This window comes from Aricia agestis, chromosome 6, assembly GCF_905147365.1.
Source record: "Aricia agestis chromosome 6, ilAriAges1.1, whole genome shotgun sequence".
Classification (NCBI taxonomy): Eukaryota; Metazoa; Arthropoda; class Insecta; order Lepidoptera; family Lycaenidae; genus Aricia; species Aricia agestis.
This window is the reverse complement of record NC_056411.1, coordinates 18088557-18208179: the sequence shown is the minus strand read 5'-3', so window position 1 is coordinate 18208179 and position 119623 is coordinate 18088557. Positions and strand designations below refer to the sequence as shown.

Below are 119623 nucleotides of genomic sequence, written 5' to 3'. Positions count from 1 at the left end.
GTACTCAGAGCCCCTACCCTTTTCCTTATAAATCTGAAATGGCAAACATTTGTCACGCTCCCGCTAATTCGGCTGAACAAAAGCGGATGTAACTCTCGAATAACCCGCCTCATCGCTCGAGATAATAAGGCAATCGTTTACTCACTGGAAATAGCGTTCCTTCAAGTATTTTCAGTTCAGTGCCTTCAACTATTGGCGAAGTTATTATTGAATTATCAGAGAACTGAGATAATTCTCTGTCCGCAGAGTAAAAATAGGATAATAATATTATATTTATTAAGTTTAAAAGTATAGTTTTAGATAACGCTTATAACATATAGTATTAATTTTTTTCCTATTTAATTCACTGTTGTTTCTAAGTTATTTAAATGTAAAATGAAAATAAATATTATATACTTACATCACTTAATTTGTACGGTTTTGACTTTTGTTAACTTACAGTAAAACCTTTAAGTGAGTAAAACATCGCCAATTTTTTCACATCACTAACCTAAATTATCGGACTTTTTACTTGAATACGCGCCAAAATAATGGCTATTGAAATTTTTAAATCAATCAAAGTCATTTATGGCATAGACAAAAACGTTCGCGGACAATGGTGACAAATGTTTTGGATGGAAAATTATCGACGTCATACGTCACGGCACGTCACTCTATTGAATACAAGGATTCACTTGATGAATGAAAACTGAAAACGATGCGGACCGTAAAAATTCAATCAGTGCGGTGTCATTTTTGGCAATGGGGGTTGTCTACTTTTTTTAAATTTTGCTCATTACAAAAATATTTCGAGGAATAAGGTCAGTGATCGTTTTTCTGTATATAAACGAAAAAAAATCCCATTAGTTACTTATATTTTTGAACAAATATGTTTAACCTTAGTTTGACCTTTAATGGCGTTAAATTAGGAATAAATTCGACCAACATTACGTTTCGAACTTTGGTAATAGTAGGGGAGGTAGTGCTATCGTTTGCTAAGTCATTTCATACCGACCAAATTTTTGTCCAGCGGTAGCTTAATATTTATCAATCAATATAATCAGCGTCAGTCGCCGCACCCGTGGTGGAATGTTAACTGAGAGTATTTCAAAGTTGTAAAAAAAATAATTGCGAAAAGTGATTTTATACCGAATGAAAATTTTATGGATGCTTATTGAGGTCATTCTTAACCAAAAATGCACCGTCAGCCGTATCACAGACGGGGGATTCAACGTCAGTCGCATTACTGAACTATGTTAAAAAAATTAAAATATAAGTCATTTCATACAAAATTTATACAGGTGAATGTTGATACCTTTTTAATAATAAAGACCACCGTCAGTCGTTAATATGCGGGTGGAAAGCCCGTCAGCCAGCGATATAAGCAATAACCAATATAGCCCTTCGCGCTCAATGTATCCTAGGGCGTCGCGTAGACGACATTTCCACCTGCAAATATTCAGCTGACGGCGATTTTCGTTTGAATTAATCATAAAATTGTCTCACATAGCAATTTTAAGTACCTAATTTATTCGATAGTCAATATTTGTCAAGAAGAATTATATACATTTTACTTTAAAAGCGCCATCTGTTGTTATATACTAAAACTAAAATAGCACCTACCAAACCTAAACGTGTATAATCTAGATAATATGACCTTTATTGGGTGCGAATTGGGATATTTTTAATGACAATTCAATACGATTTCCAACAACAACTTTGAGATACTCTCAATTTTTATTCCACCCATACTCGAGTAGCTGACGATCAAAACTCTTATGTATTAATAGAATAGTATTATTGTTACGATTTTCGCTTGGTATGAAATGACTTTTTAAAATGAGCGCGACCTCCCCTACTATAAGCTTCTCGTATCAGCTTTAACATAATGAGAACTTGCATTTGACGAACCAGCCATTATAATAGTTTGGGAGGCGAATAGGGGAATTTTCGGTAATACTCGAGCGTGGCAGATTAAGTTAAGAGAGATACCTTGGACCTAATAGAACAACCTTGTAAAGTATTTAGCTCTATATGTAGTGACGCGCGCCTAGGATAGATGATCAGATTAGTAAAAAAAAATCGATAGTCTGAAATACTCGAGCGCGTCAGATTAAGATATTGGGGGTTGATTTTAGTGTTTTAAGACTAAATTTAACTAATCTGACGATAAATCCTTGACGCCGCCGAGTTATAAGGTCGAAAACTTGTAAAAAAAAAACGTTAATCCGGCATTCTCAAGCGCGATTTTTATTTTTTTTATTTTGAAGAATATAATCTAAAACTTACTAAAAATACAAAATCTGCCGGTTTCCTCATGACCGGAAGTGTGGAGGAGCCATTTCGTCTTCCGAAAAACGCGTTGCGGCATATAAGTCGCGAACGATTTTTTTCATTTTACAAAAAAAGGGTTAAATAAACAAAAAAGGTAATTTTATTTTACACAAAAAAGGTATCTTTACATTTTTGTCCAAAGTTAAAACTTTTTGACTTGAAGCATCATAAAAACTCAAACACCCGGTTTTTTGAGTATATAATATATATCTCGAAAACTGAGGGTGTTAAAAAAAATTGATATGAAATAACGATGATTAAATTATGTGACTTTTGTTATATCTCAATTTTTTTTTCTAAAGCTTCTCGACAATTTTCGTGGACTCGGAAAAAGTTACGCGTATCTGTATACAAAAGTATTATTAACATGTACAGTTTCATGTATGTATATTATTCAATAGCCTGTTGATCCTCAAATTGTTTTTTGGACGTACCGGAAGCAAAACAAATTGAAGAATTGAAGCAAAAAAGAGCAATTTGCCAAAAACATGTAATACAGACTGAGCGCTTCGCAGAAATATGCCGTCCTACCAGTAATCAATTCTTAAATTCCTCGTTTTATCAAGGAGAAAGAAAGAAAAAAAAAGAAACCAAAAAAACCTTTCCGGTCAGATTAAGAGAACCCACCAACATTTTTGTCAGATTAAGAAAATATGCTTTCAGGATACCGAGATAAACCTCCCCTATGAAAATCTGACGCGCTCGAGTATTTCAAAAAAACTTTTTTTTTGCATTTTCAAAAATTCATCGTAACTTATCGTCACGCCGAAATTGTCAGTTTTTTTAAAGGGAGCTTCCTTGGGGCCTACTTAACACCCCTTCCGAAAATCTGACGCGCTCGAGTAAATTTTTTTTTGCATTTTCGACTACTTTATATGCCTACCTTGTGTATGTATATGTTATCAGAGGCACTTGGGGCATACGTAGTATGAATATCTGACGCGCTCGAGAATGCCCAAGTAACTGTTTTTTTAACATTTTTGAAAAACCGTACACGCCAAACCCACCGCTAAAATGGTTTTTACCATACGAGCTTTTCTTTTCGAAATTATTTTATCTTTCGATTTTGATAGGTCTCGACAGCGCCGTTGAATTACGCCATTTAGCTACCTCGCCTCCCTAACTATAAATAAGATTAAAAGGAAATTTAAAACATACTGCAGAGGTCAATTGACCGCCGATGATGACGTCAGAGCGAAACTTTAAAAATTTATTGAGAAAAAACTAGCCAATGAATTTCAAAATTATTTAATTTATATTCTTAAAATACCCTATTTTAACGAAAAAAATATAAAAAGTACATGTGATTTTTTTTGGACAATGCCCATTTGACGCGCCTGGCTGCGAACAAATATTCTGTATCTCCTCTGAGGCGCCTACCGCCAGGAACTTTGATATCTCCTCTCGGGCGCCACCCGCCAGGGATTGTAATATATCGAATTATAGTTCATTTCAAGTATTTAAAAGTGATTATTTACATGTACAAACAGAAATGGAAGGTAAGTAACTTATTTTTATCAGGTGTTTTAAACCTTTGGCTATATTGATCAATTTATTTTCGTTTTATTGTAGAACGGGATATTACATGCTAGTCATGTATAACGCCAAAAAATGTATCTACTTTTTATAGCATTTTATAAACAAATAAACGTTGTTTAAGTGGTAGTTTTTTAATGAAATATCTGAATTCAACAAATCAAATCAAAAAAGGAAATGATGTATTCTACGAATAATAAAAACTAAGAAAGAGTCATACAAAAACGATTGGAAGAAAAAATATGCACGTGCAAGCCGTACAAAGGCTATATTATGTAAGGAGCATGCAACTTTTTCTTGCAAAAACTGTGCTGAACTGAGCTCCAGTACCTAAGATATTCCTAAATATTGTTGTTATTTTTTCTAGGTTTATATGGTAACTTATATCGTGTTGCAAAATAGTTTAATTGTTTTTTTTTTCATAAGAACCAGTTCTTTTTAGTTTTTTTTTTGTTGAAAATACATAGTGACTTAACTCTTAAGTAAAATAACAAAAATGTTAAAATAACGCAATTTTTTTTATTTCCAATATGTTAAAATATAGTCTTATTATAATAAAATATTTTTTTTTAATTTAGCGCTCTTTCCTAAAAATCCGATTTTACAGCAAATATTGTAAGCGGGTATGTCATACCCTGCCACATACTCCTTGTTACATTTTTTCACCACACTCTCGCCGGGTTAATAACACCACCAACTTTAGAAATGTTTGTTTCATACCCGTGCGAAGCAGGGGCGGGCTGCTAGTTAGTTATAAGAATAAATTATGTTGATGTGAGATTCAAGTTCGTCGGTTCGCAGCGAACTCGTTCCACTCGGGCGTCACCCGCCATACAGAAAAGCTACCCATGATGCCTATCGGTGACATCCGCACTGAAACGGTTAAGTACTTAGTTATCGTCCATCACCATCAGGGTTTAGATAAATAAATCGGCCAAGTGCGAGCCGGACTCGCGCACGAAGGGTTCCGTACCGTCATAGAGCAAAAATAGGCCAAACATTGTGTTTTTTGTACCCCCCCCCCCCTACATTTTTATTTTATTTTATTATTATTATTAATTATTGAAGTAGACATATATTTAAGACCTTTGTGAAAATATCAAGTGCCTACCTGCTGCCACTACTTATTGATATAATAGTATTGGATCCGACCGTAAAATCCTGCAGGAATCGTTTTTTTCGATCAAATATATTTTAAAATAATCTTTAGAACGTATAGAATGGATTAATGTTGGGTTGCCTTGTCAAAAGTAGCCGCAAGTACCTCTTATTATGTTGAATGTTCATGAGATAAATGCATAATTTGCATGTATTTTTTTTTTCAGTAAATTTTACATCATTTGAAAGAAAATGACATGAGAAAATAAGGTAGAAATGGTTGCCAGCTCTAAGTCAGCCGCAACCTAGGGTTGCCAGTCCGTAAACAGACATAGTTCTTCATCAAAATTGAAGCATCGATTTTTTTAATAACTTTGATACCAAATTAAAGTTTTATGCATTTTGTACATGAATATCCATGGTTGCCAGTTGCACGATAGCCGCAAACTAGGGTTGCCATCACTTTTGTATATGACAAATGTTCAGGCCTACAATTATTATGCCTGGCATTATTTGAGGACGTCGAGAACTCGCAAGATTGCTATTTTTATTTAACAGGCGTTTTTATTTTTATGTGTATTGGCCTGTCATTCCTCAATGTCATTCCTTCTTAATTCTCTTACTTTTCTATTGAATACACGCAAGTTTGTTACGGGCATTCATTTTACTCAAGTAGAGGTACTTTTAACAAGGCAACCCAACATTAATCCACTCTATACGTTTTAAAGATTATTTTAAAATATATTTGATCGAAAAAAACGATTCATGCAGAATTTTACGGTCGGATCTTAGGATATAAGTAGAGCAAAAAATGCCAAAAAAATTAAGCTTCTTCAAGAAGTTTACTTGTTGTATGAGACCCTAAAATATTCGATTTATTATGTTTTTAGTATTTGTTGTTATAGCGGCAACAGAAATACGTAATCTGTGAAAATTTCAACTCTTTAGCTATCACCGTTCTTGAGACCGACAGACGGACAGACAGACATCGAAGTCTTAGTAATAGGGTCCCGTTTTTACCTTTTGGGTACGGAACCCTAAAAAGCATTAAGTATAAAAATTAAAATCTAAAATTATTACCTATGCAATCTATAGCTGCTCACAATTTCGTCTTTATCGAAGTTATCAAGGGTGGACGGACGAGTCGACGAATAGAGCGAAATTAAATGAGATTATAGAAAATAATTATATTATACAAGCTAGCTGTAACAAAACAAAGAGGTATTTTTTTTTTTATTATAAAATTGTGGCCGTCTATGGACTGTTCGTCCATATTCTTTTTTTGTTATTTTATTATTTAGATTTTTCGCACCAAGGATAATTGAAATAATATTATGAAATTGTGGTCCATCACGCCATGGACACTTTTTTTTTTTAATAAAACAAAGAGGTATTAATACTTTAGAGTTTAGGGTGTTTATAAGTCCCCTGTATGGAGTACGAAGGTAGCAGTTAACTTACTTTCTAATTACGGCAAGTTACTTTTATAATTATAGTGCTCGCTAAAAGAGTAACTTTTTTAAAATTTTGTTTGGGCATATTTTAAATCCTTTTGTGTAGTTTGTATAATGGAAAATAATTCTTACTTACTTTTAAAAGGCTGATAGTAAGGAAAATAGCTTTCAGACCTACAAATGAAATAATAATTATTAAGATTATATAGGTAGGAAGGTAAGGTAAAGGGCTCTTCTAATAGAGGTAAAATTGTAATAAAATAAGTCGGTCAAGCAATAAGAATAACGAATATAAAGTATCAAGTGGGCCATACCAGCTACTGTAGAGGTCCAGCGAGGCATGTAACTGTGTTAGTCGTGCCAGTAACTCGCATTCAAGTGCCGCGGTACAGAAAATTAAAGTAATTCGCAACTATCATTATAAATAGAGCTGTCTAGCGGCGCGGCGCGGTTCCTATAACTTCTTTCCAGACTTTCTCACTGTCACAAGGCGATGATGCATTTTTAAATGAGCCGTTCCAACTTAGAACACTTCGCCCGCGGCCCGACACACGCGGCGCGTGAATCGCAGGTGAGACTGCGGCACGTGCCGACTGGACGTCAAAAAAAGAGTGCTGCTGTCATGTATCACACGTCTCTTTTTACCACGCAGTGTTACTGATAGTGACATCTCGCTTGCTCAGGCCTTTGTTTCTCTATTCCGCTAGGTATATTAACTTTATCATACCCGTGCACGACCTGTTGGCACCACTGCCACAAACACACATTTTCGTGTTTAGTTTCATCTCATCTCATAAATGCCTCACAAGAAATTTGTAACCCATGCCCGAAAAAAGTTTTAGTACAAAAAATCGGCCAAGTGCGAGTCGGACTCGTACACGAAGGGTTCCGTACCTACCGTTATAGAGCAAAAGTAAACCACAAATTGTGTTTTTTGTATGGGATCCCCCCTCTTTCTTTTCATTTTATATTAATATTCTTATTAATTATTAAAGTACACAATATATTATAATAAAGGATTTTATAAAAATTTCAAATGTTTAATTGTTACCATTATTGAAATCGAGCAAAAAAGGCAAAAAAAAAACACGTTTCCTGTATGGAATTCCCTCTTCATTATTAATTTTATATTGCTTTTAGTATTTGTTATTATAGCGGCAACAGAAATACACAATCTATAAAATTTCAGAAGTCTAGCTATAGCGGTTTTTGAGATACAGCCTGCTGACAGACAGACCGACAGACAGACAACGAAGTCTTAGTAATAGGGTCCCGTTTTTACCCTTTAGGTATGGAACCCTAAAAATATAAAGCCTGCTCTGTCTGTGATCATAAAGCGTTTCACAGACAGAGCAGGTAATGTATATTACATCCCGGGATGTACATCTTTACATTATATTAATCTATCACACACACAACAGGTAATGTAATGTATATTTCGCTTCATTTCAATAGTAGCCGCCCCGCTTGACGCACATTTCAGCTGCTGAGGTGTTATACAGGCTGTTCTTATATTTTTAATATCGTAAATCGTAATACTATGGACCCTTCGAGTTACTTGATATTAGATTTACTAGATAGTTTATCAGAAGATGATTCGGATTGTGACTTTGATGCGCGCAAAATGTTACAATATGTGCTCATAACAGTTGTGGTAGCTTAAGATACGAAGATGTAAAAATATACATTATAGCTGCTGTGTGTGGTCTCCTGACGATTTCTATAGAAAGATGTATTGAGATGTATCAAGATGTATCATGCTATAATATACATCTTTACATTACCTGCTCTGTGTGTGATAAGCTTTATATTTTGACACATCTAAATACATCTCAATATATTTCTGTATATTACGATACATCTCTTCTCTTAATAGGGTGTTCAAAAATTTCTGTGATTATATTATTATTATGTACCAGCGACCCGCTCCGGCGTCGCTGGTAACATAACATAAAAATTGCTCCAGTAGTTAGCGAGATAAGTCCTATATATATATATATATATATATATATATATATATATATATATATATATATTTGTCTTCTTCCAACTTAAAATCTGGTGTACCAACCCCACCTAAGGGGACAAAAGAGGGGTTCAGATTTTGTATCAAACTTTTTTCTTTAATGGAGTTACTTCATGTTTTTGTTTTTTTTTTACTTCATGTTATTAACTGTGTTTTCCAACTTAACATCTGGTGTATAAAATTTCCCCCTCCCCTCTTAGGGGATAAAAAAGGGGTAAGATTTTGTATTAACTGATAAAGTAGAAATACTTTAAATGGCAAAACAACTTTTGCCGGGACAGCTAATTTTATATTAATATGTATAGATGATAGACAGAGACACACGGTGTTACCACCTCAGCACAGCACTTCACAGCAGGCACTGCAGGCAGTCTGTTCCCCAGAGCCTTAATTTTCAATCAAATATCTTCAATTTACATCGTTCTGTTATGAGCACATATTGTAACATTTTGCGCGCATCAAAGTCACAATCCGAATCATCCTCTGATAAACTATCTAGTATTTGAACAACTCTTCTTTTAAACTTACAGCCTTACAGGTGCATTTTTATAGCAATACACTTTTTAAATATTTAAAAAGTGGTATTCTCAAGGAAAATGTTTCATAGGCAGGCGGACCTATATTATTTGGTCTGAACTCTGGTTATACCAAATCAATGTTAATAGTGATCTGTTTCTGTCTGTCTGGCTGGGCTTGACATAGCTCGACCAAATTGCGTAGGCCCACCATCAGCTGCCTATGAAATAATTTCTCTATAGACTAAAAAATACTGTCGTGTCTTATAGTGGTCGTACAAGTTAATCAAATAAAACGAGTATGTACACCTGAAAACTGTAAGCGACACTTGTAAACACTAACGCATCGTAATGAAACTAATTACATGAAATACAAAACGTATAATTTTATTATTCCAGCACGCCCCGCGCCCCAAATATTGCAATCATTTTAGATTTAATTCCAGGCACGTTCGCCTGTTTAAATGTTCCAAATTTAAATGTTCCAAATTCAAACATAGAGTTTTCTTTTTGAGGCTCAACCTTTTTAGTCCTTTACCTTTTTATTGAGCTTCGAACACGGTTTGGTTTGTAAATAAATTACCGATGATGTATTGGTCTGGATTTATCCGACTACAAAAAATAACAACACCTACGTACTTAATATTCGAGTCGATTTATTTTTTGCTAATTATTGCCAAAATGTTGATGATTAATGTATTGTGAAGAAGCGGGTATTTTGGTTTGATTTCTAAATATTTTTTATCAAGTGGCTAGCAACCATCATTGGAAGAGATTGGACTCAAAGAAGTGTTCGAAATTTAAATGTATAAAACTTGTATTATGATTTTTTTTTTGCTGGCTTTTGGCACTGACGCCGGGGGTGTACTTTGCCACATACAAGGGTAATATTCTTCAGTATTACACAAATCAAATACATCAAATCGTTTACGTTAGGTTACGACACATATACTAAATTTTTTGTTTTTTCTAGAAAGTGTGTAATTTTATAGCAATACTACTTTTTAAATATTTAAAAAGTGGTATAGCTATAAAAATGCACCTGTAAGGCTGTAAGTTTAAAACAAGAGTTGTTCAAATAATTTTCAAACACCATTAGGCACGAACAAATCTTTACATTATTCTTTCTAAACTCAGTTAAAAACGATTCCCCCTGTGAAAACTGAGCGAGGTTTTTTGCAAAAAGGCAGATTGAAAAGTATAACTATTTGCGCTGCAGACATCTGCCGGCATTTTTAATTTTAAACTTAAATAACTCGCGAGGGCTTTAAAAACATGGCGTTCTAACTTTTGAATTTCGAATAAATGTGGTGATTGTTATTAGAATGTAACGTGAAAGAGTTTGCGAGGGAAAAATATTGTATAGGTCTACCAGGATCTCATGGCGCATGGGATATCCTTGATCATTGGATATGTTTTTACATTTAATTTGCATAAATCACACACAGAATCAGCCGCTACACGGAAAAAAAGTACAGTACAGTACAGTAGTAAAAGTAAAGTAGTAAATCGAACGTTTTGCTCCAATCTCCCCAGTATCTAAAGGCAAAGGGTGGAGCAGCATAAAATCTAAGGAAATCGAAAAATGTCGGATCTACTACTGGCTGCTGGTGTAATTTATAAAACAATAAATATATATTTATTATATTAAGTATGACATATATATTATAATCCATTCTATTAAAAAGTCCATGGCGTGATGGACTACAATTAATTAAAAATAATATTATTTCAATTATCCTTGGTGCGAAAAATCTAAATAATAAAATAACAAAAAAAGGATATGGGCGAACAGTCCATAGACGGCCTTAATTTTATAATTAAAAAAAATCTCCACAGTATTGGTAGCGTCAATTTCTTTTGCCATTTTTTGCCATCAGATTCTAGTAGACCTATAGAACTTACAAAATTGCTTAGACTTTATCTAGGCCAAATATTTGTTAAGTCAATACAAAAAGGACGCTGGTACTAAAGTTAAGCTTCCAATAATACTTTTACGGCAGCCAAGTTTTAATTTCTATTGCGTAAAAATTAAGAGGATACCACAGCAGCTAGAGAAATGAAAAAAAAGTACGTGTAATATCTATAGCTGTCTCCCTTACCTCAAGCCTATACCGCAGAACGCGATAGAGACAACTGCAGAAAATCCAGAAAATCAACGATTCGTTGTCCCCTGATTCCTTCTCCAAAACTTAACCGATTTAAGTACTTTTTTCATTAAAGATTAAAAAAAGGCTTGAGCTGTGTTCCTATGTTTTGCTTTTTTTGTATAATCTATCCAAATCTGTTTTCTGGACGTTTGAACACAGTGGAAAATCTGGCCATTTTTTTGGGTTTTTGAACGTTCATATCTTATTTAATAATTAAATTATGAAAAAAAGGAAAACATAGGGACATTGTATTAGTGGCCGTAGATATTCAGGAAAAAAATTATAACTCTACTAGCATTATCCAGGGAGGAAACAGGGGACAGCGTTTGTATGGGAAAAATGGCGGTGTGGAATCCTCTTAAGGACCATTGTTCTAATAATTTCTTACCTTACGAGCACTCTAAATTAAATTTCTTGAATATTTAATACAATGTTTGTTATTAGTGATAAATACTAATGCACTTTTAGCAATAATTGAATTATTACAAAATGTTGACTAAATGTTGCCCGCAACTTCGTTGAACCGTACATTTTTCCGCGATAAAAATTATCATATTAAGTATATCCTTTCCCGGCATTATCTACTTTGGTGTCTTTGTACAAAATTTCATCACAATCGGTTCAGCTTAGGCGTAAAGAGGTAACAGACAGGCAAACGTTTGCAGTATGTTATGGATTTCTTATCTTATTTTTTTTCTTATCTATGGACGCTTCACACTACGTCAATCCGGCCCCGTGATAAATACCTGAAGGACTTGTGTTGACTGGTACCCAGACAACTGAAATATATTTAATATTTTTATACTATACATATATTTAAGATTTTTATTATATTAATATAGATTATTATTATATCCAAGAACCAGGAGCATTGAAAACTTTTTTTGTTCAGTCGGCGGGATTCGAAACCGCGACCCCCGGCTTGAGCTACCAACTCGCCCACTAACTGAGCCACAGAGGTCGTCATAGATTTCCTTTCTTCCAGATTGCCAGTGTAAACAACAACAAACAATACGATTCAGATAGTGTAGAGTAGGGTATAGGAGAGTAGAGTAGATAGAGCCTGTTACTTCTGTGGTACAAAGTATGAGATGTGTTGCTTTTTACAAATTTTGACGTAAGTATTAGTTATATTTACATGCATTTTGCTTTGATTTTAAGTTGGTAACAAAGACAAAGACAAATAAATTCAAATAATTCAAATTTTTATTTGCAACCAAGTACATATTATATAATATTTTATAGCTTAAAAACTGTGTTACAATAGGATGTTACAGAATTGTTGATTTCTAGACTTTCAACAGTTTACCCGGTCCGCGGATGGATCGGCGATTTAAAGAATATAGCAGATAGCGAATTTCCGGTGATGGCTGGGGTACTACGTTTTGCAGTATGATGATGATGATGATGATGAAGTCCTCGTCTCATGGCGCGAACCATAGAATGTGATAGAACGGTGTTCCAGATTAATTGTATGCACGTGTGTATCATAGCGGTCTGTTGACAGGGGTGTGACGGGCACGGGACTGACGGGCTACATATTAAGGGGGCGACTAACCCAAAATTTTCGATTTTATAATTTATTTTTATACTAATACTTGAAAATAAGCTCCGAAATGTTTCATTTTCTAAAATTGGATACAACAATAAGTATATTTTCAAGAATTCAATAGCAAAAACACGATATCTTTTACTTTTACGAAAATTTTCTCGATAGAAAAAAATTACAAAGATGCATCTAATTTTCACGAATTTTTCATTTATTGTCATAACCGTGCATTGGAATAAGTTAATATTCATTGTGTAAAATTCTATCATTGAGAAACCGACCTAGTGAATTTTTAAAATGTTAATATTTATCGAGTTATTGAGAAAAAACTAATTTGGCGAAGAATCCGCGTCGTCCTTTTCCCCCTGGCATTTGAAAGGCGGGTGTGAGTGTGAAGAGATAAGGGAGATGTTTGATTTTTTGGGTTAGTTGCCCTCTTAATGTAAGGCCCCCTCTGCATTTGGTTAATTTGGTGGTATATATTTTTACCCCGTCCAAAACAAAGTGGTGTTGTAAGTTTGACATGTCAGTCTGGAATCTGGATGTGCATGTGTCTGAATGTGGCAGCAAAAGGGGTGGGTCGATTTTGATATTTTTTTTGCTTGAAATGATCAAGAGTGTTCTTAGCTATTGTAAGGATAGATGTTTTAAATAGTTATATTGTATTTTAGTAAGGATAGATATTTTAATGACAGCTATATTTGTTTTTAGTTTATGGACATTTTATGTTGGCAATACCATAGAGTAATAAATATACTGGCAATACTAACTTGAACTTGGCAATACTGAGAGTGGTGGTGGCAAGAAAAAGGGAGGTCCGGCGGGGTGGGGGGGAATCGTGAGCCGGCACTTTTTGGGGAACGAGCTTCGGGTGAACACCCTCAGCATTGGCCCCTTCAGGTCCGGTCCGGTCCGGTCTATGGTGGAAGAGAATAAAGAAGAGTTTGGTTGGACAATTTGGTTTTATTATACTATTAGCACTATCCACCTGTTCATCATTATCCACTACCTCACTGATGAATTTCGTGTTTTTTCCAATTTCTTAAATCATAGATAGTTATTTTATAATAGCTAATAACTGCTTTGCCCGCGATTCGCGAAGTCAATTTCGATCTTCTATTAAAATATCTTAGAAGTGGATTTTTTTGTGTATTTAGCTAACACTTCTTACAAGAACGTACTTATTACTTCCTACTAAGCTCTACCTACTGTTACAACTTACTTCAAATTTAATATAGTAAGTAGTTTTCAATATTTCTCAGTGATATTTTTACTATTATTATCATTTTTACTGATGTAAATAAAACGATTCCCTTTTCAACCCATTTTCATATATCTCTATCAAAACATAAAATAGAGCTATAAAATGGAGTTTGTTATTAGATTTCTCGCCAATATTTTGCGTTGAACAAACATGAGTGTTTTTACAGTACAGGCGTTCGTTTTCTCGAAATACATCCTGTCAGTGGGAATTTGCATCTATATTGCTTTGGAGTTACTTCGCATGTTTTGAGAGCACGACACGATATCGTGGTCGCTACGCACGATCGGAACTTGTAAAGATGCCGAATAGCTATGTCCACACTATGCGCTTTCGTCTTTAATTCTTCTTCTTTCATTCAGCTTTCGTTTTGGCGCATTCAATAATTGAACGAACGCAACGCCAACATTGTAATTTTTATTTTTTGGATACGGTCAGAGAGTGCGTCGCGGGCATGCCTCACGTTCGCTGTTGACTGCGCTATAGCCTAAAATGCATGCTCTTGACGAACAGAAAGGGCTGGACAAAGCTATTTGGGAAACTCGCAACTCGGCAATCTTCAATCTGCTTTATACTCAGCACCAACCAACATAATAAATCCATACTAATATTATAAATGCGAAAGTGTGTCTGTCTGTTGTCTCTTCACGTCCAAACCGCTGAAACGATTTGGCTGAAAATTTGTATGGATATACTTTGAGTCTCGGGAAAGGACATAGGATACTTTTTATGCCGGACAAATGTACGGTTCCCGCGCAATAATCGAATTTTGGACTAGTATGGATTGAATTGACATAATCCGACCAAAGAAGAAGGTCCGTCAATTGCCTATGAATCAATTTCCTCGATGGTATATTTTTTCATAGTAGGTACTTCGTAGTATTAAAAAGTTGTGTACAGAATATAATTTTCAGACGAACTTCTGTATGTGAATTTTAAAATTTGTTTGAGAATATTCGTGCTTCCTTTCGCTTGGCAGTTTGATCGATATGTTTGCTGAAGTCTCTTTCAGCTTAAAATGAATAAATTTTGTATATCAGAGATCTTGTGCCAGCAAAAAATCGCTAACGTTGGGGTCGATTCACACCGGAGTGGCAGCGGCGAGACGAGCACTTTCAGCGTCATATGATTTTAAACTTTATCTTCATTATTGTAATACATAGTATCGCTTGAGAAGTCTACGTCCGCCATATGATTCTAAAGTTTAAAATCATATGACGCTGAAAGTGCTCGCCTCGCCGCTGCCATTCCGGTGTGAATTGGCCCTAAGAGTGTGTTTACAAGGCGATATATTCTGAATTTGCACACAAAAAGAGGAACTCCTCTCTTTTCCCAATTGACAAAATATTTCCTACGAATGATAAAGTTTCCTATGAAAAATAAAGATTATAATATTTATATTGCAAAAGCCGAGCCGCTCATGGCGTGCTCTGCTTTGCTGTAATTCTACAAAATATATAAGAAGAGCTTCGGATATTACACAAAAATGTTTGCAAACTGGAGTTCTTTTTACGTTGGTCAATAAAGCGTGGGCCGTGGCGGCCGGCCAGCGCAGGCGCGCGCCGAGTGCGAGCGGCGCTCGGTGCCCCTAGGACCGCGGCGCCCGTGTGCTCCGCACACATTGCACCTAAGGGAAAGACGCCCCTGGCTATCGGCCGATAGAAAGTCTGCAGTCTGCAGATGCTCTAAGGGCGCCACAAAACTACGTTCCGTCGTCGTATCCCAAATACAACATCGTTACGATGCGACGCCGCGGTGCAGGTGTTACACCTGCACCGCGGTCCGTCGACCCCGTAATGCGACCCGACCGTCGCATCGTAACGTAAAATTGTCATGTATTGTTGTGGCCTGGCCATAAATGCCCTTCTCACATATTTGCAACTTTTTCATAAAAAATTATAAGTATTAAAAAAATATTGTACTAATTTTAATTGGCGTGTGTAATGTCAAAATTAGTGTTAATTAATGAAAAAGTTAAAGGAAAATATGGATTAAGAATTAAAAAAACAATTCATTCAATTATTTAATATTTATACAATACTTAAGATATTATGTTCTCCTAGTTAAGTCTTTCTTACGTAGGTATAATTAAAAATAAATTGATATTATGAATCATCTAAATCATCATTTCGTTTTTTTTTACAATTTAATAAATGCAAATGGTTTATTTATCTTAGATATTATTGGTATGGTCACAACGATGTTTTAAAGCACAATATAAATAACACACAACTTCATAGTACGAGCGCTCAAACGTACGTACGCACACATATTGTGTGTGATTTCAGATACCCGAAGTTGTAACAAGCCTGCGAGTTATAACGGTATAATATTAATATTGTGCTTATTAATGATAAAATTATTAATCTTGCTAAATTATCACGACATAGAAGATCGATGTAAACAACTAAATAGCCCCTGAAGAATTGAGATATGTTATGGTTTTTCGCTTTTTCATACTTTTAAGCCTTTCGAGAATGGGACTCTACTTTTACAGTATTTTAAAGGGCAATTTGCGCCAGTCCGGGCTTGTGCTAATTCTATATACCTAGAAACCTTTCTTCTTCTCCACCAAAGAGAGGCAATAATAAAATGATATGATTAACTTTGATATTAACCCTGACTGACTTAAGCCCCTACAATGACGTACCTATTCATGATACAATACAAAATGCCACTTACAATAAAAAAAAAACCTAAAATAAAATGAGATTCTAAACTTTTTCAGTCAAACAATAGAATGTAAAGGCATTTTATGATATTCTCCTCGCTCGTGATATTATACAGTGAAAACATTGAGTGTCATGCTCAAGGATATTCCCCTTTCATATTTGCGTTATGAAAATACATTTTTACATGTCTCTATTTCGGTTAGAGCAATTTTGTATAAAGTGGAAAACGGATTTGTAAATAAAAGATATTTCTTTTAATGAAGTTTGTTACGTTTTCCATGTAGCTATAGAAATGTTTGTGGGTGATGCCAGCTACATTCCTACAAGGATGTGAATCAATCTCTTGAGGCACAGCTGTATTATTAGTTTTGTCCACACTGTGCCTTTTTCTGTTCGTCAAAAGCTTGCGTTATAGCGCAGTCAACAGCGAACGTGAGGTATGCCCGCGACGCATGCCCTCTGACCGTATCCAAAACTTCGAAAATGACAATATTGGCGTTGCGTTCCTTGACATAATGAAAGTTGATGACGAAAATTTAAGATAAAAGTGCACCGTGTGGACATAGCTATTCGTCAACAGATATGTCCACACTATGTGCTTTCGTATTCAATTTTCGTCATCTTCTTTCATTCAACTTTCGTTTTGGCGCATTCAATAATTGAATTCGTCAACGAATGCAACGCCAACATTGTCATTTTTGTTTTTTGGATACGGTCAGAGGGCATGCGTCGCGGGCATGCCTCACGTTCGCTGTTGACTGTGCTATAACGCATGCCCTTGACGAACAGAAAATGCACAGTGTGGACAAAGCTAATGTTATAATTTGTCGTTTCAACCTTACGTAACGCTGGTATCAGATGACTATCTAAAAACGATTCATATAATTTCGCTCGCGGAGCCCCTTTATAGGCTTTGCGGAGACTCAGGGGCCAGGGCTCCATGGAGCATACTTTGAGTATGGCTGATGTTGTGCTGTCACCTCTGCTGTAACGTGAACTGTCTATCTGGACCAATTAAACCTTTACACGAAAAAGTCTTACAATCTTGTACTTTGAATGTACAAGATGGTAGCGGACCACTTGAATCAACCGGCGATATCGCTGGGATACTCAGGAATTTTTATTAAATTTTAGCGACACAGCCAAGGGAATTTTACAGAAAATCGAAGTTCGAGTATCGCTGCGACACATCGATTGCTGTTTATGTCGTCCGCTACCAAATCGTAAATTAAGAGCATTAACATTATGCGATACGATAATCCGGAACTGTCTTTAATTATAAGAGTGCTTTTCAATGTCAAATTTATTCTCATACAACACAAAAAATGATAAGGTAGGTAGGTGAATGTTTATACCAAAACATCCCGGCCATTTTCACACCTCTGTATTCAATGAGTACGACATCGTACCGTCGTATCCGATATCGTACCGCACAATACCCTAACCCTAAACTGATTTTTTACACAAAAATAAAGTCCGGATTCGCGCACGGCTCGCTATGTCTGTCGGGGCTGGTGCTAGCGCGCTCCCACTTGCCCCGGCAGTGCGGCGCGAGGAGCGCGTAGAAGCGCGTCGGCCGCGACACCACGCCGTGCCCCCCGCAGCGCCACGACAGGTCCCGACGCAGGGCGGCCGTCTCGCACATCACTGATACCGTGTTACCTGGAAGAATAAGGGTATGAGATACGGCGTCCGTGAGATGAAACTGGAACTGTAGGGTGGAAATGTTAAGGAAAAAGGGGATGGTTGAGAGAAAATACGGACTGTCAAAGCAGTTCTCGAATGAAATACATAAAATTTTCATGGAAAATTAATTGCCGTGACATCATAAAGACTTGACAAACACCGAATCTATGATAAGGACACAAAGTTTTCAACTAACCTTCTCTGAGGGCTTTGTACTCGGAGTCCGTGTGGCAGCCCTTTGATACTTTCGTCACCAGGAACTGTACACAGTATCTAAAACACAAAACCAAATTAATTGGGAACCTTCCGAAAACATAACTAGATTACTAGATATTCTAGAGTTTATTTGAGTGCAGTTTATCTTTTCACTAGCAAATCTGTACGCTGTTGAATATAATATAAACTCTGGTAAAAAAATGTCAGACACTGGGCATAAGTTATGTCTACAAGTGCCTTATCCCAGTAGCGATTGCGTGCGATCAGTACACGAGTGGTTAAGAGCGTGGCTCTTGACTCGGAGGTCTTGGGTTTGATTCCCGCGTTGGAAACATGTTATTTCGAAGTTTGGTTAGGACAATGCAGGTTGATCACCTGATTGTCTGACAAGTAAGATGATCCATGCGTCGGATGGGCATGTAAAAAGTCGGCCCTGCGTCTGATCTCTCGCCAGTCATGTCGGTCTTCCGTCCCACTGGGTTATGAGAGTAAAGGAATAGGGAGTGCTCTTGTGTACTGCGCACACACTTGGGCACTATAAAATGCGTAACTGGCCTGGTTTCAATGAAACCGGCCACCGTCACCGAAACCGGTGTGGGAGTTATTATTACATGTACGGGACACCACACAATAGTTCCTATCGTAAACTGCTGGACGCTGGTATGATGAGGACTTATTATTCTCAATACTCACTCGCGGTGCGCGTTGGACTCGGGGTCGTCGGGGTTGCGCAGGCGCAGGTTCTTGCGGATGTCGCCCGTGTCGTTGGACCGCCGGCTCACCGACAGCGCCCCCGGCAGGATCATCGCTGATTCCTCTGTGCAAGAAATGTTGGATACAATATCTTGTATGATGGCTGGCATGGTAGGAAGAAAATAGAAATAGTAGGTGTTGGAGTCAACAGTCGCTATGAAATGCCTTCATGGAATGGCTAGTTTATCTCTTAGTTTGACCAAATGGGGGTTCCTAATATTTTTTTGTCACTAGGAGGTAGACCTAAACAAGCAATTACTGTAACACACATTGTAGCTGCAATTGGTGGCTATACCTATGTCTGATTCAAGCAAAACTGAATGAAGAATCCGACACTTTTCTCCTGTCGCTAGGCGGAGCGCTGTAGCCACTGACCTCCATTAAACAAGTACGCTGGACTTACGATACCCTTTGAAATGACTGCTGGTTTTTGTGCCTATTTGAAGCGGAATCAGCACCCCCAATGCGGGGGAAGAGAACTAAATTTGACGTAAAAATGACGTTTGAAAGTCGCCATATTGGCGCTGATAGCAGTAGTGGGAGTACTTGGAACTAATACTTGTTTCTACAACCAATAGCGATTAAGCGGCCATTTGCAAGTTACTTCAGATTTAGTTCTCTTCTTCCGCATTAGGGGCGCTGATTCCGCTTCAAATAGGCACAAAAAGCAGGTGGGTATCATAAGTCCAGCGTACTTGTATAATGGAGGTCAGTGGCTGTAGCTATCGACTCTTTTTCGTGCCAAACGTCTGTCAAATGTCAACTTTGCCCTCATTAGTCTCCACCCAAAGTAGTCTAGATCTTGTTTTGATTAATTCTTCAAAGGTCGGAAAACTTTTTGGATGTCAGTTGTCACTAAGGTCTAGACTCTAGAGGTAGTGGGAGGAGGTAAGGGTAGAGGCGCTTATTTGAACAATATCTAGACCGGAAAACATTTAATATTTATTGCCGAAGTCAGCGTCAGGATAACTCGGGTCCAAAACAGAAACAGGCGGGACTATTTTTGCAATCTAAAGTCCGTGCTACGCTAACCACTGACGTAGCACTGGCGTAGAGCTGCTACGCGGCGCGCTGTTTTCGATAGCAGACGATGACGAAATGTTTGTTTGGTTTTTTGAGTTTCTGTATCATATAATGAGTTGCTAATTCGAGTTAAGAAGACTGTCAATGATGATGATGATGAAGATGGCTTGTATCATACATTAATTTTGGCAAAGTTTGAAACTTTGCATGTTTTGCGTCAAAATAGACGTACAATAATCTTATAGCATTCTGAAATGTTCGTCACTAATAAAAATAGCTAGGAAAATACCTTCATAGTGGTTCAAATTCTAGCCATGCACCAAAACATAATATGTTTGGAATTACAGACTATAGGAGTGAGCACACTGAGACGGGCCGTGCCGGGGTTCAGCGTGCCGGGGGTCATCGCAAAAATCCGCCTCCATACAATTTGTATAGATGAATCTACATCGTTATCATGAAGACTCTAACTACACAAAACCCGAAACAATCGCTTTATATACAGAACAGATGTGTTCGTGTATCTAATATATTCTGTTTGTCCGTATGTTTACACGCCGCTCGGTTTCAGCTCGTTAGTCAAAGCGGTGCTAGGTAATACTGCAATGGAAATACGATTCCGAGATGTATTCGAATCAATGTTGAATGTTATTCGATATATACTGAGAGTTTTGAGTCAGGTGATGACAAATATTTATTATGCTTATGCTCTTAAGCCTTTAAATTGTTAATATTATGTGTGCACAATAAAGAGTATTTATCTTATCTTATCTTTTTCAACTTATTACATCAAAATGTAATGTGTATTGTTAAGAGATAATTTCACTACATCGCATCACCGAAAACTGGGATTATCTGGGATTCATAGAGAGATTGGGTCAGATTTTATCGAGACCAGCCGATAGGTTACAATCATTAACTTAAAGTAGCGCGACCAAATATTGTAGATCATCAGCTGCCTACATGAATCAATTATTACTCTGATGGTGAATTGTTCGCATTTAATTGCTTGATTCCACCTCAGCCGATGACTCAGCCTCCATGATGACATGCCGAGCCTCAGGCGACAAGACGACAGTGTGTAATAGCCTTACCAATATTGAAAACCTTCGCAAACTGTGATCTCACGTTCGACGGTATACTGGAAATGAAACAAAATGAGGAAAAGAGGAAAGTGCGTAAGAGCCTTAGTCCGGTCACGGAGCATGTAGAATTACGTCGTTACCTAGTCGTTTTTGTCTTCTTCAGTCACGAACGAAACCATTACTACGAGTATTCTTGCGCACCTTGCAACGTCTGAAATGACGACAGTGGGCTTCGAGTTTCGACCTCGCTCGGTCGAAAGACCTTTGTGGCCACCATAACATCCCTACAAGTGTCCGGAATTCTACATCTCCTCGACTGTTGCTACACTTACCCCGCAGCGGCACGTCGCTGTCGGGCGCGCAGCCGTGGTGCGCCTGGCACGCGCGGCGCTGCACCAGCGAGGGGCAGTGGCGGCCGCCGTGCGCCGCAGCGCGCAGCACGCGCCGCGCCCGCTCCATGCCGCCGGACCCGCACGACGTGTCGCACTCCGACCACGCCCCCCACTCCGATACTACGCAGTCCACCACTGAAACAAGTAGGAGAATATGCAGTTAGTACAAAAGTCATAACCGATTTAGGAGAGCTAAGCTGGATAGCTGATATAAAATAATTATACAACAATATTTAGTATGTTGCTAAAATCAGAACTCTGTTTTAATCCAATTTCATATAATTAAATACTTAACCTAAACATAAAAACAATAGTAGTATAGTTATATTACACGCACGCACACAATTATTCATATTATCATAATGTTACGGTACACGGTATACGGACATGTAGTGCCATCTAGCTGCAAACCAGCGAAACTGATCAGGGGACACACTACACATAAATCCCCTACTCGAAACTAGATGGCGCTAGGTGGTACATGCTCGAGCCTCCTAGAAAGTTCCACTTGTTTACTTGTTTACGTGAATCGGGAACTTTCTGGAATTCGTCTCGCCATATAAAAAGCCGCAGGTAGACGGCCCGGAATTCAGTTCGTTTCGAGCTATCATCAAGGCGATTTCGGAGTAACAATAAGTGATTAATAGTGAGTGAACCAGTGAAACCTGCGACTTGGTTACGACCTAGGACAGTGATAGTGCTCAGTGATTGGACCTAGTGATTAGTGTTTGGACTTAGTGCTAAGTGTTGTGACCTAGTGTGTGCTTGTGTGACCTGGACTTAGTGAATAAAGTCTTCAAGAGAGTCAGCAGGTCTTTCTTTCCAATTCCTTCGAACCCTATCACGTAACAATAATATATATATGGATGCTGTTAAGCATTGGTGTGTCATCCCACATCGGACTAGTTTTGAGTAATCGGCGTTTTAAGTTTTTTTGGAATAATCTTTATTTTCTGCTTATTTTAAGCAAAAAAATGTTATTGTGCGGTATCCTTTTTTTTGTTGAAATGCGTAGATTATGATTATGAAAAAAGAAATTAATTTTACATTCGTTTTTAAGAGAAAAAGTATAAAAATGGTTAATGCTATATTGCTATAGGGCTTATTACGTATAACATTAATGTCCTATTATATAAAATTACCTCGTCGCGCCCACACCGCTGAACCGATTTTTCCAAAAATACTTTGGGTCTACTACTAATACGTTTGGTATACTTTGAGTCCCTGAAAAGGACATAGGATCCTTTCCCAGGAATTCAAAAAAAATGATTTCTGCTTATACCACTACATGGATTTCAATAATATTTGGTATGTAAGTACGTTATGTGTCGGGAAAGGACATAGGATACTTTACATCCGGGAAAAAGGTACGGTACCCGTATGATAAACAAAAATGATTTGCGCCTAAGCCGCTGAACCGATTTTGATGAAAATTGGTGTGCACATACTTTGAATCACGTGAAAGGACATAAGATAATTATTGTCTTGAAAAATGTACGGTTACTGCGTTATAAAGTTTCCTATTTTGCGCCTAAGCCGCTGAACAAATTTTGCTGAAACTTGGTATGGAGATACTTTGAGTCCCGGAAAAGGCCATAGGATCCTTTTTATCTCGAAAAAATGTACGGTTCCCAGGCGTTAAATAAAATGATTTCTGCTTATACCGCTACAATGGATTTTGATGATATTTGGTATGCAGATATACGTTATGTCTCGGGATAAGACAGAGAGTTCCCGTTTCTTCTTCCCTTCCCGCACTTCCCGCAGAGAGCTCTTATGTATTTCGCACACACTTGGGCACTATGATATTACTCCTCCGTAACTGGCCTGGTTTTATTGAAACCGGCCACCGCCACCGAAACCGGTGTGGGAGTTTTTAGGGTTCCGTAGCCAAATGGCAAAAAACGGAACCCTTATAAATTCGTCATGTCTGTCTGTCTGTCTGTCCGTCCGTATGTCACTGCCACTTTTCTCCGAAACCATAAGAGCTATACTATTGAAACTTGGTAAGTAGATGTAGTCTGTGAACCGCATTCAGATTTTGATACAAAAATTGAAAAATTATCAAAAATTTTAGGGATTCCCCTAGGTACAACTGAAACAAAAAAAAATTGTCTAACCTATTCGTGTGGGGTATACAAGGTGTAACAAAAATAAGCGATAATACTTTAGGGTGTGTATGTGTTCCTTATAGAGAGTTCACTGTTAAAGTAGAGGCGCTGTAAGACCAAATTTTTTTTCACTTTTGTATGAGGAAACTCGTGACGTTTGGGCGCTTGCCCACCCTAAAGTATTATCACTTGTTTTTGTTACACCCTGTATATGGATAGGTCTTCAAAAATCATATTGAGGTTTCTAATATAATTTCTTTGTAACCTGAATAGTTTGCGAGAGAGACTCTTCCAATGTGGTAAACTGTGTCCGTCCGTCCCCCCCCCCCCCTCTAACTTCTAAATTAGGGGCATGATAATTCTAAAAAAAATGTATGATGTTCATTACTATAAAAACTACCAACGAAAATTGGTTTGAACGAGATCTAGCAAGTAGTTTTTTTTTATACGTCATAAATGGTAAACCTTAATTTACCTTTCATTAAATCAACTGAAATATAAAAATAAATCAAAAACCTTTTTATTTCATAGAAATTAAACTTATTGCTGCTGCGGAACCCTTCATGGACGAGTCCAACTCGCACTTGGCCGGTTTTTATTTATTATAATTACCAGCATTGGACATTGGGCATAATTATTGAAATACTCGTTAGTCTAATTAAATTATTAATCTAATTGCAAACTAAAATTAGAATACATTTTATACAATATATTACTAGCTGTTGCCTGCGACTTCGTCCGCGTCAGCATAGTAGATCGCATCCCAAGTATTATTTATTGTACAAAAATATTCAATATACAGAATTGACTTTCCTACGATTTTCTTATATATAGATGTTCCGCGCGGCTTTGCTTGCGTAATTTAGGAATTTCACGCAACCGTACATTTTTCCGCAAAAAATAGCCTATGTCCCTTCACGTGGTCTATTCTTCATGTTTGCCAAATAACATAAAAATTGCTCCAGTATTTCTTAAGATAATAAGTAATAAGCAATTTCAAATAATTTCCCTGCGTTTTTTCCACATTTTCCTCTATTTCTTTGCCTTAATTAGTCTTAGCGTGATAAAATATAGCCTATAGCCTTCCTCAATAAATGGGCTATGGGCTATCTAACACTGAAAGAATTTTTCAAATCGGTCCAGTATTTCCTGAGATTAGCGCGTTCAAATAAGCCCTTTCATATAATTTCCCCCGTTTTTTTCACATTTTCCTCTATTTATTCGCTACTATTGGTCTTACCGTAATAAAATATAGCCTAAAGCCCTCCTCCATCAATGGGCTATCTAACACTGAAATAATTTTTCAAATCGGACCAGTAGTTCCTGAGATTAACGCGTTGAAATAAGCCCTTTCTTATTATTTTTTTTTTATGAAATAAGGGGGCAAACGAGCAAACGGGTCACCTGATGGAAAGCAAGTTCCGTCGCCCATGGACACTCGCAGCATCAGAAGAGCTGCATGTGCGTTGCCGGCCTTTTAAGAGGGAATAGGGTAATAGGGGAGGGTAGGGAAGGGAAGGGAATAGGGGAGGGTAGGAAAGGGAATAGGGTAGGGGATTGGGCCTCCGGTAAACTCACTCACTCGGCGAAACACAGCGCAAGCGCTGTTTCACGCCGGTTTTCTGTGACAACGTGGTATTTATCCGGTCGAGCCGGCCCATTCGTGCCGAAGCATGGCTCTCCCACGTATAGACTTTCATATAATTTCACACGTTTTTTCCACATTTTCCTCTACTTCTTAGCTCTTATTAGTCTTAGCGAGATAAAATATATCTTATATCCTTTTTCGATAAATGGGCTATCTAACATAAAAATAAAATAAAATATCTTTTTATTCAAAATGGGTATCATGATACACTTTTTGAAAGTCGAACGAAGAAACTACGTTGCCTACCACCGGTTCGGGAACTACCCCGCCGAGAAGAACCGGCGTAAGAAACTCGCACGGGGCCATCTTTTGCAAAAAAAATGGAAAATTACAATGTTATGGCTTACAGCTATGTAACAAAATTAAAAGAAAAGTAACCTGCATGGAGCCACCCTATTCCCAAGGTGTGCTGTCCTCGAAGAAATCATTGATTTTATAATACGCTTTAGCACACAAACGTTCTTTAACTGCTTTTTTAAATTTGTTTAAAGGTAGATTTTGAACATTTTCTGGGATTTTATTGTATAGGCGTATACATTGGCCTTTAAAGGATTTGCTTATTTTGGCTAGTCTGAACATTGGTATTGCTAACTTGTTCTTATTTCTAGTATTTACATTATGATTATCACTTTTCTTTTTGAAAATATTTATGTTCTTTCTAACATATAAGAGATTTTCCAAAATGTATTGAGATGTGACGGTCAGAATCCTTATTTCTTTAAATTTTTCTCTTAGAGATTCCAAAGACGACATCTTATAAATAGAACGAATAGCTCGCTTCTGCAGCACAAATATTGTATTAATGTCCGCCGCGTTTCCCCACAAGAGGATGCCGTAAGACATTATGCTATGAAAGTAGCTAAAGTAAACTAATCGCGCGGTCTCTACATCAGTGATTTCACGAATTTTTTTAACAGCATATGCTGCAGAACTAAGCTTATCTGCCAGTTTCGCAATATGTGGACCCCATTGTAACTTACAATCCAGCGTTATGCCTAGGAATACGGTGGTGTCTACTAAATTCATTTTCTCATCATTTAATAGTACATTGGTTTGTACTTGCCTAACATTTGGCAAGATAAATTTTAAACATTTTGTTTTATTAGAGTTCAAAAGTAAATTATTAGCATTAAACCAATGTACTATTTTTGAGAGAGCACTATTTACCTCGTCATAATTAAATTGTCGCCTCTTCACATTAAAAATTAGTGAAGTGTCATCAGCAAAAAGTACTATCTCATGCTTATCTTTAACAAGATATAACACTGAAAGAGTTTTTGAAATCGGGCCAGTAGTTCCTGAGATTAGCGCGTTTAAATAAGACCTTTCATAATATAATTTCCCCCGTTTTTTCCACATTTTCCTCTATTTATTCGCTACTATTGGTCTTACCATAATTAAATATAGCCTATAGCCTTCCTCCATCAATGGGCTATCTAAAACTGAAAGAATTTTTTAAATAGGGCCAGTAATTCCTGAGATTAGCGCGTTCAAATAAGCCCTTTCATATAATTTCCCCCGTTTTTTCTACATTTTCCTCTATTTCATCGCTCCTATTAGTCTTAGCGTAATAAAATATAGCCTATAGCCTTACTCGTTCAATGGGCTATCCAACAATAAAAGAATTTTTCAAATCGGACCAGTAGTTCCTGAGATTAGTGCGTTCCAACAAACAAACAAACAAACTCTGCAGAATTATAATATTAAGTATAGATTAAATTACGGGTAATTTCAGATGCACAACAATTACTTCATCAATCTGATTAATTTGTAATCTGATTAAAATTACTAATTACTTCTTGCCTAACTCTGCACGTGATAAACTAATTATTTCTACATTAACTAAATTTAATTAAAATCCGAACATTTTCCATGATAAAAAATATTATCCTATGTCCTTCTCCAAAATCTTACGTAATATCTACATGTACTCTATATCGATATCATGAGCCAAATTCATTTTTGTTGACTGCGCGGGAACCGTACATTTTCCAGGAAAAATGTATCTAATGTCATTTTAATTGATTCAAAGTATCTGCATACAAAATTTTATCAAAATCGGTTCTGCGGTTTAAGCGCAAATCATTTTAGAAACATAGTACATAAATGCTATATACAAAACCTCACTTACAGGAATAAGCATTAACCATTTTTGTACTCTAGAATATGCTACAGTTGGTTTAAAAAATGGATTTCACTGTCGTAAACCTTATGTTATAAAGAACAAAACTGCATTATTAACTCAAAACCCGATTTTATGTGGAATTAAACACTAATGCTTAACAACAGCCATATGTACTTAAACGCATGTGTAGGTATATTAGCTTTGTTAACCGTAAACCGTCAACAAGGGGGGTTTCATTATGAATGCGTGATCACAATATCCGCGGCATTAGGAGTATCGCAGGAGCGAGTTAGCATAATAGTGAGTTGTGTATTACATTACCCAATCAAAGCCCCGTAACGAGCGGTTTGTTTGTCAGGATTATACGCACAATCCATATAATATTTATGGAATATTCCATATTAATCATTATACATGGAGTGTGGGTTGTTAGTTACATACAATTTACACTATGTTGTATGGAATTGAGTTGAAGTGGTGAAACAGGCCCTAAATCTATGATGTTTACTACTATATCACAACAAGCAAACTAACGAAACTAGATAGCTGGTGAAATGTGAATGAAACCACTGCTATCTATATGGAGACTTATACGTGGGAGAGCCATGCTTCGTCACGAATGGGCCGGCTCGACCGGAGAAATAGCACGTTCTCACAGAAAACCGGCTTGCGCTGTGTTTCGCCGAGTGAGTGAGTTTACCGGAGGCCCAATCCCCTACCCTATTCCCTTCCCTTCCCATCCCTACCCTCCTCTATTACCCTATTCCCTCTTAAAAGGCCGGCAACGCACCTGCAGCCCTTCTGATCCTGCTAGTGTCCATGGGCGACGGAAGTTGCTTTCCATCAGGTGACCCGTTTTCTCGTTTGCCCCCTTATTTTATTAAAAAGAAAACATCATAGTGTGAGAAAGAACTTGAAATTGAAAATAATTTCGTCTTTTTACTTAATGAGATACTAACGAATTTTATCTGAATAGTGAATACATCGCACAATATAGTAGAACAAAATTCTGAAAATGTAAACTCTAAGCGTTTACCATAATAATGTCTGCAACTTTTATCTCAATTTGCAATGCGTTACCTAAAAGTAAGTTTAGACATTTTATAAAAACGAGAATTCGCAGACCAGTCTATATTTAGATTTTCATTTGAACTGTTGCGAGAGCTGAAAGCTAGAATTCAGTGTTGTTTTTTTTTGTTTCCTGAAATTTCACCCCTTCCATAAAACTGGAGAGTTGTAACTGGGGAAATGTTACATACATACGAGTCGAATTGATAATCTCCTTTTCTTGAAGTAAAATTTAAAAAGATTCACATGGTGTACATAGACAATGTCATACCCTTGTTTTTTTTTCCACGGGGAAGGCGGGAAAATCCTCATGGATTCCTTGTGGGCCGGCCCATAAGGATATGTCCGACTTTACTGTGGTGTTAGCTGTTGTTACCCAGAAACCTACGGATTAAACTCCCTCCTGGTTACACTCCCTCCTGGTTACAACCTGCTGCTGTCTTTGTGGCATTTTTGCCCTTGATTGTCATGCCATTGTCTGATATTTTAGAAAACATCTTTACCAATCTGTGTGGATCTTAATGGTGAAAGAATTGAGCGCGTAGCGCATTTTTACGTTTATCAAATCTTACTTAGAGATTAAAAATAAAGGTAATGGGGACAAAAAATAAAACTAGAATGAAAGTATGTTTAGTTTAGTAACATAGTAATGCATAGGAACCACGGAAGATCAGGTACCGCGGTGCAGTGTTCTGCGCCGTGGTAATATACCTGAGTGGGAGTCCTTTTCGGCATTATGCATTGCACTGCACTGCCTAATGTTGACATTCTCTTTTTGTTCTTTGTGTGCTTTTACATTTTTTTTTCGGTGTTATTTGTTTATTCTAGTTAAGCACTTTCCTTTTTTCTTTTTGGTTTATTGTTTGGTTGTATGTTTTAGTGTGTGCTGTGTATTGGCTTAGTGTTTGAATAAAGCATTTATTATTATTACTATTATAATCGGCCAAGTGTGAGTCTGACTCGCGCACGAAGGGTTCCGTACCGTTTTAGAGTGAAAATAGGCCAAAATTGTGTTTTTGAATAGGAGCCCCCCTTAAATTCTTATTTTATTTTAATATTATTATTAATTATTAAAGTAAGTACATATATAATTTAACATTTTTTGAAATTTTAAATCACAAATCTGTGAAAATTTCAGACCTCTATCTAAAGCGGTTCTTGAGCTACCGGTTCTTGAGCTAGCGGTCCCGTTTTTACCCTTTTGTACGGAACCCTAAAAATGAATGAAAAGAAAAATTATTTATTGTTATATAATAACCACAAAACTAGTTTTTATTATTCGTAGCACAAAACACAGTATTGTTACCTCTGTTACAAATAAGTTAAGATAAGAATATAATATATATTATAGAATCTAGATAATATGTTAATTCCTTTCCAACAATACCTGTATAAATTTCATAGAAATTCTTGTCGAGAAAATATTATACTTACTTACATAAAATCTTTGAGATTCCGCTTGTATCAAGAATTGTCTAAGCTCAGTAACATAAAGGAGAATTTTAATAAATATCATTCTTATAGGATTCCGCAGCTATGTGCAAAAGCCAAAAAGACACAATTATAGATTCGTCAAGTCTGTCTTTTCGTCCGTACTTCTCCGATACTATAACTAAATGTTGAAACTTGATTATTCTTTGAACCTCTTTTAGATTTTCATAAAATGTTTTTCTCGATGTCAATGGTATCTTTCGTGCGCGAGTCCGACTCGAACTTGGCCGGTTTTATTTCGCCTCGATTATCGAAACCACTTCGTGATTCGTACCTTCTATTATTAGCCACCCAATTAGTTCCTGCAGTCGGCCGAAGGAACTCAATTTGAGAGGGAACAAAACAACAATTAACTTGATTAATTACATCACGATCGAACCTCATTAACGGACGAGTGTTACGAAAAAACAGTCCAATTCACAAACAACCAAACTTTGTTACTTTGAGTGCTTTGTAAAATTCGTTACGTGAGTAAGAAAAGTGCTCGGCAAAATCCGTAAGTGTATAAAACGACCTATATAACTGTACTCGGCGAAACATGGCGGTAGCGGTCATTGACTCCCTGTCAAAAAGTTTTTGACTGGTAGTCAATGACCGCTACCGCCATGTTTCACCGAGTACAGCATAGCTCATATTATAAATGCGAAAGTGTGTCTGTCTGTAACGTCTTCACGCTTAAACGGTTGAACCCACGAAGTTGAACCGATTGAGATGCGTATGGAGATGCTTTTAGCCCCGGGAAATTTCTTATATTTATATTTCTAATATTATATAGTTCTTATATATATTATATTTAGATAAATTGGTATTTCTTTGGAAGCTGATATGAGTATAAAAAACAAAAATAGGAAATTAATTACTAATCCCTGCTTTTCTCTTGAAGTTTTTTCTGATATATTTTTTTCTATAGACCTTACGGAGACCGAGACCTTTCCAACGAATGCAAAACCGTGGAAATCGGTTCGTGCGTTCTGGAGTTATGGAGTCAGGAAGGAAAACTCGACTTATTTTTATACATATATTAAGATTTAATTTGTTATTATTTTTAGCAATATTCCGCGAAATAAACTTCCACCTTTAAGTAAATGAGTGAGTGTACGCATAGGCATGCGTACAGCACCTCCCACCTCCCACACTGCCTATGCGTACACTCGCATGCAAGAACCTGCAAACACCACCACCACACAAGCAATAATGTTGGCAAATCCGTGCAAGGCCCCTCACCACCATGCAGGTTGAAAACCTCGACGCGCGTTTCGCCCCAACACCGGAGCATCCTCAGGATGTGGACTCTACGAACAACGTCCGTTAAGTGACTTAACGGACGCCAACATTATTGTTTGTGTGGTGGTGGTGTTTGCAAGTTCTTGCATGCGAGTGTACGCATAGGCAGTGTGGGAGGAGGGAGGTGCTGTACGCATGCCTATGCGTACACTCACTCATTTACTTAAAGGTGGAAGTTTATTTCGCGGAATATTGCTAAAAATAATAACAAATTAAATTTTAAGCTCTGGATTTCCGCAAAGTAACGCCTGATTCCATTAACTACATATATTAAGATAAAAGGAACGTTCATATACTGAAGAGTATTGCTGTATTTTTATTATAGTTTTGTAGCTTGCAAATTATGAGATAATAAGGCTCTAGAAACGGTAAATTACGGAATCTCCATAGGGGGAGCATCTTATTGCTTCCCACGCCGCTTTCGGTTAAGTTTCATTCACATAACTGCGGCCGTGGGAGTGCCTTAAGTGTGAGCTCTGCGAAGAACAGTGACGCTAACCCTAAGCCTACAATAACATTGAATAATATTTTATTTGTGATTGAAAGACGCGGCAATGTTCAGTATTGGGCAATATTTTGACATAATACGCTGTATACAAAAGCTGCACTCTCTTCCTTCACTCTCGTCATGCGATCATCAGTGATAATCGTTATCTATATCATAAGCCTGTAGACCTACTACGAAACCGTTTTGAGACTCAAACAATCGGACGAGAATGCCGCGTCCTGCTCTAACAACGTCATTTCTCGTTTGTTAGAGCAGGATGCGGCATTCTCGTACGATTGTTTGAGTCTCAAAACGGTTTCGTGGTACAAGCCCTGCATACACGGGGAAGCCGATCGCTCAAGTCGGACTGATAGCTAGCAGACCGAAACACATACGAAAATACACAAAACGAGTCGGCATTTATCGTAAATATATCTTGAAAATACAACGCTAAAACACCTTGTTCTCTCCTCCTTAACTCCTAAAAGTACCAAAATATATTTTATTCTTAACCCTTAAATCCCAAGTATAAAGAATATGAACATCATAAAAATAGTGAGTAAGGTGTGAGAACTCCTAATGGGGCTGGATGTATTATTCATGGCGTCGAGTGCCCCACTCTAGCAAATGGTCCCAACAGCCTAAGGATACGTCACAATTGAATCTTCCAAGTGTTTTATATTTTAACCGATATGAGTTCTTTAAAGATAAGTTTACTAGATTAGAATTCGTTTTATTTTGGAAATTTAAACATAATCAGGGCGACGAAGCGAGCCCCAGTATATCCCACAACGTTTACATTTTGTGGTACACTTTACGGAAAAACTATCACGCCTATTGATTTGTGCTTTAATATAGTAACTTATATTTATTTATATGTAGATGTGTTATCACCAGTCATTAGTCAATCAAGGTGTGACGACGCGATCCCGCTCGGCTCGGCTTTTAGCTAAGGTTCACTCGGCGTAACTGGGCGGTAGCGGTCATTGACACCCTGTCAAAAACTTATCATTTTCTATATAAACCGCAATTGACAATAAGGTGTCAGATGTTGTCAATCGCGGCTTTGTATAGAAAATGACAAGTTTTTGACAGGGAGTCAATGACCGCTACCGCCAAGTTACGCCGAGTGAACCTTAGTTAATATAATTATTATAAAGGAATGCTTTTTGAAATGAGTAAAAAACTCGCGCCAGTGGCCTGAATACAAATTACGCCACCGATATGTTCTCCCTGTTAATAATATTAATAATTATACACTCATGCAAATCCTGCAACAAGCTTAATGCTATGATCACATTGCGAATTCGAATAAGGCTCGGTGCAAACGGGCGACCGAATTTGGATAAATTTGACATAATATTCTGTCCAATAGTTTTGATGTAAAAGTGAAAAAAATCAAAGCCAAGCTATAATTGAAATGTTATATAGTATTAGTCACGCAAAAAACTTTTTTTAAGTCGATTCTTTTTCTTTTCCAATTAGGATCAAGAAGTTTGGCATTTGGCAACGCGATGTCAAATTTTTTATCACGATTGAAGCTAAATCAAAATCAGATCAACTCGAATCGAATCGATCGAAATCGAATCCGTTTCGAGATTAAGGCCGCAGTTACAAAACACCTTAAAATAACTGTTAGAACAGTTTTTACCGCTGAACAAGGCGTGTACCGGGTTTTTTGGTTTTCTGACAGTTATCTTTTAAACGGTTAGTTAACATCCAATCAGACAGCCAATCAGAAACGCGAGTAAACCTACAAAAACCACTTAAACCGTGCATTAGTCGCTCGTCTGCGTAGCCACAACAACATCCAGTGAAAATGTGACGTCATTTCAATCAGTTGACTGTGTAAGCGGCTTAGACTCCGCGGGAATCATTAATTCACATACACACATCAAAACTGGAGGATCACGCGTGAAATTACTAAACAATTTGTATTCATCTTGCTGACAGGCTCAAGATTAGAGAAACCGTACTAATATTATAAATTTGAAATGCGTCTGTTCGTCAGCCTGTTTGGTACTTAGGTCGTTGACAGGTTAATCCATCTAGAGCAGGGGTTCCCAATCTTCTTCAGCCTGCGGTGCGGCGCAGTTACACGTAAAATATTTTGTCACGGCGCCCTACCCTACTATTACTATTAGAAAAAGATACATAAATTAATACCTTTAATGATGATTATAGTTAGGTTAAGCAGGTAAATAGTAATAAACAAATATTTAATAATCTACCTGCTTTACATAATTAATATTATAATTGAAATTTATAATATTTGTGGTTTCGCATAATGATGAAGGATCGACTCACGGCGCCCCTCTTGCCTTTCCACGGCGCACCAGGGCGCCGCGCCGCGGCGCACAATTTGGAAACCCCTGATCTAGAGTATACAGGTGTAACAAAACTAAGTGATAATAATAATTTAGGGTGCGTATGTGTCCCTTATATAGATCACTGTGAAAGTTGCAGCGCTGAAAGAGCAACATTTTTTTTAACTTTTGTATGGGCGAGCGTCATGACTCATGACGCTGGGGCGCTTGATGACGCTTGCCCATACAAATCATAAAAAACTGCTAAACAGGAATGGACAAAGTATACTTTTTATCCCAGAAAATTTTGGCACAACGGATTTGCGGGCGTCATCTAGTAAGAATATAATTTTTCGAGTGTATGCAATATTGCTACTACTATAATCTATCAACTATTCAATAGAAAAACTTCAAAATCTAACTCCAGAGTTAATAGACAAAGTTGTAAGTTGTGAAGCTCGCTAACTCTTCAACAGCGTCTGAAAGGCCCTATTATGAGAGTTAGCTCGACGTGTCCGACAGAGATTAACTCTTACTTCGCCATTACTAAATTAATTTTGCCAGACCGCTATTTATATTTCGAAAGTGTGTATGTCTTTCCGTACCCAAAGAATAAAAACGGGACCGTATTACTGAGACTTCGATGTCTGTCCGTCTGTCTGTCTCCAGGCTGTATCTCTAGAACCGCTATAGTTAGACTTCTGTTGGCGCTATGACAACAAATATTTTTTACCGACTTCCAAAAAGGAGAAGGTTATACGTTCGGCTGTATGTATTTTTTTTTGTATGTTCAATTTTTTTACATTATGACCCAATTATTGATGCTTTTCGTGATATTTTGCATCGAAGTAGATGTTTTTTAAGATTATTTCGCTGTTTGCAGACCGATTTTCAAAATTCTTGTGTTGTTGTATAGGGTGTAATCTTGATTTTGTATAATAATTACGAAAGTGGTGAGCTGATGATGGGATCTATGAGCAATCGAGGGAAATCCTTGAAATTTATCAAAAGACTCATAGTGGTTAAAATGTTGTTTCTAGTAACTTAAACATAATATTATGTTACGAATAAGAGAAAGTTCATACGAAGGTGTCTCTTGGTCCAAAGGCACTGAACAGAACTCCTGAACCTTTAAAGATAAAAGTTTGGAAATTGCAGCATCGCTTAGATAACTGCAAGCATTTACCACAATTTCGCTGACAGTAACATAATGTGAATAGTTAACATTCGTGGTGGTTATTTACGCATAAAGCCTTATGTTGTATATTAATTTGCTAGTTCTTGACTTCTTGTCGCTATTATTATTTGTTTTTTTCTGTAAATAATTTTGTGTTTAGTTTAGTAGCGCTGTGAAGCCACTCATTGGCCTCTGCAGAAAATCAGTGCAGCGGGCTTGCTTGCTGCGTTTGCTGAGCTGGGGCCAATTTTTGGTGTCACACAGCATTGTACTAGTTAATTTTATAATATTTTAGTCGAACTGTATACTTATATAATGATGTATTGTGTGATGCTAAAAATAAATCCATTCTTATTCTTATTCTAAATAACTAAAAAGAGTGAAATTATTATTTTTAACAAAAAATTAAAACCGACTTCCAAGGTAAGAACAATAATAATATGAACTAAAAAGTATTAAATAACTCTTACTCTATAATAATGCCTTTTTCAGAATTCGTCTAAATCTCAACTATTTCTGTACATACTACAGTCTTCATTACTTTGAAGTCGGTACCAGTCCCAAAAGCTTCAGATATTCTGACATTGACTGAACTCACGATAAAATTAGCTGGTACCGACTTCAAATAATGAAGACTGTATTATGTACAGAAATAGTTGAGATTTAGATGAATTCTGAAAAAGGCACTATTATAGAGTAAGAGTTATTTAATACTTTTTAGTTCATATTATTATTGTTTTTACCTTGGAAGTCGGTTTTATTTTTAGTTAAAAATAATAATAAAACAAAACGAAATTAATATTTTAGGTGGCTCTCATCCAACAGACGTGATTTTTTAGCCTTTTTTGCTCGTAATCAATAATGGCGACAGACGTAGGTACTTGAAAAATTCACAAAATACTAAATTAAATTTAATAATTAATAATAAAATTAAAATAAGTTAAATATTTAAAAGGGGCACCCATACTTTTTATCCCGAAAAAAATTACGGTTTCTAAATTAAATAAGATTAACTGAAACGTCTGTATAGGATTTGAAGACGTTAGTGAAAGAACCAGGTAAGTAACAGTTAAAAATTACCGTTTTTTGCATAAATGGAGGGCCGGAAAAAGGATTTGAAATAAAAAAAAACTGTGGATTTAATATTATGTAGCCAGATATTATATTAACCAGAATATTATGATGATGTAGGTAAGTTACAGGGTAGATATAGGTAGGTAGTACAGGGAAAAATTAGTCCTTATATTATAAAATGTTAGTTATCTGGTTCTTCCTCTCATCTCTTTATTTGTCGTATTCATTTCGTCCGGGACTGTAGTCGGGACTAGCATTTCCATTCCCGTTAAAAACCGGTCCAGTCGGTCACAGCTATTACCAAATTTGGACACCGGTGTCAATACTCCGAGTTCCATGTTCCGACTCAATGTCGGCTCATGTGCAAAGGTTTGAATGATAAAGATTTGAGTCTAATAATATATAAAATTCTCGTGTCACAGTGTTCATACTCCTCCAAAATGGCTCAACTGATTTTAATGAAATTTTGTATGTACAGTACATTCGTTAGGCCTGAGAATTATTTTTTATCTACTTTTTTGATACTAGAAATAATTTATGTGAGTATGTATATGGCAAAACAACATTTGCCGGGTCAGCTAGTTTTAGATAAATAGTTGTGTTTTATGTTGCTCGTAGAGTTTTAGAATGTGCCTAGTTAGTATAGCTAATGATCATCAATTGTTTTGTTAAATTCTCGTATATTGTGTTCATTATTGGATTTTTTAGGGTTCCGTAGCCAAATGACAAAAAACGGAATCCTTATAGATTCGTCATATCTGTCTGTCTGTATGTCTGTCTGTCCGTCCGTATGTCACAGCCACTTTTCTCCGAAACTATAAGAGACAAAAATGGAAAAATTGTTAAAAATTTTAGGGGCATTGGTAAAACTGAAACAAAAAAAAAATCATCTAACCTATGCGTGTGGGGTATCTATGAATAGGTCTTCAAAAATCATATTGAGGTTTCTAATATCATTTTTTCTAACCTAATTAGTTTGCGAGAGAGACTCTTCCAAAGTGGTAAAATGTGTGTCCCCCCTCTAACTTTTAAAGTATGATGTACATTACTATGAAAAATACCAACGAAAATTGGTTTGAACGAGATCTAGCTAGATTTTTTTTAAACGTCATAAATGGCTCCTTCCTTGGTCTAGTAGGTTTGATCGAAGCCTTATTTAACTTTCATTAAATTAACTGAAATATAAAAATAAATCAAAAACTTTTAATTCCATAGAAATAAACCTTCATGGGCGAGTCCAACTCGCACTTGGCCGGTTTTTATTAAATACGTATTGAAAGTCGCATTCCGTAAACTGGAAATAATACGAATGTACTTATAATATTATAGTCTATCCTGTACTCGGCGAAACATGCCGGTAACGGTCATTGGCTCCTTGTCAAAAACTTGTCATTTTCTATACAAAGCCGAGATTAACAACATCTGACACTTCTATGTCAATCGCGGTTGATATAGAAAATGACAAGTTTTTGACAGGGAGTCAATGACCACTACCGCCATGTTTCGCCGAGTACAGTATAGCATACCACCAATATTTATAATTTATATTATAATATAGTTTCTACTTATGAATCAATCCGGTATGAAAAAAAATAATTAAAGCCTATTTTTTACATTTAAATATGACAATCAGCATTAAATACTAGTTATAGGTTCTCATTTTATCATTACTTTAATGCAAGTCAAATACTCCCGATAATTTTCTTTCACACTTTTTAGCAATTTACCTCTTGAAATTGTCTTAACTTCTGTCCCCCAACCGAACAGTTACGACTTTACGAGTTTAGGTGGCGTTTATCCGGGACTCGCTAACTTGTTCAGGTAACTTCGACGAAAGCCGTACAATTTTATCGTACGCTAAATACTAAATATGTACACATCCATACTAATATTATAAGTGCGAAAGTGTGTCTGTATGTTACCTCTTCACATCCAAACCGCACATCTATTTATTACTAAATTAGATTAGAATATGACGCTCGTAACTCCGTTGCGCCAAAATCAGTTTATCGCGTGGGAATCGTACATTTTCCGGGATAAAAAGTATCCTATGTTCTTTCCCGGGACTCAAAGTATCTTCGTACTAAATTTCAGCAAACAATCTATTAAAAAAAAAACCTCTGTAATGTACCCAGTGTCCCTCTGATGATGACGAATCTAAAACCATAAAAAAATCATGTCATAATAATAATTCCTAATTCTCTCCTGACTACTCTCATCCCAATTTCGCAACAGGCCCATTAAAACGGTTCGGTCCGTTCACTATTTGCACAAAACTTGCCATTTAACAGCGCCCATTGTCTGTACAAAAGTATAGAAAAAACTGAAAAAACACGAGCGCTCCAAAGGACTGCATTTAATAAAGCCTGCCCAAACAAAGCGCGCACAAACAAATTAAAAAGTTTCGTTGTTCACGCGAATTCGACTCTAGGTATACTCTACACTCTACACTCTACACTCTACACTCTACAGTCCACACACTACAGTGTGGAATATTACTCACACTTTTGCTTATTATATAGACTTCGCCCCATTACTACATTTAAACATCACGGTAAAAAAATTATTCACAAAAAAAATACACTCACATAAAAAAAATTAAAGTATGTTTATACGTGGGAGAGCCATGCTTCGGCACGAATGGGCTGGCTCGACCGGATAAATACCACGTTCTCACAGAAAACCGGCGTGAAACAGCGCTTGCGCTGTGTTTCGCCGAGTGAGTGAGTTTACCGGAGGCCCAATCCCCTAACCCCTACCCTATTCCCTTCCCTACCCTCAACTATTCCCTTCCCTTCCCTTCCCTACCCTCCCCTATTACCCTATTCCCTCTTAAAAGGCCGGCAACGCACTTGCAGCTCTTCTGATGCTGCGAGTGTCCATGGGCGACGGAAGTTGCTTTCCATCAGGTGACCCGTTTGCTCGTTTGCCCCCTTATTTCATAAAAAAAACAAAAATGTTGGGATAGGCGATTTTTTTCAGACAACCTTTATGTTCATGGAAAACTCGCTTACATTAGAGAAGTATAATATATAGTGATTTGAATATATTATGTTGTGTGTACCTCTAGAGTTACAACTACGATGTACCCAGCGTCTTTTTTCACGTCGTGTCAAAGAAAATCTTAAAAAAGACTTCAACATTCAAATCCGACTTACGACTAACACAAAAACCTAATATTTTTAGTTTTTTAACCAAAAAAAATCATAACTAAACCCTCTTGGAGCTGTCAGGTAATGACAACAAACACTGAAACTGCAGATTCAGGAAATTATTTTGGTAATTCCATAGTAAGTATATTGTTAGCTTATATAGGTAGTATTATAAATTATAATACTTCAGTCCAGTCTAAAGAGTCAGAGTCCAGTCTAAATAATTATTCTGTATCCACATAATACCTTACTTCATCTAGATGAGCTTAAAAGGCTTCTAAGCTTGGGGTAACTTTACGTTGTTGAATATAGTGCATGTTTTGTTACAAAATATAATTTATGTTCTGTGCACTGTCTATAAATATTTCGTACATGTCTATTAAAATAAAATCAGATTGCAAAACAACAATTCCTTTACAAAATAATAAATATGCACAGCCGAACTTATGACCTCCTCGGCCCTTCTTTTAATACTTAGTATAGACTTATGGAGACACTTTGAACTCCGGAAAAAAATGGACATAGAATAGTTTTTATAAAAATATGTTAACTGATAAACCAATTTCAGTTGACGAACGGGCAACATCGAGTAATAAAATATAAAGCTTTTAAATTAATCTCAATACAGCACATTGTTTAGGACTCGCTGTATCACATACAGAATGATAGCATATCTATTGGCAGCTCATTACTCCCAGTGAGCTCTTTGTGCTGTTGTCCAGCTCGATATGCCGCATGGCGCAGACGAGCTGCGGTCGTGTGGTGTGTGGTCGCTGTAGCCGGCTACCGCGACTGTTGTGAATTTGTGGTTAGAGAATAGAAAAAAAATTTTATGTGCCTACACAGTTGAGATGTTTAAACCACATCGGGGTATACAGCAGCAAGCCATTGATAACTTACTTAGTTATACCTTATTGGTCTACAATATCATTGCTCTAAACTTTGCCGTAGCCAAGAAATAGAGTTGAAATCTTAGACAATAAATGATGCTTTTAGCGAGTCTGCGGAAAGAAGACGTGTGCCATGTTGTGGAGTCTGCAATATGATTTAATATCTCTATGTTTGGGATTCAATACAATATAATATTATAATATACTTAATATTATATCTCTGTTGAAGTTTCGACGAAATTCGTGTGCAATTTTTCTTGGTAGGTTTATAAACTCTGAAATTGATAGCGTTATAGACTCTTTAGGATATTATTTACTTTTTGTATTAAGAGGGCAAATAAAGCAAAAAAATCATAATCAATCATGATTTAGATGCTTTCGAGAAAATTTTAAGATTTAAGATTCATTCATCAAGCCCCATACGGTCACCGATGACTGAGATACAATAGAAATTCTATTGTGTCTCGTTTTTCCACGATCTATGTTTAAAAAATCGGTTCACAAACGGCGGAGTAATCGTTGAACATATCTAATATATAAAATTCTCGTGTCACAGTTTTCGTTGCCATACTCCTCCGAAACGGCTTGACCGATTTTGATGAATTTTTTTGAGCTTATCCGGTATCTATGAGAATCGGCCAACATCTATTTTTCATCCCCCTAAATGTATGGGGTAGTCCACCCCTAATTTTTTTTTTAATTTTTTAGACAAAATTTTTAATTTCTATTTTTTTATGATACAACATACAAAAATACATACAATCCTCAATTTTCACCCTTCTACGATCAACCCTTATTTTTTAATAGCCATTTTAGTAATTTAATCATTTTTCCTCTCCGGTCGAAAACTGATCAATCGTCATTTCATTAGTTATCCCCGCCAGTTATCTACAGGTGTCACTTCTGTTGAATAAATAATAGTAAATTAATACAACTCGAGACTGACGGTGACCATTGTTTTATTATACTTATTATACTATTATATTATACTTATTTAATCACTTCAATAAAATAATATGGGCGAAATACTTTATATGGCAAAGAAACGTTTGCCGGGACAGCTAGTACACAAATAAAAATAAAATATCCACAGCCGAACATATAACCTCCTCCTTTTTGGAAGTCGGTTAAAAAATGAAACAATTCATTGCTTATTATTAAGTAAAAAAATGAATTACAGGACCATCTATTTTGCTTTAGTCGCCCCCTCTCTATCTGAACAAGTTGTCGTTGACAGCAGTGGCCGGTCGCGGTCACGAGTAGCTCGTCCGCGAGCTCATAAATTAACTTTAGTCCTGTGAACGGCATGCAATGGCAAACGAAATTCCCTGAACAGGTGAATAGGAATTGGAAAATAGCTGGCTATAATAATATAATTATTGTCTGCTTTATTCAGCTGAAAATTTACATTAGCTTCATGATTGTCTGGTAATTAATTATAGCTGTGGTTAAAATTTAAAAAAATAATTAATTAACTGTAGTATAGCTGTTGACAGTTTAATGACGATTTTACGGCTTTGATCGCAATAATTGAGTAGGTACAAAGCCGAAAGTTCGGCTGTGTAGCCAAAGCCAAAGCCGAAACTTCGAGCACGTTAACACAAATTATAAACATAAAAAGTTTGTTCCAACGAGCTATTAAGAAATGTCCTTTTATCGATGAAGGCCTTATATGAAGAAGGGGTATATCATACAAAGATTTCTATTTAAACTGATGTTAAATAGAATTCTTTGATATCATATAGTACGACATATTCTGTGAGAACGACCTACATCTTGCTGTAACCAATAAAAGCGAAGAATCTGTGTAAAATGTGACGAAAAAAAACGCGGATCTTAATATAACGTGCTGACACGGACGAGGACTTGGGCAACAACTTGTTACGTTGTTGTTAATATAATTCCTTTTAACAGTATCCTATTTATATCATTTAAAGATATTACGGTTAGCGGTTGATCGAATCAAAGGGTATCAAATATCGGACTGTCCGGTCACTGCTTCGCATTGTGCTTCGGTACTCGCCGCTTCGCAACCCCCGCCCATTTCGCTTCTCCTCGCTTCGCTTCTCTACGCTTCGCTACAATCCGCTTCGCTTCTCCCCTCTTCGGTGCTCCCGCTTCAGAGCAGAAAGTAACAAAGTAAAGGGGGTAGTTGTAATTGGATATATTTTCCATTGAACGCTTTCGGTTTCCTTACGAGGAAGACGCCGAGTCCCAACTGTGAGGAGTGTAACGTTGTGGTCTGTGGAGGACGTCTATCACGTACTGATGGAATGTGTCCGGGCCGCGGCCGAGAGACACGATTATTTTTTTGTATTAATTTAATTATAAATTTCAAGTCGCATTTTGTAATAATGTTTTGTCCTCTCCGAATTCTACAGCTGCCAGAGGGCTTTATAAACTTTTTTAAATGTTGTGTTAGTCGGCGTTAGCATATTTTGTTTTTGTATCTTTTTTTTCTCTCTTTGTGTTGATTTTGCATTGTTTCTGTAATTAATATACTATGGGAGTGATGTTTTCCGCTGGGGAAAAATCTCCTGTGTAAAACAATAAATAAAATAAACTTGGATATATTTTACTATGTGGGATTTTGCGTGGTGTTCTTAAATGCTGCATGCGGCTTCCTCATGATGACCCATCATGATCGACAAGCGATGACAAACGTACTTATACATATTCATTATTCGTCTGTGATTGTCCCATAAAGTTAATATACCTAGCGGAATAGAGCAACAATCTCGAGCTGTCAAACGAAACCGAAATTGGCTTCACTGTGTGTAAAAATATGTGTACGTAAATGAATAATAATAATAATAATACACAAGCATGAATTTACAGTGCTGACTGGACGTCAAAAAATGAGTGCTGCTGTCATGTATCACACGTCTCTTTTTACCAAGCAGTGTTACTGATAGTGACATCTCTCTTGCTCAGGCCTTTGTTTCTCTATTCCGCTAGGTATATTACTTATTATACTTTATGGATTGTCCACGGTCGACGTAATACTAAAACTCTGAACAAAACTGCGAATAATTACCTATCACCTATAATGATATTTTCATACCAAATGTAGAAAACTTTAAAAGATTTCTTAAAATAAATTATGAAATGAAAGTTTATCATTATGGTACACTATGTTAATAACACCGATATAGAATACTATCCACAATATTATGGATTTTAAAAAGGATAAAATATATACCTTTATAAAAAATATTCGCCTAAATACACACAATTTATTATTTCATGCATTTTAATTACCCTGTGTCACTTCATAAAGTAAACGTTTGTTTTCATTTTCCCAGGGAAATTATGGGCATTTTCGATGCTCTATTTTATGCGATTTTATTATTATATTAAAGAGCAGTTATTAAAAAATGCTCAGCAAAGGAATATAATGAAGTATACTTACTACAATTTCTTATTGTTTTCTATCAACTTTTCAGAAAATTATAATTGGCCAAGTGCGAGTCGGACTCGCGCACGAAGGGTTCCGTACCGTTAAAGAGCGAAAATAGTGAAAAAAATATAGTGTTTTGTATGGGAGCCCCCTTATTTATTTTATTTTTAATATTAATATTAAAGTACACAATATACGGGGTGCAATTAAACCTTCCTGCCAAATTTTGATATATTGATCCTTGTTAAAAATAAAAATACACGTATTTTTACTTTTACAATCACTCAGTACTAAAATGTTGAGAAATAGCTTCCGAAAGTTATCCTAAAAAACACTACAATTAATGGACACGACGCGTCGCCCGCACGTGATGTGACCCCGCGCGCGCGCCTCCCCTCGCGTTACCCCCTCTCATTCCCCCGCGCCGCGAGTGACCGTTCTGCAATGATTTTAAATAGGATAAAATATGTCATTGAAAAAAAATAACACCCAATTTTTTTTGGTTAAATAGACTCCGTATGTTTAGTTTTGGTTAGATTAATTTCACTTTTAATAAATAACTTTGATTGCTCCTAAAGGAGAATTAAAACTCAACACTAACGACGCAACATGTTTTTGGTTGGCAACATTACCAGGTGGGGGGGGGGGGGGGGGGATAGGGGCGGCGCAGATGCTAAGTTTGAATAAGGCATATATATCTGCAAAAACCGTATTCAAATCGGATCAGTAGTTTTCGTGTTAAAGAAAAAAGTTTTATACAAAATCTTGCCCCCTCTTTTGTCCCCTTAGAAGGGTGAGGGGAAAAATTTTGTACACCAGATATTAAATTGGAAAATACAGTTTATAATATGATGTAAGTAAGTTTATTCAAGAAAAAAGTTTGATACAAAATCTGCCCCCTCTTTGGTCCGTTTGAGGGGGGGGGGGGGGATTCAAATCGGATCAGTAGTTTTCAAGTTAAAAAAAAGTTTGATACAATATCTGACCCCCTCTTCGCCCCCCTTAAAGGGGTGGGGGAAAAATTTTATACACCATATGTTAAATTGGAAAATACAGTTAATAATATGAAGTTAGTCCATTGAAGAAAAAAGTTTGATACAAAATTTGACCCCCTCTTTGGTGAAGGGGGAAAAATTTATACACCAGATGTTAAGTTGGAAGAAGATAAATATATCTGCGAAAACCGTATTCAAATCGGATCAGTAGTTTTCGTGTTAAAGAAAAAAGTTTGGTACAAAATCTTACCCCCTCTTTTGACCCTTTGGAGGGGTGGGGGGGAAATTTTTTGTACACCAGATGTTAAGTTGGGAGAAGACAAATATATCTGCGAAAACCGCATTCAAATCGGATCAGTAGTTTTCGTGTGATGCTGGAACAAACATACAGACAGACAGACAGACAGACAGACAAAAAACTAACCACAGTTTTGGCTTCTATAGCGGTGTAGTAACAGCCCCCGCTTATTATTTTTTGGATATCTTTAATGTACAGAATTGTCATTTCTACAGTTTTATTATATGTATAGATTTTATGCCAAATTTTAAAGCTTATTTAGCCCCCCAATTACAACTTTACCCATAAACTATTTATCATTGAGGTTTAAGGTTACGTCACTATCAGGTTTAAGGTTACGTCACTGTACGTAATATAAAGTACTGATTAAATAACGTAAAAAAGAAATAACAATCGAAAAAACTCGTGCATATGATGATACCACCTCTTATAGAAAGATGTTGGGCAAGCGTTAGCGCGATGCAAGAGACGCACGGTGCCATCTAGTATGAATTTTTGGAACTAACTTAATTTGAACAAATTTTCGTATTTTCACCCCCTTACAACCATTTTTTCCAGTAAAAAAGTAGCCCATGTCCTTTCTCAGGCTTTAGACTATCTGTATACAAAATTTCATTACAATTGGTTCGGTAGTTTTGGCGTGAAAGCGAGACACACAGACAGACAGAGATACTTTCGCATTTATAATATTAGTATAGATTGACTACTAGATACTCTGTACAATTATAAAATGTGAAAAAGTACGATTTCATTTTCTCAGTACTTATTTCCCTCTTTAAAGCAAAGCTTAAAAGTTATAAAAACTGGCAGAATAAGAAGTTTGCAACTAAATTAGGCCGTGCTAAGCTTGATCACAGTGTAAACAATAAATTTAAAGCTGCTGATACAAAAGTGCCATTGTTTACTTATATCGAACGTGCATTGTGATGTGACGGAGCAGGATATAAATGAGTATGTACAGAAAAGACCGGTGAGTCAGTTTCTGTCATAAAAATTAAGATGAAAAATCTCAGAAAGTACAATGCCTTTAAAATTTATGTAAACAAGTACAAAGTTAGCATGTTTCTAGACGCTCAATTGTGGCCCGCTGGAATAACATTTAGGCGATTTATCAATTTTAAATCATTTAATAATGAGGCACAGAAAAATAAGTTACAAAATGGATAGTTTACGGCCAAATAGATGTGTCTTAGCAAGCTATAACTGTAAGTCTATTAAGAGGTCAATGGAGGGTGTAAAAATGCTTTGCGACACAGCTGATATAATAGCACTACAGGAGACCTGGTTATTGCCGCACGAGCTTCCGTTATTAAATACGATCGACGACAACTTCTGCGCCTGGCACTTCTGCGGTGGATACCGCGGCGGGCCTGCTTATCGGGAGGCCATATGGAGGTGTGGCCCTATTATGGAAAAAAAGTGCATTTAAGTCAGTGTCAGTGATAAAATGTGACAATGTTCGTACTGCGGCAATAAAAGTAACAGTAGGCCATAGATCTTCTGTAATATTTAGTTATTATATGCTCACTAATTGTATTGAAAATTTACCTTTGTTTACTGAATGTTTAAGCAATATTCAATCTGTTATAGAAATTGAAAAGAACTGTGGGACCGTGGCATTTTACATTCTGGGCGACTTTAACGCGCATCCCAATGAATTATTTTATAATGAATTATTAAATTTTTGTGCAGATAATCAGTTGTATTGTGCTGATATAGATTTTCTAGGACTGCAATCTGGTAGTTTTACTTTTCGTAGTGATGCGCACGGATGTGTAAGGTGGTTAGACCATTGCATCGTTACCCAGTCAGCAAGGGCAACAGTTAACAATATATGGGTAAAGTACGATGTATATTGGTCTGACCACTTCCCACTTATAATTGAATGCAACATAAATAAGCTGAACGAAACAATTCAGTCCTCTTTTAAAAATGAGTATGCCAACATTATTTGGGGGGAAAGGCAGCCAAACCAAGTGCGTAAATATAATGAAATCTGTCACTCAATGCTCCGTGACATTAATTACCCTGCAGAATTAGAACATTGCAGTGGTATGTCATGTAAAAATACTGATCATCATATAATTATAGATAAATTGTATAATGATATTGTAAATGCTTTGTCGATTGCAGCTAAACAGAGCTATACTGTTAAAAGGCATAAAAATAAACATGTAGCCGGCTGGAACAAGTATGTAGCCGGCGCTCATAGGAGGCTAGAATTAAGTTTCAGAAATGGGTGTTAGCAGGAAAACCAACCAGTGGTATAATATATGAAGAAATGGTGATGACGCGTAAAATTTTTAAGTCGAAATTAAAATGGTGTCAAAATAGACAAGATCAATTAAAAATGGACATGCTAGCAACCAATCATTCGGCAAAAGATTTTAGAGCTTTCTGGAAAAATATAAATAAATTAAATGCCAAATCAAGTTTCTCTGTGACCGTCGACGGTATTCAGGATCATAAAATGATTTCTGATTTATTTAGAAACCATTTTACTGTAAAGTCATCCCTGGGTACTCATCATTGTGGTGGGAGTGATGTTGATACCATTATGACCGGATCACAGTGTACATTATTTACTGCCAAAAGCATATATAAGATTATAAAAAAAAATGCAAAGAGGAAAGTCGCCCGGTCATGATGGTCTCAGCATCGAACATTTTAAATTTGCTGGAGTACATTTGCCAAGAGTTCTGGCCATGCTATTTAATTTATGCCTGTGTCATTCATATTTGCCAGATCTTCTAATGCGTACCATAGTGGTGCCGATAGCTAAAAATAAAACGGGAGATTCGTGCGACAAATCGAACTATCGGCCTATCTCACTCGCTACTATAACAGCTAAGGTGCTCGATAGTCTATTGAACGGTTCTCTTGAACAATTTATTCATTTGCATGATGCGCAGTTTGGTTTCAGGGCAGGTCTGTCCACTGAAACAGCTATATTGAGCCTAAAACACACCGTCAGCTACTACACAAAGAGAAAGACGCCAGTGTACGCCTGTTTTTTGGACTTGTCCAAGGCATTTGACCTTGTACACTATAATCTCCTGTGAAAAAGGCTGGAAAGAGCGGGTGTACCCCCTGAAACTATTTGTCTTCTCAGGTACTGGTACTCAAATCAGACCAACGGAGTGAGATGGGCCGGTACTCTATCAGACGAGTACAAACTGGAATGTGGCGTGAGACAGGGTGAATTGAGTTCTCCAATCCTGTTCAATTTATACATCAACCAGCTCATTGAACGACTCAGCAATGCTTCATAGATGGCGTAAGTATGAACAATGTTAGTTATGCAGATGATATGGTGCTGCTGAGTCCCTCGATAGGTGGCTTAAGGAAACTCCTGCGCATATGTGAGTTATACGCGGAGGAACACGATCTTAAATATAATTCTAAAAAGAGTGAATTGCTGATTTTCAGAGCAGGAAAGAATTGTCCTGAACGTGTTCCTCCAGTGTATCTGAATGGAGTTGCCTTAGAGCGGGTACAAAAGTTTAAATATCTGGGTCATATTGTGACCGATGACCTCAGGGATGACGAGGATATGGAGAGGAACGCAGAGCGTTAGCGGTTCGAGGTAATATGCTCGCCCGTAGATTTACCCGTTGTGCAACTCGAGTGAAGATCCTATTGTTCAAAGCTTTTTGCCAGTCTTTTTACTCGGGTGCCCTATGGGTTGGGTATAGGAATCGAACCTATGATACTCTGCGCGTCCAGTACAACAATACTTTCAGAATACTGCTGGGACTACCGTGGCGCTGTAGCGCTTCTGGTATGTTTGCCTCTGCACGTACCGACGGTTTTAAAGCGGTAATACGCAAAAAAACAGCCTCACTTTTCCACCGTCTACGAAAATCCAACAACAGCATTCTGAGAGTCATTGCGGATAGATTTGACTGCCCTATCCAAGAACATTGGATAAGGATAGTCAAAGGAGTAATTTAAGTTTCAAGGGAAAAATTTTTACTAACATCACTAACATATTTAATATTTTATTATTGTCATTATCATTTTGTAACTAACACACTAACAACACTATGAGCATATTGTCTGAAATAAATGTTTTCATTCATTCATTCAAAGCTTCAAAGCTTCAAAGCTTCCTACATCAGCAATAATATGTACAAACCATAGAGGGATTATATTTTTTATACCGTAAAATCGCTATTATTCACGGATCTTTGAAAATACCCTTTAAACCCTAAAACACCTATACGTTTCCACCATATAACAGAATAAAGTGTGAATTCGTTATCCAGTGAAAAGCTTCAATTATTTTGAGCATGCGTTTATTATTCAGACAAAGCCGAGAGGCCCCGAGTTTTATTTTAACAAACCATAGGCTTTCAGCCATTCATATTCAGTTTATCGGGGTAAATAAGGTGCGCATTCACAAACAAATTGAAGGAAAAAACGCGGGAAATGTAGCTAGTGACGCCATCTTGTTTGATGTTTCAAAATGGCGCATATGTTTCTTTCCATTTTTTCTAAATATTTACATTAAGCTAAGCATTCATTTCTAACATAAGTATAACAAAATCCAAGAAGCCATTAATTTTTATGGAAGTAAATATCCATCCAGCCTTCAGGAGTTGAAATTAATTATTTATCTAATTCTAGTTCCGAGTCTTACTGCAGCACTAAGATACGAATATTAATTACTTAATTGCAATTAAATGAAGATTTTGGTAGATAATATATTATGGGGCTTAATATATGTCATGTCAAAATATTTATTTAATTAATCTCTGAATGCAACAGATACGAAATCGAGTATAAGAGTGGGTTAACTATAACTGTAACTTTAACTATAACTTATATACGTATATGTGGTAGAGCCATGCTACGGCACGACTGGGCCGGCTCGATAGGAGAAATACCACGGGCTCACAGAAACCGGCGTGAAACAGCGCTTGCGCTGTGTTTCGCCGAGTGAGTGAGTTTACCGGAGGCCCAATCCCCTACCCTATTCCCTTCCCTCCCCTACCCTATTCCCTCTTAAAATGCCGGCAACGCACCTGCAGCTCTTCTGATGTTGCGAGTGTCCATGGGCGACGGAAGTTGCTTTCCATCAGGTGACCCGTTTGCTCGTTTGCTCCCTTATTTTATAAAAAAACTATAGTGCAAAATGTCAAATCTTTGGTTAAGGACGCCATAACTATAACAGCTCATACATCGACATTTTTTCGTGAAAATTTAGTATGGCTTAAAGACCAAAGTGTTGTCAAATAACAAATATTTTTCCTGACGATTTTTAAGGATAATAATTCAATTTTTTATACTCTCAATCGCATTAACTGCAGCTTTAATAAAAAAATAAACGCGACAGACATCTGTCAAATTCTGTGGTCAAAGTTAAGGTTAAAGTTATGTCAGCCAACTTTGAGCATAACTATAACTACAGCCACGCCTCTGGTGCAACCATAAAGTTAATATACCTAGCGTAATAGAGAAACAAAGGCCTGAGCAAGAGAGATGTCACTATCAGTAACACTGCGTGGTAAAAAGAGACTACATGACAGCAGCACTCTTTTTTTGACGTCCAGTCAGCACGTGCCGCACGTTGACAATTTAATCTCATAGAATTCATGTTCAATCATGGTTGTGTAAGTGTATACGTACACATATTTTTCACACAGATGAAAACCAATTTCGGTTTCGTTTGACAGCTCGAGATTGTTGCTCTGCTAGGTATATTAACTTTATGGGTGCAACCCAATCTTAGCAAAGTTAATACTTACTGCCTCTTGAAGCCTGTAGAAATTTTGTAGGAACAGAACGTTTATAAAAATTCACAAAACGAGGTACATACTGTAGTAATTTTTCTGTCAAAAAACTTACACGTTCGAAAACAAATACGTTCGTTAGTGCCTCGTCTCCCATTTTGAAAGTAACTAAATAAAGACACATAGTAAAACTTACTATAAATAGTTCATTGTAACTGAAACTAGGTAACTTGTAACTTATATGTTACTCGTAATGATAGAAACTTAGCGACTTAATTATGTGTTCTAGTTCTTTTGACGTACGCAAGACCTAGAATTTTCCTTTTGAAAATTGCCTTGAACCTACTTCTTGAACTACATAAAACGGCTACCTGTATTTTCAGTCTTTGGTTTCTTTACTAACCAACTTCAATAAAGGTTCGGCGATTGACCTCTATGTATGGTTTGTATGTACATACGAGTATACTATGATTTTGGTTTGCACATTTCGGTTTTCATTTTTGCCATGTAAATATACATGCTATATTATATTTACTTAATATAAGCTGTAGTATAATCAGGAGAGCTTTTTTAAAACAACATAATTTATAATATATTTCTAATACACAATATTTAGGGCCTGTTTCACCACTTTCTGATAAAGTGCCTAATAGGCTATTCACAACTTTTTTGACAGATTCTCCATACTTGATCTGTCAAGTTTCAAAATTGGTGGATAGCCTTATCAGAAAGTGGTGAAACAGGCCCTTAATCTTGAGTCTTGACTACACTTTAAGCTTTTCTATTCATGAAACTATAATAACTCACGAATAAACTCTCCTTAAAAATTCATAACTGTCGAGAGCTAAGTAAAAAGACAGCGCGTCTTCATATTTCACACTTCTTATAATGGTAGCACCGTCGATGTACCATTTTCTGGATGTAGAACTAATAATAAAAATCGAGGAGCTGGATTCTCTTTAAGAAAATGCCCAAGTTTTGACTTCATGTTGTTCAGCCTTTAGGTTTGTGATAGATATTGTGATATTGCTTTAAAACCATTATCACAATTCACAACATTATAAAATGTTATTATGAGTTTATCCTCTCATTAAAATTATAATAACATTAATTGCTTTAATCGTTGAATATTGGATGAAACACAAATTTCGTGTGAAAGCGCAGAAAAAGCTTAAAATAAATAAAATCTAGTAGAGGCACGTCATCACTCGAAGAAAATTCTACGAAATCAATATATTATCTGTACTTTAATAATATGTAGTTTGGATTTTTTAAGCACAAAGACAAAATATGTTGTATTTGTACGAAATATCAAAATAATCTTCGTAATTCCGCTATAAACCTCATAGTACCCCGACGGGTGCTAAATGTATTTGCATGTTGATTGTTGTACCTATTTGTGTGCGACATCCTGAATATTGTGCGTCGTGGGGCGACACGAAACCGCCACAAATGAGAAATTGCAGGGCGGAATACGAGAACAGTCGCAAATTCACAATGAGACGCCACCGTGAAATATTAAAAATTACTATTCACTTCCGAACTCATACGTAAGAGCCTTTTAATATTCCTTCCTCTAGACCAGGGGTCACCAATTAGTTTTTAAGACATGAAGTGACCTTCGCGGTCAACACAGTTCAATGATATTCTATGTTAGAAACTCATTGACACAGTTTATATAAAAAAAATCATTAAACAAAGGAAATTACAAAGGTATTTTTAGATATCAATGAGAAAAGTAACCATTTTTTGTAGCTAATTGTCTCTCTGAAGTTTGGAGTGAAATATTGGTGCAAGCTATAGATATTGACATTAAATCCTGGAGATGCTCAAATCCTGAGATGAACGAAGATCATCTTCGAACATGCTCGGTCCGCACACAATAGGTCGGCGGTCCGGATGCGGACCGCGGTCCGCCATTTGGTGACCCCTGCTCTAGACTATAGTAGTTTATTGACTGAGGGCCTTGTTACATCTACCGAGTAGAGTCGCGGGACAGAAGTGATACAGTGCTCTCGGCCAATCAAATTTTCTGTTTGCACTGTCTCGCTAGTCGCCACTGTATTCGGTAGCTGTAATCAAGTCCGAGTGCTGAAGAAATAATCTGCAGCTTGTATAGCTTTATATACTGCACACGGCACGACACAACAATGTGATTTATCACATTAAAACATAATTTAATGTAAATTAATATAATATGTACGTATATTATGTACAATGTACCATCGAGGAAATTGATTCCTAGGCAGTTGACGGACCTATGTCATTTGGTCGGCTTATGTCAATTCAATGTTAGCTGTGATCGGTCGGCGGGGTTTGACATAACGCGACCAAATTACTGGTCCGCCGTCTGCCTAGGAATCAACTTCTCTGATAGTACATAGTAAATCTTAGAATTAACCAAGGTAATGGTAGATATTTATTTTCAATAGCATGAAAGACTGATAAAAAATACAGGATTTTGTTATGTTATAATTTAATGTACGCTTAAAATTGTTTAAGATGCAGATTTCTTTAAACAAGGAATACAAAAGAAGTTAATTCGTAAAAAAAATAACTGTCATTAGAATTACTAAGGTGACCACGAGCGCCAAGTTTGCGGGACAAATGCAAATATGGTTCTAAGCTGAAAAGCCGAGGCTTAGTATGAATTTAATACTAAGAGCTTTATCACTTGACACAGGAGGTTACGGCCAAGTGTATGGAAATTACATACAACTCATACAAGGCAGACCGCACCGTGGATTAGCATTTTATCATCGATATAAGCTTTATGGATTATTGCTCGTAAACTTCGGAGCTGATAAAAAAGGAAAAAATTCAGATCAGTTTGTATACAAATCCGCATTTTATGTAACCAGATTATACTTATTATAGTTAAGTACCTAGAAAGTTACCTTTGATAAATAAAAATACATTATTATGATTTTTAAGTTTTCCTTTTTCCAACCCTAACAAAAGAAACCCAGTTTTCATACTACAAAATATATTGAAAAAATTAAAATAAAACCTTATTTTATTTGCTTACCGTAAACTGAAATAATTATTGTTATTGTTTTATTATATTATTGTAGGAGTAATAAGCTTAATTAAACCGTGGTTTAGGTTTTAAGTAACTCCACTTGATTAAAATATTTTATTTCGCTATCCGTAATTTAATTTCGCAAAAGGAAGATATTACGAGATCATTTTGAATCGAAATTGCTAACGCAGATACATTTAATTTTATTAAGAAAGTAATTATGATTCCTCTTAATGCGTATGTTGGAAATTAAATGAATCATATTTCATTTGTGATCCTCATGTGTCATACGCTGTTACTATTATGGAAAATATAATATTATGCCACGAATAAACGAATTTACTATGATTTTTGTTTACATTTAGATAGCTAGATCTTTCTCTATTAAACTTTACTAAAAATAATGTAGCACGCGTATTATATTTTATTGTATTATCTCTGCTTGCTTGCTACTTCTACATTTATTATAATATGTGACTTATAATATTAAAAACACCTTTTGAATTTTTATATAAAATGCGAAGAAACTTTTTCCTCAACCTAATAAATAAGTATCTAAAAGTAAGCAAATTTTCGCATAGCATCACATATTTGATATCATTATAGATAACCTAGTTTTTAAGATATAAAGTGGATCTAGATTCGTATCTAGGCTTTTAATCTGATTTGACCCCATTAAAGAGATTTGAAGTGTCTAAAAGTTCTGCGCATAAAATTATGTAACTACAGTCTACGGCATTTTCAATTTCTATCTTATATTTTGCGACCTTCGGCAATGGGAAGCGAGAACTTCTGTAATGAAAATGGGACAAAGGAAGGACTTCCTCGAAGTAGATATGAATATAAGTAAACAATTTCGAGCAAGGAAACTTCACTAAGTGCGCGGGGTTGCAAATATTTATTTTAAAACCTATCGCCTTTTTTGATGAATTGAAAAAAAGGTTTAACTGCAAATGTTAAAAAATAAGACGTGTTTTAACTTGACTTGAGATATAAAGAGGACGCTGAAAATTATGACGAGCATTTTTTCCCCGCCTTTCTATAACACAAGCAACGGCTTATTTGGTCGTAGCCTAGTCGTAGCGGCATAATATCACAAGTATTTTTATAAATAAATTACCTCCACAAGTTTCTCTGAAGTCCGGACAGCAGTCTCCCAACTTCAAGCACGCGTGGTCACAGTAGCAGGGCTTGTCAGTTAGGTCCTCTATGATGGCGTTCTGGTGCGCCTTCTGCACCACGCACGAGCTGTCGCGCCCCTGGCAGCACAGGTTGGCGTCCCTGCAGTAGTTGGCGCCGCAGTTTCCCGCCAAATAGATGAGACTGGTAAAGCATAGCCAGTACCGCAACATTTTGGAACGCTTTTGAATTTTGACAGGTTGTTATTTTGACAGGTTGTTTTTTTATTTTCTTGTTTATTCGACAGTGGACCTGTAACAATGACAACAAATATTTTGTAAATTAAAAACAACGTAAAGTTTTTAACTAATATATATTTTTATAGAGGTTTTAAACTATTAAAATTATTACATTTGCAGCGATTAACGAATGAAAAATATAAACAAACTGTATTTTGTGTTTGCTAATGGCTCAAAAGAAATTTCACGTAAATAACAATAATAAATTATGTAATATTGTATACATATTTATAAGCAAAAGTATGTAAAAAACGTCTATGATTATTCGGGTTAATTTACTTATTCTCACTTAGTTAGCAAGAAATAATGATCATTACAAAAAGTACATGAAAATAATTAAATATGCCCATGCACGGACATGTTACGCGTTTTTATTTTTATGTAGTAGTAAAATAAATATGAAATTTACCCATAAATAAAAATAAAGTTATTAAAGCAATAATAAAAAGATTAAAAGAGAAGGCTGCCTCCTGTGAGGTTTGAACTCACGACCCCTGGTTTACGAGACCAGTGCTCTACCACTGAGCTAAAGAGGCTTATGCTGTGAAGTCGAAATTATCGACTATAACATTTGAACTTTATTGCTGATAATAGACTTTATCAGCGCCATTAAAATTATGTATTATTATTCAATTAACTACTTAAATAATCTTAACTTTTATTTAAAAAATAATATTTTATTGTGAAATAGTTAAATTGCAGTTAAGAAATAATAAAATCTAGGCATTACACATAATAATTAATTCCTAATTTATTCTAGAAATAAGCTTTAATTTCACAAGTCGGTGGAAAATAATTTAAGTACTTACTTAATTAATAATAATTTTACAAAAAATTAACTTTTAACGAATCGACTTTCAAACTGAAAAAGTATCATCAAAATCGGTTCATATAAGTTATCCGCAAACAATATTTAAAAAAAGCACAAATTATGTATACGGTCCATAAAGTTAATATATTCCGCTAGGTATATTAACTTTATGACACGGTCGAACTCGAAGTAAGAAATCTCCTTTTTTGAAGTCGGTTAAAAAACAAGGTTTTGTGACCTGTGCGAAATGAGTAATGACATAAGGATGAATTCTGTACAAACAATGAAAAAAACAGGACGGACTCATTACGAAAACGAGAATAAATTTCAGAATAGAGACAATAAGTATACGGTACTTATTTAAAAAAAAAAAACTTTTAACTTTCTATTTTTAAACCAAACGAAGGGATTGAAAATGTAGTCTAGCTATACTCTACAAGTAGTACTACAAGAGTACTAAACATTAACGGTCTTACCACAAAAGACTTAAACACCTGTTGGACAGTTTAAGAAAATAAATAATCGGCCAAGTGCGAGTCGGACTCGCGCAGGTAGGGTTCCGTACATAGAGCAAAATGAGGCCAAAAATTGTGTTTTTTGTATGGGAGCCCTTGATTTTTTATTTTATTTTAATATTATTATTAAATATTAAATTACACATATAATTATACGAGCTCTTGCCCGCGGCTTCGCTCGCGTTAAGAAGTATTATTATATACAAACTTTCATCCCCTATTTGAACCCCTTGGGGTTGGAATTTATCAAAATCCTTTCTTAGCGAATGCCTACGTCATAACATCTACCTGCATGCCAAATTTCAGCCCGTTCCGTCCAATGGTTTGGGCTGTGCGTTGATAGATCACTATGTCAATCAGTCAGTCACCTTTGAGTTTTATACAGGGTGTAACAAAAACAAGTGATAATACTTTAGGGTGTGTACGTGTTCCCTGTAGAGATTTTACTGTGAAAGTAGCAGCGCTGAAAGACCAAAATTTTTTTTCACTTTTGTATGGGCAAGGGCCCGAGCGTCACGGGTTCCCCCATACAAAAGTGAAAAAAATTTTTGGTCTTTCAGCGCTGCTACTTTCACGGTGAACTCTCTACAGGGAACACGTACACACCCTAAATTATTATCACTTGTTTTTGTTACACCATGTATATATAGAAGGACTTAAAGAAAAATTCAAGTAAGTAGTAGGTACTATCAGAGAAGTTGATTCCTATGCAAATCGAGGACCTAAGTAGTTTGGTTGCGTTACGTCAAACCCAGCTGACAGATCACAATTAACATTGAATTGACATATTCGACCAAATAACGTTGGTCTGTCAATTGCATAGGAATCAACTTCCTCGATGGTTACTGTAACCTGTTGCCATTATTGATATCTAAGAGCAAAAAAGGCCAAAAATATGACGTTGTTGTATGGGAGCCTCCTTAAATATTAATTTTATTTGGTTTTTAGTATTTGTTGTTATAGCGGCAGCCGGCAACAGATATACACAATCTGTGAAAATTTCAGAATTCTAGCTATAGCGGTTCTTGAGTTACAGCCTGGAGACAGACGGACAGACGGACAGACATCAAAGTCTCAGTAATAGAGTCCCGTTTTTACATACTCAGTAATAGGGTCCCGTGTTTGGGTACGAAACCCCAAAAATTCAGTACAAAAGGTCTCAAACAATAGCTGTTCAATAGCTCTTTTGTGGTAGACCGTAAAGCTTCACGCACATTGTGACAGAGCACAACGGAGCGGGCAGCATTTTTCATACAAGTTTTAAAACCCATGACTACTCATCGCGCGTTCTACTTGTACCAAAACGCGGCCCGTGCCGCTCCGCACAATGTGCGCTTTAGGGTGCGGATTTTCATCATATTTACAGATAGCTGCGATCAATCAGCTTCGTTTGCGAATTGGCAGCCAGTTGGAAATGAATTATGAATATCTAAATACAGATAACAAATATATCAGTAACGATGCCAAGTGAAAAATGTTTAATATTCATAGTCGATGCAGATTCTGCAGATGGATTTTGATTGGATTTTAACGGCATTTTTACAATCAATAGTTGAAGAAAACTGATATTATGGAAGTTAGATTTAAGAGGATTAAAATAAAATAACAGGACGGAGCGTTTGTTGAAAGATCATGTATTCGAGAGAGAGGACCACAGATTATTCATAGACTATAGATGCGTTCATTATAGAATATAAAATAATATTAGGTTGCGTTCATATTTCATCATGCTCCCTTGAACGCAGACCCATGCCGGTCAGGAACTGATGATGCTTCGGTTTTGCCAAGGCTTTGGTCAGGCAGTCAGCAAGCATCATGTTTGTAGGTATATATTCAACATGAATGTCACCGGACTTGACCTTGTCTCGTATGAAGTGGTGACGTACATCAATATGCTTGCTCCTAGTATGATAAGCAGAATTACCTGTAAGTTTAATCGCACTTTGATTATCACATAATAAGGTAATACTAGTAGCCTTAGTGGAAGGCCACAATTCACAGTGTAATTGTCTCAGCCACAGAGCCTCCTGAGTCGCAGCTGAGATAGACATGTATTCTGCCTCGGTAGTTGACAGAGCAATAGTTTGCTGCCTCTTTGAGTTCCAAGATATGGCAGCATCTTGACACATAAAAACATATCCAGTACAGGATCTTCTTTCTTCTGTACAGGATGCCCAATCAGAGTCACAGAATCCTATAATTTCCTGATTAACAGTACTTTTGTATAATATCTTTAGATTCTTAGTTCCTCGAAGATAGCGAAATATTCTTTTAACTGCTATCCAATGTTCTGATGTAGGATTTTTACTATAACGGCTAAGTGTATTAACAGCATAACAAATGTCTGGGCGTGTTCCCTGAGAAATATACAATAAGCAACCTATGGCTTCTTGATAGGGTACATCCACTGAAACATTATCTGAAAATTTAAGGTCACATTCCATCGGTGTTCCCACAGGTTTGCATGTCTCCATTCCAAATCGTTCCAGTACATTTTCTATGTTTTTAGTTTGATCTATGTAAATTCCATTTTCATCATATTGAATGCGCAGGCCAATATAGTAACTAGCTTTTCCCAAGTCCTTCATATTGAAATTTCTTAATAAATTACTTTTAATATCATTTGCAAATTCTGCATTGTTATAAAGCAGTAACAGGTCATCAACATATACAGTTAATAACAGTATATTTTCTTCAGTATGAATATAGTAAACACATGGATCCAACTGTGACTTTTTAAATCCAATTTTGAATAAGTACTTATCTAATTTTTGATTCCAAGTTCTACTTGCCTGTTTCAAGCCATAAATACTTTTGTTCAGTTTACAAACTTGGTCTCCTTTTTCATAATTGGGTGGTTGTGTCATGTACAACTCTACATTAATTTCACCTTGCAAGAAGGCTGTGATAGCATCGAGCTGTTCAATCAGTAGGCGATATTTAGCTGCCATTGCAAGTAGATATCTGATAGATGTTAGGCGTACCACAGGTGCATAAACATCATTATAGTCAATTCCATATACCTGTTCATATCCTTTTATTACCAATCTCGCCTTATATTTAGTAATGTTTCCATTTGCATCTAACTTAGTTTTAAAAACCCACTTACATGGTATTGCTTTCTTTTCAGGCGGCAATTTACAGAGCGTCCAGGTGTTGTTTTCTATTAACGAATGTGGCGCAGTGGAAGCGTGCTGGGCCCATAACCTGAAGAAAACTGATATTATGGAAGTTAGATTTAAGAGGATTAAAATAAAATAACAGGACGGAGCGTTTGTTGAAAGATCATGTATTCGAGAGAGAGGACCACAGATTATTCATAGACTATAGATGCGTTCATTATAGAATATAAAATAATATTAGGATGCGTTCATATTTCATCAATAGTAAACGATACTCTTACTTTATGATAAACTAAGTAGATGACGCCCGTAACATTTACGCATTTCAATTATCTTATATCTTTAAACGAGCAATTCTTGTATATATGTTACGCTCAAAGACCGAAAACGCTCAGTGAGCGAAAAAATGGCTCACAACGCGTTGTGGTAATAGTGAAAACGGCCACGACGCGTTCTGGTAATCACAGAAATACGTAATCACAGAAATACCACATAGCGAACTTCGTGTCGTGGCTGACGTGCTATTCGACCACGCGTGTATATGTGTATATATATATATATTAGACCGGTTCAAAAAAATCGACTTTTTTTTTTTTCAAAACCCGCAGTGAAATATCTTCCTAGTAATGAAAAAAGAAGCCTGTGAAAACGGGAGCTCTTAATCTTATGTTTTTTCTGTCAGTTCACTCCTTCAAAAGTTATTCGAGTTTAAAATCCAACATGTACAAAAAAAAAAATAGTCGATTTTTTTGAACCGGTCTAATAAATATATATATATATATATATATATATATATATATATATATATATATATATATTGGGGCAGCTGCCCCCCCCCCTCCCCCATTCTTTATAAACACCTAGGTACACCTGGGTACGCCCATGAACATGTATAATAATTTGTTTTGTCATATTATTAGTTATTACCATTAGGTACAACAATCCAAAACATTATTTCTGTTTTCAACAGAAAATTTATGTTTAAAGTATTTGGAGTCCCTTAGAAAAAATGTGGTACGGAACGCTTTGTACGCGAGTCCGACTCTCCCTCTTATACCCAAACACAGAATAAGTATATATTAGCAGTACCAAACCCAGATAGTAACCACAACATTATAATAAAATATAACATACTATCTCGGTCGTGTAGACCTTGTTTTACTGGCATTATTTCTATTTATTATTGTGACAAAGATATCCTTTTATTCTACTCCATATAAAAAGACGTGAGTTGGGTGGTCGTAAGTTCGGTGATTTCTGTCCTTGTGTACGCAATGCGGCTTTATTTTCCTCACAGTGACAAACAGACTGGTATAATATTATACTAGTTAGTGGTGGAAATGATGTGTTAATTATTTTTGCTAAATGCTGATGACTTATCTTTGTTTTTTGCAAGGTTGGGTTGCAGGTGTCGGTGTACACGTCTTTCTGTCTCGACATCAAAGTTTTCAAACGTCAGGATAAGCTACGCGCGACCTAGGTACGTATAACAGAAAAATCTTTGGATAAAACTTACGTCACTTACATCATAATCTTATATTATCTTATCTTATATCTTTAAACGAGCAATTCTTGTATATATGTATATGTCGCAGCCGACTGGTTTAAATAGCTGTTCAATCAAACAGCTAGCCCTTTGACTGAACAACGCCATTCAATCACACGTCTAGCTTTTAGATTGAATATTTTAGACGCTCAAAACGTTCAACACTACAGCTGATTCAAAAGGCGCCGTCTAATTGAAGTAGTTCAGCGCGCACCGCTGCGTCGCAATGTGCGTTTTATTTACAATATGGCGTCAACTAGCAGGTGTTTGTGGTTGTTTTTCGGAAAGAAAGTAGTTAATAAAAGTTACAACTGTTATTGAAGAGACATTATTAAGATTCCATCTCGGAATCTGCTCCAACGATTTACATGAACTTTAGTATATAGGGGGGTTTCGGGGGCGATAAATCGATCTAGCTAGGAATCATTTTTATAAAATGTAATTATATTCGTGTTTTGTCGAATACCGAGCAAAGCTCGGTCAAATAGCTAGTAATAATATTATTATAGGTCCACTATAGGTCTACCAGAATCTGATGGCAAAAAGTGAGAAAATAAGTTGACTCTAGCAATACATGTGAAACATGCAAATATAAAAAAAATTCCAATGATCAAATTTATCCAATCTGCCATCCACCATCAAATCCTGGTGGACCTATAATTATTATTACATGAAATGTTACGCCATATTTATCAACATTGGCCTTGAAGCAATCCAAAAGTGGGATTTTTTATTTAAAACGTTTTTGTCTCAACTCTCAGCCTGCATAGCATTAGGCTCTATATTCTCCACCTACTTTAAAGATTTGCAAAGAAGATCATAAGTCTATTTATTCATGGAATTATACCCAAAATATGTTCAGCCTCACGGAGTTAAGGTATACAAAGTCTATACATAATTTATGTGATTGGGAGGAGGATTGTTTCTGGTCTCCATTACCATATTTATGTTGGCGCTGATCTGAATGACAATGGCCGATGGCGGGAGATGACTATTGACAACTTTGACGTACTTAACTTTTTTAATGTTATGACTTGTGAGCAGCTTAACATGATGGGGCTTTCAAATTCTTTGAATAGATTTGTTTACAAATATAAAACAATATTTTGTATTTAAAATAAATTGTGATGATTTATGATGTTTATGTCTGAGTTTGTTAAACCACGTAATATTGTTCTTTTTTCTTTCAAGAACAAGATATAAAATATCTATCGATTTAATAGCGTTTTCGGCATCTAGAAGTGCCCCGGGGCAGGGTGGGTAGGTCAGGCCGAATGAATACGTAAATATCCGAACCAAACCCCTGATCCACGAAGCACTCAAGACTTAATACCAGTAATTACATAGTTTATACAGTAGTCATTGAAATTTTAAACTTCGGCAATTATCATATTCATTCGACCCACCCACCCTGCCCAGGGTCGTTGACGAGATGCCGAAAACGCTATATAAATCTATTTTTTTTTTTTTTTATATAAAATTGGGGCCGTCTATAGACTGTTCGTCCATATCCTTTTTTTGTTATTTTATTATTTAGATTTTTCGCACCAAGGATAATTGAAATAATATTATGAATTTTAATTAATTGTGGTCCATCACGCCATGGACACTTTTTTTTTTTTTTTTTTTTATATATGTGTATATGTATATTTAATAGAATAGAGTATAATATGTTATACATATAATAAATAAATATATACATTTATTGTTTTATAAATTGCATAATAATAATATTAATGTTTTGAACGGTGAGGTCCCAGTCGGTGTGGCGGCCAGTAGATCCGATATTTTCCGATTTCCTTAGATTTTATGCTGCTCCACCCTTTGCCTTTAGATGTTGTGACATTGGCTTGGTGGAGAGGGGTCACTCAAGCTGGGTGGAGTTTCTAGGTTGTTAAAAAGACATCGTTCTGTGTCGAATCTACCCGCCATGTGGCTTAGGACTTTATCGTTCCTGTCTTTTATAGCCATTTTTATATTATAATCTTTTATGTGTTCGGTTGACACCTCTATATAAATCTATTGATACCGATCGATTTAAAGGATTTTTATATCCTAACTAGCTGTTGCCCGCGACTCCGTCCGCGTGGACTTCAGCTTATAGCGCGCGGTAGTTCCTTTCATAGAGTAACTTATATTATAGTAGGTAGTTCCCGACTCCCGTTGAACCATGTAGATTGTAGATTGTAATTTGTAGGCTACATTACTGCAAATTGCAAAATTAAAAATTTGCACGACAGAGGTGTTTCCGCGGCACACTTACTTCAAACTTCAATGTTTACACTTTACAGACAGACAGATACATAACACGCCCCTATTTAAACATAGAATAGGGGGTTAACATTTATAAGCTGGGAAGAGGGGTCGAAGTCGAATATCAACTATTAACTTTTCTCAATACTCTCAATAACCGTAACAGGTAACTTCATCCTTACCACCTCTTATAGTAACACTTTTGAAAAAGCGATAGCGCGATGTAGGAGACGGCACGGCGCCATCTATTATGAATTTTTGGAACTAACTTAATTTGAACAAATTTGCGCATTTTCACCCCCTTACATCCCTTTTTTCCAATTAAAAAGTAGCCTATGTCCTTTCTCAGGATTTAGACTATCTATCTGTACAGTACAAAATTTCATTACAATCCGTTCGGTAGTTTTAGCGTGAAAGCGCTCGACAGACAGAGATACTTTCGAATTAATATTAGTATGGATAATTGCGCAGGGGTTATTAAAACGGGAGTGGGCCGTGTGGGGTCGAAGTTAAACATCAATGATCAACTTTCCTCAATAATTTCAAAAAAAACGCAATAGAAAGCTTAATCCTTACCACCTGTTATAGTGACACGTTTGAGCAAGCGATAGCGCGATGTAGGAGACGACACGGCGCCATCTATAATATTTTTTGGAACTAACTTAATTTGAACAAATTTACGCATTTTCACCCCCTTACAACCCTTTTTTCCAGTTAAAAAGTAGCCTATGTCCTTTCTCAGACCTTAGACTATCTGTGTACAAAATTGTATTACAATCGGTTCGGTAGTTTTGGCGTGACAGCGAGACAGACAGACAGACAGAGATACTTTCGCATTTATAATATTAGTATAGATTCATAACATAATATTAAAGAATTATATTACGTGGATACTTACTACACAAAATAAAACAAAGCAGATTATTTACTTGTCTAATTTCTTTAAATACTATGGAGGCTAGTACTCTGTAATATTTTAATTATTAAACGTAATTAACATGTAACTCTGAGATTTTAGAAATGGCGATGTCAGTGGAAACGGCTGATGTGTAACATCGCGTGATTCCATTGTTTTATTAATTAATTTCAACCTGTCAAAACTTAATTAAACTCCACAATATTGTTTCCTTTTAGGGAACATACCCATACTACGCGACCCATTCGGTCTTCAAAATACTACGCTCGGTCACAAGAGGGGGGAGGGGGTCACACGTCATACGAAAAAAAATTTCTCGACATTTTATACTTGACACTGGCATTTATTGTGGTTATTTATAGCCAAAAATTATTCTTGTCAATACCACGTGAACAATAGAAGGGGGGGGGGGGGTCTTGGCATATACTACGCGTGGTCACCAGGGGGAGGGGAGGGGGGTTCATAAAATCTTAAAAAGTAGGTCACGTAGTATGGGTATAGTCCCTTAAATTATCATAATATTAATGACTCTCGCACCGTTTTCATTGACGGTGGCCGGTTTAATTGAAACTATTACATTATATTATTATTTCAAAAAATTAAAACCGACTTCCAAGGTAAAAACAATAACAATATGAACTAAAAAGTATTAAATACCTCTTGCTCTATAATATTGCCTTCTACATTTGTCTAGATCTCAACTATTTCTGTACATACTACAGTCTTCATTACTTTGAAGTTGGGTACCTTCAAATCCAGGGTGAAAACCTGGTGTAAAGTCTTACTTTTTGGTAGTGACCGACCGAACTTTCGGTTTCGGTTTCGGTTTCGGCCAGTTTCGGCCAAAAATCTAGTTTCGGCCTTAGTTTCCGAAACCGAAACTCATGCATCGTTCGGTAAACTTCGCAGTTAACTCGAGCTTGCTTGCCAGCGAGGCCCTGGCTCAGTTCGCCACCATCTATTTAATCATGTTTTGAGATTATGTATTCCAGATTAGTCCCAAACAAAAAATTTGCACTTCGTTTTATTTTCATTAAATTGTCTTAACTTATTTTTATCGAAATTATATTATTGAATTTTATTTCTACGATAAAAGCAGGCTTATTTAATATATATAACTGTTGTCAAATTACGTGCTATTTTAACAATGTTTCCCAAACGAACGATTTAGTAAATTCTATGATAAATTGATTATATGGTGTGTGAACTTTATTTACTTAAGAATTTTGTTTGACTGTGAGATTATAAGATATCTTAGGATATATCTTGTGAGATTTATCTAGTTAATCATCTCGCCTCACTCTTTTTTTTTGGACATGCAATCTCTTAGGACTTAAACCGTTCCTACCCTGCTAGAATCTTATCTAGCCCACTTCCCCGTAAGCTTCACTCTTGCGGCCCTCAGTCAACTGCAAGTTTGCTTAGTCATTTCGTTTTGAACTTCGACCGCGGTCGTGTCCATGTCTCCCATAAAAATAATATACTGCAGTTATTGATTTTGTTTTCAGTAGTACGTCGTTCAGTAGTATGTCTAAGGGAGGATTTCACCAATCCCACAACTTCGTTTTATAAAACTTAGTTCTCATTAAATGCGTTCCTACGGGGATCAATAAAAAAGCAAGAAACGATATATAAACTACCCAAACGCGTCATTTTTTTCGTCTAAGATTTTCGATTCGCCATGACACTACACTGGCGGGACTTTAACGGCTTTAATGAAGTTTAGCCGTACAACATTGGATGTTCTGAAAATAAAACTCCGATTTGTTGTGAACTTTATGTTAGTGAAATGCAATTTGGTGCTATAAATGCGTTTATACGTGTAAAAACAATTTAGTGTACACTAAGCGCGTTCTTTTTCTTAGGTGAATCGCACCTAAATAAAATGACTTCAAATAACTTCTGCTCTTGTTTCTTAGGGTAATCCTTCGTTATAATACATTAAGGGGAATTTCACTAATCATACTTAAACGTTTTATTAAACTAAGTTCTTATTGAACAATGAACGCGTTTATATGGCGACGTGAATCTCGTTTTGTTTGAAAAAGATTTTACATTCTTTATTTAATCGCGATTAATGAATCTAAGTGTACGTTATACGTTTGATTGATGATTTTTATACGTTTTTATCATCTTTGAGCCTTGTCACGTTGTTTTAGTAACAAATAGCAAAAAACGATAAATAAGCTAACCAAACGCACATCTATGAAAACTGTCAACTTAACAATTTTTTCGCCTATGTTTTTCGATCTGTCATACACTACACCGACAGGACATGTGTTTTATGAAGTTAAAACTTGAATATTGGGCGTTCAGAAGATAAAAATCGGATTTGCTGTGAATGAGACGAAACGCATCTACTTGGAATCGTATAAAAAAACGGAATATAGTACAAAAAGTAATTCGAGTCTAAGAATAATAATATTTATGGTAAGAAATGTCGCAAAAGTAAAAAATTCAATGTGGTATTTTTTCTTTAGTTTAAAAATTTGTTTTTTATGTTAAAAATCAATAAATTTCAGTAAATAATCGTAATTTTGAATGTTTAACCAAGTTTCGGTTTCGCTTTCGGTTTCGGCCGAAACTAAGACTAAGCCGAAAGTTCGGTTTCGGTTTCGGTTTCGGCTGAAAAATCTGTTTCGGTCGGACACTACTTTTTGGTAACATGTACCTCGAATACTTCAGAAAAAAATTTAAATCACTATAATATGTTTCCATGCAAATTTCAAGGAGTCCCCTCGATTCCTCAAGGATCCCTAAATCAGATCACCATTTTTGTGAACATGGCACCAAATTCGAGTTAAACCCTATATAACACAAAAACAATTTTGAAAATCGGACCACAAACAGCTGAGTAATCGTTGAACATACAAAAAAGAAAGATACAGCCGAACGTATTACCTCCTCCTTTTTGGAAGTCGGTCAAAAAGAAAAAAATCTTAGAAAGTTGTTTGAAAGTAATGTAGTACTCCTGTCGCCTTTTTACAGTCGATAGAGTATGACAGAGATAAATTTTCAATAATGTTCAACACATTTTCCACCTGTTTCGAGTGAAATCGAAAAGCGAAATTCCACTTCCTGTAATAGATGTGAAACTTGGCCTGACTCCGGGGCTCAACATTATAAATATGTTAATTGTATGACGTGAAAATCATTTTAACTTCGGAGTTTTTGTCTTCGAGTACATTTTGAATTTTGCTTGAAGTTCGAATTCTGATAGGATTTAAGAACAAAAGGTGGCCAAGTCACAGTATTTTAGGTACTTACTTACTTTTGTTATCTATACTAATATTATAATTCTGCAGAGTTTGTTTATTTGTTTGTTTGAACGCGCTAATCTCAGGAACTACTGGTCCGATTTGAAAAATTATTTTACTGTTGGATAGCCCATTGATTGAGGAAGCCTATAGGCTATATTTTATCACGCTAAGACTAATAGGAGCGAAGAAATAGAGCAAAATGTCGAAAAAACGGGGGAAATTGTATGAAAGGGTTTATTTGAACGCGCTAATGTCAGGAACTAACGTTGGATAGCCCATTGATTGAGAAAGGCTATAGGCTACATTTTATCATGCTAAGACTAATAGGAGCGAAGAAATAGAGGAAAATGTCGAATAAACGGGATAAATTATTTGAAATGGCTTATTTGAACGCGCTAATCTCAGGAACTACTGGTCTGATTTGAAAAATTCTTTCAGTGTTAGATAGCCCATTTATCGAGAAAGACTATAGGCTATATTTTATCTCGCTTAGACTAATAGGAGCAAAGAAATAGAGGAAAATGTGGAAAAAACGGAGGAAAATTATTACTGGAGCAATTTTTATGTTATTTGGCAAACATGATGAATAGACCACGTTAAGGAACAAAAGCTATTTTTTGCGGAAAAATGTACGGTTGCGTGAAATTCCTAAATTACGCAAGCAAAGCCGCGCGAAATATCTCTATATAATAAAATCGTAGGAAAGTCAATTCTGTATATTGAATATTTTTGTACAATAAATAATACTTGGGATGTGATCTACTATGCTAACGCGGACGAAGTCGCGGGTAACAGCTAGTCTATAATATAAATAAAAATGCATTATTCTCTCGTCTCGCTTAAGCTCTAGAACGGCTGAACGGATTTGGCTAAATTTAGTTTTAAAATATTCGTGGAAGTCCAGGGAAAGTTTATATTAGGGGGGGCGGGAATAGGGAAGGGATACGAAATACGAAGTTCACCGGGTCATCTAGTTACTTAAATAATTAATATTGTAAGAATTTGCAGCTCTGAACTATAATTTTCTATGCAAGTGCCTGTCCGATGTTGATTTGAATTCATTGAATTTCGATCGTGATCCTCTAAACAAACTTGAATCAGTCGACATCGCGTTGACCAAACCACAGAATATAATATTATATTAGTAGTACCAATCCAAAATTTCCCAATCCCCTACCCTATTCCCTTCCCTACCCTCCCTTATTCCGTTCCCTTTCCATCCCTGCCTTCCCCTATTACCCTATTCCCTCTTAAATGGCCGGCAACGCACCTGCAGCTCTTCTGATGCTGCGAGTGTCCATGGGCGACGGAAGTTGCTTTCCATCAGGTGACCCGTTTGCTCGTTTGCCCCCTTATTTAATTAAAAAAAAAAAAACTTAAAATTTTCGATCCTGATTAGTTACAAATTGGGCCACCGCACGATCCAGCGCCAGTGTAGATGTCGAGAGTACTAATGCTGAGATCGACTTAAGTTGATTGAGATTGTGTTGAAAGCAAAGGTTGCTTTCCGATCTTTGCTGCAAGACACCGCGACCGACAAATTAAAACGCCACTTCATCACATATACTATAGGTTTCATTTTGCTTTCCGCCACTACAAATGGCGGTGGCTTGGGTCGCTAGACCAATGTTGGTAGAAAATTAAACCTGTGTCGTACAGAGGCATTTTCTTTGAATTTTTGTCGGTCGCGGTCGCTTGTGTCAATATTCGGAAAGGCACCTTAAGGTTTTCCTTCAAAAATTCGTGGAAAACTCGATTGTTTCCGATATTCGTGCAAATATCATAAATACGGTCCTAAGCAAATAAAAATGTCGATAAATGGAGGAAAAATGTTCAGACTTGTACAAATAAGATAGTTTTACACATAAAGTAAGCAATATAAGAAGAGTTTATATAAGAATCAAAGCGTCTACTTATTTGGCTAAGTTGTTTGTTTTTTAGCTCTGTATATTACAACATGACGGGTGAGACATTTTCAGTACTCGACATGTTATTTGGCTATTATATAAAATAAAAAAATAAATCAAGAAATAATATCGCAAGTTACATAATTATTAATTATCCAGACGCATGGACACCGCCGGGAGGGTAGCGCGTTTACTTATGTCCATGATTCATTTATTTAAAGGGAAATTTGGTCAAAAATTAAGTACCTAATTATATTACAGATTTATAATGAGAATCGAGTAGGTACTGAGTACTCTCCACATGTGTCACCACTTCACCAGTCATGCTGTAAGATTAGGCTTATTTAAAAGGTCTTAATTTATTTAAAACATAAACCGCCGTACTCAGATACATTTAATTACGATTAACCTACAATTTAATGAAGAGTTTGACAGATAATGTATGGGGCTTATGTAAAATTTTGAATTAATTACAATTAAGTAATTAATGTTCCACTCTGAGTGCGGCAGTAAGTCCTTAAAATATTATTTTATAAAAGAACTAGATGACGCATGCAACTGAGTTACGCCATTTGTTTATCGCAGGGGAGCCGTACATTTTTCCAGGATAAAAAGTACCTCCATATCAAATCGGTTCAGCAAGTTTGGTCGTGAAGAGGTCACAGACAGACAAACAGAGCTTTTGCATTTCTAATATTAATTAAGTATATAGATAATATTTTAGCAATTGGGGTTAACTTAATTCGGATTGCCAGAAATAGACTATTAGACCTCGTCTAAGGAGTATTATGACGGGGTTAAGACCATGGTGCTATATTTCATCAGGGCTAGTCCCATCTGACCTGACCTTAAGGCTTCTAGGTTTGGCCTTCGAATTGTACAAGAATAATCATCTCTAGAGACGAGTTAATCTAAATTAATAGCTATTTTAGGGGTAGTTATAACATCGAAATGAATGTTATAACAAGCTATACAAATGTAATAAATTCAGGAGTGTAACTAAAGTATTACTAAGTCTTGTGTATCATAAGAAAAAAATGTACAATTTCTAGTGGAAAATGAATTACAGTGAACAATGAAGTATAGAAAATAATTATACTCGTACAGCACATTTTCTCCTTTTTGGCAGTTGGTTATATGAATTCACTGCATATTTTAAAATTATTTATTTATTTTAATCAGGCATCTTGATTCTTGGCCCATAATATAGATATATTATACCTTATAATATACTAACATACATATTATATTTATATTAAAACCAACACTAAGCACTAAAAACTAGACACGTATTGTCTGCGACGTGGGGCGCGACGTGTTCGGAAGTCGTCCTCGGAACCTCCTGTAGACGACTCCAATCGGCCAGAACTCCTCCTTCTCGAAGGTCGCTAGATGATGCTTCGGGACCCTCACCACAAAGGAGCTAAAATTCACTTGGTAGCGGGACTCCAAACGCTCGACCCTCAAGACGAAGTGGGTCTTGCTCCTGATGTAGTCCACGACCTGCTCGACCGTTGTGGACCAGTGCAGCCTGGATATTACATAGGGCTATGCATCATCAGTTATCACTTATCACCAATAGGGAATATTACGCAAAGGTTGGAGCAGAGGGCGCTACTAGCACACACGGTAAATAATCCGCCCAAAATCTGACATGTTGCTCACGCCATGTCAGAATATTGACAGAAACGTTGTCAAACGCCGTACAAAACTTTTGGTTTACTGTCTATGCTGCCGCTGGCCGCTGCCTCTAGTGTGAAAGCATTGCAGTATAATTATTGTCCTATTATTTTAACACCGCATCAAATAAACTTACGATAGTATAAGGGACCTTCAAAAGGCCAGCGCCCAGTGGCTCGGAAATTCTATCAGGTTTTTCCGCTGTATGTCAGATATAGTTAATACCGCCATTATCACGTAGGGAGTAAATGACAAACGGGTCACCTACACCTTAATAGGGATATTGGAGGCGGAAAATTCTATTGCCGGAGAATTTATAGGTTATAAATGGTGGACTCAGCGGGAATTCTCGCGAGAAGCGATAAAAATTAATTAGAAACATGCAAGTACTAGATTTTAAAGTACTCAGTACGGGCTATGATTTTTTTTATGTTATTGCTGTGACAAGGGAATGTTGCGGTAGATTCTATCGTGCAACTCTGCATGGAGTGGAGCACCATGGGGTTTTAGTGGGTAGAGTGTGCGCCAGTGCCCAGGGGAATTCCACATACCCCGGCTGATCGGGGCGTTTAGTCGCACGCACACAAACACTGTGCTGAAGTCTGGCAACGCCGCACAGCTGTGCCGTAACGAAAAAAACTAACACGCCCCGTGTTAGTTTTTTTCGTTACGGAATATCTTTATTCAGTCGCCGCGCTCAATACCCGCGATAAAAACTATGCATTAGCTTAAAAAGGTCGTAAAAGAATGACAAAATAGTTTAAAATTTGATTTACAATGTTTACCGGAGCAATTAGTCAAGACAACTTCGATAGTTGGGACAGCAAGGTAACAAATATAATATGGAAATTGGAAAGTAATACAATTTGAAAGGAAAAATATTTCTCACTTTGACGACAATATTAAATGCAAGTAGACTAAAGACCCTGAATAGAAAGCCGGGCTTTCAAAGCCTCAGAAAATTAAAGATCATTACAATACCTGCGTATACTCCTGAGTCCTGACGAGTGTCAAAATATACCTAGCTATGGACAAAAAACACTCACAATTTTTTCCCAAATTAAATAAAAATTCGTCAATTGTAGAGACATCTGTTTCTCCGGCGTTAATTGGAAAAGGTAGAACCAGATATTAATCTCCCAAGTCGTAAAACAGACCGCTTGGGGTTGTTCCAGTCCGATTGCATCCCATCTTCAATTATTCGTATTACTGGAGGAGAATTATTGATGCTTTGAACAATCTTGTATACTTGCAATCATCTTGCAATGTAGTTATGTATCTTGTTTGTTGGCAACGGCTGCCGGTGTTTTGATGAAATGAAGTATGTCGGGGGTTTTGGGAATAAAAAAAGTTGTGGAAGATAACCCGGGGTCCCGGGGAACGCTGCATTTTAAATTATTCATTTATTTTGCTCTATACTGATCTCTAGGTACGTGGAGATGAGATATTTTGACATCCATACTAGTTATATAAATGCGTAAGTGTATCTGTTTGTCTGTTTCTTCACGTCCGCAGTACATGGTACACCCTCTTACCTTACCCACCTTGGGTAAGGAAAGAGGGCAAAATTATCTATCTTTGTTATTATACTATACTGACACGGACGAAGTCGCGGGCAACAGCTAGTAGAAAATAAATTCTTGCAATATCGTATTGTTTCTAAGGTATTATAATATTATATAAAGTAAATATAACGCCTTTGGAAAAAAATTAGCAACAATGTTATTTTTCAAACGTCTGATAATAGTTTTGGTCATTGAAAAGTGTCTTACACTACATGATACTAGTTCAGAACAATAATCTACAAATTATATATAAATATTAGCCATGAGAAAATAAGTAAAGTAAGACTTATATTTACCTGACCAGGTGTCACACTTATAGCTCCACAAATCCGCAAGTATTCTAAGTACACGAGGCACTACTAAGAACCTATGGTTTCATCCATGAGAGAGTAAGTTATGTCTTATCCTTCTGGGATCCAGGTCTATAATATGTAATTATTTTTTTGAAACAAAATCGAGTTTGTTTAACTATTATTTGAGGAATCAAAATAACAGAGCTATTTTTACGTTATCTAATTATTAATTAACTAACTATTAAATCGATAACAAAAATCATTTCTTCCTTCAATAGATAACCCTTTTCGGAAGTATGTTGGGGCTCGGGGTATATATATATATCGACATAGTATGATAGGCTATCGCGGGGTAGAGGTGGTGCATTGACATGATAAACATATTAAATATAGGGTCAGCTATATAAATACTAGAAAATGTATGTTGCGTTTGTTTGTTTAGGAGTTTGAGGATGTTTCTCAAAAGTTGTCATAATTTTATTTCCAGGTGTGCACTAGAGACAGTTAAAAGTTACAAAAAATGCAATCACGATCACGATCTACCCTAATCTTATATCTTTAAACGAGCAATTCTTGTATATATATATATATATATATATATATATATATATATATATATATATATATATATATATATATATATATATACAAGAATTGCTCGATTATAAATATAATCGGAAAATCGGCTCCAACGATTTTCATGAAATTTTGTATATAGGGGGTTTCGGGGGCGGTAAATCGATCTAGCTAGGAATATTTTTTAGAAAATTTCATTTTATTCGTGTTTTATCGAATACCGAGCGAAGCTCGGTCAAATAGCTAGTAAAAAATATACATAGACGGCAGATCGTATAGAACTATTCGATGTTTGAATATTGTCGCACATCAAAACTGTTGTGCAAAATTTATATTTTTTATTTTTAATAAAAAATCCTGCTAAATAACCTCCATTGCTAAATTGGTTGTTTATTTTTGGGTGACGAAAACGAGAATACTATTTTGTTGTTTGATAGAATCTGGATTATAACTACCTATTAGATAGACTGAACTATTAGAATCGTGGAACATCGCTGCTGACGCTACTGGTTTTTTCAATTACTGCTACAATGATTTACACAGATAATAATAATAATAGTGTTTAACACGAAATCTTATCACCACAGGCCGCAGCCCAGATTTAGGGTCAACGACATGGACAGCCGATACTTTGGAACTATCAAATTTATTGTACTTTGGGAGTTGGGACTATAAATTATTATTCTGAAGATAATAATTCAAGTTTGGAACAATGTTCTAATTTCGATTTGGTTCTAAAACAAAGTCCGACCGACTTTGTTTTAGAAGCAATCTTATGATATGAGTAAATATTATATAATTAGTCGCTGTTTTAGCATATTATGTGTATTAAGATTAACCCACAAAAAAATATTGACTTTTGATTGCAATCTTGTTCTAAACGATCTAAAGAACATAACTGCAATAATACACAAATCAAACACAAATGCTTAAGAGGAGTCCACACGGCCCTTTTTTCCCTGAATATCCCTGTTTCCTTCCTGGATAATGCTAGTAGAGTTATAATCCCGCACCTCCCCCGCGGGCGAAAACTAATGGGGATAATGAGAGCCGCAAGGCTCCGAAGAGTCGCGAGACTAAGGAGAGCCGCAAGCTATGAAGAGCCGCAAGGTGGAGTCTTCTCGGCCTGGCAAGGACGAGAGCAGGAGGTGCGATGAGGAGGGCTTCATACTGGTGGAGAGGAGGAAGAAGCCCGCCGCCCGCAACCATCGCGGCACCGCACCATATGTACCTGAGCTGCGTCTGCGGAGCGAGGTCCCCGCGACGCCCCTTTACATATCCCGCCTGCACTGGTCCATGGAGGTCGAGGACGTCGTGGACTACATCCAGAAGAAGACGACACTGCGCCTGAGGGTCGAGCGTCTGCAGTCTCGCCACAAGGTTAACTTTAGCTCCTTTGTGGTGATAGTACCGACGCATCTTCTGTCGACTTTCGAGGCGCCGGAGTTCTGGCCGATGGATGTAGTCTATCGGAGGTTCCGGGGGAGACTCCGGAACGAAGCGAGTCACGTCGCTTGCAAAACGTGACAGTGTTAGTTTTTAAGAATATATATAAAATATGTATGTTAGTTTTAAGGTATTTATTATATAATTGGCATTATAATTAGATAGTATTTGTTATATGGGCCACATGATTTGAATTTGAATATTTTTTTCCTCTATCTACGGCCACTAATACAATGTCCCTATGTTTTCTTTTTTTCATAATTTAATTATTAAATAAGATATGAACGTTCAAAACCCAAAAAAAGGCCAGATTTTCCGCTGTGTTCAAACATCCAGAAAACAGATTTAGCTAGATTATACAAAAAAAATAAAACATAGGAACACAGATCAAGCCTTTCTTTAATCTTTAATGAATAAAAAGTACTTAAATCGGTTAAGTTTTGGAGAAGGAATCAGGTGACAACGAATCGTTGATTTTCTGCAGTTGTCTCTACCGCGTCCTACGGTATAGGCTTGAGGTAAGGGAGACAGCTATAGATATTACACGTACTTTTTTTTTATTTCTCTAGCCCCGGGTGTATCCTCTTAACAGCGTCCTCTTATTATGTAGAGTTTAGACTTTATGATAATAGAAGCTCTAATTGTTAGATAACATTTATAAGTAAAAAAGTGAACTGTCTTTTAAAGTAATATCAAACAACAATATTCAAATTAATTAAAGGCATACTGATGCCTACCATCGGATCGGGAACTAATATACTTACCTACTTAATTAATCCATCTTTATAATTTTGAAATATTATACTTACTGATATTTCGTTTATATTATGTTCTGCCGGCATTTTTTTTTTTAATCCAGTGGAAGACTAACCGATGCCTTTCAAGTTAAGGGTTATTCTTGTATTCTATCAAAGAAACATTATACTACCTACAGCCCTCCCCTCCTGTTTGAACAGCGAAATTGCCGCGCCCTGAGCCACAAACATCTTATACAAACGTAATAACAACACTTATTGCGTTTCTTTTCGGTAATCTAACGATTTGGTGGTATCGTCGAAAAAGCTCACGCGGTTCCATTTTAGATAAGTTAATTTTGAGCACTTCACATAGCTGGGCAGTCTGGGCACCGTTAATTTATCAAATATTTATAGTCTAAGAGCGAGTGTGCCGCAAACTTACGTGTAAATAAGGCAGGCGGGCTGTGCGGTAGTAGGCATTGGATAAACGATGCTGTGTCGCCTGCTAAGGTACATGCATCGGTACAAATTATTATTATTGTGTTTAACAATGTTTTAATGTACGTACTTTTTGGTGTCCTTAATTTAAATAAATAATTAAACGATTAACGGAAGTTATCGTATCCGTTAACATTTTTAAAAATTTACTTAAAAGTTAATCCGTTTATCAAAATGTTAACTTTGTTAACAAGTGCTACCTGAAGTAATAAAACATAATACATTTTCGCTGAACGGCTAATAAAGAGAAGAAAATACTTCCTCTCGTAAGCGGCACTCTAGTCTCTACTCTCCCTCCGTCTTACAATTTTTCCTTACGAGAGGTCAACATTGTTTCCTACCCCATAAAAAGGACACAACACCAAAAAAGGTTTAAAAATGTTGAGCCAACTGTTTTCCCTCGTTTTAAAGTAGAATAATATGTAGTTTTAAAGTAGAATAATATGTAGTTTTAAAGTAGAATAATATGTAGTTTTAAAGTAGAATAATATGTAGTTTTAAAGCTATGATTTCTATGAAACTATACGTACATACAGATAGAAATGCCTTTTAGTTAGTGGTGCACGGTACATGTTCACTTTGCCATGTAGTAACAACAAAGCTTCAGTATTTTGCAGCTACGCATTTTGTATGCTACGCGCGTGCTACGCAGAGCTTTCGCGAGAGCTGTTTTAACCTGCTAGCTTTCATCTATTTATGAAACGTAGCTTTTTATTTTTAATGTTTTCTATATAATTACTAGCTGTCCCGGCAAACGTTTCGCCCGTATTATTTTATTGAAGTGACTAAATAAGTATGTCACCATGGCAACGTCCATCGCTATCCCGTCGCACAAAAAATGGTCGCCGTCAGTCTGGAGTTGTAATAATTTACTATTATTTATTCAACAAATGCACTTATCAATATAAAAAATTACCCAGTAGCCGATTCTCAGACCAGTGCAGCGGGTCTGAGAATCGGATAAGTCGACGACCTGTGTGGCTCAGTGGTGAGCGCGTCGGTAGCTCAAGCCGGGGGTCGCGGGTTCGAATCCCGCCGACGGAACAAAAAGTTTTCAATGTTCCCGGGTCTGGATGTGTATTAAATATGTGTATGATATAATAAAAATCTTAAATATATGTATCGTATAAAAGTATTAAATATATTTCCGTTGTCTGGTACCTGTAACGCAAGTCCTTTAGGTACTTAGCACGGGGCCAGACTGACGTGGTGTAAAGCGTCCATAGATATTATTATTATTATTATTAAGTATCGGTGTAAGTATAATCGGATATTCAGTGGAATATGCATATAAAATTTGACTAGAATCAGTAAGCCGTTTCGGAGGAGTACGCGGCCTAACATCGTGATACGAGAATTTTATATATAAGAAGAAGAAGATAAAAATTAATCCATTTTCGCGTGGTCACGACATCATCAAAAATTCAAAACCATTGAACCGATTTTTCTAAAATTTGGCATAGAGATACTTTGAGTCTCGAAAACGAACATATATAATATACATTTTGTCCCGGAAAATGTACGATTACTGCACAATACGCTTTTATGATTTGCGCGTAAACTATTCAATTGATTTTGATGAATTTTGGTATGGAGATACTTTGAGTCTTGGGAAAGGACAAGGGATACTTTTTGTCCCGGAAAATGTACGGTTCCCGCACAATAAACTTTTATGGTTTTCGCTTAAACTATTCAATCTATTTGGATGAAATGGGCGAAATACTTTAAATGACAAAACAACATTTGCCGGGACAGCTAGTTTTTTAATAAAACTGAACAGGAAAGTTCGATTGCTTATGTTTGAATAGTTAAAATACTTCGAAGCTAATGTACATTTTAATTAAAATAAAAATATAAAATTGGACCACGGAGCAGAACATGGGCTACTTTTGTATGGTCCTCATTTAGAATGATAAAGAAGTGTATCTTTCTGTCTTCTTACGCCTAAACCATTAAACTGATTTTGGTGAATTTTAGCATGCAGATGTTTTGGGACCCGGGAAATGTATAGTTACTTCGCGATAAATCAATTAATCCATGTTAATATTATAAATGCGAAAGTGATAAATCTATCTGCCTAACTTCTTCACGTCTAAGCCGCTGTACCCATTTTGCTGAAATTTGGTATGGAGATAATTTGAGTTGTGGGAAAGGACATAAGATACGTATTATCTCGAAAAATGTACGGTTCAATAAACAAATTTTGGCGCATCGGAGTGGGCGTCATAATATTATAATGTATAGACTATAGACTATATTGACGAAAATCCTAACTTCAATGATGATGCGGAACTCTATTCCGTTCGTTCAGCAGAACCCACTTTAAAATTCCCTGATCTAGATTATAAAGTATAATGAGGTGTGAGCTGCACTTTTATATTTAGAACTTGGTCAGCCGTGATCCGGCCGCGACAGAATAGAGGACCCATTGTGAAAGGTCCATTGTTATGAATATTTTATAACTATCATGAATAACATTTAAATAAGTTCATTGTAGATTCATTGTGATAAATCTTTTTTAATATTTGAAGGCTGTATAACTTGTCTGCTCTAACATGGTGCAATGAAATTTAAAAAAAAATTAGGCTCGTTTTCACAATTTTGTACTACTTGTAGATTTTGTTTTGGATGATTTTCGGAAAAAATATTAAAGTAATATTTGAATATAGATAATTTCTAAAGTCGAAACGGCAAATCGAAATACAACTACTTATAAAATATCAAAAAATTTCGTAATTTTGAATACTTAATATTCACAAAGAAACTGTAAATGCAATAAATCTTTATGAAATAATAATCGTAACTTCTAACATAAAAATCAGAACCTTTTCAATAAAAATACAATACAAAATCCGATTATTAAAATTGGGGACAGTTAAAATATCATAGTAATTTTATTTACCATGATAATAATATGATTATAGTTTCTAATATTTTTAACAACTTTAAATAAATCCAAAAAAACACTACACAGTTATATCAAGCAATATCATATCACCGATCGTTGACATGCCACTGAACTTTCTTCTTATTTTTAAATCAAAAGTTACAAACACAAGAACTCAAACTACAGAGTGCAATCACCGATCGTTGACATGACAATAATATCGTAACTTACGTGGATCACTCACTCGTCACTCACTCACGACCTCCTCCGAGCGCTGAGGAGGGCAGACTGGGAGTCGGGACTTCGGGACTAAGGCTCGGTGCACACTGGCCCCTTATCTTTGAATGAACGTAGAATGTTATTAAACCCGGTTTCTGAGGTTTCTTGACCGTGGTTTATGTTGCTAATAGCGTTCTTGATTGGTTACTGTTTTAACGTTAGTCAACTAAAACCGCAAATATAATAAATTTGTCATTTATCGTAGACGCACTGGTGGATGTGGGCTTAAATGCTTTCACATAATAAGAAGTAATAAAATAAAGGTATATTACATAATTTATTATGGCTCTATGTTACTGAGTAATATTAGTAAAATTATGGCATAACTTCAACTATGTGGATATATTATACTATTTATTTTGTTACTTACTCTTTAAACTACGGTATATTGAGTAGGAAATATTTAGAATGCGTGATGTGTCCTGTGTCCAGAGTTTATTACACGTAACAACTAAGTTCAAAGATAAAGTAGGCGACCTTTATTTAGGTAAAAAGTAACATAATTAAGTAGCAATTAATGAAAATAAACATTCAACATACAGATAACTTTATCTGACAGATCATAGGATCTGTTCGTTAAACCAGGAAAAGAGTTATTAGACTACATGACGCCCAAGACGCTCCCAGGCAACGGATTTGCGCCAATATTCGTTTATCGCCAATAGTTGCGGGAACCGTACATTCTTCCAGGATGAAAAGTATCCTATGTCCTTTTTCGAGACTCAAAGTATCTCCATGCCAAATTTCAGCAAAATTGGAAACGCGGCGTGAAGAGGTACCAGATAGACAGACAGACAGAACCGACAGACACACTTTATACGTGGGAGAGCCATGCTTCGGCACGAATGGGCCGGCTCGACCGGATAAATACCACGTTCTCACGGAAAACCGGCGTGAAACAGCGCTTGCGCTGTGTTTCGCCGGGTGAGTGAGTTTACCGGGGGCCCAATCCCCTACCCTATTCCCTTTCCTACCCTCCCCTATTCCCTTCCCTTCCCTACCCTCCCCTATTACCCTATTCCCTCTTAAAAGGCCGGCAACGCACATGCAGCTCGTCTGATGCTGCGAGTGTCCATGGGCGACGGAAGTTGCTTTCCATCAGGTGACCCGTTTGCTCGTTTGCCTCCTTATTTCATAAAAAAAAACTCTTACATTTATATTATTATATAGTAGTAAAAAGTAGTTTAAGCAAAGTAGTATTTATTATAAAAAGTTAATATACCTTATACATGCTATCTATTTGTGTAATAGGTAAGTAGCTCCTACATTTCAGGGCCAAGATGCCTAATTAAAATACTTAAATAAATAAAGCACAGAAAGCTTTAGTCATATTTTGCTTTATTTACATTTAATAATTAGCTTTACATTAATTTACATATAAAAAAATATTACAGTATACACAAGCAACTAATTATAAAATTTTACGCTTCCCATATTAGGGATCAATTAAAGCTCTAATTACTAATTAGGTAATCATTGGTTAATTTGATATATTTACCTCGTAAACAAATAGAAACATACATTAATATGCACAAATTAACATCACAAACATTACATTCATATATTTTGTATGTAACATAATAATACTATTCCTATTTTTTTCACCGCTTGGTTGGTTTGAATTGAATTTGTAGAAAATTTTTCATACTATGTTACTTCACTCCACTTTATATATTCTATGTCTTTCATCAAAATCAGGACATTAGCTGCGAAGCCTATTAGATGAAAAATATCTTTAAATTACATAGCTTATATTAAAAAAAGTCCCATGTGCCCTATGTGATCACAGCCTTATCTGAACTAAATAGGGCACCTACACACGTTTTTCCACGACAGTGATAAAATTAATTACTCGTAAGTAGTACAACCTACCAGCTGCCTATTTACTGCCTACTTGCTGCCTAGTTGCTGCCTACTACTAATTATAGCGAATCCACTGAAAAGGATAATAGTATGTGTTAATAGGTTAAGTATTTCAGTGTGTGTTTCAGTTTACGTATATATTCTCCGTCTCTTATATTATTGCTAATTCATGTTACACTATTTATATTTTGTATTAATTCTATCTGAAAAGAGTGTCTCTTTTTAAATCAGTTGGACAAACTTCGAAACGGGCTGACATCGAAGTCTCAGTAATAGGGTCCCGCTTATACCCTTTGGTTTGTCCGTCTGTCTGTCTGTCTAGGGTTCCGTAACCCTAAAAATACAACAGTCGATTTTGGCTTCGCCGTAGTCAAGTGAAAATTAGGTGAAAGATAGATAGATATTGTAGACAGTAGACATCGCAATTAGCTATGTCCACACTGTGCACTTTCATCTTCCATTTTCGTCATCAACTTTCATATTGGCGCATTCAATAATTGAATGCGTCAAGGAACGCAACGCCAATATTGTCATTTTTGAAGTTTTGGATACGGTCAGAGAACATGCGTCGCGGGCATGCCTCACGTTCGCTGTTGACTGCGCTATAACGCATACCCTTGACTAACAGAAAAAGGCACAGTGTGGACAAAGCTATTGGCCCCTTCAGTTTCGTCGGGCCGCGGGCGCTCTCAAAATTATGCGTTTCCTAATACTTTAATTGTTTCTGAGGTTTATTTATTCATTAGTGCAGCTTTTGAGCTTACGACAAATACGTATAATGCGCCGCCGCACATGCGTCTATCGTACGAAGCTTCGTGCTATGAGACGATACCATTGGACGATACACGCAGATCGTCCAATGGTATCGTTTTAAGCATGAAGCACTACGCATATGCGGCTGCAGCATTAGCAAACTACATAGATGACACCCGCCCAAAACCAAAAATTTCACAGAAGCCGTCCATTTTCCAGATAAAAACTAACCTATGCACTTTGACCTTTCCTAGGGCTCAAAATATTTCCTCCATGCTAAATTTTATTAAAATCGGTTTACATTTTTAAGCGTGAAGAGGTGATAAACAACCAGACACACTTTCGCATTTAAAATACAAGTATGGATTAACATATTAACTATCGAATAGATAAACTCCAGTCAAAATCACCGTCAAAGAGTGATCTGTGCCATATCCGTTTGTTATGTACAGCATCACCCGGATACATTACGATAAAAGCACAAGGTCCGGAACTATAAATACTCCATTTCCGGAATCGAACCGAGACTGTTTGATGTCACACACAAAGTAGCTCATGCTTAGGGGTAATTCATGTGTGACATCACGGCGCAAGGGGCACTTCAATAGTGGCGTAAAGACTTCTGAATGGCTGAAGGTATTATTTGGTTCAAAAAGTATTTGTTATTTCTACGTGACAAAATATTAACATGAGATCACAAAATGATGGGTATGTTCTAAAATTTAACCCAGTTAATAACATTCAATATTCATGTATGTTATGTCTTTGATGAAATGTCATTATAATATGTCACATCTGTCTCAATAGTGTTAGTACATTTTAGTTACATGTAATGTACTATCAGAGAAATTGATTCCAAGGCAAATGGGGGACTACCTACGTAGTTTGATCGCGTTATGTCAAAGCCAGCCGACAGACAATTATTAACTAATTAAATTGACATGATCCGACCAAATGACGTGGGTCTGTCAACTGCCTAGGAATCAATTTCCTCGATAGTACAATATTAATATTACGTCGATACATGTAACATGACGTCATGAGCCCTGGTAAACTGGTTTAAATTTCAGAACAATATTTTCATACTTTATGCCATTTAAAAATTATGTTCATCGTCTTTTATTGGCCTACTCTGCCCTAAATCTAAGGGCTCTACACATTTGATAGGCCGAGAGCCGTCTCGCACTCTACACGATAGGTATAGCATGGCTCTAATATGGGCCCATATACCAGTATGAGACTAATTTAGTTCTATTCACTTCCTTGAATAGCGCGCGATCTATTGTGGGCACCACATTGTCCCGGACAAAGGTATCCATTATACATTAAAGTAAAGATACACGTAGGGCGTAGGCCCCTAAAGGGTTCAGTGACGTCATCGAAAGCTTGCTAGAAACTATTTTTGAGAGTGCTTACCTACGTCATACTTTTTGAAGGACCGACATAATCTGGCATGATTGTAATTTTATTTTATTCCTGGCTGACTTTTTGTACGCGTTGCATTATAATAATTATACCTATGTTATTGCAATCAGTATGTTGTCATTTTGTTAACCACTTTTAATACCCTTATATAATATATTAACTAGGGGCTTTGCTTGTAGTAAAAAAATATAGTACTTAAATCCTACTATTATAAAATCCAAACAAACTTTCGTTGTTTGGATGTATGGATGTATGGATGTGTGGATGTGTGGATGTGTGGATGTATGGATGTTTGTTACTCTTTCACGCAAAAACTACTGAATGGATTTTAATGAAGCTTTACAATAATATAGCTTATACATCAGAATAACACATAGGCTCCAATTTTAACCGACTTTCAAAATGGGGGAGGTGTTATGTTCGTTTTCTTATGTTCAACGATTACTCCGCCGTTTGTTAACCGATTTTCAAAATTTTTCTTTTGGTATATAGGGTTGATACCCTAATATTTTTATATAATTCCCAATTTGGTATTATATTCACAAAAGTGGTGATCTGATGAAGGATCCAGAAGTAATCGAGGGAACTCCTCTAAACTTATATGGAAACATGTGGTGACTTCGGTTTCGTGAGAAGTATTCTAAGAATATGCTACCAACAAGTAAGATTTTGCACCGAGATATACCTGGTATACCGTGGTTCGGAAGGTGCTGAGAGAACTCCTGACTCTTTATAGATTTCCCTGTTTGGGAGTTTCGGCGTGTTTTAAAAACAGAAAGCATATGCTACTATGCAAATTACATTCAACATCATCACCATCATCATCATCACCATCATCATCATCATCATCACTACCATATTATACCATTTCATAGTCTTTTAGATCAAGACTCGAGTTTGTCAAGCGATAATTAAAAAAAATCTATACCTACCTAATATTATAAACCTGAAGAGTATGTTTGCTTGAACGCGTCAATCTCAGGAATTACAGGTCCGATTTAAAAACTTATCTCAGTGTTAGATAGATCATTTACTTATTGAGTAAGACTATAGGCTATATTATATTATCACGCTAAGACTAATACGACCGAAGAAACTCAGGAAAATGTGGGAAAAACGGGGGAAATATTTTTTATGAGAAAATGTACGGTTTCTGTAAAATTCCTAATTTACGCGGGCGAAGCCGCGCGGGACATCTAATATGACATAATATCCCTAAATATTTAGCAATATATTAACAGTATAGCTACTGTGACGCTCGCCGCGTTCTTGATAGGGCGAAAATGTATGAAGAAATTTGAGAGCGTTTCTTATTTTTCTTATAAATATAAATGTTATTTATTTTTATATAAAATATTTAGCTATTCGTACAGGGGACTAAATAAGCAACATTTTTTTTGTATATTTATTTTCCTTCGTTCAGTGTATTTAGCTACCTATAATGGTACCTAATCAAACCCATTTTTAACCCCCGACAAAAAAAGAGGGGTGTTATAAGTTTGACGTGTCTGTCTGTCGGTCTGTCTGTCTGTCTGTCTGTCTGTGGCATCGTAGCATCCAAACGGGTGGACCGATTTTGATCTAGTTTTTTTTGTTTGAAAGCTGACTTCATTGAGAGTGTTCTTAGCTATAGTTCATCATCATCAGCCTGCTCCATGCTGAAAAATCGCGGTTCATCTGGTTCGTGAAGGGCCGATTAGCAACTTGCAGTCGTTTGGTGGGCTTTATTGCATTCTAGTTCGTGACATTTATGAATATTTACATATTAATGGAAAGTTGACCTGGTGCTGCAACATCACCTGGTAATTAATAGTGGAGGTTTCATGTTTGGAGTCATATTGACGGCCTCATCCAAAAGGACATTCGTAGATGGTACTCATTGGGAATTGGGATATAATATGATCCTGTTGATAGGAATTATTCTGCACTATAACCAACATAAGTTTAAAAAGCAGGAAATAAAATTAAATTAAGAAATTTAAAAAAAACCCCCGCCAAACAACTTTAAAAAGTAATGAATTAATATATTTTACTGACTTTAAGTTTAAATAATTCCTAAGTGTAAAGTGATATTTTAGTCCATAATTGTTGTCACGGTGTGTCGGGGGACCGCCAACAGTGTATTTTGCATTTTGTATCGCCATGTCACTGATTGTCTCGATTTGGTTCGCTAAAAACTGACCCCTAAACGATAATGTTATGTGAAATCAAACATCTACATTAGCGGTCCCCCGACACACCTTGACAACAATTATGGACTAAAATATCACTTTACACTTAGGAATTATTTAAACTTAAGGTCAGTAAATAAAATATATTATTTCAATACTTTCTAAAGTTGTTTGGGGGGGTTATTTTAAATTTCTTAATTTTATTTTATTTTTAATCTTTTGCGATAATTGTTATGGTTAAAACGTATTTATGTGAAAATTTTGTATGCGGCTATAAAATGTTTATAGTGTAGACATGGAGATGAATATATTATCTTTCATTTGAAACCAAAATATCCTCGCAGTGTGACTCCTAATTCTTTAAAATGAAAATCGCTGATATTTGTGAAAAAATGTGATAGCGTCCTTAAAAGTCAAAGCCTTTATTATTATTAAACGCAAGGTCTTTCGTTGTAGTCAAAGTAATTCGACCGCACATGAAACCACTCGAGCTGCGAGCACTTCAGTAACTTGAACGCCCAAAGTCAGAACCAATGGAGCCTAACTTAAGAGGTTACTACTTGCCAGTGGCCGCTGAAAGCTGAAAATCCATAATGGTAAATTAAACGATTTAGTTTGGGATCTTCCACAAATTACGCAATCCCTTGCGTAATTTGCAGCCCGGTTTCTGAGTTGTCAAGTAATTTTTTGAAGCAGTTGGCTCCCAAAGTCATAATTTTCATCTGGCATAATATGAAAGACGAGCGTGAGTGTGAAGAGAGAAGGACGATGTTTGAGTTTTCGCTTTATTCGTCCTCATCCTTTTAAGGTCACACCAAAATCTGTGATTGGTCCAAATTTTGACAGCCAACCAATCACAGAGCCTGAAACGTTCCTTGAGGCCGAGGCGCTTCTTAAGTACTGACCAAAAATACGGGCCTAAACCCAGCGATGCATAGTAGTAACAACAAATTGAAACGTCAACCGACATCACGCTATTTGACATTTTTTATTTCGCTTTCATGCATCGCCAATTCGCCAATTCGCGTATCGTTTCGTTTCGTATCGGCTCCGTTCACACCAAACTGTCAGTCGTCGAAAGTGAGCCATACGCAGTAATTTATGGTATTTCTATAAGCTTTTATTTAACTTGCTCTGTATGTATGTAAGTATGTATGTTCGGGTGAAATCTTGGAACTCAATTTTGGAGTAGATATATTTAACCGATCGAGCTGAAAATTTGCAGGCACGTTTAGTTTAGATGACAATACATATTGTATGTGACATCACTCTAAATCCAATATGGCCGACCATCCAAGATGGCGAAATAGTTATTTTCTATGCAGTTCTACAATATGGATATTAAATGAAAGGGCTTTTTGAGAGTAACTCGAAAACTAATGTAATGTCATACTACATCCAATATGGCGGCTCATCCAAGATAGAGGTATAGTTATTTTTAATGCACTTCTGCAATATGGGCATCAAATGAAAGGGTTCATTGAGAGTAACTTGGAAACGAATGTAATGTTATTCTACATCCAATATGGCGTCTCATTCAAGGTAGGGGGATATAGTTATTTTTAATGCACTTCTGCAATATGGGTATCAAATGAAAGGGCTCATCGAGAGTAACTTGAAAACAAATGTAATGTCATACTACATCCAATATGGCGGCTCATCTAAGATGGGGGAATATAGTTATTTTTAAAGCACTTCTGCAATATGGGTATCAAACAAAAAAGCTTATTGAGAGTAAATTGAAAAGTCATGTCGTATGCTGTCGTGCCGTGTCGTGTCGTAACTCGTATCGTGTCGTATAGTAACATGACGTGACGTAACGTGACGTGTCGTGTCGTGTCGTGTCGTGTCGTGTCGTGTCGTGTCGTGTCGTGTCTTGTTATGTCAAGTCAAAATCAGTCGGGCATTAGAAAATGCCTGGTTGAATCCGTTCATTTTTGTTAAGTGATAAGTATTTAATTTTTTTGTCGTAAAATTAAGTACGATTTCTTAAAGACTTAAATTAAGTTAATCAGATTTTAACAAATTCTTGAAACAAAATGTAACAATACCAATCATAATAGCAACCGCACCATCTGGTGTGATTCATAAAACCAGACTTGTAGGCGGGACTTGTCATCCCTACCAGCCTCTACTTTCATAGAGGCTGGTAGGGAACTGGGGGGAACTCTATATAAAGTCGACATCGCATTCAAACGGCACTCTTCGTTCGGATCTCTTGGCTAGTAGAACCTATGCCGGAAAATTGATTGAAGTGCTTGAGTATATTATAAATTATATTGTGGAATGTAAAATAAAAGTGGATTGAAAAATATATCTTGTTTAACTCGATTTTACAAAAACAAACTACAATCAAGCAGACTTAAGAAATCTAGGCAGAGATTTAACTAAAAAACAAAAAATAAATTATAAGCAAAAAACTTTTTGAAAAAAAGCTTTTATTTAAATAGTTAAAGAAAATAAATTTCCCCTTAAAAATTCTAACTATTAAGTTATAACCTCAATATATTATACAATTTGCATTATTAAAAAAGCTTGTCGCGAGACTTAACAATCTGTCAACATTTAATTACTTTAATAAAATAAAAAATGTAATATCAGTTTACTCAGTTAAATTAGCGCTTTACTAGTTTATTTATATTAACAAATCACGCGACAAGCTTTTATAATAAATAATAATGCAAATTGTATAATATATTGAGGTTATAACTTAATAGTTAGAATTTTTAAGGGGAAATTTATTTTCTTTTTTTTTTTAAGTATTTATAAATTTTATAAAAGCTTTTTTTCAAAAAGTTTTTTGCTTATAATTTATTCGTTCACACCTGACCGACAATAATTATTATAAATAACCACAACTCCGTTGCGCTAAATTCGTGTATTGCCGAGATCCGTATATTGTTCTGGGATAAAAAGTATCATAGTCCTCTCTCAACAGATTTCCATACCCAGCAAAATCTGTTCAGCGGTTTGGGCGTGCAGTGATAACAGGCAGACAGACGGTCAGACAGACACACTTTTGCATTTATAATTTTAGTATGGATTAGTATTAGTAAGTATATTAAATTTATTAAGGCTTAAGCTACTGAGCTAGTGACTCACAGTCAGCAGCTGACAGTCAGTTCAACGTGTGAACACAGGCTTACGAGTCACAAGTAGGTACTACATACTACATAGCCAGAGTAGACAGAATGATAGAGTATACCGACTTAGAACTGATGTTGAAATTTTTAAATTTGACGTATTATGACGAATATCGTCGCTAGGGTTGTTAACTTGTTATCTACGAATTTAAAACTATGACATATTCGCTGGACGTGTTCCTCTTTGGTCGTATTGTTGTTTGTGTTTTGGCACATGCGATTAAAATTGTCAGAATCCAATTTTGAAATCTTTGTTTTAAATATTTAAAAATAAATTATATCAGCCAGCGCGAGGCACATTCCGTTCATAATCCTAGTGAAACCCGACGAATTTGACAGATATTGAAACCTGTCCGTCTCTTTGCAGTCGAACTACTGGTCGTTATGTCTATTGTGACATAGCCGTAGGCAGTAAAACGTCAGTTGTAACTCGTAAACGACTTTATAAAAGTGTCGTAAACGCGCAGATATTTATACTCTCGTCATCTGCCGACTCCCACGAAGGAACTTCACTGATGGCGCTAAAATTGCCCCAACTGGGGGGTATTTTCTGTCACATTACGCAACCGAAATCCTTTTATCTTATATCTTTAAACGAGCAATTCTTGTAAACAGGGTGTAACAAAAATAAGTGATAATACTTTAAGGTATGTACATGTTCCTTGTAGTGAGTTCACTGTGAAAGTAGCAGCGCTGAAAGACCAAATTTTTTTTCACTTTTGTATGGCCAAGGGCCCGAGCGTCACGAGTTTCCCCATACAAAAGTGAAAAAAAAAATTTGGTCTTTCAGCGCTGCTACTTTCACAGTGAACTCACTACAAGGAACATGTACACACCCTAAAGTATTATCACTAATTTATGTTACACCCTGTATAAATATATAATTGTAATCTCGGAATCGACTCCAACGATTTTCATGAAATTTAGTATATAGGGGGTTTCGGGGGCGATAAATCGATCTAGCTAGGAATCATTTTTAGAAAATGTAATTTTATTCGTGTTTTACGGAATACCGAGCAAAGCTCGGTCAAATAGCTAGTACTAATATAAGGCGAAAGTGTGTCTGAATGTCTATCTGTTTGTTAGCTTCTCACGCCTTAAGCTTAACCACTGAACCGATTTTGATGTTTGTTAAAAATAATATAGACATTGCGAGTCCCGGCAAAATAGGTCTGGAAATCGGCAAAAATCTATTTTACATGCCGGATATAACGTTGTAGGCTAATGACCTGCATGATATTATTATATTTGTCATAGAAGCATGGTAGAAGATAGGTCGAAATAGTAGGTAAATACGATATTTCAATAAATAATTATTTCTGGTTTTTTTTTAATAAAATAGGCGTTAAATTTAATTACCTGATATATTCTGTGGAAGTGCTATAAAGGTGACGCCTTTAAAAACCAAAATGGCAACCGCAAAACCAACGCAATCTGTCACGTGCCCCTAATTATACCGAATTTAATTTAACAAAATAAGGACATTAATAAAGACCTCGGCGTTTGTGAATCTTTAAATGCGGCCCTGTTTTTACGTTTGGGGATGTGGAGAATGTTCATTATTCACTTTAGGTTGGAGTCCGGCCCACATTAATATTATTAATGTTTGAAATCCTGGCTCTAATGGACTTTTTATGATGGACGGCTGTGTTCAGTCGCCTTGCCTGTTATACTTTTCATCTGGAGTCGTGTATCACGCGTTTCCCGTAGTCCCTTTCACCTTTAGGAACAGGAACACCGTTGAGGTTAGTCTCGGGTGCGGATCTTACGTCCACCCCGGGGAGTTCCACATACCTCGGTGGTCCTCTCCACGCCCCGGGGATCATAAACGCCCCAAACGCAAAAAAGGTATACTTTCCAATGCTGAAACTTTTTAATCGGGACTTAACGCGACTTATTTAAGTATGTACTCGTAGTAGCATTACTACTTAAATAAGTCGCGTTAAGTCCCGATTAAAAAGTTTTATTATAATTCAACGCGAATGTTTAAAATGTTAACTTTCCAATGCTGACAAGTGACAACTGTCCAGTTATACGTGATCCTGTACTGTCCAAATATGCGGCGAAGCAGATTGCTTTAGCAGGAATTAGCACGGTTAGGTATCTTGCGACAGTAATGCAACAAGCGTTTGACAGCAGAAGTTGCAGAATACGTGGGAAAGCCATGCTTTGGTACGAATTAGCCGGCTTGACCGGAGAAATACCACGTTCTCACAGAAAACCGGCGTGAAACAGCGCTTGCGCTGTGTTTCGCCGAGTGAGTGAGTTTACCGGAGGCCCAATCCCCTACCCTATTCCCTTCCCTACCCTCCCCTATTCCCTTCCCTACCCTCCCCTATTCCCTTCCCTTCCCTTTCCATCCCTACCCTCCCCTATTCCCTTCCCTACCCTCCCCTATTCCCTTCCCTTCCCTTTCCATCCCTACCCTCCCCTATTACCCTATTCCCTGTTAAAAGGCCGGCAAGGCACCTGCAGCTCTTCTGATGCTGCGAGTGTCCATGGGCGACGACAGTTGCTTTACATCAGGTGACCCGTTTGCTCATTTGCCCTCTTATTTCATAATTATTTTTTTTTGTATTGCAAACAAATGGCAAAAATTCGTTATTTTTATAGATAAAAGTATTAGATAGTATACTTAGTAGGGACGTCAACATAATCCAGCCGAGGGGGGGCAGCTGCCCCCCCCCCCCCCCCCCTCGGTACGCTCATGACGGCAGATATAGTGAAATTTTCAGTCAGTAAAGGTGGCTTTCGGATCTTTGCCGCGAGCGACCGCGACCGGTGAAAATTCAAATAAAATGCTACTTTATGATATAGAATATAAGTGTCATTTTTTACTGACAAGCCACCTTAACGCCTGTTTACCAGTTGTATAGATGTCGCAAATCGTAACTTGCAAGTCGCAAGAAACGTTGCCATGCCGGTCGGAGTAATGAGTGATCAGTGGTCAACACCAGAATCCAGATATACACACGGGAAACGGGAATGCACAAAACGAGTGGACATGAAGGTTTTTGAGACAAAATGCTCTTTGCTTGTTTTATTATTTTAAAAATATTATCATACGTAATATTTTTTTTTAATAATAAAATATAGATGCAAGTCTATTTATAACAATGGATGCAAGCGTTTTGCCACTCACTTATCTCCAACAACAAGAAGACGAAGTACTGCGGGTAGTTGAAAATATTTTTATTTTCTGTCAATGTAAAACAAGACAATAGTTGCTAGATCGTTTTCAATAAAACACTGCGCTAATATGTTTTACAATTCGGAGTTGATGACAAACGGTGTTTTGAGAGACGCGTGGCTGACAGGGAACCATCAGGAGAGCAGAGTGGAAGGTGCGACAAATATAGCACATATTTGGTATGTAATTTCAACATTTTGTGCAATATGCTACAACTCCCAAGCGGCCGCGATAGCAATAGATAAGCTAATTGTATTTAGTTTTTCCACGATCGAAGGATTAAAGTAAGCAAATGCTTTATCTTTTCAAGGAAAGATCAGAGCAACAACGAAGAATATCTGATTGATTTCAAGCTTTATGATCGAATCTACGAACAATAATCTGCACTCAGAGATTACCATCAAAAATATTATGAAAAAGTTAAGTACTTACTTAACTTTTTTGGTAATACGCATGCAGTGTATTTTGTCGTTCTTTCTAGATTATCTTTACATAAAGGTCTGAATAGTGTTTGGTTGATAAAGGTGATACATTTATAGTAATATTGTAGATATATGTCTGTCTGCCTGTTACCTTTTCACGCCTAAACCGCTTTTTTAAAATGAAATAAGGGGGCAAACGAGCAAACTGATCACCTGATGAAAAGCAACTTCCATCGCCCATGGACACTCGCAGCATCAGAAGAGCTGCAGGTGCGTTGCCGGCCCTTTAAGAGGGAATAGGGTAATAGGGGAGGGAAGGGAAAGGAAGGGAAGGGAATAGGGGAGGGTAGGGAAGGAATGGGGTAGGGAATTGGGCCTCCGGTATACTCACACACTTGGCGTGAAACAGCGCAAGCGCTGTTTCACGCCAGTTTTCTGTGAGAACGTGGAGCCGGCCCGTTCGTGCCGAAGCATGGCTCTCCCACGTAACCGCTGAACCGATTTGCTGAAATTTGGTATGAATATACTTAAGGAAAGGGAAAGGGGGAAAGGACATAAGATCATTTTCATTCCGCAAAAATGAACGATTCACAACAAATTTTGGTGCAACTGATTCGCGGGCGTTAAATAAAATTAACTTACATTCTCTTTCTTTTCCAGTAATGAAGTGAGTGCTCGTCTCTGCTACAAGTCCGCCCGGCACCGTCTGTCGCTGCGGTCCTCTGCCGTGCTGCTCAGCGGCACCGCCAGGATCTACAAGCACGAGCTGGATGCACTTTACCAAGGTACTATTGAGTTGAAGAAATTGATTCATAGGCAGTTGACCAACATCATTTTGTCGGATTATGTCAATTCAATGTTAGTTGTGGCTGTCTGTCAGCTGGATTTTATATAACGCCACCAAATCACATAGGTCCGCCATTTGCGAATCAAGTTCTCTGATAGTACATAATATACAATGCAGCAGCCATTCTCAAAGAGTAATCCGTGGCGCCCTGGGGCATAGGGCCCTGGCCCCTGGAGCTCCGCAACGGCCTTGTAGAGGCTCCGCGAGCGATACGTAAATTAAATTGTTTTTAGAAAATCAGAGACCACGACACCATTCATTGAAAGACAAAACTTTCGCTTTTTTGGGGGTTCATCAAAAATGTTATTTCTTAAAAGGCTTCCACTACAGAATACATAACTAGGTAGACATAACTTTAGTTATCAGACTTTTGGTCATTGCAACTTTGTAATGTCTCCCGTTTTTTATGGAACGGGAAATTTCAATACAGAATACATCCTACTCCTATTTTCTTCTGATTCTTTTATTTGTGGGTCTCAAGAGGTCTCAAGACAGCTTTAGCATGTCCCTCGAGCGCCCTGAGATCATATTATTAAAGAGTTATACCAGAGATACAGTAAAAAAGGAACATTGACTTGATTTTCGATAGTACCTAGTCATGTTACTTTAGTAAAGTACGATAGATCTAGAGCATTGATCCCCAAAGTGGTCCAGGTGGACCCTCAGAGTTCCACGGGAGCCCGACAAGGGTCTACGTTTGCGTGGAAGAAAAATGGGGGTCCACGAGTCGCTAACGGGGGCCTATGAAAATTAGGTGACCCGACTTGACTTCTCTTATGACTATAGGCAAACAATATTATATAAGCAGTTTTAATATTACAGAGCGAGGAGATTTACCGTAAAAATTGTGGTAATTTTTGTGTAAGTATGGGAACCCCTGCTCTAGAGTCTAGTAAGATCTAGATATACATAGTATAATATTATGTCACTACAGGCACTAACTAGGCAGGTAACTTGTAATCCTATTGTGTACAAACTTGCTACTAATTCGGCGAAGCTCCTTCGCTAATCGAATTAAAATTTAATCTTATCGGGATTTAGTTCAAACTGTCAATGCTTCTAGGGCTTTACTATCGATCGTTTCGATCTATCGTGACTTTCAAAATCAATATTTTCAAATTAAGCTAAATGCAATGTTAATCAATTAAAAATACTAAAGCCTCCTATCAATTAACACACATGCGTCAAACTACGCTAGTACTATATTTCCTACGTGATCCTCTGGCCGTGTAGTAGCGTAGTTTGACTGAAAAGTGAAACAGTAATAAAAAACAAATTCGTTATGTCATTATGTATGTGAGATATGCCTGCAGGCATCTTCGAAGTGGCAACGCGTTGCTACCGTAAACTTCTAATCTAGTTACGTTAGTAACATAGAATATCATTGATAAAAAACCTCACTTTGCTGTTTGTAGAACTATCTACTTACAGTTTTATTCAATACTAGATGACATCCGCAACGCCGCTGCGAAGAAATTCCTTTATCGCGCTGAAACCGTATATTTTGCCGCCACAAAAACTATTTTGTGTCCTTTCTTGTCTCCCAAATTATGTATCTCCGTACCAAATTTCATTTTCAGTCTCTCAAAAGTCAAATTATCTCCATACCTACCCACCTAAACTGTTTCAACGTGAAGACAGAAGAGGTAATAGACAAACAGACACACGCATTTCTAATAATTAGAAGTAAGAGGCAGATCGATAGACAGTGACACGTTCGCTTTTTTAATATAAGTTCCTTCCGTTAATAAGTGACCCTCATCACTGCAGATTGCGTGGAGCTGGACAGATCGATGATCAGTCGTCGTGTCAGCCGCGAGGTCAGCAGCCAGGTCAGCCCCGGCGTCAGCCAGGTCAGCAGCTCTAGTGACAGCCGGCTGATCAGCTGCGACGGCAAGGAGAATGTCGAGCCGATGACAGCAGACGAAAGTAGGTTAATGTTATATAGTCAGGACAATGGGGATTGTCCATTTTTTTTAATTTTGCTCATTACAAAAACATTTCGAGGAATAAGGTCAGTGATCGTTTTTCTGTATATAAACGAAAAAATACCCATTAGTTACTTATATTTTTGAACAAATACGTTTAACCTTTGTTTGATCTTCAATGGCGTTAAATTAGCAATAAATTCGACCAACTTTACGTTTCGAAGTTTTGGTAAGCTTCTCGTATCAGCTTTCACATAATGAGAAATTGCATTTGATGAACCAGCCATTAAAAACAGGACTGAAAGGAAATTTAAAACATAATATGCAGAGGTCAATAATTATTGGCGGCCGATTAGACGTCAGAGCGAAACTTTAAAAATTTATTGAGAAAAAACTAGCCAATGAATTTCAAAATTATTTAATTTATATTCTTAAAATACCCTATTTTAACGAAAAAAAAATAAAAAAGTACATGTGTTTTTTTTTGGACAATGCTCATTTAAGGTGGCACCAGCGGTCATTGACCTTTTTAGTCTAGGAGTAGGGCCTGGAGCTATGTGAAAAATACTCGCATTGCGTTCTGTTTTAACTTAATAATAAAATTGAATTCTTGTAAAGAAACAGACTATTATAATAAATTGGATGCTATTAAGCATTGGTGTGTCATCCCACATAGGATTTTGAGTAATCGGTGTTTTAAGTTTTTTTGGAATAATCTTTATTTTCTGCTTATTTTAAGCAAAAAAATGTTATTGTGCGGTAATATCTTTTTTTTTTTGTTGAAATGCGTAGATTATGATTATGAAAAACATTTTAATTTTACATTCAGTTTTAAGAGAAAACGTATAAAAATGGTTAATGCAATATTGCTATAGGGCTTATTACATAGCGTTAATGTCCTTTGTGCTATTTCACATAAATGCAAAATTCTGATTTGTTCTTTCAATACAACTTTAAGTGCTTTAATTTTAACAAAAAGGTATAAAATTGTTACACCTGTTTGTTGTACCTTGTCACACCCAAACCGCTGAACCGATTCTTCTGAAATTTGGTATGGAGATACTTTGAGTCCCGGGAAAGGACATAGGGTCCTTTTTATTAAAAAAAGTGTACGGTTCCTAGGCATTAAATAGAAATGATTTCAGCTTATACCGCTATCGGCTACGTGGATTTCGATGATATTTGGTATACAGATACGTTATGTATCGGGAAAGGACATAGGATACTTACATCCGGGAAAAAGGTACGGTACCCGTGTGATAAACAAAAATGATTTGCGCCTAAACCACTGAACCGATTTTGATGAAAATTGGTGTGCACATACTTTGACTCTCGTGAAAGGACATAAGATAATTAGTGTCTTGAAAAATGTACGGTTACCGCGTTATAAAATTTCCTACTTTGCGCCTAAGCCGCTGAACAGATTTTGATGAAACTTGGTATGGAGATACTTTGAGTCCCGGAAAAGGCCATAGATCCTTTTTGTCTCGGAAAAATGTACGGGTCCCAGGCGTTAAATAAAATTATTTCTGCTTATACCGCTACATGGATTTTGATGATATTTGGTATGCAGATACGTTTTGTATCGGAAAAGGACAGAGAGTTCCCGCTTCTTCTTCCCTTCCCGCGCTTCCAGCAGAGTGCTCTTATGTATCGCGCGTGTGTATTTGGGCACTATAAAATTACTCCTGCGTAACTGGCCTGGTTTCATTGAAACCAGAGTGCCATTGTGTATTGCGCACACACTTGGGCACTTTGATATTATTCCTGCGTAACTGGCCTGGTTTTATTGAAACCGGCCACCGCCCCGAAATCGGTGTGGTAGTTATTTTATTTATTATAATTACCAGCATTGGACATTGGGCATAATTATTGAAATACTCGTTAGTCTAATTAAATTATTAATCTAATTGCAAACTAAAATAATTAGAATACATTTTATACATATTATTATTATTCAACTTACGGGTAATTTCAGATGCACAATTACTTCATCAATCTGATTAATTTGTAATCTGATTAAAATTACTAATTACTTTTTGCCCAACTCTGCACGTGATAAACCAATTATTTCTACATTAACTAAATTTAATCAAAATCGGTTCAGCAGCTTAAACGCAAATTAATAAAGTTTATTGCGTGAAAACATTTTCCATGATAAAAAATATTATCCTATGTCCTTCTCCAAAACCTTACGTAATATCCACATGTACTCAATATCGATATCTTATGCCAAATTCATTGTTGTTGCGGTAACCGTACATTTTCCGGGACAAAAAGTATCTAATGTCATTTTAATTGATTCAAAGTATCCGCATACAAAATTTTATCAAAATCGGTTCAGCGGTTTAAGCGCCAATCATTTTAGAAACATAGTACATAAATGCTGTATACAAAACCTCAGAGGAATAAGCATTAACCATTTTTGTACTCTAGAATATGCTACAGTGGGTTTTCAAAAAAATGGATTTCACTGTCGTAAACCTTATGTTATAAAGAACAAAACTGCATTATTAACTCAAAACCCGATTTTATGTGGGATGAAACACCAATGCTTAACAGCAGCCATATTTTCATCGGAAAACGTCTTGGTTAGGTACCTCTTCGTATGATAATCTCCAACTATAAATGAGTTTGAAGTGATATAATTCATGCTGTGTTCACATCGTGTATACAAAAATACGATATCACCCTGACTAGAAACACATCTGTCACTTCTTTTGTCAATCGCGGTTTGTTAAATTACAAGTTTTTTTTGTCAGGGATTCAATGACCGCCACCGGCGCCACGCTACAGACAGAATTCCGCAATTTGAGAATAGGACGTATAAAGATATTGTTTAGGGCAAAAGGTCAAAGGTCCGATGAAAATATAATGTGGCACTTGATGAAAACGTTAACGCGCGGAAACCGTACATTTCTCCAGGATAAAAAATATCATATGTCGTTTCTCGGAATTCAAAGATAATCCTCATTTCCATGGGCGTACCCAGGTTCTGGGCCAGGCGGGGGCAAATTACCCAGGTTCTGGGCCAGGGGATTGGGGGAGGGTGGGGGGGGAAATCAGATTTTTCATTAGGTAGGTGTTTATAAAGAATAAAAAATTAATAATTTTTAGTTGTAAAAATATTGTATCAATGCAAACAAATGGCAAAAATTCGTTTTCTTAATTTTTAATTTTTATAGATAAGTACTAGATTATTTACTTAGTAGGGACGTCAACATGATCCAGTGGGGGCAGCTGCCCCCCCCCCCCCCCCCTAATTAATTTTATTTTGTTTATTTTTTAGATCAAGATAATACAACGGTGGAGACTGACAGCAAAAAAATCAGCTCAATATCCAGCAATCACTCAAATGGAGGAGTTCGCACCAAGAGGGTGAGTAGTCCTTAAAATAGCATATTATATTATGGTACGGTCGGCGTAGGCCATACTAAGACCATGGTATAAAATAATAATAATTATCTTTGCTCGGTTTTAGTTCCATAGACTGTGGTTTTAGTATGAAAATTGCCGAATCACAGAATTTTGGCTCTTCTTTAATTATTTTTTCGACATTCAGATTTTTGCAAGATAATTGCATTTCATTCATAGGCAAATGACGAAAGCGTTATATGGATTTTGGTTAGACTATGTCAAGCCCAGTCAGCTCAGCTCAGCTCAGCTTAGATCATTACTATCGTTGACTTGACATAACCCGACCAAATAATGCAGGTCCACTAACATGAACCAATTGTTTGATATGAAAATGAAAATATTTTAAGACGTTTAAAAATTAACACTTTTATAACGTCTACATGTGCATGAGGCCCACTTTATTGAATAACATCCTTGTGCTCATCAATGTAAACAAATTTTCAGAGATCCAGAATATCTAGAAGTGCGAAGGGCACTCAGACGACAATGTACATCAGGCCAGGAGGCATCGACCCTGGCCTACCGGTCGGCGTGACCACGGTCTACGACGGCGAGTCCAGGGTTCCCGTAGGCGTTTTATGCTACAACATCAACCCAGATATCAGGAGACTGTATAGAAGAATGTAGAAGGAATTATACGCGTGTTTTCCTATCATGCGTATCATCGCCCGCACACGGCCCAGCCCTTTAGCCAAGATGTTTTCTTTATCGCTTATCTAAAGAATCGCCGATCAAAATGTATGGAATTGACATAAGCATTCGGTAATATGAAGTAAAAGTTCGACTCGTCTAATGTCAATTCCATACAATTTGATCTATGATTCTATAAAGAAGCGAAAAAGAAAAAGTCGTGACTAGGGGCTCTGGTCTGCATGCTAGTTGCCCACATCCTTAATCATTTCATAGATGCTTTTCATAGATGTTGTCCCCGCATGCGGACCGGATGCGCGCGCGGCTGACAACATGCAAGAAAAACAAATGGGTGCTAAGTTGCCAGACTCAGCTGTGGTATTGTTGATAGCTATTTGAATCGATTTAATTTTATCTTATATATTTAAACGAGCAATTCTTGTATATAAATATATAATTGGAATCTCGGAATCGGCTCCAACGATTTTCATGAAATTTAGTATTCGGGTTTCGGGGGTGATAAATCGATTTAGCTAGGAATAATTTTCAGAAAATGTCTTATTCGTTTTTTATCGATAATCGATAAACAGAAAAATATGACTCTTCCTGACATCTATTGGCGAATAATAATACTATTTTGTCAGCAACTATTTTTTTTAACGACCAGCAGATGGCGTTATTAAGTAACACGAAGTCAATGAGTGTTGCTATACCGAGCAAAGCTCGGTCATCCAGGTACTTTTAATTATATAAACTACGCTACACCATACCTGCCACCAGATCGCAAGCAATTCGAGATGGATGCGTAAAAATCGAGCCTTTAAATAAAAAAAAAAGAATAGCACGGTGCAGGTCGTAATTTTTTTTATAATGCCGCGCAGTTTTTCATTTCAGTACGATTATAATATAATTATTATTAAACATCTCTCGGCCGCACTCAGATACATTTAATGATGATTAAACTTGAATTTAATTCGAGTTTGACAGATACTATATAAAATATGTCAAAAGTTTTTATTCGTCTCTGAGTGCGGCAGAGAGGTGTGATCATGGTGTGATCGTAAATAGTGAGGATTTATGCTTTAAAGCTGTGATTACAATATCTTTTAAAAAAGTAGATTTGAATTGAATGGCCCAAATTTTTAGGTTCGTTTGATTTGAACTTTTATCAAACTTTGATGAATAAAAAAATATTGTAAAGCGTTACATTTTTTGCATACAAAACCCGAAAATTGTGAAAAACCGATTTTACTGAATATCAATGCTTACAATAACTGAATTTTCGTATTGTATGGTCGTCGTATAGGTTGAGATTGAAAAGTGAAAACCATTCAGTAGTAAAATATTTTTATACAATTCAACAAAATTCTTTGTTTTCTTTTTGTTAAAAATATTTAGATTTTTGGAATACAGTTAACGCAATACGTACCGTAGTTAATAATTAAAATGTAATATTAGGAGTACTCAGTATTAGATTTACATTATAGCGGTAACAAAAAATATGTGACAAAAAAAAACAAATTCTGCTTGTCTTTATAAAGTTAAGACTTAAGAAGTAAAAATTTATAATATTAAGTGTAATCTAATTGTAATAACAACAATGATGAATGAATATTTTTGAATTATTAGATGTTAATTTATGATAACTATATAGACGAATTAAAATTATAATTAGTTAATATGAGCCTTTTTTAATTTCTTACAAAAAAATAATAATAAAGAATTCGTAGAAAGATAAACGGTTATAAAATTATATGTGTGCGTAAACGCTATAATTCTTTTTTTGTTGTTTGTCAATGTCTAGTGAAGATTATTACGAAAATAAAATATTTAAAAAAATGCGTGAAAAATTAGAACATTTCAGAATAATCGTAGCTTTTGACAATTTAAACTTTATAGATATGACGGGACAACGTCCGTCGGGCCCGCTATACTCCACTCGGGCTAGCTTGTCGCTAGCGGTCGTTGACTCCCTGTCAAAAACTTGTCATTTTCCATATAAAACCACTATAAACAATGTCTGACACTTCATTGTCGATCGCGGTTTATATGGAAAATGACAAGTTTTTGACAGGGAGTCAACGACCGCTAGCGACAAGCTAGCCCGAGTGGAGTATAGTTATTTATATTATAATATAAATTATAAGGTATAGGCCTTACAAAAGTGTATACTGTCTTATTCCTATAAAAACCTGGAAACCCAGAAGAACCGACGAATCAGACACACGTCACTTTCAGGATTTAGTTAATATTAACTCCAGACTCCAGAGGCTTTGTGGCAGGGGCGTAGCTACCACCGTATCAGCCGTATCAATTATACGGGGCCCCTAAAACACGGGGGCCCCCAATGTCCGTCAGCAAAAATAATAAAAACTCCCCCCACCTCCAAATTGGGCCCCCAAAAAATGTTTACACGGGGCCCGGTCGAGGCAAGCTACGCATCTGCTTCGAGATATAAAATCTACGTTCCCGCTGGAAAAATGTCCCCATTATTATTCACAATACACAAAGAGCGAGGATTTGTGTTAATAAATTATTGGCTAAACGGAACAGATAAATTCTCTCGTTTTAATATGTCTCGCGCGTTTTAGGATTCCGTACCCAAAGGGTAAGAACGGGACCCTGTTACTAAGAGTGGATTGCACCAACTTACTGTGGTTATTGTTATTGCTACAATTAACCTTAACTGTAACTATAATAACGCCTATGGTGCAACCCAGGCCACCCTAAGCCATCCTCGATCACGGTCCCCTATGGCTCATTGCATTCCACCAGAGGTTACCTCCAGGCTCCATCTACTGCTATTCCCCGAACTCGGTATGCTGTCCACGTTTAACGTCATTCCGCGTATACTGTCCACGTGACACGGGATAACTGCTGGATAACCATTGCAATAATATGCAATTGACAGACCAACGTTATTTGGTCGAATATGTCAATTCAATGTTAATTGTGTCACTATCGGCTGGGTTTGACGTAACGCAACCAAACTACTTAGGTCCCCGATTTGTATAGGAATCAACTTCTCTGATAGTACACCGGCACTAGAAAGTACTGGAATAGACTAAAATGCAATTTTGCGCTAAATGAAAATAAAGCCGCTACAGTTCCTAGGGAGGCGGCAGCGTCCATAGGAGGCCGGCAGGTTTAGTACATGGGGCGGCGGAAATAAAGTGGCCTACGCTCATAAAATATGAATTCGGCACTGCTTCACGCCCAAACCGCTGCACTGATTTTGCTGTACGATTCCCGCGTTTAAACGGATTTTGGCGCGAAGGAGTTGAGGGCGTCATCTAGATAAAAAAATAAGGTTAATGACCTGGCTGGATGTAGTTCTGATGAAGCGAAGGTACTGGAGCGTGGCTAGGAAACTAGGCCGTAGTTGACATAATGGACCATGCTGGCCCACTACAAGCCAAGTACAGGATTCGGCATTACGAGAATAGTTTGAACGATGCGCAAGGATATAAAACACTTTACGATCTTGTCTCCAGATATAAGAGTGCTTTGGTTAGAAAATATTTCATATGTATTATGCACATCGACATTCTCAAAGAATACATAAATATATTCTTTAGAAAACTCAAGATTCCCGTAACTAGAGGTATGTTTGGTGGGAGTGTCACAACTCACACCGTAGCCTTTATCTGTAATGCTTTTACGTTATAAGATAATTGAAAGTTATAGCTGCCACAGAGCGAGCTGCACTGTTTCTAGGATAAGACGCAGAAAAGAAGCACTACACCATAAGTTTTAAGTAATGTTATTATCTTAAATTTATATTACTTGCTTATATTTTAGATCACAAGTAGATTCTAAATTTGCTCCATATCATTTCTTATAGTCAACCACAACTATTTACTAGTTCACTGCGAGGCTAACATTGCTGTTAATCTTTAGAACAAGAGTGTTCGCTGGCACTGTCATTATACGTACACATAATATCACACCACCTCACCGTTAATCTGTATTATTAAAAAATGAACTTTGTATTTCAAAATATTAATTTCAGTGCGAAAGATAATAAATATTTAAATACGACCACCGCAGAGGCGAAAGAAAGTCCGTAACTTGTATTACAAATTTTAACGGTCAAAGACTTCAAGCCTTAGCGCCGAGTCACAAGTCTCAACGTTAGAGCCATTTCACACCGCACACGGCGCGCATAGCCGGCCACACAGGCGCTGTGCCATCACAGCGTTATATATTACGAAGCAGCCTAACGTCAACGCTTCGTCTCAAGGGGTGCAGCTGTCCGTCAGGTGTGCGTTGCGACGACGCAGCGCGCCGTGTAAACACCTTGGTTATTTGTATCTAAAACAACGCAACGGCAGCTCTGCGTCGACGCAACGCTGACACAACGTACCGTGTGGACTAAGGCACTGCCAGACCGTAAATTTCAACTCTAAGTTCTGTGGCGTCGTATATTTTAACGATGCGACGCCGCAACGCAGTATTGTGGCCCAGTCCCAAGCCAGGCCTTCAGGCCTTCAGTCGTACAACGTTACACATTGGTGTGAGCGGCACCCCAGCAGAACGTCGGCGCATTGTGCGCGAGTATGAAGGCAAATATGTCATTCCATATTAGAGATATCCGGGGCGATCCACCGACAAAAGGATATACTAATACGTGTGATTTATTCCGCTGTGGCGAAATATGAGGGTGCGTACCCCATATAAATATGGGGGTAGTTTTATTAAGCTGTTATAGGTTAGTTACGAGTATTTCCGGTCTGGTACAAATTCTTAAACATAATATATACCAATAATAAAAAAAGGGAAGGGCATTTGATGTACCGGAGCAAACGAAGCAATATGAACTGACATAGGTACATTTTTCCGGTTAAAAGAGAAGGAAGATGTATCTTTCCCCCCAGCCTTCCTTTCGCCCCAGCAGTTCGCTGGGCCGTTGTAGGCTTCATTTCTGCTCTAGCTCGCGTTGAATTTGCACCGACCGCTCAAGAACTGCTCGAGCTTCCGTGTATTGCAGATATTATATGAACTTAGTATGAAAACTGCAGACCGCCGTGCGGCAACTGCATCCTACAGCCGGTTTCGACTGCAAGATGCGGTCCGTCTATGGCCGGTCTTACGGTCTTTCTATTTCAGGTAATTTTTTAAACATCCCTAAAAATCGCAAAACGCCGCTGAAGGAGTTTTTGCGTCACAAAATATTCCTACTGTACCCATTAAGCCTAAATACTTGGCAAAAGGCCCAGCAACTAAATGTGGCAATAAAAAAAACAAAACGATGATACCCTGTATATTTAAAAAAATTAAAAAGTGTTCCAAAATGCCGTCAGCTTCATATCCTATCGGATGTACCGTTGACGGCACCGGCCAGAGCGTCCACCCCCCTGATGATGCCGATGGCCATGCGCAGACAGAACACCGGCTGGGAGTTCTCGTCCGCCGCGAAGAACTCCACGTTGGCGTTGGTGCCCTGGAAGGTTGGATTGTTAAGAGCGCACCTGACAATAACTAGTATGTAGTCAACATACTTTAACCTAGATCTCAAAATCTGTAAGGTCTAGAAAACTGATTTTTTTACACAAGTAACTTCAGTTCATGAAGATTAAATGCTCAAGACGAAAACACGATTACTGAAAAAAGTGGTCGACAGTTTATTTTTTACAAAAAACCTTGTTTTAGACACATTTTTGCTTGGATCTTCGAAGTTTGCTGTCTTTTCTTTAATATTTTTTAATATCTAAAAAGGTATTGATAAAACCTAAATTTGCTCAAAACACTTTTTACATAATCATTATAGTTCGTCTTTTATTCAAGTAAAACTAACTTGGCGATGATTCCGCGTCGTCCTTTTTCACCTGGCATATGTAAGACGGGCGTGAGTGTGAAGAGAGAAGGACGATGTTTGATTTTTAGAGTCAGGAGAGCTCTTAAATAGTGTAACAAAACTAAGTTACTACTTTGTACTACTGTGTATGTCTTCCATATAAAAAGTTCACTGTTAAAAAAGCAGCGTTGAAAGAGAAAAAAATTTTTGTGATTTGTACGGGAAAGCGCCCCAGCGCTACGGATTTTCCCATATAAAAGTTTAAAGTTAAGTTCTTTCAGTGCTGCTGCTTTCACAGTAAACTATACAGGAGACTCATACACACCCTAAAGTTTTATCACATAGTTCGGTTACACCCTGTATAATATGTTAAACAAAAAGCCTTTCCAGATAAGAAAAAAGAGGAAAGAAAGAGAAAGAAGAAGTTCGTCTAGTACGTCTAATTCTTATTACGGAGAATCGCAAGAAGGGAATCATTCATCTTCTCAGGCAATCATATTATGATGCGCCCGAGTTAGAGAGCCAAGATCGTCGAATCCAGAGGCGTTGTTATCGTTAAATAAGACGTCCATTATTGACTTTAACCAGGAATTTGACAGTTCATTTGAGATTTACTAAAGAGTGACTTACAATAGGGAAGAAGGCCTCGATAAACATGTTTAGCCGGTACTGCACCACCTCGCCTTCCATCAGGGGGCAGTAGGTGTTGGTGATGTAGTCGCAGGTGATCTCCGCTGCGCCCAGGGGGTAGGATATGGCTGGAGCCTCGAAGCTGCCCAGCAGGAGCGAGGCGCGAGCGAAGGTTCCCATTGAGCGGATGGTGCGGGCTGGAAGAGCACAAGATTGTGGTAATTTTTCGGTTTTGCAGAATTAAGGAAATCTTTAGAGATCCCAGATGTTCCATCAAGCAAAAGTTTTGCAGATCTATCACAAAAGAGGACGGGAGTGACTAGAAATTACTAATTGTAATAGTGATTTCTAGTCACTTCCTTCTTCATCACTTACTTTAGCCTCCTTCGTCACTTACCTCAATAATATTGTGCCATTTTCATGTACTTTCAGGTAAGTAAATTAATTCGTAGGCAGTTTGGTCGGGCTATTATGATATTCCGAAAATGAGGTCAACAATAGCAGGAACTGCCTTGGACACAGATCTACTTACGAGCTCGGAAGATGATGTCGATCTCAGCCATGGTCAGCTGCGGCAGCTGGCAAGGCGGCGTGACGCAGCCCGACACTTGCGTGTTGATGGGCAGATCCCCTGCGTTGTTCACGCCTGGAACATACACGAGAAGAGTACTGAGAGCGAGAAGGGTAGATGTGTGAATATGATTAAGAAGGGTAAGAGCCCCGTAGATTTAAATCGTTTTAAATCTATAGTAGGGGAGGGGAAGGTGCTAAATTTGTAGTCACTTGGGCGTCATGGAGACCTAGTAGGTTTTTTACATTAGGTAAAACTGATTAAAAAAAATTAAGAGCGTTTTTTTATTTTAGCGGTGGGTTCAGAAACTGCGGCCATTTTAAAGTTTTGAAAAAGAAAATATATTCAGAAAATTGCTTAATTCGGTCAGTTATTATTATATTTTAGACAAGGACAATCATTTAGTTTAGGGTGAAATTAAATATCTACGAAGCTTAGTTAGGAAAATATTAAGCTTTATATTTTTATATTTTAAAATGTCCCTACAGGCTTACCTAACCTTTGAATCGTCAGTGCTTTATATGGAAGCTTCTTCGGGGTATACTTAACATCCTCTATCTTAATCTGACAAATCCGACGACATTTCAATATTAAAAAAAAATTTAAGCCACCACGTGAGAACTCTGATTTCTATACCATGATGACTAGACACATGTCGGAAGCCTATACAAGCTTAATCTGACACGCTCGAGCTAGTCCCGAAATCCCCTCTTCCCCTCCCCAACTACTATGAAAAGCCCCGCAGACTACAGAATTTCAGTTGCCAAAAATTTGAACAAATTGGGGTTTACGAGTAAGTATTTTTCGGCCCATACAAATCGTTCATTGTGTGTACCTCCATAATCTTCATTACACATTTACTGAAACCAGACATTATTATTTTACTCTTTATTCGTGTGTTAAAATAGGTTGATTAACTACGAATTTTGATGAATTTTTCCAATCCAATAACCAGACTTTATTTTCTCATCTTAGAATTTCTTACTTAACGGATTAACATTTTCATTATTTCCAACAATTTAATATCTCAATTCTTAAAAGTTCGCACGTGCATTCTGAAATAGCGCGAGCTACCCCTGTGTGATACACGTATTTAATACCAGGAACTAGCGTAAATTAATATTATTATTTCTAAGAATTCTTAGCTTCAATCATAAAATACGGTAACTAAGAATTTCCGCGTATTGCTTTGTCTTAATGAAATTATCTAAAATATTGATCAGATTTCACAATCTAAGAATAAATAAAAATCTAATTAAAAATTTAAGTACTTAAATACTTAATTTCATCTGTTTTCACGAAACAGCAATAATTCCTTAACTTTAATTTAATGAAGAGTTGTATTAAAAACGTATTTTAGTTTCTTCTGTAGCTTCCATAATATGTAAGTACCTGGATGACCGAGCTTTGCTCGGTATAGCAAACATTCATTGACTTCGTGTTACTTAATAACGTCATCTGCTGGTCGTTAAAACAATTAGTTGCTGACAAAATAGTATTATTATTCGCCAATAGATGTCAGGAAGAGTCATATTTTTCAATTTATCGATTATCGATAAAACACGAATAAAAAGACATTTTCTGAAAATGATTCCTAGCTAGATCGATTTATCGCACCCGAAACTCCCTATATACTAACTATATATATATATATATATATATATATATATATATATATATATATATATATATATATATATATATATATATATATATATATATATATATATATATATATATATATATATATATATATATATATATATAGTATAAAAATATGGAGTGCCTCGTGTTATCCACTTTCAGGCTTATTTTTCAATTTTTTTGCAGTCAATTTGAACTAAATAGCCAATCGTGCTTGTACTTTGTAGCTGCTATAACAATTTAAATATAATGCAGAATAGAACGGTTTCGCCACCAAAAAAGTTTGAGAACGTTTGGGAGTCCATACAAGCACGCCGCGCTGAAAACACTAGACTAGAGCAGCGGTTCTCAAACTTTTTTGTTGGCGAAATCGTTTTCGGAAGTGTCAATTTTTTCGGACCCCTATATAATAATGTTTAATCATTGAACGAATTGTCTCCATGCTGGTGTGTAATGTCCTTTCTAAAAATAAACTATGCATCGTTTGCGGAGCAACGAAAATTGATTGATATAACAACCAACTTTATGTACGCGTTCGTACAAAAGTTGGTTGTAACCAATTTCTTGGAAATAAAGACTAACCTAACCTAACCTAACCTACTTATTCGTGTTCCATCAAAGAAATTGATGCAAAGGCTTATACATTACTATTGATCAATATCATGATCTGACAGTTGGTTTCGACTTAACTTGACCAAATTAAAGAGTTCCCGCAATATAGTCCATGAATAGTGGTGAGCAACTTCTTGGTCTCGGTCTTGGTCTTGCAAGACCAATACCAATTTTGCTCATGATCTTGCAGTCTTGAAAAAAAAGCAAGACCTGCAAGACCAAAACAAATCGTGCTCAGCACTACATATTACTACATAATATGAATCAATTTTTCTGCCCCCGTAGACAAGTGGCAAAACGCTAACGCTAACGCTAACGCTAGCGCTACAAAATGTATGGATTTGACATTAGTATTCGCTAGCGAAACGATGACTTATGTCAAATCGCATACATTTTGTAGCGCTATCGCTAGCGTTAGCGTTAGCGTTTTGCCACTTGTCTACGGGGGCTGATAGTACATTCGTGAAATCAATTTTTTGACTCAGTTTCTCTTCCATAGTGTTAATAATTCGTAGGCTATAAACTCAATAACTAGCAGATAATATATTTGGTTTATCTTATCGCAGTCAGTAAAGTAATTATTGCAGTGGCGATTGGCGAACGCTTGGGGAATTGCGCTGATACAGAATGGGGATTGTACCCTTTGTTACTCGGTGGTATAATAATAAATCGATAATGGGCTTAAGCTTGAATGTTTTATTATAATAACTACTAAATCGACACTACAAATTACCCAGGTTCTGGGCCAGGGGGGGCAAATCAGAATCATAAGCTAGGTGTTTATAAAGAATAAACAATTAATAATTTTAAGTCGTAAAAATATTGTATTGCAAACAAATGGAAAAAATTCGTTTTCTTAATTTTTAAAGATAAAAGTACGAGATAATATGCTTAGTAGGGACGTCAACATGATCCAGGAGGGGGCAGCTGCCCCCCCTGCCCCCCCCTCGGTACGCCCATGGTATAGAACGATAACTCTCGTACAGCCTGCTGAAAATACTAGACTATAGAGCAGCGGCTCTCAAACTTTTTGGTGGCAGAACCCTTTTCATATTTTTGAATAATATTTCATAATTTATTTTTAATAATATAACAGGAAACTCACATCTTGAGACAGCAGTGCTCTGGGCCCTCGCACACACCAACAGAGCTGACAACAGCACCAATCGCAACATCTTGCTACACTGTCACACTGATGACCGTACTTATATGACTACTCTTATCAACAGGTGTCCAGGTAACGTTGATAACACTGATTTGGTGATTAATGAAATATCTTCGATTAACTCATGCCCACCTGTTATCGAAATTGTAAACAAACTTTTGGGAAATAGAGAACACTTTCTAATTTTTTTGATTGTTTAATTATTATTTTTTTATGAAATAAGGGGGCAAACGAGCAAACGGGTCACCTGATGGAAAGCAACTTCCGTCGCCCATGGACACTCGCAGCATCAGAAGAGCTGCAAGTGCGTTGCCGGCCTTTTAAGAGGGATCAGGGTAATAGGGGAGGGTAAGGAAAGGAAGAGAAGGGAATAGAGGAGGGCAGAGAAGGGAAGGGAAGGGAATAGGGTAGGGGATTGGGCCTCCGGTAAACTCACCCACTCGGCGAAACACAGTGCAAGCGCTGTTTCACGCCGGTTTTCTGTGAGAACGTGGTATTTCTCCGGTCGAGCCGGCCCATTCGTGCCGAAGCATGGCTCTCCCACGTATAAAATTGTTGATTAATGTTTGCTAGTGATTAACGGTCTTACCACAAAAGATTTAAACATAATATTTATTGAACAGTTGTTTTGAGACCATTTTGTACTGATTTTTTTTCTAATCAACTATTCAACAGTATAAATCTTTTGTAGTAAGACCGTTTTAAATATATTTTAATATCTTGGGTAAAAGTCCACGACAGCTTTTTCGGACGTTATTTGGAATCACACAATCGAACTCGAAACTGAAGTTGTTTTTAAAACCTTACCGACGAATATATATTAGGAGTACCAAACCTTACCCATACTTGGGCAATGTTTAACATCAATTGTGTATCATCCCACAAAAAAATACGTATTTTATACTGCATTCATATTTCATACGTAAAAATACGTATGCAATATGAATGCAGTTAAGTTCTTTATATAATTTAGAGAACATTACTGCATTCAAAACCTAAAAAAAAACGTGGATCAAGACACAAATGGTTAACAGCGACCACTTAAGAGGGCGACTAACCCCAAAAATCAAACATCGTCCTTCTCTCTTCACACTCACGCCCGTCTTTCATATGCCAGGTGAAAAAGAACGACGCGGATTCATCGCCAAATTACATTTTTCTCAATAACTCGATAAATATACAACATTTTAAAAATCCGCTAGGTCGATCTCTCAATGATAGAATTTTATACAATGTGTTTAAATATTAACTTAGTTCAATGCACGGTAATGGCAATATATGAAAAATTCGTGAAAATTAGATGCATCTTTGTGATTTTTTTCTATCGAGAAAATTTTAAGATATCGTGTTTTTGCTCAGATCGAATTCTCGGAAATATAATGTAGTATAGAAAATGAAACAATTCGGGGCTTATTTTCAAGTATAAAAATGAATAATAAAATCGACACTAAAGTGTCGATTTTATTATTCATTTTAGTCACCCCCTTAATATTAGGTAGTTATAATTGTAGAAGGGAAATTGTGTTTTCTATTTAACCTATTTTTAATAAGTACGAAGATGGTTTGAGTAAACTACTGTAATGGAAATTTAAATATGAGACTTTCACCAATTTTATGAATTAGGACATGAATGTTTACACGGAATGGACAATAAAAAAAAATAAACAAATACGTTTATTTCAGATAAAATACCCATAGGAAAATTCTTAAACTAGCAGGAAATGAATGTTATTAATTTAAATATTTGCCACCCTCTGGTGCACCGGATACATGAACGTGAGCATGGACACATTAACTAAAAACTTCTTAATAAAAAATAATAAAAAAACATTAAAACGACTGCCTACCAAGTAGCAACTTACAAAAAGCACTAAAATCCCACCAAAAACATTTCATGTAAAATGTTACCTCGACGACCACAAAACGTTTGCCCTGTGGAAAGACATCAAATCTAATATAGAGCCAAAGCTTCTGAATCTACGCGGCTTAACTCTATCGAAGCTCACTCCAACAAATTCTACAATCTATGGCTTGGCTGTTTCGCTAATTACTTCAGATCAAAACTAATTATTCGCCTGACCTCCACGACACTCTGTAGTAAAACAGCGAAGCCATACATACTTTCTGATATGTAGAATTTGTTGGAGTTAGGGTTGATAGAGTTAGGCCGCGTAGATTCAGAAGCTTAGCTCTACATTAGATCTGGGGGGTGAGCCAAAATCTTTTCGTTTTCGCTTCGTTATAGAATCGCCGATGAAAATGTATGGAATTGACATAAGCTTTCGTTAATATGACGTTGACGTTCGACTCGTCTAATGTCAATTCAATACATTTTGATCGGCGATTCTATAACGAAGCGAAAACGAAAAGATTTTGGCACATCCGCCTGATGTCTTTATCACAGTGCAAATCTTTTGTGCTCATCGCGGTAACATTTTACATGAAATGTTTTTGGTGGGTAATAGTAATCTATGGACGCTTCACACCACGTCAGTCTGACCCCATGCTGAGTACCTCAATAATATAATTACTCACCAAAACAAAGTGTCTCGAATCCATTGGATTAAATAACTCTAAGCTTGTAGAAGTCGACAAAGTGATCAAGGGATCGTCTTAAGTCCCAATCTTCAGCCCAACTGATAAGAGTATTCTTAGATTCAGTTAATCCTCAATGAAAAATGGAGCTGGGGCGAAGCCCTACGCTCTATCAATCATAATTTACCGTAGCAGGAGTGATGAAAATGTGAAATTGATGTATATTACTTGTTCAGCGTTGTTTGATAACTTCTTAAATTGGGCGGGTTGAAAGTTTGGCGGGGGTCGAAAGATACAAAAAATTGGAAACCATTAGCACCTCCACAAATTCTATAAATTATTTGATGGATATTTATTATTTACCGTCCAAATACTAAAGTAATTTTGCAGATTGTATCAAATTATTTTTATTTTGATGGTTTCTAGGAATCTGATAGGAATAGCATTCCTAGTAGCAGTTATATTATAAACAAATAGAAATAATGTCAGAATCACTCACGTAATAAATAATATTATTACAAGCTGACCCGGCAAACGTTGTTTTGTATAAATTAGTATCAATATAAAATGTACTTAGATAAAAAACTTTTCTCAGGCCTAACGAATTTCATTAAAATCTTCATTAATTTCATAAAAATTGAAATAGGTAAAACACAAAAAATTGGTCTTTAAAATCGAAGACTGTCTTAGCCATTATTTAACCAAATCCGGGAAAAAAACCAGTAGCTATAAAAACAAAACATTTATTATCTACAGCTCCTCTCTGATCAGACTGTGGTAGTTGTTATACTCCTTCAGCCCCAAGCTGTCCCAGAACTGCTGTCTGCCAATGTCGGCCTCTGACTTCACCTCGTACTGGTCATGTTCGAAGATCTCCAGGTAGCTCACTTCGGGGGAGTCCGGCTTGACTGGCGCCCACTCGAGAGCGTTCGGGAATTTCGGCACACTGAAAGGAGAAGCATTGTATGAGGGAGACAACACTGATGTCCGATTTCTGAGGTTTCACAACAACTTAACCAATTAGGGATCATCTATAAAGTTGGTCACATAACATACACTTAAAGGGGGAGGGAAGGGGTCGGCGAAGTGTGACTTGGTGTAATAAGGAGGGTCCTAAGTTTTGTGACATTAAATTTTAATTTTATTAAATTAAATATTGAGGTGGTTATAATATTATGTGCAGTGTGTTTGTGTAAACACCGTTATCCTTGAAACAATCAAATGAGACCGTAAAAATGAACAACTTTTTCTATGAGAACAATGCTGGGAACTCAAAAAAAAATGCCGTCTTCATACCCATACGGATGCCCGGATCATTTGCCTGGGCAATTTGTATGGGTATGAAGACGGATTTATTTGAGTTCCCAGCATTTTTTTGAGTTCCCAGCATTGTGTTTACATAAACATTTTATTTTTACATAAACAATTATACAGTAATTGCAAATTTGTGACGTCACATTAGGGAGCGCGGGGTCTCACAAATGACCAAGGAGGGCTCTAAAAACTGTGAAAATCGTGTGACGTACTTTATGGATAGTCCCTAAACAACGTCAGCAGGTGTATCACTTTTGCATGTTGAAATAATCTCCACACATGGTGATCCGGATTTGTCTGAAACAGTTCAGACAAATCCAGATCACCATGTGACCGCGGATTATACAGAACGTACAGACGTACATGTAATCCGCGAGCTTCGAGGAATATTCGTATTGCCCGCAACTTAATTTGAGCAAACAAACTATGCCGGAACGTTACATTATGCCACGCTAAAGTTTATCCTTTGTATAATAATACATACACACTTAACATTAATAATAATTCTTTTAGATTGGATATTGTAGGAGGTGGATGTAATGTCTACAATAGTTACAGCCGCACACAGAGACATTTAATGATGATTAAACTTCAATTTAATGAAGAGTTTGTATGTGGTTTATGTCAAAATCATTTAATTACATTAAACTGATTAATATTCGTCTCTGAGTACGACAGAAGATCACGCGGAGTATAATGGTAGGGGTAAGTGTGTTACCCTGTGGAAGCGAAGGTGTATATCATATCGAGCAGCGCGTCCCGCATCTTGACGTCAGCGTCTGAGCTGGACGTCCACAGGAACTGAAAGATCTCCATTATGTCGTCAGCGTGGCTCACACCTGGAAATTATCAACCTTATAGCCTGGAGAATAAGCGCCAAAATCCCGAAGTTACGGGACTACTAAGACCCTGTTCAGGAAGTGTGAGTTAGACGCGTAGCGATTCGCATATTATATTGTATCGACACATTAGCGAGTATGTAAATAACTAAATAGATCCTTCTTCTTAAACGTTTATGGATGCATTATAATTTTGTAGAGCTAGGTACGCGTTCTAAACAATTCTGGAATGCAATACCGTCATTCGTTCTTTGTATTTACCATTGAGGAAATTGATTCCTAGGCAGTTGACGGACCTACATCATTTTGTTAGCTTATGTCAATTCAATGTTAGCTGTGACCGGTCGGACGGGTTTGAGTTAACGCGACCAAATTACTTAGGTCCGCCATCTGCCTAAGAATCAATTTTTCTGATAGTACTTCGAGGCATTTAGCAAAAACTCCGAAACCTTACGTCATTACTCTCGTCCTTTGAGGCACTTACCGTAGTAGTTCTTATTCTTGGCGATATGATGCGAGAGGCTGTGCTCGCCGCGGTGGTTGTACTTGTACATGTAGGTGGGGGAAGTACGCGCGTGTGACGTCACCATACGCGCGATGCTCATGCCGAAGTGCCTGTCGCCTAGCGCCTGGAAATTATTACACATTAGCTATTTACATCCTCTCTTTTTTTACATGGGAAATTGGAAATTTACGCATCGTATTTGGGGAAACAGGCCGTGGTAAGTGGGACTCCCCAGTAAAACCCCATGGTGGTCCACTGCCCGCTTAAGGCGGTTGCTAAGAGTAAGTTGGTAAGAGTCGCGGGTACGCTAGAAACTACCTCAATTCTGCGAGTCATACATTCTTCCTAACGAAGATCAAGTACACAAGCAGACCTTATTTAACTAACACGATGCGACATTGTAAAAACCAGTGAACGTGTGAATTGTGAGGACGGTTCGCACATTCACGCAATCGATTTTCTAGCGAATTTTTTGCGTTATCGCGCGCGATTCTCTTTTTTCGTGAAGCTGGTCTTAGCTCCCGCTCCATATCAAGTAGGTACAAACAAAGTCACTTTCAAACACATTGTTATTTGTATACGTATAGCCTATAGCTATTTTCGTATCATTTGATACACGTAAAAGCAAAGTTCTTTCTGAAAGCTGAAAACTGGAGTTTCGACAAACTTTACGCGTATATTGCGTGAAAAAGTTAAAAATACGTTGTACTTATACGAGTATTATTGAAAATCATGTATTGATTTTGGATTTGTCGATACAGTTTGTTGATGCGAGTTTACTGCTTGGAAGTCACCTAAATATGAAAATAAGGTAAAGTTAAAAACAAATATCATACTATAAATACTAATATTATATTATAAATGCGAAAGTATGTCCGTAGGTCTGTCTGTTACCTCTTCACGCCGAAACAGCTGAACCGATTTTAATGAAATTGCGACAATCGAGGTATCATAGGCCAACGTGTAGAAGGAAGGGTCTTTAGATTTCAGTTCATGGAAATCAGTTTCTCAATTTAGATTAAAATCGCTTCCTGAATCCACAATATTTCTGCTAAATCAAATTATTCATTATGTTAAAAGCTGGTTCATTTTAGCTGCTGAATTTCAGAGATTATAATCGATCAACTCTGGATCAGGGATTCAATATTATAATCCTGGTCTAATCGAGTTAAGGGATCAACAATGAAATTAGATTTTTACAAAACCGACAACACTCAATCATTGTCAAAAATAACACAAAATAATCAAACTTATAACGCTCCTCTTTTTTGTCGGGGATTAAAATTTTAAAAAATATTTGACGTTAGTGTAAAACTTTTTTGAAATTAGAACATTTTCAGTTTGAGTTTGACACCGATCGATGCAATGCAATTTTATCAATTTTATAAATTCATAGAAAAGTTTATTATTTCATATTGTAAACTTACAGAATTAATGTATTTTGGTACAAGTAAATGACACAAAATATAAAGAAACTATTTATTATCAAGTAATAACTAGTGCATGTTGCTATTAAGAATATGTATTTATTTAACAAGTTTTTATACATTTCACATATTTTAAATTAACTTGAATTTAAGAAATATTAAAAAAAAATTAAATTTAACGTAATTAAAGTTACGGGCTATGGCCCATCTGGAACTAAACTACCTACTGTAAATATGTGCGTAGTGTTTACGGTGTGTAACATAACATCACTTATAACATCATACATGTCTCTCTTTCAAAGGTTCTTCAAAACTCACCTCAACCAGCTGCGGGTAAGTCTCCTGGCTGACGGGTTTCCCTCCCAGGTACTCCTCCTTTATCCTCTTGGCCAGGCCAGGGCGCTGACAAAGTGTAGCCGTGTCGTTGTACTCGAAGAGGTTGCTGCACAGCACCTCCCACTTGTCCTCTATCTCCTGGAGGTAGCTTGGGTTCTTCTGGTAGTCTAGAAGGAAGGTGCTATTAGAGATTGATAGGTATAGTCAAAATGGGAGGTGTATCCAGCGATCATTCACCTTTTTAGTCTAGAAGCTATATTATGTATAATGAAAGATGCTCGCACAGTTAACTTAAGAAAAAAATGAACTCTTTTAAAGACACATGTACTATTATAGATTCATCGGAAAACTTCTTGGTAACTCTTAGAATGATAATCACCGACTTTTGGGATTAATTTAATTGTGCCGATTCGCAAAATTTTTGGGAACGTGCCTTCTGCAATACATTTATTAGAAAACTTCTAAAATCGCTGGCCCAGCCTTTCGAGAAGCATTGTTAGAAATGTTGTCCATGCCGGCGGACTTTTTTGTAGGTAATAAATTTACGGATTTAATAAACTCATCTAGGGTAGGCAAGTCGGAATCTGGGGTGTTTACGGGGTGAAATAATCGATGTCTTATTTTATAAATTACTGGTATAGTGTATAAGTTAGGGTCAGTAGTGTTAGGCCGTGTAGATTCAGAAGCTTTTCTCTACATGAGATCTCATATTACTTATTATCTTTTTCGCAAGGTAAACCTTATGTGGTCGTCACAGCAACATTTTACAAGAAATATTTTTGGTGGGATTATATTTTATTTTATTTTTTTATGGTTGTGTTTATTAAGATTCACATTCCGTAGCTGTAACCAATAGTTAAACAGTGACTAATTATTAACGTATAACCGTATTGATAATGAGATTAAAATGACTAATAGAAAAAACTGGAAAACAATAGAATAAAATGCAGTAGGCACGTAATAAAAGTAATAAGAAGCAAGTAAAACAATGGAAGAAAAGGAAAGTTAAGTCACACGCCGCGCCCGCCGGGAAAATTCTTTCTGTATCATAGTTTTAATACTTTTAATAAGAATATAATATGCAAAGTAGGTTAAAAGTATATTTACTTTTAACCTACTTTACTTATTAGTTTCTTCTTAGGTAATTGGTAGGTACTGGGTGCTTGAACCAGCCCGGCTTAGGTAGTCCCGGCGCCGAGGGGAACGCTTCAGTTTGCCGAAGCGTTCCCTAACTTTGGTGGAAGTCCGGTCCCTTGAGGTAGACCGGCCGGTCGTGGAGGGAGTCCTGTGTTAGACAGATCCAGGACATCCCTCCGTATACGGCTGAAGGCAAACCGCAGATGGATTTAGTGGGTAAGCCCGGCGCTTCTCGCTGGGAGTCCCCACATACCCCCGGCGTGCTTCAGCTTAACTGAGGCACACCCCCAACCCGGGGCGCTCTTCCCCTGCGCACCAAAAAAAAAGGTACTGGGTGCATTCTTTATAGAATCGCCAATCAAAATGTATAAAATTGACATAAGCGTTCGATAAAATAGTATCGGCTGGTCGATTTTTTAAAAGACCATCCCCATTAGGTTACTCACAAGCAGCAGGATACAATCCCTCGGCAGCCGTCATGGTCGCGACGAGCGGGAGACGGTGCATGGCGCCGGCCTGCGCCGCGAAGTACGGGTACTCCGTGATGAAGGGATCCTTGGCGGTGGACACCTCCAGCGTCGGCAAGAAGGGAGTGAACATGTGCGCGTGCCAGTCCTGCAGAAACGGTTACGTTATGGCGGCTGTACACTCTCGTCGAGACACCCCGAGACGGGCCGAGCGCGAGTGTCTACAGGGCTCTCTCGTCCTCGTCTCGTTGGCTCCTAGTGTGTACAGCCTCCTTAAGTCCTTACAGGGTCAAAGGCAACGGGTTTCAATGGAAGATGCTGGCAGAAGTCTTCCACTTCTGCTTCGAAACTGCAGGAGACCAGCCTCGTAGAAAGGGAGAAGGATATTACTCTTATTATCTCGTACGGTACTCCAGCGGTACTGCGCTCCCTCCGGTTTATGAATTTAACAATAGGTCACATGGCATTTACAATTTAACGATATGTACTATTTGTTACTATGCAAACTAACTAGGTAAAGTGCATTATATAAGCTTTTTTTATTTTTTCAAACTTTAACGGATGGTATCAGGAATTCTGCAGATTACCTAGTTAATGTGCATATTAACGTATTCCACATTTTAACGGTAACATATACATTATCAGTTGTCACGCGTCGCCCCGCTGCGTCGCTAATTTCGAGACTGAAGCCTAAAATCTGTAGATCTGCGATGAGCCGTCCGTGGTGTGTCTCTTAGATATAAAATTATAATTTTTTCCAAAAGTTTTGCGGTACTGAGTTCCATAATTTCAGAATTTTTACATAATTTAAACTTCTTTTAAGACATTAGGAGAAGTTACATCTGTGCCTTTTTTAACCAAAAAAACTTCTTTAAGACTTAGTTGCATCAGTGACGGTCCTAACAAAAAAATCAATTTACATATTTCTCTTAAACTTTCCAACTGCCGCACTTAGACATATTTAATGATTCGTTATCTCTAATTTAATTAAGTTAAATCAATTAATGGTTCTATGTGCAGCAGTTAAAATTGCATCAGTGTCTTTCTCAGTAAAAATGAAAAACTCACAAACATCTGGACCATGGCGTTGATGATGACTTCTCCAGGTCTCAGGCGGAGACACTCGGCCAACTCCCTGGTGTCCTGGTGCGGGC

The 119623-nt window shown here is 36.8% G+C and overlaps 4 protein-coding genes and 1 non-coding gene across 6 annotated transcripts in view; 1 reads left to right on the top strand and 4 right to left on the bottom strand.

Moving 5' to 3' along the window:
* Positions 1–17367: 17367 nt before the first annotated feature.
* LOC121727828 (somatomedin-B and thrombospondin type-1 domain-containing protein-like) lies at positions 17368–79701 on the bottom strand. The gene is made up of 6 exons (XM_042115856.1): positions 79654–79701; positions 55113–55423; positions 21670–21864; positions 19170–19293; positions 18457–18533; positions 17368–18236 (listed from the first exon to the last, which is right to left on the bottom strand). Exons 2-6 carry the CDS (start codon positions 55342–55344, stop codon positions 18034–18036), a joined length of 831 nt encoding a protein of 276 aa, XP_041971790.1. The 5' UTR covers positions 55345–55423; positions 79654–79701; the 3' UTR covers positions 17368–18033.
* On the bottom strand, positions 55875–55946 carry Trnat-cgu. The gene has a single exon. It is a non-coding gene; the product is annotated as a tRNA-Thr (tRNA).
* Positions 79702–92290: 12589 nt separating the features above from the next.
* Positions 92291–99674, top strand: LOC121727829. 2 transcript variants are annotated; one of them, XM_042115857.1, is made up of 6 exons: positions 92291–92425; positions 93329–93453; positions 95286–95443; positions 95536–95539; positions 98733–98821; positions 99305–99674. In XM_042115857.1, the coding sequence occupies exons 1-6, from the start codon at positions 92316–92318 to the stop codon at positions 99485–99487; spliced, it is 669 nt and encodes a 222-aa protein (XP_041971791.1). In that variant the 5' UTR covers positions 92291–92315; the 3' UTR covers positions 99488–99674. The 2 variants fall into 2 exon arrangements, with proteins under 2 accessions (XP_041971791.1, XP_041971792.1); XM_042115858.1 differs by lacking the exon at positions 95536–95539 and having other exon boundaries at positions 95286–95444.
* A 5121-nt stretch (positions 99675–104795) lies between these two features.
* LOC121728236 lies at positions 104796–109941 on the bottom strand. The gene is made up of 4 exons (XM_042116376.1): positions 109850–109941; positions 106450–106563; positions 105918–106114; positions 104796–104933 (listed from the first exon to the last, which is right to left on the bottom strand). Exons 1-4 carry the CDS (start codon positions 109917–109919, stop codon positions 104796–104798), a joined length of 519 nt encoding a protein of 172 aa, XP_041972310.1. The 5' UTR covers positions 109920–109941.
* A 3230-nt stretch (positions 109942–113171) lies between these two features.
* The window catches only part of LOC121727821 (venom carboxylesterase-6-like), an 18213-nt gene continuing 11761 nt past the window's right edge, over positions 113172–119623 (bottom strand). Inside the window, exons 5-10 of the mRNA XM_042115840.1 lie at positions 119538–119623; positions 118449–118617; positions 116848–117032; positions 115082–115226; positions 114477–114597; positions 113172–113390 (exon numbers count right to left, since the gene is read on the bottom strand). The exon at positions 119538–119623 is cut by the window's right edge and continues 105 nt beyond it. Coding sequence (XP_041971774.1) covers positions 113195–113390; positions 114477–114597; positions 115082–115226; positions 116848–117032; positions 118449–118617; positions 119538–119623 — 902 coding nt within the window. The 3' untranslated portion in view covers positions 113172–113194. The remainder of the gene's footprint in view (positions 113391–114476; positions 114598–115081; positions 115227–116847; positions 117033–118448; positions 118618–119537) is intronic.

What these genes read in the sequence shown, in the direction of transcription:
- LOC121727828 (XM_042115856.1), bottom strand. Translation starts at nt 55,344, where the DNA reads ATGTTGCGGTACTGGCTATGCTTTACCAGTCTCATCTATTTGGCGGGA. An exon ending in CTTCAGAGAAACTTGTGGAG is followed by an intron (nt 21,865 to 55,112) that starts GTAATTTATTTA and finishes TACTTGTTTCAG; the next exon opens with TGGTGGACTGCGTAGTATCG. An exon ending in GTACAAAGCCCTCAGAGAAG is followed by an intron (nt 18,237 to 18,456) that starts GTTAGTTGAAAA and finishes TTATTCTTCCAG; the next exon opens with GTAACACGGTATCAGTGATG.
- LOC121727829 (XM_042115857.1), top strand. Translation starts at nt 92,316, where the DNA reads ATGTTTTACAATTCGGAGTTGATGACAAACGGTGTTTTGAGAGACGCG. An exon ending in ACAAATATAGCACATATTTG is followed by an intron (nt 92,426 to 93,328) that starts GTATGTAATTTC and finishes TTTCTTTTCCAG; the next exon opens with TAATGAAGTGAGTGCTCGTC. An exon ending in GCTGGATGCACTTTACCAAG is followed by an intron (nt 93,454 to 95,285) that starts GTACTATTGAGT and finishes TCATCACTGCAG; the next exon opens with ATTGCGTGGAGCTGGACAGA.
- LOC121728236 (XM_042116376.1), bottom strand. Translation starts at nt 109,919, where the DNA reads ATGTTGCGATTGGTGCTGTTGTCAGCTCTGTTGGTGTGTGCGAGGGCC. An exon ending in GAGCACTGCTGTCTCAAGAT is followed by an intron (nt 106,564 to 109,849) that starts GTGAGTTTCCTG and finishes TGTATGTTCCAG; the next exon opens with GCGTGAACAACGCAGGGGAT. An exon ending in CGACATCATCTTCCGAGCTC is followed by an intron (nt 106,115 to 106,449) that starts GTAAGTAGATCT and finishes GTGCTCTTCCAG; the next exon opens with CCCGCACCATCCGCTCAATG.